Genomic DNA, 144,179 nt, shown 5'->3' on the forward strand with positions numbered 1-144,179 from the left:
ACATCACTTACCTATTGCATTAAAGTTTGATTGTCATTAGCTCATACATACTCCCCCAAGCTTTGATTACCTCACTACCATGGAGTTGTTCCTTCACTCTTACACACTTAATATTTAATTTTTAAATCAAATCTTTCTGCTTACGGTTATTTTCAATATTTTCCACCTTTTCATCAGATTGAGTTGTCATCCATATTGATCATAAAGCATCCATCTCAATTTTTTTTTAATCTATTATGATCTCCACATTGATACATTGCTTCTGATGATCACATTTGTTAGGAGAAATGTTTATTTAAAATGTAAACTAAAATCAAGAGAGCTTCCCCAGATTAATATTTATGTGTAGCACAGATTGATTGTAATTCATTCATAAGTGCAATTTTCCTGATAGCGCATAATGACATGTTAAGTTCATGATTTTCACTTAAATAAAACATTGGTTCTCCAAACTCTAACATGTTAATACATGCAGTAAGTTACAAAAAGTGTATCAAAATACAAGAAAGTTTCTTCCATAATTCTGAAGTCATTACAGTGTGCTTCCCAATGTTCAAATTATTAAAGAACATTTCTCATTCCATTACTTAATAACCATTCATGACAGTAAGTTAAGGTACAATTTAAAAAGTCTGACATCCCTTTCATAAACCCAATTATGCGGCTAATAGCAGCATAAGTTGGTTGTAAAATTGGAGGACAAGAGTAATCCGCATTATTTTGATTTGTTTATGAAAGCATTTCCAAATAATGCGGATAATTGCCATGGTGCGGTCACAAGGTCACCCTTTTCCAACACAACCGCATCAGAGGGGGCGTGTCCAGTTGTCATGATGATTATCCGCCTTTTTCAGGACGAGCGCTCGTAAAAATAATGCGGCTTATTTTTGGAGTTTGTGAACGCAATTTTTATTGAATTATCCGCATTACTCTTAGGCAGCTAATTGGAGGATAGGTTTATGAAAAGGGTATGAGTTACATATTGCCTCAGTTTTTGTGTGGAAATGATGCTTAATTCTTTATTACTTCTAACTTCCAATCCTCTAATCTCCATAAACAAAACCAAGGTGGTTCGAGGAAAACTGAGTTATACATGTTTACAAAGCCCCTGATGCAATTTTTATGAAGTTGCCTAACCCAATAGGTAAAACATCTGCCTGTTAAGGGTTAGAATCCTTCCATTATAAAGATCAAAGTCCACAAAGTGGGTGAAAAGTATTCCTCGCATTATGTAGACAAAATATTTATTACCATGAAAACACTCAATTTCATGGAAAGGAATCAAAGAATGATGTAAATGAATTGGCGAGCCATCATCTATTCTTCTCAATAAGCCATTGGACTTTAAATACAGAGTGCTGTTTCAAAAAGAACTGCATGTGACTTACATGTGACAAGTCATTCTTACAGATCTCCAATGTGCACATGAATAATAAAACATGCTCTCATTGATGAATTGAATACATGGCATTATATGGTCACCCAGCATTGTTTGTTCAATGCAGTAAAGCAGTATATGTCGAATGCAACTGTGAATTACGGGCAATTCTCAGTCACATGCAACTCTAAGAAATGCCTTTTATGAGTAGCAAATTTGAAAAGAATGCACTCTGGACTCCATAATAAGGAAGGCCAATGTTAAATTGTGTCTCAATTTTAAAAATGTTCAAAATTGATTCAGTGTGTGTTCTAATAAAAGCAAGACCTTATTCCCTCAAGTTGCGTTCCCGTTGCTCTGGTTCTGGGCTTGCTTCTCAGCACTCCTCTTCCTTACAATCTCCTGGAGTGGAGAAAGTCTGAATGGTCGTGGATTTTTCTGTCCTACACTGGTGGTAGAAGACAGTGCATTCCACACCCTGCTGCTACTTCTTTTGGTCTTTGAGTGGGAGTTCTGTCCCTCAAGGAGGAAGCGATGTCTTAGTTTCATCTCGGCTTCATGATCCAGGATGTACTTGGGGAAAAGGGAACGCTCATCAAATCTTTGCTTTAGTTCTGGTCAAATCAAGATAATACAAGAATATATGAAAAGCAAATGAAGAGGGAATGTGCCAACAAAGACATTTGGGAAGAAGAAAGTATAGATTGACCTCTTAATTTCAGTCGGGCAATTAAAAACAAATGAATGCTAATATATTTCACGTAGGGGGATATCTTTGATTTGGGAGATCCTGCCCATATCAAAATGCTCAATGTTTGAATGTTTCCTATGCCTCAAAATCAAGTATAAACTTGAGAAGTGGGAACCGGAGTTAATAATGACACTAATTAGCACCACTCCAGAAGAAAAAAAGTAAACCCTTTGCCTCTTTCTTGATAATCATTTTCTATAGTTCCTTGGGTAAAGCTGACCTACCTGGGCTTGAATTTTTCTCCAGTTGATTTCTGGCAAGAGCTTCTGCTTCTTCATGAGTCCTGAAGTACTTGTGAGGATGGGAGATGAAATCTGGTTTCTGCAAAGTCCCAACCTTATCAAGTTCAGATACATCAAGAGCCTGAAATATTGAAGAAAAAAAATACAACACTTTCAATTACTAGTAACACTGTAGGCTATTCTATTATTATGGATAAAGTAATCCCTTCAATACTGTACTGTCATCATGCCAACTGCCATTGCCTTAAAGAAAATTACCTCAGGTTTGATTTAGAATAATAACTGATGGTACACTTTGACTTGAACAGAATGTAGTAAACATAACTATGTTTACTCTCACACTATCTGACTTTGGTCTCCCAAACAAAATGAAAACAATTTTCTCAAATTAATTCAATTTACATTCTTTTTTTCAGAGAGATCATTATTAAGGAAGACTAGAAATTATTGCATATTTCATATGAGACTGGTTGACAATGAGAGTAACAAGGCACCTGAGTGGTTTACCAAAGTTGGGTGCAAATTCAGACATGACCTTGCAATCAATTTCAAGTCAATCTTAGGTCTGCAATCACCTTAAGTCTTGTAATTTATGACAATCACAATTAATGATGGTCTACTTCTTGTTACTGAATTATTAATTATGAATTATTTCACTCCAGCTTAAACTAATTAAAGGTAAATGCTAGTTTTGGTAACGATATCAAAATGAGTTCGTACAGAATCCAATGAAATGACCACCAAAGTGTCTGTTTGTATGAATAAAACGCATGTGCCAAAGGATTCTGGAAGAAATTGCGTAATTGCTGAGAAATCAGCAAATAAGCACAGGATTCGGGTAGAGTGTCAGGCCCGACGCCCTAAGCAATAATTAGACATTGTCCCACGTGCGCTTATCTGTGTTGGGGATCATCGGTGTGAACATTTTTCAGCGTAGATTTCAAGATTTCACAAATTCAGTTAATTTAACTGTACCAGATCTAGATCCTCGATGATATACTGACAATTAAGCCTTGTTTTACAGACTTTCTCATGAAATCAGTGTTTACTGCAACTACTGGAATTTCTCTTTAATAACAAGTATATTTCCAATTGATATTCATAATTGATATTTGCAATCTATATTGCAAGCAAGTTTCTTGCAAAACCCTCCTAGTTATTTTGATACAACCTGCACTAGCCCTAACATGGTAACATAATCATAATTTTGATTGAATATAATCTGAAGATTACGGCAAGAACTGTAATAAGATTTTTAGATTTGGTATCAAACTTTCTACACAAGATTAGGGATGGCATATGACTAAAATTAATAGCAAAAAGAGTGTCGGTGATCAATAAAATTAGCAATATAGTTCTTGATCAACATATGTTATTACATGTTTGTTAGTGAATGTTCTCAATGGCACAAATATCATCACTTGATCACTGTTAAAAGTTAAACAGACACATAGAAGGTTGAACATTGTAATAGTACACACGGTGCAGATATAACAATTAAAACCTGCCAAACCTTAATCAACAATATATAAAAGGTGTCAATTAAGGATAACCTTGTGATGATCAGGGTTATTTAGTTAGTAAGCTGGAAATAATTCACCAGACTTTTTCTTCCTGTTTCCTGCATCCTAGCCATTGTTCTACCTTGGCTACTTTAGGGATTACTAAAACAATCAAAACACTAAAAAATTTGGAGAGAGATATTTTGAGAGAGAAACATTCTGTTATCATTATCCACAGGAAGTTACGATGGTATCACATTCACTATGTAAACATTACGACACACAAAAGAGAGATTAAAAAAAAATCAAAGTGAACCATCAACTGTAGCCAATTAAAAGTCAAACAAAATAAACTGATATAAATTTAAAACAGACACTTGAGTAAAAACAATAATTCAAAAGCAACAAGCACAACCCCAAACTGTTTGTTAATTTGCATGCATTTCATTTGTTTTATAACACCTAACAGAACCAAACAATCACTAAACCAAGACAAACATGTTACTATATCTTAAAAATAATAATCTAAAATATCAGAATTCAAATTTCTAAGTTCGGTTCAGTTAAGTGTAAAATTTAGATTGGCATCATAAATACAATGATAGCAATATTGCAAAAACAAAGAAACAATTTTTGGAAGGAAAGCATGGTTACCAAACTAAATCGACCTTCATCAATGTTAAACTATATACCCATACCAAATACACTTTTAGGATATATTTCAATTCATTCTTCAAAATCTGTAATAAAATCACAGCAATTTGTGAATTGAACTTGAATAAAAGATACACAAAAAGATGCTATCATTCCAAACAGTAGGCCTACTGTGTCTGCAGCTTGCAAATATTAAGGTTAGATGTAAACAATAACAAAGGGACATGGACACAAGAGAAACACTGAACAAATGCAGGACAAAGAAACATTAGAATTTTAGAATTGTTCCTTGTATAGCAAAATGGGTAAATATACATATTGACTGAAGTAATAAAACATTCCATTTGATAGTTTATCTCTTATTTCAATTTTGGGAAAATATATGATATGCGTGCATTTCTAATAATATCTCATTTTTATTGACTTATTTCTTAGATCAAGCATGTGATCTTATATATTGAGTGCAAGCCAGAAATTTGAATCTTCAATACAAAACTTGAATTGCTGTGCTATGTACCTTATAGCGTTTTGATTTGTGAATTTTCCTTTTAGCTCTTGAATCAAATCTTCATACCTCTATTTTGCTATACAATGATTAAGCAAAGGATGTTCTGCATAGCTCTATGGTAGTCTCAAAGAGAAGAGAAGGGAAGGTGTGGGGACATGCATATCTAAAGAGGAAAGCTTGTTACCTGTGTCCACATGGGTGGTCTCAGCTTGTCTGTAGACTAGGTGAAGTGGAGGTATATAATATTGTACTTGTACATATCAAATAAGCAATGAAACATGTATACTAATTAAACTAACTAAATCTATGATTACATTAATCATATGACTATGATTGCAAATATTTTGTGTGATTACAAATATATTGAAATTGGTCATTTAGTGCATGTCTATTCTAGCAGATATAGATTGAGAGGAGACATTGTGATGCTATAACACAGGTATAAGGAGCATATTGTGTTCCTTACTATAATGACAAGTTTAATGGGAAACAAGATACACATCATTTTCTATAGTTTCTAAAGTAAAAAGGGAAAGCAAAGACCAATGCTTTTAAAATGTGGCCTTTGGGAAATTCTTTTTTGAATAATTGAATAGAATGTGTTTTCAACACTGCAGCAAACAAACCAAAAAAAATATTTATGTAATGACTTTCAAAATAGAAGTAAATCTTATGATACAGGTTATAGAAAATTAGAGGATCTAACTAATAGCAAATGTTTATGAAATTTCTATCTAATCATGTGTAATAAGAAAACCAGTCAGCCCTCCATGTTATACTCTGATGATTACACTAATTGATTATATACTCTTTGTATTTGATTCAGACAAATAACAGTAAACCTTGGTGTGTTTTGCATATTGTAATTTCATCAACTTTCAATTTTTACAGTGTGAATATCATGACAATCTTTCATTTTACAGTATACTTAATGAAAGTTCTACAATGACAATTAGAAAAAGCAAACTTACTGCATAAGGTCCAGCAGGAGGCTGATTGGTCTTTTCCCATGTAAGGTAAGGAAGATCAGGAATGGTACCAGGTTGTTTCCTTTCTCTTTTGTTCTTTCTGACTTCTTGATACTGTTTGCCTGTGCAGAGAAATGGAATACACCAGTCTTTACCTGTCTTCTTCATAAGTAAAATGATTAATAGATATTATCTGACTTTATTACCCATTTCTTTGTCTACTTAAGAAAGTGTTACTGAATTTTCTTTGTTACATCTTTCTTTCCAAAAAATTTTTTTTATCAAGAGTAGAGGTTTCAAAGTATACAGCATAGGTCAGCTGACTCTGAGCTCAAGTTATTTGGCAAGCAAATTTGATATACATTTGTCACATGCAATCCAGGTGGGTGTGTAATAAAGCTGTTCAAAAGTTAAGAGCGACTTTAAGAACGACTGGTGATAATTTCTTGTGGTAAATGGTATTCACCATTAAATGTTCATTGGCGATGGTTTAGTGTGTTGAAAGGATCACCAGTCATTCTTAAAGTTGCTCTTAACTTACGAACAGCTTTATGAAACTGCCTCCAGGTAAAGAGATTTGGTATCTGGCAGAATTTATTCACTAAAGAAACCACACCACATTTGTAACTATGCCAAAATTGTCAGATTACTACCAAAGTAAAGCAAAATTTGTGCAATATCACAATTCTAAAAAGTAATCAATTTACTGACACGTTAACACAACCATTAACAATACTTGAATAGAATGGATACTGTAAATACATTATGACAATTTATATCAATATTTTTATACTCGTTAAAAGCGTACTGATGCGATAATTTAGGAATAACTAAAGACATTAGGATGATTTTCAATAGTTATACCTAGTCTGGTAGTTTCCCATGTATTGACCTTCTCTAGAGGGTCGAAATTCACATGGACATCTATCTCCATTTCCTCTTCTGATTTCTTGTCTTCAACATCTGTAACATCCTGACTTGATTCGTCATCACTCATTTCCTTTAAAAAAAAGCATATTAAAGGTCAAGTCCACCCCAGAAAAATGTTGATTTGATTCAATAGAGAAAAATCAAACAAGAATAACGATGAAAATTTTTATCAAAATTGGATGTAAAATAAGAAAGTTTTGACATTTTAAAGTTTTGCTTTATTTCCACAAAACAGTTATATGCACAACTCAGCAACACGTAAATGAGAGAGTCGATGATGTCCCTCATTCACTATTTCTTTTGTTTTTTATTGTTTGAGTTATACAACATTTCCATTTTTACAGATTTGACAATAAGGACCAGTTTTACTGAACCATAAAATGTTAGAACAATTGTAATGCCCCATGTTCATATACGAAGAAAACTTATTTCCCCTTCCAATGAGGAAAAAAATTAACATATTTCATATAATATAATACAAAAAAAATAGTGAGTGAGTGACATAATCAGTACCCTCATTTGCATACAGACCAGAATGTGCATATAACTCTCTTGTGAAATTTAGCAAATCTTTTAAATGTCATAACTTTCCTATTTTACATCCAATTTTTATGAAATCTTCAGTGTTATGCTTCTTGGATTATTCTCTATTTGTTCAATGAACTTTTTGTTGGGGTGGACTTAATTGTCCTTTAATTGTCTTACAAATATGATATGAAAGAAAACTAGGATTATTATATGGATACAAATCAACTATCTCCATATAAAAGCCCCCCCCCCACCTGCATCTTATAGAATTGAACAAAAGCATTATCAAGTCATGATTAGACATACTCATTTGCTTTCATAATCACATAATCAAATACTCAATATTCATATTAAGATTTAAAAATTATTACAGTGTTTTACCTCCAATTTCAAACTAAAGATACCAAAGTAATGTAAAATAATACAAACAATTCTTTTCTTTCAATAGTAAAAGAAAATGGAAAGGTAATAGCTTATCAAGTTACTTACATCCATCTCGCTAGGTGTAGGCTCAGGGGGAGGAATGTAAGGCTCAATCTTCCAATGATCCTCCTTCAAAGAAAACAAAACAAACATTATAATCAGCCATAGTGACAATGATCCTCTCAAATGACTGGAAGTTGGAAGTTAAAACAGAGGTTCCAAATTCATACAGACATTTTCTTCCTTTCTATCTCTTTCTTTCTATATATGAAGTTAAATATGTTTTATACCATTAGAATTCAAATTCTGAATAAAATATAACACTTAATCAATTAGTGATATTCATTGTGCTATCCATGCTATTACCAATTTCTACCAAAGATGAGTTTCAATAAGTTTCTCTTTTGTATCCTAGCTAGAAGGAAAAGCCCAATACATCAGAGTTAACTAAAGCGTAATAAAGATGAAGGAAACACAATGGGAGGTAATTACAAGAACTACTTCCTGTCAATACACTTCTCTCCCTATCTCTCCAATATTCCACCCTCTTTTTCTCTCTCTCTGTTTCTGTCTTTCTGTATGTCTTCCTATCCGCCTCCATTTCTCATTCACACTCTATTGCATTCTTCTTTGATGTTATCAGCCTCTAAATTGTCTACTCGATAGACAATGACCTACAAAAAATATGTTATCAGAAAAATAAAAACCATTATGCACTTTCTTTAATCAAACTTTATCAAAACATCAAGATAAATATTAAAAAAAAGTTTAAACATATTGACAATTTCTGACCTGCCCGAAAGTTCCAATGTGGTTGCCATAGATATCAGCAAGCTGAACGCTTGAATCTGCCGAAGCCGAGATGATGAGCCAACGCTCATTGCGTTCACACATACTCAGATGGTTCACCGCATCAGCATGAAGGTGCCAAGATGATAGCATGGCTTAAAGAAAAATAATAGAATTGGTAATTAATGATAATAGGAAATACAATATTAACAAGTGGAATGCCTCTGGCCGTCTCACCTGCATCACACGGTTCAATATAGCAGCAGTGCTGACTTTGAATACTACTCTAACTCGCACAAGATGTTCAGTGATACATGGTTACTCTTATGTCCACTTTTTATGAACTAGACCAATAAACTTACAGAGATATGATGGTTATTCAACAAAAAACCCCAACATGGCCAAAGTTCATTGACCTTACATGACCTTTGACCTTGATCATGTGACCTGAAACTCGCACAGGATGTTCAGTGATACTTGATTACTCTTATGTACAAGTTTCATGAATCAGATCCATAAACTTTCAAAGTTATGATGGTAATTCAACAGATACACCCAATTCGGCCAAAGTTCATTGACCTTTGACCTTGGTCATGTGACCTGAAACGCGCACAGGATGTTCAGTGATACTTGATTACTCTAATGTCCAAGTTTAATGAACTAGACCAATAAACTTTCAAAGTTATGATGGTAATTCAACAGATACCCCCGATTCGGCCAAAGTTCATTGACCCTAAATGACCTTTGACCTTGATCATGAGACCTGAAACTTGCACAAAATGTTCAGTGATTCTTGATTACTATTATGTCCAAGTTTCATGAATCAGATCCATAAACATTCAAAGTTTTGATGGGAATTCAACAGATATCCCCAATTCGGCCAAAGTTCATTGACCCTAAATGACCTTTGACCTTGGTCATGTGACGTGAAACTCATGGAGGATGTTCAGTGATACTTGATTAACCTTATGTCCAAGTTTCATGAACTAGGTCCATATATTTTCTAAGTTATGATGACATTTCAAAAACTTAACCTCAGGTTAAGATTTTGATGTTGACTCCTCCAACATGGTCTAAGTTCATTGACCCTACATGACCTTTGACCGTGGTCATGTGACATGAAACTCTGATAGGATGTTCAGTAATACTTGATTAACCTTATGGCCAAGTTTTATTAACTAGGTCCATATACTTTCTAAGTTATGACGTCATTTCAAAAACTTAACCTCAGGTTAAGATTTGATGTTGACGCCGCCGCCGCCGTTGTTGGAAAAGTGGCGCCTATAGTCTCACTCTGCTTCGCAGGTGAGACAAAAACTACATAGGAATAAAAGAAAACTTAGTAAAACTACAAAATAGTTCTCTACAGTAATCAAGATACTTTTCCAGACAATGTGAAATTGCTGCCATTGCCATGGTTTTAAAATACACCTGTATTCTTAGCTGTCCTCATTTTTCTTCTAATTTACAAGGTTTTAACAGCCTATCAATGGAAATGGTAGAGGCAAAATGATAGAATTATTTATGAAAATTATTAAAGCAAATGAATGTAGGTATACATGTGTTTATCATTATGGAAAAGGGAATATAATTCAATACCTTTGAAGCAGGCACTTTCTCAGCTTACGAAAGAAATGACAATCTTTTTCAAGGGGGGAGGGAGGGGAGGGCAATCAAATATATTGCTGTACACATGCGTTTAATGGGATGTTTTTTTCAGTTTTGGACGTGGGCCCCGCGTGCACTCGTTAAGGGTATAAAAAACCCCGGGAGGGCCACTTCCATTCACAAGTGGATACCATGCGCGACCATGGGGTCTCGAAAAGCACCCTAAACACGTAATTTCCATATTCTGAAAATGCACCCCTTAACAATTATTGGCGTGTGAAACCCTACCCTTAACAAGTATTGGAAACAAAACGATACTCTTAGCAAATATTCCCCGAAATGAACCCCTGAACAAGTACAGGAATGTTTTATTGTTACGGGTCCTTCGGTCGTCGGCTTTACCTTATTTGGTTTAGTACGATCCCACCTTCTACACCTCGCGCAAAACGGACTCTAAACACGAAGTGTTGGGGCAAAAAGGACATCCTTTATAAAACATTTTAATTTTGTTTTATCATCCCCGTAAATTCGACCCTAAACACGTAAATTTCCTACCGAAATAGATACCCTTTTTTTCATTATTTTTGTGTTTTTGACACCCTTATCACGTTACGTACATAACGTGCCCTATCGTGAAAAGGACATCCTTTTTACGTGTTTTTTTGGTCGCGCATGGTATCCACTCGTCAATGTAAGTGGCCCCCCGGGAAAAAACCACTGATTAATGGTTGATTGCGGGGTCAAACGTATTTAGGGTATTTTTTTTTTTAAACTAGTCAAACTTGTTTAGGGGCCAAAATGTGTAAATGAAGCCCGCAAAAAACTTGTTTAGGGGGTTATTTCCCAAACAGAGAAAAACTCATTTAGGGGGTCTCTGAAAATAATTTGGCAGACACATGTGTATAGCAATACATTTAACTCCTCCCCCCCGGCAATCTTTACATTACAGTGCCTAACACCACTCACCGGGAGGCTCAGTCATTAGTCTATCAGGTTTGTGTAGACAGTAGTCTTGAATCTTCCAGACCTTGATAGCCCCCTCGCTGTCTCCAGTTACAAGGTAATGATTGTTGCTGCTCACTGCCATCACAATAGAACCAACTGACAAGAAAGGGAGAATAACATTGTTACCAAAAGTGATATAATAACCCTATTTTCGTAATAAACCTTGATATGATGGAATTTTCTAAATATATCACGACAAATTGGTAGCATGGTAAGAATCATCCAAGACAATTCACCATATTTTCTTTGCATGGATGGCTACATCGATTCATACCACCATCTACCTTGATTCATATTGGAGCTGGGATTACAAGAAATAAAAAGTTGAGTGCCTCTGGCAGTTTCACCTGCATTACGCGATTTAATAGAGCAGCAGTGCTGACTTTAAAAACTACTATAATATAATTATTCACAAAAAACACCATGCATATAATGATACAATACAACGTTCATTGACCCTAAATGACATTTGACCTTGATCATGTGACAAAAGACTTGTCAGTGATACTTCATTACCCCAATGTCCACAATTCATTAACTTAATCCATAAACTTTGAAACTTATGATAGCAATTTAATAATTACCTCCAACATGGCCAACATTCAATGACCTTAATAACCTTTGACCTTGGTCATGTGACCTGATGAAACTCATGCAGGATGTTCAGTGACACTTGATTACTCTTATGTCTAAGTTTTATGAACTAGACCAATACAATTTCAGAGTTATGATGGTAATCCAACAAATACCCCTAAAATGGCCAAAGTTTATTAACCTTTTGTGACCTTTGACCATGGTCATGTGACCTAAAACTCGCACAGGAGGTTCAGTGATATTTGATTACTCTTATGTCCAAGATTTATGAATCAGATCCATACATTTTCAAGGTTATGATGGTAATTCAACAAATACCCCAACTTGGCCAACGTACATTGACCTTGAATCCCAGGTAGGATGTTCAGTAATATTTGATTAGCCTTATGGCCAAGTTTCATGAACTAGGTCCATATACTTTCTAAGTTATGATGACATTTCAAAACTTAAACTTAGTTTAAGATTTCGATATTTACTCCCCAACATGGTCTAAGTTCACTGACCCTAAATGATCTTTGACCTAGGTTATGTGACCTAAAACTTAGGCAGGATCTTTAGTAATACTTGATTAATCTTATGTCCAAGTTTCATGAACTAGGTCCATATACTTTGTAAGTTATGCTGTCATTTTAAAAACTTGACCTTCGGTAAAGATTCTGGTCTCACTCTGCTAAGCAAGTGAGACAAAAAAGTCTTGCATAGTGACTTCATTTGATGAGATAAAAAGCTGGTAATTAGACAGAAAATATCATTCCACCAAAAGAATCTTCTCCAAAATTAGAGATAGAATGTCTTAACATCCCTGAATCAATGTTATTCTATTCCTAAATGATTCCTGAGGACACACAATATCAATCCATTGCCTACATAACATTACGTGAATCCTGTGTTTAAAAAATACCCCACCAGCTTATAACACAGGAACCCCTTTGCCCTGCGTGTTATGTCAATGGGAAGTCAGGTGGGGAATCTGCCCGGGGGGGCCACTTCCATTCACGAGTGGATACCATGCGCGACCATGGGGTCTCGAAAAGCACCCTAAACACGTAATTTCCATATTCTGAAAATGCACCCCTTAACAAGTATTGGCGTGTGAAACCATACCCTTAACAAGTATTGGAAACAAAACGATGCTCTTGGCAAATATTCCCTGAAATGAACCCCTAAACAAGTACAGGAATGTATTATTGTTACGGGTCCTTCGGTGGTCGGCTTTACCTTATGTGGGTTTAGTACGACCCCACCTTCTATACCTCGCGCAAATCGTACTCTAAACACGAACAGTTGGGGCATAACGACATCCTTTATAAAACATTTTAATTTTGTTTTATCATTCCCGCAAATTCGACCCTAAACACGTAATTTTCCTAGCGAAATAGATAGTCTTTTTTCATTATTTTTGTGTTTTTGACACCCTTATCACATTACGTACGTAACGTGCCCTATCGTGAAAAGGACATCCTTTTTACGTGTTTTTTTGGTCGCGCATGGTATCCACTCGTCAATGTAAGTGGCCCCCCCCCGGGGGAATCTGAAACCCCAATTTCAGATTTTGGGAGAGCTTCAATTCTCTCATTTAAACTGGGGTGGGGTTCATTTGACTGCTGATAAGGCCTTGGTGAAAGTCAATGGGAACTCAAGTGGGGTATCGACACCCCATTTTCAGTTTTGGGGGAAAGTTAAGTTTTTCTCGTTTAAACTGGGGTGGGGTCGACTGCAGCTGCTGATAAGAGCTGAACAAACACCTCGCTGGAAACCACAACATCTCTCTCTCCCTCTCTCTGCCTGGCCGTATGAAGGTCACTTCTCCTTGGGGGGAAGGTGGATTATCTGGGAGAGTGTGTGGTTGTTTACTTAAGGATTACCATTCCTGCTGATATCGGGGATGGGGGGCAGTGAAAGAAGCTTGGAATTTGAAATTGGGGTGTCAGAGGAGATCTGTTTTTAAACACAAATTTTCGTAATGAATTTGTATCCCATTGGATGTTCCAGGAATTCACAGGTTAACATTGACATACCATGTTGATGGGCAATGAATTCTGCCATGAGGGCATTCTTGTTGGCATTCCAGAAGCGTACCCAACCATTACCCCCACAGGATACCAGGTTAGCACCTCCGGAAGCAGAGAGGTGCTTCCTTGCTTCTAAGAACAACAGCTGCTTGATCACAAAATTATTCATCTGTAAATATATAGATATAGATAAAAGTATGTCAAAAGGGGGGAAATTCCAATAAAATACAGAGAGAAAGCCAGAGTTGAAAAGAAAAAGAGGTTACAAGTAAGAGAAAGATGGGGGAGCAAGTGGGGAGGGGGGGGTGAAAATAACAAAGAGAAATAATTTTTTACATATGAATACTTACATAGTTGACATGACAAACCCTGATCAGAGTATTATAATAAATCTAAAAGCTTAATCAACTTCTATTGTTAGTTTGATGGTATGATATGGACATAGTAATTGGCACTTGTTCTTGGAAGTGAAGTCTTTTTAAGATATTCTAATATGGATGAGGATAAGTGACTTACAAGGTGGACGGCAGGTGAAAGTTTAGAATGATAAAGATTGATTTGAAACACTCTGGGTTAAACAAAAACCAATCCTTCATCTTAAACTTTAGGTAACATGGTGAAGCAGACTTGAATAATTGTTAAGTAATACTTTTCAGGCCTTGCTAATTTTCTATTGTTATATCTACTTGCAAACTATAAAGAAACTTTTGCTTCTTCTGTTCATTTAAAATCTGATATGGAACCCAAAAGTAACTTAGAAGAGCTCTTTTCAAACTTATACCCTTTTCAGCTAATTGTTAGTCCACACCTGTTACGAAGGGGATCCATGCTAAAGTAAATTTTAGAATCACACAAAAGGGTCTGACCAAATTAGTTTGCGCTATTTTGGGGCAGCTCCTAGAAACCTTAAGATTAGGCCTAGTCCAAACCAGGCACGTACCTGAGATTTACTGAAGGGGAGCAGATCTCAATCTGCACCAAACTATGTGCACTGTTTAAAGCTATTTCATGAGAGCATGTTAAACTGAACTTCAGCTATGCCACTAAGCAAAAGTTTGTTATTAAATTACCTCATCAGATTCACTGCCCTGACTAGATCCTGAGGTGGGTCTTTTGGTAGCCTCAGTTCCCTTCACGCCAAGCCTGGCTGTGCTCACGGATGCTCTGCAGGGATGGTGGGCACTATGAACTGAATGGATACTGCTACGTTGACGGGATACACCTGGTGGTGCTGTGCTTTCATTATGAAGGGACTGCAAGGATATAGAGAGCAAGACTAGATCAATATACAAATAGATAGACAGATAGGTATTTGAAAAGTTAACCACAATATATGAATACATTTACTTGCGCTTGCTGACCTAGCTTTCCTTGAGCCAGCACGTTCATCGGAATCTGACTAGTGCCTGCAGTCCTTGAACCTTGCACCACCACCACCACTTTCAATGTCAGTGCTATTACCAGATACTACAACTACTTCTTCTAACAATAATGAAATTTATAACAAAAATGATAAATTCATCTTTCTCAGATAAAACATTCAGACCATCAATCAAATTGCAAAGGTGAGGTCTACTGTAAAAATATCCCCAAATTAAGCTTAGTGCATTAAGTCCCTTGAGAATATGGTCTCCATGTCACTCTGGAGGAGTCACGTGGAGGAGCCGTGGTGTAGTGGTTCTGACTCTCGCCTTGTAAACAGAGGGTCGTGTGTTCGAATCCCACCACGGTCTGGCATCCTTTGGCAAGGCGTTAATCCACACTTTGCCACTCTCGACCCAGGTGCTAAATGGGTACCCGGTAGGATGTGAAAGTTATTGTAGCTTGTCCAGTACTGTGTGCGCCTCACCGGCGACTGACTGGAATACTCCCTAGGGAGTGGAGGATGTGCTCACGTGTGCGGGAATGACTGATTGAATCTGATGACCGGGGTAATAATATATCTGTAAAGCGCTTACACACGTCGTTCCGATGTATTAAGCCCTATATAAAAAAGCGGATTATTATTATTATTTCACTCTGGTTTCATCTTACCAGCTTGGTCTTCTCTCTGCTCTTTGCCTTCTTGTGGAATCTTTGTTGTAGATGCCTTGATGACACCTCTGACCCTGTATTCCAGATGACAATCTCTCCATCATAACTGCCTGTGGCAAGGGTGTGTGGTGCAATGAAAGCTGCAGCAAGAATGTCATCTTGATGTTCCTACATTGGGGAAAGCTAAACTTTTGAATGTCTGCACTTTGAAACCAGAAAGACATCATTCCCTCTAGATCACATCTAAGCATGATATCTAATGAATTATGAAAATGTGATATAAATATTTTACCTTTATTGAGCAATTAAAACAAAATACATTTTTTAATTCTTTTTTGTTACAGCACCTAGATATAATAGGAAATATTTTTAAAAGGCTATTATTGACATAAAGAAAATACTAATTGAAAACTATGTCAAATTCATTTCAAGTAGAAATACTTTTAAGTTTTTAAGCCTCTCGTGTGACTGTTTGACAATTTCCCTATGCTAGCCTTCCCCTTTTTCAACACTTGGGTAAATAGCCTGACCAGAATACAAGAAAATACATAGTTTAATGTGGTTTAATATCTGTAAAAATAGTAGACTACCATAAATAATTTCCATACCCCTCTACCACCTCTCTACATATCACTTAGAAGACAGCAGTGGGATAATTTTGTAAAATACTGATATTCTGTTTCAAAACGTCTTGCACATTCAATTTTCCCAGAAGAAAAGTAATAAGTAATCACCTTCCTTCAATGCCAATCCATTTTAAATACTTGGCTTGATAGCCTTACTAAAACAAGTGTCAGTCATTAAATAAACTTGAAAACAAATCTTGGTGTTGTAGTATCAGTCGATAATTTTGACAATCAAAATTTAGTTCAATCACTTTCTCATGTATCATTTTTGTGGCAATGATGGCATATATTGGATACATGTATTATTCTTACAAGAGAAAGCATAAAAAAATAGAAATAAGGAATATAAAGACACACAAGTTTAATTTATTTCTTGTTGTTGAATTCCTTCCTACCTTTCCTCCTTTCCATTCAGATGGTTCAACCATATACTGATTAATCTGTTGATTACGAAACAGTGTGATGTACCTGAAGGAAAAATGTGCATAAAACTACATTTAATCACTCTCATTTCATGACTATATTTCAAACAAAATACAATGAATAAATTCAATAAAGTTGTTAATTTACATATACAAACATAGAATTTGCTAGTTAATAGGCTCCTGGTATCTATGCGCATGTTACTAATGAGGACAATACCCACCAGTTTATAGATTACTAATAAGAACTAACCTTATATATTACAGCCCCCCCCCCCCCGACTAAAAAATTGAATCTATATGTCAAACTGAATCAAAATTTAATTTGACATCAGGCACGTATTCCTTATCTACATAATCTAACTTGTAGATTTCACTCCCTAATCATTTCACTTCACAATTATTTTCATCACCGTGCATCATCATTAAAATTATCACCACCACCATCATTATTATAATCATTCATAGAGCCCTTTTTAAACTTGAAAGAAAAAATATCATCGTCTTCTCTACCCCTAATCATCACCACTTTCAGCATCATCACATTATCAAAGCCTCACCTATCCCAGCCAATGACTACAAGACTTCTTTTGAGCACAGCTATCTGAGAGATATCTACTGAATTTCCCATTCCTGCATTCAGTAGATGATGGCAGTGACCATTGAAATCCCATACCTAAAAATAGAAAAGTCATACCAAATATTATAATATAATCATGGTGAAATAAAATCAATATATAGTGTAATCAAGCCAGTTATTTAAAGTTATTCAAACATTTGAACATGAAAAAGGTGGATGATGATTAAACACAGCATCTCTCAATATTTCAAAATGTATTGTGATCCCACAAAGGCTTCACTGTAACTTCAAAAGAATTTGACTGGTGTATGTGAAATTATATTCAATTTCTCACAATTCCCCAATTCACATCATATTACAGCCATATAACCCTGCCAATTAATTCATAAATAGATCAATAGTCATTTTTCATAATATAAAATATGTACCTTGACAGTGCCATCTGAACTTCCTGTGAAAATCCTTGTCTCATTGTGATCAAATGCCAGGCAGGTGATCTCAGCGTTACCATGGCAATTAAGAAACTGCTTGGCTTTCTGTCCCGTGTCTAACATCCATACAATGACTGTAGAGCCATGGCAAGCACTAACCACCTGATAACACACACAGATTAATCAAATTCATTTTCAATCTGAGATTCATTTTATGTTTAGTTATAATGGAAACCAGTCATGAAAATATGACATTTGAAGAATCCTATAACATCATAAAAGGATATTATCATTTTCTTGTATGTACTCTCATTTTAAACATTCACTTTTCACTTTTGCCTTTGTGATTAAAAAAAAAATCTTGATCACATAAAAGAAATCTCAAATACAAGTTTGATTTTCAATAAATCTTCTACTCTACAGACTTTGTAAAAGTACCAAACAAAAGCAACAACAAAAGCAAAATCAAATGATAATGAATTATTGATTTAAAAATAGTTCATAGACCATTGACTTTCACTGGTTAATTAATCACCAAGTAATTTAATCATTTCACATGATCTGTAACATTTTATTTCTAAAATCAAAGTTGTCAAGACAAATACTAAAAGTAAGTATCATGCAAACTAACTTGATTAAATGTGGAGTTGTAAAGGGCCATGCTGATGGGTTTGTCATGACTCATGACCCGATCTTTGACCTCTGGTTTCATCTCAAGCATAGTCAGCTGATAATTGAAAGATGTGAGGAGACGATTGCTGGCCTCATGAAAGAATAGCGATGTGTACACTGTCAAAAACAAATAATTAAAGGATAAAGTCATTTCAAAAGTATACTAAGATTTTTCTTTTTTTTCTTTCATAGAAAGATTTATTCAAAATCATAATGCTACAGAAAATAAATATTAAATAACCTTGATACATTCATTAAGTACAGTGGTCTAAAAAAAATACACAAAGATTTATTATCAACTCAGCAACATTCCCCAGAAAATAAATTGATTACATAGAATAACAATGTAACAATAACAATTTGAGAAGGGATTAACTGATTAGTCGGCAGATAATTACATATGTTAGTTTCCCATATTTCATTATTCAAAGCCCATTCTGATTCCTCTTAAAAAAGTTTACTCATAAGTATTGTATGATACAGGTTTAAAATCCACTGCAGTGAAAGTAAAAAGGAGGAAGACACATCAAATCAATTGATCATGATGCGTTGAAGATTGAATTTGATAAAGAGATATCATTAGAGTGACCATTAAAATGATTAAGGAGCAAATTGCTGACATAACCCATGCCCATCTCCCATAGTTCTATTTCTATGAGATGGCTATTGCACGAGGTTTCCCTGAAAGTATTTTCAATGCTGGTTGGAATCAAGTAAATCTATTGACACAACTTGGTTTGATCATGAAGATAAAAACACCTGGACAACATGGCCGTAACAGCAACATGATCACAATTTAGTACACTATTTCATATTTAGTACTTGAAATATCGAAATATTTAACTTACTCTCTGTTCCTTTTGGAAACATCCCAGCCATCCTCTGGAGACAGACTTGAAGCTGGACATCCCATATTCTTAGGACCTTGTCCTTTGAGAAACTGATCAGCTGACCACGGGTAAAGTTAAACTGGACATGCACAACTGGAGCCATGTGACCTCGCAAAAGCTATGAGGGGGAAAATATGAAATAAAATTTGGCTAAAGGGACCAGGGTAGTGTTTTATGATGTATGACTCTATGAAGACCTGTGGGCCATTGCATGAAAATTTTGCCCCCAAAAAAACTCTGGCAAATTTTTTGCCATAGTTTTTTAATGTGTAATTTTAATTTTTTTATGGCAAAAGTTTTATGCAATGGGCCACTGGTGAAACTTTCTTAAGTGCTATATTACATTCTTAATCACTTTCATTCCCATGAACTATGAAGTTGATATAAAGCTTTTCATTTCTAGTGGAAACTTTATTAATGGAAATTTCATATTTTTAAAGTTTACTTAGAGTTATAGGAAATTAATGCCTTTTACGTTAAAACGCTGAAAATATCATAAAGCATAAGATTGGCTAACAAGTAGTGCATCAATTCTTGTGTCGCTTATAATCAGCTGAATCAAATTGGCCCAGGAGACTATTTAATCATTAATATACATGTAAGTGATGAGAGTAGCCAATAGACAATTTGTTAAGTAAAGAAAAAGAAATTTTACTTGTCCTTTACTTTGGGAAAATAAGAAAGAGTCACAATCATATTTTCATAAAAAAATATCATTATATGTAATCAATATATTTCTTATAAAAAAGGACTTCTCTTGGTGAAATCTTTTTATTTAATCGAAAATCGAGTTGCTTTCTTTGTGAAAATGCTGCAGGCAGAATATGGATTAACTTTTTTTTTCTTTAATCTTAAATATATTTTTCATTTGATATCTAAAATTAAAAAAAATGGGCAGAAAAGGTCTTTCAAAAAAGTACAAACTCACTCCAACTGCTTTTGACACAACATAAGGATTCCAGAGACACACGTGGTGGTCTACTCCTGCAGTGGCTGTTGAAAGTAGATGAAAACAAAATGACACATAATATACAGAAGATAGAAACTTGAAATTTTTAATTGTAAACAACAGAAAATTCTAAACAGCGAAAAAAAATGGTTGACATAGTATGCTAACAATTTTTGTAAATAAAATACAATTATGAAAAATTTTAATAAAAACATTGTGTAGTTGTAGGAAGTGAAAATTTCAAGACATATATCTAGCATATGCATGATAGACTACAAAATCTTTTTTGTCAGATCATGAAATAAAGAATACCTTCCCTTTTTAACAAACTTTTAAATCAATATTATGATTTAAAGACAATTTACTTTCATAAATTAATGAGAGCAAAGGGCATTTTTATGTGGAGTAAGTCTACATCTAATCTAGATATAAATCTAAAAATTTAATACCGGTAATCAAGAAATAGGTCTAGTCAATCTAAATAACAACTAAAATATTGAATAATCACTTTGGGAAGAATACAGGAAAATATTGGTACTAGCTGCAGATGAATAATTCCCTGTATCTCACACGAAACGAGGCAATCCAATATTGTCTAAATTTTGACTGAAAGAAATGAAAGGGCAATGAATGTAATACATTACAACATGAAAGAGGAAAGGAAATATTGTATTACCAATCAGATTAAGACCATTGTGGTAGGCAAAGGCATTCACTCCCTGGGAGATATTGAAAGAATTCCTACAAACATAAAACAATCAATAAAATATCATGATTAATGATTCTGAAGGCAAAGAAGTAGACATTGGAGAAAACTTTCATCAACATAATGGGAAGTCTATATAAACCAACTAAAGAAGTGTCATGGAAATCTTTAGGGACCTCGGGGAAGAACAGGGTCTATCCCTGTGATATATAATTTTATAGTAAATAGTGGTAGTAAAATACGAGCTGTGATTGGCTGGATTTGTACCACGTGACCTCCCTTCAAAAAGTTATATTGTACATATGTACAATATAACTTTCGATTTTTGGATGGCAAAATCCATGATGGGGGGCTTAGATTGAGGGATCTATTTACTATAAAAAATAGTGAACGTTCTATCATACAATATTACTGGACTATATGAACTCCAAATATAAAATTATCCCTCGTGCAAGCCTATTTCACCTCGGCCTTCGGCCTCGGTGAAATAAACCTGCACTCGGGATAATTTTATATTTGTCGTACATATAATCCGGTATATTGTACAATAGATTGTACACTATTTATATAGTATTTCATGCATTGTGAAGTTTAATTGTTGTTACATTTTATATTGTATATAATTATTTGATCATGGAATGTTTATTTTGTTTATATTTATGCATTTTTAAAGTCATGAATAAAACCAAACGAAATATATTGCGATTATGGAAATATTTTTTGAGCCATGAATCTCTGAAAATTCTTAATCATCACAATATAAGGCTGCTTCCTACTCTCTGTATTGTTTGTACAATGACAACAATACATAAGGAGAATATCTTAACTGAAATACTTTCTTGTTAAATATCTATTTCTTGGATATTGGTTGCTTTCGTTGCATTTTGTTGCATTAATATATTTGCCTCAAGTGACATTTGTTGTTATATAGATATAAAGAAATTATATAAATACTAAAAAAAATACTTTTTTGTCCATATCAGGAACAATTACAAACAAAGCTAATATCTGACCAAATAATAAAAAGATATTGGTGGAATCACTGATCCTTTTTCTTACGTTTTCATCTTTGATTTAGCCTTCTCTATCCATCCTAATACCATGGCATTCTGATACGTAGTGGAGCATGAGATGAAACAATTTAGATGCTGAGCATACTTGACTGGAATATTGAAGGAAAAAAAATATCAGTGCTTTTTCAACATCATGTTATACAGGTTTTGATCTTAACTCACAAGAAAGAAGAAAGACAGATGCAAGTTAGATATCAATGCTTGGATTTTAAGCATCAAAATATTCATATATATATATATATATATATATATATATATATATATACTACAGATATGAAAATAAAATAATTTATTACATCATGTGAAAAGGTACAGTACATGTATATGCAATATGAACATTCGTGGTTTAGGACTTATAAGGGAATTGCAAAAAGATTGATGAATAGTTTTTGATCTCATATAATATGCAAATTTGTTTTCCTCTTTTCCAGTTTTTTGTATCAGTTATATATACAAATCCTGGAGTAGCCGTTTGCGTCTAAACTGAACTGGATAATATTTGATTGAAATGATGTAAACATGGAGATGCCATACCTTGTTTAGCCCACTCTGTATGTCCATTGTGTCTAATGAGCCGACAGTACTTGAATCTATCCTTTAATAGATGTTTGAAGTTCACATTGACAACTTGTTCTGGAAACATGAAAATGAACCATAAAAAATATAATCATTATTTCTTATATAGATATATGTAAAAATCTACAAATAATTTGTTTTTAAAAAACAAGGTGGTTCACAAACAACAAGTCTCACCCGATTTCGCAATCAATAAAATATGCAATATGATCTTTTGACCCCTAGGTGACCTTTGACCTTATCTTCCTGAAGAACACACCTGTTGTATTACCCAATGATTATTTGTACTAATTTTATACATAAATGATGCAGTTAAAGAAATGAGAGCAAGTTGAACAAAACTTGAAAAAGGAAGGACATGACCTCATATTATTTGATCTTTTGACCCCTAGATGACCTCTGACCAAATCATCTTCACGGACACATAGCGATATTACCCAAGGATAATTTTTATTAAGTGTGAATTTAATTGATGCAGAAATAAAGAAATGAGAGCAATTTGAACAAAAAAATTACCTTTTGACCTTATATGAACTTTGACCCCATCATCCTAAACAAAACATACTAAGTATTACCCAATGATCATTTAAACAAAGCATGCTCAAAATTGATGCAGAAATAAAGAAATGAGAACAAAATGAACAAAAACTTCAAATAAGTGGAGTGCCTTTGGCAGTCTCACTTGCATAACACCATTCATTATAGCATCAATGTTGACTTTGAAAAACAAATATTGAAATAATTATTCAAAAAGAAAAAACACAATTCATATGATAGTAAAATACTACATTCATTGACCCTAAATGACCTTGGTCATGTGATCTGAAACTTGCACAGGATGTTCGCTGATACTTGATTGCTCTTATACCCAAGTTTCATAAACTAGAACCATAAACTTTCAAAGTTACGATGACATTTCAGCAAATACCTCCAACATGGCCAAAGTTTGTTGACCCTAAATGACCTTTGACCTTGGTCATATGACCTGAAACTGTTGGCAATAAGCATCATTTGACTTCATGCATAAGTTTGCAATAAACACAATTTAGCAATATGCAGAAGTTGGCAACATGTACCATTATGTGCTGGCAATATGCATATGTTGACAATGAGCATATGTTGGCAATATGAAGATGGCAATATGTACAAGAGGTGACACGACAGATGCTCCTGCGACATTTGCTCTGGTCTGAATATCCCAGATGGTATAGGGTTAGAGTTATGATTGTAAGAGTTTTTGATTCATAGTAATGTCAAGATAAGGATTAGGGTTTATTTAGTTTTGGAGGTTAGGTTTTAGGTTTGGCTTAACATGCAGATATCACATCGGAGCAATTGTCGCCGGAGCAAATGTCATGGAACCGTACAAGATGACAAATATACAAAAGTTGGCAATATGCATAAGTTGGAAATATGCACAAAGTTGGCAATATGCACAAGTTGGCAATATGCATAAGTTGGCAATATGCGTAAGTTGGCAACATGCACAAGTTGGAAATATGCACAAGTTGGCAATATGCATAAGTTGGCAACATACATAAGTTGGCAATATGCATAATTTGGCAACATGCATAGGATGGCAATATGCATAGGATGGCAATATGCATAAGTTGGCAATATGCATAAGTTGGCGATATGCATAAGTTGGCAATATGCATAAGTTGGCAATATGCATCATTTGGCAACATGCATATTAAGTTCACAATATATAGTTAAAATTGGTAAGATGCTATAATTGGCAATATGCATAATGCTACAATATATGCAAAAGCTTATTCTTACCTTGACCTTCTCCTCCGGGTTGCTGTGGTCTGTCAAAGAGGGCAATGTTTGTTGAGGTGAAATGGAAGGCATTGACATTACCCCCAGTATCTCCCATAACCAGAATAGCCTCATTAGAGTTATCTGGATTGCTCCTGAAATGACATAATGATAAGTATAAAAGTTTCAATAATACATTACCATCACTAACACATCACAAAACAGACTAAAAAATTTGAACAAGAGTAAAATGTGCTACCTGACAAGGGAGTAAAGCAACCAAGCCTCCCTGCTGAAGAGAATGGGTGTGGGTGTCGGAAAAGAAAAGAAAACTTTCAAATTTTACACATAAGATACAAACACATACTTTCTTCTATAAACATTGAATAGGTTTGGCCTTCAGAATTCAAGGTGTTTGCAGTGTTTTCATAGCACATTACAGTACCAAACATGGGTGTAAAGGTGTGTTTTTTTAACTTACCAATGGTCCATGCTGAGTGGTGTATGTTCCAATCCATAAACCCTGTACTGTACATTGAACTCAAGTTTAGAGCTGAGATCATAGAAGACTGGTAAAATAATAGAGAGAGAATGCATTTCAATACATTTAAGGAAGCACAATATTGAGAAACCTGGTTTGCAAGTATACATGTACAGGCCATCAGTTTATTGTTAAGTGCTATATCAAAACAAAATATGGGAAATATTGAACAATAAGTACTTATCTAGTCTCAGAAATCCAATAGCAACAAATACATTTGTAAAGTAAATACTCAGCTTTAACACCAAATTACTAATAGCATTTGTCATATTTCAATGTATTAAAAAATTGTTTTGTTTCTGATGTAAACAATTCATATAAAACTTACCGATTTCTTTGCTGGTAAAGGAGAGTGCAATCTTGTTGATATTTTGAAGTACTACAAATGTGGTTACCCAGACATCCCTGGGTTTGACAGAGTCATTTGTGATCTTAAAAAGAAAGAAATCATAATGTTGGAAGTTTTATCAATTTATTTATTAATAATATTTGCATGTTACAGAGATAATGCCATACCGTCATACAGAATACAAATATATATATACAAATATATATGGATTAATATGAAAGAAATAAGAGAAGGAATACATTTTTGGTAGAATCTTTCTTCTTTCTCACCTTAATTGATTTGTGAGTCCTGAGATGACTGTCAAACGTTGAGATGCAACCTTCTTTACTAATGATGATGTAGCGAGATGTATTCTTGATGTAAGAAATCTTTTGAACAATGTCCTTGTGGGCACTGTGAATCAATACATATTCCGTGTTTACAAAAGTTTAGTTTCAGAAAAATAGAGCTATAATTAATGAACAAAAAAACATGAATTAAATGAAAAATAGTGTAAGAATAATGTTCAATAAGATCAATATCAATCACACAATCATGTAAATTGTACAACTAGACAAGGACAATATAAATGTAGAATATAGAAAAAAAACATAAACACAAAAAAAAATCATTGAGTAGTCTTTTCACACTCTTTTCTAGATGAATTGTACGGTGAAGCAAACAACTTCTCAGTGTTAAACAACAAATGAACTTGTAATTACATTTTCTCTATTGTATATGATCTGAGATCAATGTAAACATTAAAGAAGTTTTACCTTGGAAGTTGTTTGATATCCTTCCATTGGGGAACCTATGTGAGAAAAGCAAATACAGGCAAAAACATGAATATAATATGGAATCATTGCTTACAGTGAGCCGTAACAAAGAATGTCTTATTGTAGTCAGCAAGCTGCATATGCCTCCATGTGAGAAGTGTAATAAGTGGAAAAGGAACAAAGAAAATAATGAACATAAATAAGAACCTCCTATTTTGACAAACAGAAACCCAATGTAATTTTCTTTTAAAGAATATAGCAATGTGTCCTGAAAACATTAAAATCAATCTTATGGCAGATAAACAATCATTGTTATATGGCAAAACCATGTGCTCCAGAGTCACAATCTGTGATAAGATTGATGTCACAAATGAACTTTAATCATTATGGTTCCTTATTCTTCCATATAACTGTGTTATATGAGAAGTATGAGATTGATAAGCAGTACATTTTAATTATTTGTCAGTTAATCATTTCTTTGCAATATTGACATAATACCTGAGTTGACTTGACTCTGTCATCCTTTTCCACATACTCCAGTAACAAATGTCCTGTGAATTTATCCTGAGATAGTTTGATAAAAAGAAATCCCAATTTCAGTTATCATCAAGATAATCAAAATATTTGCTAACATAAATCAAACATTCATTAATGCAATTATGCAAATAACACAATCATACAAAATAATGGGTGGAATTTGCATATATGCAAAAAATTATAACTATTTATGTGTTACTTTAAGTGTCACTTTACCACTTACTTACAATGTAGACAGGTAACTTGTTAATAAATATTTGCTCAGCACGAAAATTTAAAATGGAATCTTATACAAGGCAGGTTTCTTACACTCCTACATAAAGATTATTAAAATACAGGAGCTCATTCACCAAATAATCAAATTGTATATTTAATAATGATTTTATTTATATTACGATTTAATTTATTTTGAATGAAAAAAACAATATTCTTAATTAATTGAAAACGTAGAAACCTTTTCAGTGGTGATACATTATAGAATGCAAGGGTCCCAAAGTTATGCATCACCCAGAGCACATCAATTTCAAAAGCTAAATGCTCACTTTCTGTATGGAACTGTGACTAATACCGTAGGCCAAACGATTCCTACTCATAATTTACATACAAGCTGCTAAAAATCACCCAAACCAAGAAAAAAACACAAACCTTTACATTTTTTAGTTCTATTCTTTAAATCTTATATTTTCCTAAAATAATTTGAAAAGATCTAAGAAACTAATGTGCAGGAATAATGTTCCTTTGAATGGGAAATCATGTGCAAAGCATTAGGACCCCTTCCAAATCCGTTGGCAAATTCAAGAGGTTTTAGTTAAAGATGGCAGAATTTTCTTTTAAGTTTTGTATAATATTCGTCTTGAGTGATGATCTTTATAATTACCACGAATTACATGTGCACAATCTTTAAGTTGTAATTTCATTTTAAAACTTGGTGCATAGCTTTATGTTCCCCCATCATACAGCATCATAAAGGATATTAAGTATGATATAAATGTAGGATGTGGTTAGTAAACAATGTTCATGAGTGATTGTATTCACATTTCTATACATTCAAGAAAAGAAAAAAAAGTATTATCTCACCCAATTCACAAAGCCCTCTTTTGTGACATCAATGTTATCAAAAAGTTCAGCATACTGCAAAAGAATAACAATATTTTTCAGAAATGATTCAGGGTTCTTTTGTTAATAAAAAGAATACGACCAATATCTTGTCAAAATCAGAAGATACTAGTTTGAGTACTGTATATTAGCGAGGAAATGTTCATGAACTTGAGAAAAAGTCAATAAAAACAGGTGTTTATTCATAAGCTTAAGGTAAACTCACTCTCAAGTCTCAACCAAATTAAATCAATTCTTGGTAATTCACAAAATGTCAGGAAAGTTTGATGATCTAATTGTTAATTTATACCCATTCAGTAATCCTCCTTGGCCCAAAAAAATAAAATCTGGTTTCAGCACTTTGCAACAAACCATGTTTCTTTTGTGAGGACACTTTCAAAATATCAGTTCACAGCAGGAAGCATATATTTGACCAAGTTCAGTTTTGCATGCATCTATGAAGTGACTATTGACTGTTCTAAGTGTTTGGCCCAGGTTTAGATTAATTATTTGGCACTGTCCCCTTTCAGTTATCCTCTGGTCAGTGTCTGCTTCTAAAAAGAAGCCCTATTTTGCCAGACCCTCATTGTAATTAAAAACTTCACAACTTGGCATGGAACAGATATTTACTGGAAGAGATAATAGAGTTTATTGTCAACTTAATGTGGACCTAGGAATACAATCAAAATAAAATCATTCAAACAGTTCATTGTTTAACAAACAATAGGTAAGAATATGTAAGATGTATTTTTATATTCGATTACATTGATGTAATACCAGCCTGTGTAATACCAAGCATTTTGAAATTAATAACTACAAAAAACAAAATAATGATTTATCACAGACAACATATTTGACCACAGATTTATACAGTAACCTTATTTTTTGCCATAATATGAAGCCCTTTTGGTATATTTTTTTAAAGGTATATTTTCCATGTCGATCATCTTAAGTTCCAGCACTGGGAATTATTATTTCATTTGCACAATATAGCATGAAATATAGATATTCAAAATATAAGAATATCATCCTTAAGAGGTAAAATTAGGTATTCATTCCAAAGGCCTATTTTCAACCTACCTCATTTCTTGTTCCTTTAGTCAAGATGTTATCCATGAGATTACAGAACTCTTCTTTATTTACCCCTTCCTTCTCATCATATCTCTGAAAAAAAAAATGAAAAGTCAATTCATTTATTAATTCATTTTCATCAATCTAATTATGAATATATCTAGAATTCGTTTTGTTGTACAAGATATATCAAAATCATGCTATACGTATGTATTCTTAGATTAATACATGTAGTTAAACATAGTATAGTATACAAATATACCAGGCTTTGAGTAAGTATAGCGGGAATTATTCATCCGAGGTTGGACTGGCATTAATATTTTTACCAAGGGGCGAAGCCCCGAGGGGAAAATAGTAATTTGGCCAGTACAACTGAGGATAAATAATTCCCTCTATACTTTCGAAGTAAAGGCCTGGTATATTTGTTTTATATCCTACATTTAATAACTGAAATAAGGTAGAACAATAGTTTATCTACTCTTCTACACGTAGTTCATCTTTTCCTAATCTGAACTTAAGTATAGATAACGCGCTGCACAGGCTGATCTACTTTTTCCGACACCATGCACTCAGCGGAACGCGGATTTGTGCCTGCGCCGTCCCTTCACAGGACTTGCCCGGTAGAGTCAACTAACTGACCGGTGCGCCCAAGCCTATACAGATATTGCCTACCTAGAGTTTGAATATAACATTTCCTCTCCTCGATGGAGTAATATTTTCCGAAGGGATTATATTTTGCCCGAAGCGCGCAGCGCTGAGGGAAAATATTCTCCCGAGGGAAATAGCTTCGGAGGGGAGTTGAAATTTTATTTATTAAAACGATAGACCAGGCAATATCTGTTATATTATATAGTCGATGTGGATTCGCCATCAGAGATTTTATTCATAATCTGGCTCCAACCGAAATACTTGCTAAAGCTATGATCCATCTACGTCATAATAGAACTTTGAAAATACATCAAGCACGTTCTTCATGCAATCGACGCGTTAAAACTAGCGTGTACATCAAACTACCTGATTACGCAACTTGTAAGCAGCGAGTGACGTCACCTTAGTGGATATAACGCTGCAATTGAAAATACAACACAGTTATATTCCCCGAGGTGATGTCAAAACCTAGAATATAACAAATGCGATCCTCCCAGCTATGGTCACGTGATGGCGTATTGACCTATCACTGATTCGAATCTACATAACCTATGTAATATAATAATATATTGCATGATCTGTGACGTCAATGATGGAATAGTTGACTATTCCATCACTGACGTCACGGAATAGCACATTGCACAGTGGGCGTTTCATTTGCGACATTATCGCAAAATAGTGAGAATATGTTTGGTCACATGATGCTGTTTAAACCAATCAGCATATAAGAATTAATTTATGTAGGATATAATTTATAATAAATAGAGGGATTGACACATTGTGTTTTTGTGCAGTCCCATATTTCATATTTTGTTCAATGATTGGGCTATAAGGATTATCATTTTCAGCAATTCCCAATCTTCATTGGTTTCAGCAGTCAAAATGTGATCAACTGATTCAATAATCAACACCTTCCTATCGTTTTTTTTCCTGCAGCAACACCTTATGTAACCGCATCTCAATCTGAATCATCCCCTCCAGCGTTATTCAACATTTGAGCATTTGTTAACAATTGTTTTTAAAAGTTCATATTTGCTTTGAAAAGAAAATTTCAGACGTTTATAAAAACAGGTGAATTGCAAAAGAATGAGCATTAAAACATGTTTTTGTTATTAAGAACGTTTAAGTTGATATATTTGTGTGAAATTTGTTGCTCACCGCATGGCTGTGGTTAAATTACTTACCATAAATTCATCTTTGATCGCTTGTAGATCCTGTATGTTGAGTGTATTTTCAATCTTCACTCCGAATGTGACTACTCCTGAAGCACTGGCAAGACTGGAAACTACTTTCCTGAAAAGTTGAATGCAGACACAATAACTACAACATAATGAATAAACTTACATAACTAGGTGTTGCAACTTGCAAGAATCTAGCATCAATCAAAAATAAACTTAAGGTTAAAAAGGAATATGATTTCCAAGCATTACTCTCGCAATTGATTATAAAATTACGCTTACTCATTTGCTTTTTGCAACATCTCCAAATGAAAGATATCATCAGTTGTTTATCTCAAGGCACACTGAGTATAATTCATTAATTTTAAGGCAATTTTGACAAACTGTGAAACAAACTGCAAAATTGTGCCTGATTTTCATTTTTTTTTCAAACTTAACTGATGTTCTATTGGATTTTTATTTAAATTTGGTGATATTCTTGACTTTATTAATATGCAAGATTCAAGATATGTTTTATTCATTTTGCAGCCCAAAGGTTGAACTGTCATTGAATTCACAATAAAAATGACATCATTCAAATTTAAAATAATTTAAATTCACAATACAAATTCCAATTTACATAACGATAATAATAACAATTCACAATGGTAAATATGGATAGCAATTATAAGTCACAGAGTTTTGTATGTATCAGGTATGGTAATGAGGAGAGTTGGTAGAAAGAAAATAATAATTTGACGAGGCATTTAGAACTTAAGAGAAGAAAATTCATGGGTCCTGAGATTTAAAAAAAAAAGAGGTAGCGTTTTAAGGTAGGCCCGTTTCGGGTACACGGGTACACGTGTACACGCACGGTCAAGTCAGTGCACGTGTACTAAATTCCATCACCGTGTACACGGTAGCATCTGCATAAAGCTTGCATGGGACTACAAAGTCAGTGAACAAGCTCACAGCCTCACATTAAATCTTAGTTCTCACACACTGCACATGTTTTAATCACTAATATGTCAATATATTTCAATTAATCTAGAGTGGGTTCACTTCCAAAATCGCCGATTTAATCCACATTTATTCTGGAGACTCAAGTTTTTGTATCACGTAATTGGACTGCTCCGGTCTCGAAAGATCGAAAGCGTTGCTCAATAACACTCAGAGCCAATTTGAGAATCATCAATTGCGACAGCGATCATTGCTACAACTTACGTGTTATACGCTCGTACACATGTGCTACAAGCCTACAAACAAACGCTCCTCAAATTGGCAACAAAATAATGAAAATCGATCGATAACTTCAGTTACACTTAATTCTGCTGCGATCTGTGCATGCATGTACAGTACAGTATACAAAATGCGCATCCAACGAGCGTCGGCGCTAGCTAGGGCCCTGCACTGATTTTCTATTGCATTCTTTATTAATTTAATGCGCTGCTAAGCTGAGTAAACTTTTAATTTGCACCAATTTTTGTGGATTGATACTTCAAAACTTCTCAGGTAAGCTTTAAAACCATGACTTAGGCTATATAGACCCCTTATTATGAAATGTTGATGCGGGTCCGTGTCGACATGAAAACTCGCTCTCAGTGTTTACAACGTGTACACATGTACACGACCGAAAAACACGCCGTGTACACGTGCATCAAAAATGGACTTTCAAAACGGGCCTATTTTAAGGTAACAGTAAATACTGATTTGTATGATTTGATGATTAAATGTTGCTAATATCTATGATTATATACATGTAATTTGATATGCAAAAAATAAGACCTTGATTGGAATACCTCTTCCTACATGTACTATGCCAAGGTAGCCACCAAGATTTTATTGCATGGCCATCTAATAGACCAACGCCTGGCTTGAAGGACACATCATTCTCTTAATTACAAAAGAATCTTAATATTATACTTACTCTTCAGGTAATCCTCTATCTATGCTTTTGATACTTTTATTTTCTGGTGTGCTCTCCATTTCCATGTTTTCTATCAAGCAAAGAAATCAGACTAATTAATATCATAAATCCATCAATATATAGTTTTTATTTTCACTTTTAAATGGCTTCATCTAAAAGCATGTCTTTAGCTTTGGTACCTGTAACCCCCCCCCCCCACCCCATGAGTGTGTCTAATTGACATTTTACAGATATATTTATCGATAACAATGTCTAAACATATGATTACATCTGGCCTTGACCTTTAACATCACCATCCAAATGAAAGGATATCACGCTTCCAACCAACTATTATTTATACCTTAAAGAATTACTTTGAATTATTATTCATTAAGGATTTTTGGCAGAGCAGCAACCAAATCCATTAGTTTCATAACTGATGTTGGATGAGAAATACAAGTATTACTTGAAAAGCCGTCAACCGAACAGTACTCAGTAAAAGCACTGTCTCCTAACATTTAGTTTTCCTCAAGATTATAGTCTCGGCTTCTAACTCTCAACAAGTGGAATGCCTCTGGCCGTCTCACCTGCATCACGCGGTTCAATATAGCAGCAGTGCTGACTTTGCGTACTACTCTAACTCGCACAAGATGTTCAGTGATACATGGTTACTCTTATGTCCTCTTTTTATGAACTAGACCAATAAACTTACAGAGATATGATGGTTATTCAACAAAAAACCCCAACATGGCCAAAGTTCATTGACCTTACATGACCTTTGACCTTGATCATGTGACCTGAAACTGGAACAGGATGTTCAGTGATACTTGATTACTCTTATGTACAAGTTTCATGAATCAGATCCATAAACTTTCAAAGTTATGATGGTAATTCAACAGATACACCCAATTTGGCTAAAGTGCATTGACCTTTGACCTTGGACATGTGACCTGAAACACGCACAGGATGTTCAGTGATACTTGGTTACTCTAATGTCCAAGTTTAACGAACTAGACCAATAAACTTTCAAAGTTATGATGGTAATTCAACAGATACCATCGATTCGGCCAAAGTTCATTGACCCTAAATGACCTTTGACCTTGATCATGTGACCTGAAACTTGCACAAAATGTTCAGTGATGCTTGATTACTATTATGTCCAAGTTTCATGAATCAGATCCATAAACTTTCAAAGTTATGATGGGAATTCAACAGATATCCCCAATTCGTCCAAAGTTCATTGACCCTAAATGACCTTTGACCTTGGTCATGTGACGTGAAACTCATGCAGGATGTTCATTGATACTTGATTAACCTTATGTCCAAGTTTCATGAACTAGGTCTATATATTTTCTAAGTTATGATGACATTTCAAAAACTTAACCTCAGGTTAAGATTTCGATGTTGATTCCTCCAACATGGTCTAAGTTCATTGACCCTAAATGACCTTTGACCTTGGTCATGTGACATGAAACTCTAATAGGATGTTCAGTAATACTTGATTAACCTTATGGCCAAGTTTTATTAACTAGGTCCATATACTTTCTAAGTTATGATGTCATTTCAAAAACTTAACCTCAGGTTAAGATTTGATGTTGACGCCGCCGCCGCCGTCGCCGTCGCCGTCGGAAAAGCGGCGCCTATAGTCTCACTTTGCTTCGCAGGTCAGACAAAAACCAAAAACATAATCTTCCTTTTCTCTGTTGTAACAGTACATGTGTACATTGTTGGGTAGCCTACTATTTACAAATAATACTTTCCAATCAAAATTTTCCCCCAAAATAAAAAAATATTGTTAATTGGTGCTGAATGTCACAAATATGGAATAACTTACTATGCAAATTTCTAGATTATCATAAAATTACACTATATTCAGATTCATGAAAAATAGTACCGTTCTTAGTTAGGAGAATAAGAATTAAATATCTAATGAAAATGACATCACAGCAATTGTGCGACAGGCTACGATTTCAAACAAATTGGACCTTTACTTTAGAATAAATAATGGGGTCCGGACAGCCCGACCACTGGACAGCCCGACCCTGGACAGCCCGACCCGCTGCCCTGGACAACTCGTCCCGGTCGAGTTGTCCAGGGTTGGCTCTGAATCGGACAACTCGACCACTTGAATTCTTCTTCAAAATTTCATGAAATAAGATTTCAAACTTTACTTCAAAAGTATTTTCCCGCATAATCCATGTTTCTTCAATACATTCTCGACAGAAAAATTGACATTTCAGTGCATTTTGAGCTATTTTGAAAGAAAATAAAGCGAGTTCCCTTGCAACGAGAAAAATCCGATACCGCCGGCCGGCGAGCTGTGTTCGTGCACCTTGCAAGGTCTGCAAATTGAGTTGATTTTTCCGTCACTTGAGATATTTTAATGGTGAGTGTGTGCTATTTTGTATTTTCCTATTCCATTTTCACATTTCCTCTACTTATTTAAAGTTATTGCATTGCACAAAACTGATACTTAATGCAAACTTTTTTTAGATAGTTCACCTGGAAAGGACACCGATGCGGTGCTTCGCCTCGCCGGCCAGCTGGGGGACCGGCTGTGCTATGATTGTGACTGAGTGAGGCAGTCGGCTCAACTAGCTATGCGAGGTCAACTTACTTATTTTAGTTAATTTTCCGTCTCTTGACGTATTTCCCATTTTCCAGTGGCGAGAGTGTGCTACTTTTGTATTTTCATGCTTCTTTCACTTATTAAAAAGTTTTTTTTATGTCACTAACAAAAGGAAATAAAATAGATTTGAAATTATGTCTCAGTAGCCGGCCTCTGAAAGTGTCTTTATTTTTGTTCTGAAATAGGCCTAACAATTACAATTTGTTTTATTGTTTTCTAAGTTTAAAAGGCAGGGTGGAGTGCACAACTTACAATAGTTTGGGTAAGTATAGTTATCAAGCTTGAATAGTTTATTGAAAAATGAAATGTATTCTGCCGAAAATGAAAAACTTACCTTTTTTTATCAAAATCTAAAAACTTGCTTTTCGTTAGCGAAAAACTTGTCTCTCATGATTTACCTGTCGGTTACTGTCGCAGCTTTTTTTAGTGCAACTTCCATTGGTAAACAACGGGTCTTCTGGAGAATACAAGCACTTGGGTTGGTACCTAACCTACACCAGGGATGAGGAGAAGAGGTTTCAGACTCAACAAACGATGGCCTTTCCATTTCCTTCATGAGCAGAAATAATACCGAGTTCCAATGACTTAGGCATCAGAGCGGCAGTCCCTTGATGGATGAGGTAAATACAGCTTCTTAGATACAATAAATCAATTTTTGTGCACTTCATGCAGGCATGTCAAAGTTAAATTTCTGGGGGTTTTGGGGGGTATTTTCAAATTCTTTTAAAGAAAGAACAATAGAATTAAACAATAATTTTTTTTCTTTTATACATTGTTTGAATTGAACAAAAATTTAACTTATTTTTTCTTACATACATTGTATTCATAAAAAATCAAAATTGCTTCTTAAAAATGTGAGTAACCACTACATTTTTAGGTTATTAGTTGTAACATTCTAAATTAATTTTGGGTATGTAGAGGTTACGCTTAATTCATGTGGAACATTTATGTCATACACATCTTCTAGATGATACCAAGTATCGTTCAAGTGAGCTTGAAAGGGAAGTTCACCCTGACAAAAAGTTTATTGTAAAAACAGCAGAAAAAATAATAAAAAATATTGCCAAAGGTTGAGGAAAATCCATCAAAGAATTGAAAAGTAATAGAATTTAAATTATTTGATTTGTGATGTCTTATGCGAGCAGCATTTCTACATATAAATAAAAGGTAAAAATCAAGAAATTGTCATTTTCTCAGAAAATTGAAAATGGTTTTATTCTACCTATTGCATATCAAAAAACAAAACATTTCACACCAAACATGAAAGTAAGTCATAACTAAGGAACTATTGAAAAAATTAAATTCATACATTTTATATTACATAACATATGGGGCAGCTGCTCGTTTATGGACCCACAAATCCAAAACTTAATATTCGAATAACGATTTTAATCTTTTCCTCATACGTTCACCAATATTTTTTATTATTTTCTGCTATTTTTATGACAAACTTTTTTTCAGAGTGAACTTTCCCTTTAAGATTGATTTAGTTGCAATTAATTTAACTTTAATATTATTAAAAAAATGTATTTGCTTCTAAACTGAAGGTTGAAATTGTTTGATTTGTTTCAGTAGCAAAAGAGGTGCAGAGCTTCAAATAGTTTAAAATACTTTATTTTATTTCTATCTTTCCAGCTCTTTGAGACCAAATAAAAGATGAGGAAGGGTTGAAAATCCCTCCAGCTAAGTTAGTGATCATGTAATTGCCATGGAAACCAAATATAGTAATGTATAACAGGTTGTATACTCATGAAAGTGCAATTGTTGGATAAATGTTAATTTATATTTCCACTAATGTAATTTTAAGATTGTCCTTATTGCAGTTAGCTTTACATAAACACCAAAAGCAGAGGATATTGTTCCCAGTTGGAATTGTGTCATATTTATTATAATAGTATTATCATAATTTTGGTAATGTAATCCTATTTGAAATTTTGAACCAGTATTTATTTTATGTGGGATATAATATGTTTTATATACACTGAAGTTCAATATGTGTTACTATGTTATTTTAGATCTGATCAAGTTTCCCTTAATGTTACTTAATAAAACCCACTTAACTCCAAAGAAGTAGTTTGAATATTTGGTTCTTGCACTATTGTGTATCCCTTTTCTCGCTGAATATTTACCTTTTATTGAGAGCTGTGGTGACGGGTTCCATGACATTTGCTCTGGCAAATTCCACACCATAATCTTATGAACAGCTTCAACCAGTAAGGTCTAAATCTAAACTTAAAACCATATTGCAACCCTGAACCTCTATCTTAAGGGGCTTTCACAATTGCTCGTGCGATTGTTTGCGATCACTTGGTCACAATATATTTTGCACAGAATTCCAACGGTGAAGGGTCGTAAGTAGTTGCGCAACCAATTGTGAAAGGGGCTTTTGACAAAATTAAGCCTGGGGCAATTGTCACAGGAGCAAATGTTGTGTCACATGGTAATCAGATGGAGATGATTGGAGAGATGAAGATGGGGGGGGGGGGGATGGAGATGGTGAAAGGTGGGATGGCCATGAGGAGTGATGGGGTTGAGATGGGTGTGGATGATGAGTGGATGGAGATGATGAGAGGAGGGATGGGGATAATGCAAGGATGGAGAGGATGCAGGGAGGGATTGAGATAAGGTTTAGAGATGAGGATGGAGAAGGTGAGGAGTGGTGGAGATGATGAGAGGAGTAGAGATGATGAGGTGAATGGAGATGATGTGGAAGGGTTGACAGGAGTAGGGGGTGGAGATGAGAGGAGAGATTGAAATGAAATAGGGATGGAGATGCGAAAATGGTTGGAGAAGACGGGAATGGAGATAATGTGGACGGAGATGTCAGGAGGCGTGTTGATAATGGGAGAATAAAGATGAAAGGGCGGCAGGGGGGGTGATCATCATCACAAACATTATTGCCTCCACCAACTTCATCATCAATATCATTACCATCATCGTCATTATGACATCATCATCACCACAAACTTCATCATTATCATTGGCGTAATGAGTGAAAGATTTTGAGGGGTAAGATATGGCCCATCATGCCAAAGTTATTTTTTTTTAATTGTGAACGGGTAAAATTTTTGACATTTTTATTAGACAAACTCATTTTTTGATAGATTATGACATCATACTAAAACTCTTCTCTCTTTTCGTTTCTCTTTCATTCTTTTTTTTGGGTATTTTATCTTCTTTTTTTGAGGGTGGGGGTGCTCTTGCCCCCAAGATCATGATCCCCCACCACCTGTATTCCACTATTCATTACCAACACCATCTACTATCGTCAAAATCATCAACACCACTAGCTTCATTACCATCATCGTCATCACTAACATCATCACCACCACCATCATCGACATCATTACCATCACTATCATCACCACCTCCCATCTCGTCACAATCACCAGTCCATAATTATCTTCATCACATCATTATCCTCATCACCACAACATCTTGATCATCATCATGATTATTTCATCTGTGATTTTATACACAGATACTTGTACTAATGTCACATTCATCTCTTACCCTGCCTAAGATGGACTTTACATATTCTCCCCCAAAAATGACATTTCAATCGTTGTTAGTAATAATCAATGAATAGGATTTATATCTCCGTTATCAAATCAGCGCGTGTTGAAAACGCTTTGAAAATGGAACCAGATAATAATGTATGTCATAACTATTAATGAGAATTAATGAAAAGTAAAAAATCAAGATTCAAACTCGCAGCTAAAGAAGTCATATTTGCGTTTGACAAAAGGAATGTTTCAAGCTAAAGCTGTTTGCTGGAATAGAGAGTTGGTATGATTATCTTTAAAGGGGTGGTCCAGGCTGAAAATATATCTTAATACACAGAGTAGAATTCACTGAGCAAAACGCTGAAAATTTCATCAAAATTGGAAAACAATAAAGTTATTGAAGTTTAACGTTTAGCAATATTTTGTGAAAACAGTCGTCATGAATATTCATTAGGCGAGCCGATGATGTCACATCTCCACTTTCTGTTTTCTTACATTATTACATAAAATCATGTTTTTTTTTCATTATTTCATACTTGTGAGAATAATATGTCTCCCTTATCATGAAATAAGTTGCAGCAATAAATATCTAATGTACTAAATCAGTTGTCAATCCAGTTTTTCTAGTTCTTGGAGGGAAAAATTTGAATAAACCTAATTTCATATAATAAAATACGAAAGAACAAGTGGAGATGTGACATCATCAGCCCACCTATTCATGACGACTATTTTTACAAAATATTACTAAACTTTAAAATTCAATTACTTTGCTATCTGTTGTCCGATTTTGATTAAAATTGACGGTATTTTGCTCAGTGAATTCTACTCTATTTATTAAGCTATAAATACTTTCAGCCTGGACCACCCCTTTAATCAAAAAGTGGCACGAATATTCATCCTTGGATAAAGACATGCAAGATTCATTTTCTAAATGTGTTGGAAACGGCATTACCATGGGAATAACAAAAGACGGGGTATTAATTTCCTTCAGTTCAGTGGTATCCCTTTTCTGCACTTTTATTCCTTTGCATTATTTTTCCTTTTTTTTCATTTCTTTATTTGCGCCACCTGAATGTGCCCCCTAGATACGACCCTGACTGACCTGGGTACAATACTAGTTTTATCTACCATATAGATCCCCCCAAAATATCAACTTTTGACATGGCTGCCGAATAAAAAATATATCACTTTTTTTGGGGGGGGGGGCCTACATATATATGGAAGTCATGCAATAAAGCCAACTTTCAAATGACACCAAAATGTGTTGAGCGAGCAATTCCCATTTAAACAAAGGGTATGAAAATTAGGCTGGCCAGGAAATAGCCTTCCAATTTAAGTCAGTTTTTGAAAGGCAAATCCGTTAGAACCTGCAAAGTTAAGGTTGTTGTGATAAATTAATGATCAATCGTGGCCAGTTTTGATTGTTAACGCAAATTTCATAAATTACTAAATTGAACTTTAATGCACGAGTGAAGTTCAACACACATTGTATTTTTTGGGACAGCATTTTAACTTTATTATGTGGATCACAGCAATGTGTTCATGGGAGTCGGGAGAATAGGGGGTGAGATGGAAATTAAGTGGGAAAAGTAGGTTGATGGAATAAGGTTCAACAGAAAATTTAGCCCCCTCCCCCCCCCTTTCTCACCCGCCCTCCCCTTCTGTTGAGAGACTGATTGCTATTACATGTACGTAAGAATTCCAGAGCAGAATTTTCGGAATTTAATGATAAGTTCCGAAAATTGGGGCATAAACTTTTACCTATCAATCCTTTTGTCAAAAATTTATCAATAAATCAACTCAATCAATGTGCAACATGCTTGATCAAACATTAATTTTTTCAATAAATTATTTAATAAATCATCATCGGCCTAATCAGTCAATTTCATGGTAATCATTTGGCACCCCCTAGTTCAAACATCAATCCCTCCCCCCCCCCCTTATTTCAAACATCAATTTTGCACTCTTACATGGATAGAACATGGCAGGGGATAAGGTTTTAATATCAATGACACCCTTAAAAATGTTATGAGGGAATGTGGTGACCGGGGAGAAAATCTTTGAAGAATTTGAATAGTAAAAACTTAATTGATTTTAGAGCACTTGATGACATGAATGGAATAGTACATTAATACATAATATGGCCCATATATATAGCGATTATTTTTCTTTGTGGTCGAAAAATCTTGGTAGGGCTTGAGCGATTTTTTTTTGGGGGGAGGGCTTTAATCACCCCCCCCCAAAAAAAAACGCGCCTGAAGAAGAGAAAAAAGGAGGGAAAGAAGAAGAGAAAAAGTGGAAAGACAGAGCGAATGAAACAGTGGAATGGGGGAGAAAGGAAAAAGAAGGGAAAAAGGATACAAGACAGAAAAAGCGGGAGAAGAGGGGAAGAGAGTGACGGTCCTACCTTAGGCCTTTTGAGATAAGCTAATCGTGTTTTTGAGAATGAAATTATGATTTTCTTAAACCTTTTTCTGCAGGACTATCCCCACAACATATTTATCTTGGTGCCCCCTACAAAAGTTCAAGGCCCCCAGTGCACCCAAAGCTAAATAACCCAGCTACTTCATGCACTGATGAGATCGAGTCAATGGATTGCATCATTTCCAAGAGGTTCTCAATAATATTCCTGAGATGATGAAAGGATGTTGGTGGCGATGGTCATGATGATAATGATGTTTATGCTGATGATAATGATGAACATTGGTGATGACGGTGACGATGGTGGTGATGATGATATTGGTGATCATGATGCTGATTATGATGGTGATTATACTGGTGATACGATGACAATAATGATGGATGATGTTGTGATGATGATGGTGGTGATGGTGCATGGCGATGATGGTGAGGTGATGATGAAGATTATGGTGATAATAATGATGGCGATGATGATAGTGGTGATGGCGATGATTATGATGGATGAGAATGATGTTGGTGGTGATGATGATGTTGGTTTGATGATGGTGGTGATGGCAATGATTGTGATATTGATGGTGGCGATGTTTGTGGTGATGTTGAATGATAATATGATGATGGTGATTAAGATCATGATGGCGATGATGATAGCGATAGTGATTATGGTGATGATGATAAGTGATAATAATGATGGCGATATAGCGATAACAATTGTGGTGATGATGACGATAATTAAGACAATGGTGATGATAATGATGGCGATGATGATAGCATAGTGATGGCGATGATGGTGGTGGTGATGGCAATGATTGTGACGATCGTGATGGTGGCGATAGAGATGTTGGTGGTGAACTGGTGATGATGTTCCATTCCTCCTCTCCATCGCCTCCTCATCTCTGCTCCTCTCAGCTTCATCTCTCATCGTCACCCCCTCCATCGTTTCCCTCATAATTTCAATCCCTCCTCTCATCTCCATCCTTCCTTTCATCTCCATGCCTCCTCTCATCATCTCTATCCCTCTCATCTCCATCCCTCCTCTCATCATCTCCATCCTTCTTCTCATCTCCAAACCACTTTTCATTACCATCCTTTTCACATCACCATCACCATCTCCATCCCTCCAATTTCAACTTCATCTCTCCCAAAATGTCCACTTGATCACCACAGCACTTAATAGTGAAATGTTCAGCAGAAAAAAATAATGGGAGTAATAGAACCCAATATTCAAAATACTTTTTTAGTAGACTCTTTATTTTCTATGTAACAATGTGATAAACTTGATCACAACTAAAATTACGAAGTAACACATAATTTTCTGTTATATCTTACAAACAGTATAGCAGCCTAGCATAACAAAACATGGTCTTGTTATGCTGTTGAAAAAAACATACATAAAGAAAATCAAATAGTGCACCATTCCTGGTATATTTGTTTGCTATTTACATATTCACAAATTCATGTGTGCCCAGTCATACTTTTGCCTCTTAGTATAAAAAGCAATTGCCAGTCCAACTTCAGACAAATAATTCCTGCTATACTTACTTAAAGCCTGCTATATTTGTATACTATTTGTACATATTCACATATTCATGTGTGCCCATACTATATTTGTTGATTTGTAACTCCGATTGAGAATCCTCTGCTTTGGGTGCGAATGTAACAATATAGACAATCTTAAAACTACAATAGTAACCATACAAATTAACATGTAATAATTAATTGCCCCTTTTGGTTTAAGAATATACATTTCAAAATTTATTGCATATATATTTGATTACCATGACAACTAACTTAACCCTAACTTACGTAGAGGGCTCTTTCAAGGTTAAGTCCACCCCAGGAAAATGCTAACTTGAATACATAGAGAAAAATCAAACTAGCATAGTGCTAAAAATTTCATCAAAATCGGATGTAAAATAAGAAAGTTATGACATTTTAAATTTTCGTTTATTTTTCACAAAACAGTGATATGCACAAATAGGTAAGTCGATGATGCCCATCACTCACTATTTCTTTTTTTTTTTGAATAATAAATATTTCACTTTTTAAATAGATTTGATTTGACAATAAGGACCAACTTGACTGAACCATATTAGCATTAAACAATGATAATTCCACATGTTCAGGGAGGAATTAATCGTTGTATCACTCGACAATGAGGAGAAAATTAGAATATTTCATATAGTAAAATACAAAAAAATAATGAGTGGATAACGTCATAGTCTCCTCATTTGCATACCAGCCAGGATTTGCAGATAACTGTTTTGTGAAATTAAACGAAACTTTAAAATGTCAAAACTTTCTAATTTTACATCTGACTTTGATGACATTTTCCGTGTTATGCTTGTTGGATTTCTCTCTTTTTATTCAAATCAACTTTTTGTTGGAGTGGACTTGTCCTTTCAGCACTCCCTTAAAATTTTGTTTTATAAATAAAAACAAGCTAAGTACGGTTTGCAATCCATGTTGTCTCAACTAAGTCAAACAGCTGGAAAGATGAAATGAAGTATGAAATGAATTATTGACAAAATTATTGTAATTTCAAATATTTGAAGATCTGCAGTCTGCACCTCTTGATAATAAAACAAATTCGACCATTTTCAATCTTCACCTTGTCTTGAACAATTTAGAAGCAAATACAATCAAAGTTAAGTTAATTTGCTAAACACACTAGAACCATACCCGGTATCGATTTACATAACATAAAGGATCCACATACATACCCAAAAATTAATTTGAAATGTTACAACTTATACGAAACCTATAAGTAAAATAAGTAAAATTTTTGTTCCATTCAAACAATGTATAAAGAAAAAAAAGTAAATTCATTATTTAATTCAATTGTCCTTTCTTTTAAAGAATTTCAAAATACCCCCCAAAAATAAATTTCACTTTGATATGCCTGCATGAAGTGCACAAAAATTGATTTATTGTATCTATAAAGCTGTATTTACCTCATCGATCAGGGGACTGCCGCTCTGATGCCCAAGTCATTGGAACTCGGTAATATTACTGCTCGTGAAAGAAATGGAATGGCCATCGCTTGTCGAGTATGAAACCTCTTCTCCTCATCCCTGGTACAGCCCAAGTGCTTGTATCCTCCACAAGACCCACTGTTACCAATGGAAGTTGCATTAAAAAAAGCTGGCACAGTAATCGATAACGAAAAGCAAATTTTTAGATTTTGATAAAAAGTTAAGTATTTCAATTTCAGCAGAATACATTTCATTTTTCAATAAACTATTCAATTTTGATAATTATTAATACCCAATCTATTGTCAGTTGTTAACCCCCCCCCCCACTGCTCTTCAAAACTTAGAAAACAATAAAAAATTGTGATAGTTATTTAAGAACAAAAATAAACAATGACACTTTCCTACAAAAATTGTAAACTTCATAAGTAGTTACATGTACATATGCCGGCTACTGAGACATTTTCAAATCTATTTCCTTTTTAGAGAGACGGAAAATTAACTAAAATAAGTAAGTTGACCTCGCATAGCTAGTTGAGCTGACTGCCTCACTCAGTCACAATCACAGCACAGCCGCTCGCCCAGCTGGCCGGCCGGCGAGGCGAAGCACCGTATCGGTGTCCTTTCCAGGTGAACTATCTCAAAAAGTTTGCATTAAGTATCAGTTTTGTGAAATGCAATAAATTTGAATAAGTATAGGAAATGTGAAAATGAAATATGAAAATACAAAATAGCACACACTCACCATTAAAATATCTCAAGTGACGGAAAAATCAACTCAATTTGCAGACCTTGCAAGGTGCACGAACACAGCTCGCCGGCCGGCGGTATCGGATTTTTCTCGTTGCAAGGGAACTCGCTTTATTTTCTTTCAAAATAGCTCAAAATGCACTGAAATGTCAATTTTTCTGTCGAGAATGTATTGAAGAAACATGGATTATGCGGGAAAATACTTTTGAAGTAAAGTTTGAAATCTTATTTCATGAAATTTTGAAGAAGAATTCAAGTGGTCGAGTTGTCCGATTCAGAGCCAACCCTGGACAACTCGACCGGGACGAGTTGTCCAGGGCAGCGGGTCGGGCTGTCCAGGGTCGGGCTGTCCGGTGGTCGGGCTGTCCCGGAACCTAAATAATGGCTTGCAATCAACATGATTAATACAAATTCTGGTATTAGGAATAGTATGCTAAAACATTATTTTGAACATCAAATAAAAATATTCAACTAACTAGTTACTAAGGGATTTATGCATTCACAATCACATTTTCAGAAAATGAGGAAAATTATATTTGTTCCAAAGTCAGATCGTAGACAAGTGGCAAGGTGTGCTGTAACTTCTGCAGAATATTTTGACAAACAGTCCCATACTTACAACTTAGTCCCGTCTCATTCAACACCCAAACCAACCACGGACACTATCTTTACAAAGCTGTCAGCGGTTCCAGTTAGATCTGTAGCCCGACCACCACGGCTGAATGGTTACTCAAATCACGGCATTCTTCCCCGAGGCCTCTTCAATGAAAATCGATAAAAACCTGCTTTCAATCTGTGTCTGTGAATCTACTACTATATATTTAATATGAAGTAACACAAGTTTCTCATCTCTGCAATACTGCTGTACTTCAGTTATGTATTCAATGGTTTACAATGAAATAGTAAAACTGCGTTGATATCTTTTTCGAAAACGTAGGATTCTCTGCAGTCGTTCTGAAGTATCATGTACCGGTACATGTACGCACAATACACCACCAGTAAATCCGATCAATCCGACACAGCCCACCACCAATGCACCTGTCGCTCAATAAACTTCTTTTCGTTTCTACGGCTACGGCGTCAAGCCGTCAATAAGTTGGTGGCGCTATGACACTTTACCTTTTCCGTCACTTCAGAAATTCGTAAATTATCTGATGCAATTAGAAATACAAACAGGTTCGGATCCGGGGAGGGGGGGGGGGGGTAGGGCTAACGTACCATATTTTTACTGAAATCAGTGACTTTTGGTATGGAAGGTTTTGTTTAGTCCATCCTCTTGTGCCCTTCTCTCTGGGCCTGAGAGGTGATGATTGGTCTCTTCTTGGGCCTTTTCTGTGACAGGCCACCTAATTCTGACTCACTGGATCCGCTCTTGATAATTATGATGATGATAATAATATCAACATAAAAAATAATAATGATAATAATAATAACAATAATAATAATAGTAGTAGTAGTAGTAGTAGTAGTAGTATTCATTATTATTATCATTATTATAATTATTATTATAATGATAATGATGAAAATAATAATAATTATGATAATAATAATAATAATGATAATGCTAATAATGATAATAATATTAGTGATGATGATGATGATGATGATATCAAAATAATGTTGAGAACAATAATATTAATAAAAAAAATTATACTATTGAAAATGGGAAACATCTTTAATGGCATAACTTTGGAAGACACGAGGGCACATATACCAAGTCCTCTTCGGTTAGCAAAAAAAGGGAAAAAATAGAAGAAAGTCTTGTTTGACGAGGCCTTGGCGGCTGGTTTTTATCGATTATGATCCCGATCGAATAGTAATGGATACCCTGTCGATACCCTGGCTAATCTCGCCAGGCCTAATGAGTTAGGATAATATCAGACGACAGGGCCTTGACAAGAGGATAAATAGAAGAGGAAAGAGAAACATCCCTATCCATGATTGAGTGCTCATTATTAACATTTTTTCATTATGCGAAATGAAAGCGAAATTGTGAAGAGAACATATAAACATGCCCAAAAATGTTCTTCTTCCACAAAGTGTTGTGTGTGTGTGTGGGGGGGGGGGATAAACAGAAGAAGAAAGAGAGATATTCCTATCCATGTTTGAGTGCCCATTTTTTATTTATGTTTTTTTTTTCATTATGCGAAAGCGAAATTGTGAAGAGAACAGATAAACATGCCAAATAATGTTCTTCTTCCACAAAGTGTTGTGTGTGTGTGTGTGTGTGTGTTGGGGGGGGGTTATAGCTCCTCCCCCAAATAATCATCATTTGTAAATTCGATATCAGCATGATCAAATTATTGGATAATGTGCATTACAATAATTTAAACTGTCACGAATCAAAATTTTTGAAGTAAAACTAATTCAGTGGTTATAACTCATAGCAAAAATATTTACACTGTTCTTGATATTCAAAATCATTTTTTTATAGCTCGTTGGCTGCTTTCTCTCATAAAAACTATTAGCCTACAAGTTGGTTATTCGTCAGCGATTGTTTCTATCTACATGTCAAAAGTATATTGAAAATAAGTTGACGAATGCATGAAAAAAAAATTGTCAGTCGCTCGCTCACTTCACTCGCTTGAATGTGAAATATATTGGCCTGCTTGTATCACTCGCTCGCAAACATGAAAATATAAGTTTTCATAACAATATTATATATCAGAGGAATAATGATCCTCTCAAAGGGAGGGATGAGAATTTCCCTCGCCCCCGATCCAGCTATATTGATTTCACTTCACGTGTTCAATATGATACTCTTTTTTTATGTGCCCCCAATGCCGTGACCCAGCAGGCCTATTACATCTAAAGCCAACAAAAACGGTTACATTTTACATATAGATACATTCCCTTGTGCCTATTTCATCAAAATAAAAATAAAAGATAGAAAGAAGTGGAGGAATTGATGGTCATTAAGACACTTTTACTTGTATTATTATCATTAAAGAACCTGGTAGACGTTTGTTAGCATCTTTCAATAGAAGGGGGGATTTAAACAACATTTTCTTTTTTTTAATCATGATCAGGATACGGCTTTGTTTGTTTGTTTTATTTTTCATCATGTAAAACAATATTCAGATCGGCAAAAAAGGTTAACATTTGCAGATAAAAATATATGTAAAAGAAAATAAGAATAAAAAGGATGTTTGAAGCGAAAAGTCCAACAGAGTAGAAAAGCAATTAATGAAAGTTAAACATGGCTCTCTATAACAAACTAACGCCAGCGCGAAGCGTATGCTGATTTTTTTTATAATATAAACTGCCCAGAAAAGAGAACATTTTAAGGACTGTCTCATTGGTCACAGAACGGGTTTGAAAGGGGGGGGCTAACCATTAAAAAAATCACAATCAGATGGACATTTTTACGTTTTTGTACACGGTTTTGGAAAAAAATGGGGGAAGGCTGAAGCCCACAAGCTTTAGCGAACCCTGCGTTGATAATGCACTCGAAACAATTTGTGGAGATCAAGGAGAGCTCACATGCATGAGGCCGTTCTAATAGCATGAAGTTAGTTAAGTTTATATGCTTTTAAAATGAAAATGCATGATTTGAACTTAGCAAAGGTGGAATGATAAGAGAAACAGCACCGGTGGCGCAGGCACAGAACCATATCCCATCCAATAATGACTATAGGCCTAATATTTTGGAGTTCGTTTTGTTTTGATCTACAAAAAGAGCCAGTGATATATGCTCCACCCCTATACATTATTGCTTGATTGACAGTGTTTTGGGCAAGATGGGGGGGGGGTGCGATGGGGAATCGCATCATGTCCATGTCCCGTACCAGATATAGGGCACATGAGAGTAATTCAACCGCGCGCAAAGCATGCCGGACAGGCGTAAGTAAAGATCACATGACTTTATTGATTAAAATAATTCATTAAAAATAGATCAAATGTTTTTATATCAAAAGAAAAACGATAGACATAATGCTATGTTCATACTCTTTCATAATCAAGGTGTTTGGGAAGGCTAGACTGCATTTTTGTATTTCATTTTAATCATTATTACCCACAATGCAGTTCTGGTTTTTCTGGCGATGAACTGGCCGAAATTATGGTTAGTCTTATTTCAGGCCATTTAACTTTTGATTGAGCTGGTCAAGTACCTGATTAACATATCAAGTCTTAATGTACTGTTAATTTTGACTAATGTCAGTGAATTAAAGCAAAATCTATCGAGGGATTGATTTTTAATGATTTTTTGATGAGCTATGATATAACACGTGAGTGAATGGGGGTCTGTAATACTCATGTGTGCCCTATATCGCGACTACACTTCTACACTGTCGTTGCTATGGCTGGGCGTCGTCTGCTAGAAATCGGTGGTGAGAATGCTTCAAACAGTTTCATGCAAAGTGATAGGTTATGTTTAACATTTGATAAGTATGTAACTCGGCATTTAGTGCATGCATTTATCGACTACGCTGCTGAAATGACGCTTTCAAATGTATATTCAATGCTTATCATTTATCATGCAGAAATGCGAGTTTCTACTGCCAATAGGAGATCTGGTTGGTTTGAGAGTGTGAAATGAAACAAGTACTAGTAGGAACTTCAAAATGATGAATAACTTCTAATTATCATCAGGATTCCTATTTTCAATATTTAGAGCACGCAGAGAAAGAAAGATGAACAAAACATTAAAATACATAAACTTGTCACAGTCAGATGTAACACATCATAGATTGCGCACTTGAATACTATTCACTTCGTTGAAAGCTACAGGAGGGGGGGGGGGGTGCTGAGTCGGGGTACATACCCCCATCCTCCTGGCTTGTAAGCAGGGCGGGGTTGATGCCTATAACACCCCCCCCCCTTCTTCCTCCAAATTAACTGTTATAATAGGGAAGAGAGGCGAAATGAGCAAAAGAAATGCTTACAATCTTTGTTTGTTATCAATTTTCTTTTATTTACTTTGTTTATTCTTATGCGAATATATAGGTAATAAATCACCTCGAACGAAATTAAACATGTAAACAAGAAGTTGTAAATCCACACAATACATATTTAGCCCATTGAAGGACATCAAGCAAGTAGAACTTGTAGCTGCAATACCATAGGAAGCGCACAAAATATAGGAATGGAACACTGCATTTTTACATTAAATTGAGGGGTGTCTAATGAGACGTTTTCTTTTCTTTTACACGTTTAGTCAGATTAGGTATTGAATGCAAGGTATCAATCTCTTCAGGAGAACTCACTCTTTCTTTTGAGACCAAAATTTACAACTTTTCGTCATTTGACCCACAGTATAGGGCACATGAGAGTAATTCAACCGCGCGCAAAGCATGCCGGACAGGCGTAAGTAAAGATCACATGACTTTATTGATTAAAATAATTCATTAAAAATAGATCAAATGTTTTTATATCAAAAGAAAAACGATAGACATAATGCTATGTTCATACTCTTTCATAATCAAGGTGTTTGGGAAGGCTAGACTGCATTTTTGTATTTCATTTTAATCATTATTACCCACAATGCAGTTCTGGTTTTTCTGGCGATGAACTGGCCGAAATTATGGTTAGTCTTATTTCAGGCCATTTAACTTTTGATTGAGCTGGTCAAGTACCTGATTAACATATCAAGTCTTAATGTACTGTTAATTTTGACTAATGTCAGTGAATTAAAGCAAAATCTATCGAGGGATTGATTTTTAATGATTTTTTGATGAGCTATGATATAACACGTGAGTGAATGGGGGTCTGTAATACTCATGTGTGCCCTATATCGCGACTACACTTCTACACTGTCGTTGCTATGGCTGGGCGTCGTCTGCTAGAAATCGGTGGTGAGAATGCTTCAAACAGTTTCATGCAAAGTGATAGGTTATGTTTAACATTTGATAAGTATGTAACTCGGCATTTAGTGCATGCATTTATCGACTACGCTGCTGAAATGACGCTTTCAAATGTATATTCAATGCTTATCATTTATCATGCAGAAATGCGAGTTTCTACTGCCAATAGGAGATCTGGTTGGTTTGAGAGTGTGAAATGAAACAAGTACTAGTAGGAACTTCAAAATGATGAATAACTTCTAATTATCATCAGGATTCCTATTTTCAATATTTAGAGCACGCAGAGAAAGAAAGATGAACAAAACATTAAAATACATAAACTTGTCACAGTCAGATGTAACACATCATAGATTGCGCACTTGAATACTATTCACTTCGTTGAAAGCTACAGGAGGGGGGGGGGGTGCTGAGTCGGGGTACATACCCCCATCCTCCTGGCTTGTAAGCAGGGCGGGGTTGATGCCTATAACACCCCCCCCCCCTTCTTCCTCCAAATTAACTGTTATAATAGGGAAGAGAGGCGAAATGAGCAAAAGAAATGCTTACAATCTTTGTTTGTTATCAATTTTCTTTTATTTACTTTGTTTATTCTTATGCGAATATATAGGTAATAAATCACCTCGAACGAAATTAAACATGTAAACAAGAAGTTGTAAATCCACACAATACATATTTAGCCCATTGAAGGACATCAAGCAAGTAGAACTTGTAGCTGCAATACCATAGGAAGCGCACAAAATATAGGAATGGAACACTGCATTTTTACATTAAATTGAGGGGTGTCTAATGAGACGTTTTCTTTTCTTTTACACGTTTAGTCAGATTAGGTATTGAATGCAAGGTATCAATCTCTTCAGGAGAACTCACTCTTTCTTTTGAGACCAAAATTTACAACTTTTCGTCATTTGACCCACAGTATAGGGCACATGAGAGTAATTCAACCGCGCGCAAAGCATGCCGGACAGGCGTAAGTAAAGATCACATGACTTTATTGATTAAAATAATTCATTAAAAATAGATCAAATGTTTTTATATCAAAAGAAAAACGATAGACATAATGCTATGTTCATACTCTTTCATAATCAAGGTGTTTGGGAAGGCTAGACTGCATTTTTGTATTTCATTTTAATCATTATTACCCACAATGCAGTTCTGGTTTTTCTGGCGATGAACTGGCCGAAATTATGGTTAGTCTTATTTCAGGCCATTTAACTTTTGATTGAGCTGGTCAAGTACCTGATTAACATATCAAGTCTTAATGTACTGTTAATTGTGACTAATGTCAGTGAATTAAAGCAAAATCTATCGAGGGATTGATTTTTAATGATTTTTTGATGAGCTATGATATAACACGTGAGTGAATGGGGGTCTGTAATACTCATGTGTGCCCTATATCGCGACTACACTTCTACACTGTCGTTGCTATGGCTGGGCGTCGTCTGCTAGAAATCGGTGGTGAGAATGCTTCAAACAGTTTCATGCAAAGTGATAGGTTATGTTTAACATTTGATAAGTATGTAACTCGGCATTTAGTGCATGCATTTATCGACTACGCTGCTGAAATGACGCTTTCAAATGTATATTCAATGCTTATCATTTATCATGCAGAAATGCGAGTTTCTACTGCCAATAGGAGATCTGGTTGGTTTGAGAGTGTGAAATGAAACAAGTACTAGTAGGAACTTCAAAATGATGAATAACTTCTAATTATCATCAGGATTCCTATTTTCAATATTTAGAGCACGCAGAGAAAGAAAGATGAACAAAACATTAAAATACATAAACTTGTCACAGTCAGATGTAACACATCATAGACTGCGCACTTGAATACTATTCACTTCGTTGAAAGCTACAGGAGGGGGGGGGGTGCTGAGTCGGGGTACATACCCCCATCCTCCTGGCTTGTAAGCAGGGCGGGGTTGATGCCTATAACACCCCCCCCCCCTTCTTCCTCCAAATTAACTGTTATAATAGGGAAGAGAGGCGAAATGAGCAAAAGAAATGCTTACAATCTTTGTTTGTTATCAATTTTCTTTTATTTACTTTGTTTATTCTTATGCGAATATATAGGTAATAAATCACCTCGAACGAAATTAAACATGTAAACAAGAAGTTGTAAATCCACACAATACATATTTAGCCCATTGAAGGACATCAAGCAAGTAGAACTTGTAGCTGCAATACCATAGGAAGCGCACAAAATATAGGAATGGAACACTGCATTTTTACATTAAATTGAGGGGTGTCTAATGAGACGTTTTCTTTTCTTTTACACGTTTAGTCAGATTAGGTATTGAATGCAAGGTATCAATCTCTTCAGGAGAACTCACTCTTTCTTTCGAGACCAAAATTTTCAACTTTTCGTCATTTGACCCACAGTATAGGGCACATGAGAGTAATTCAACCGCGCGCAAAGCATGCCGGACAGGCGTAAGTAAAGATCACATGACTTTATTGATTAAAATAATTCATTAAAAATAGATCAAATGTTTTTATATCAAAAGAAAAACGATAGACATAATGCTATGTTCATACTCTTTCATAATCAAGGTGTTTGGGAAGGCTAGACTGCATTTTTGTATTTCATTTTAATCATTATTACCCACAATGCAGTTCTGGTTTTTCTGGCGATGAACTGGCCGAAATTATGGTTAGTCTTATTTCAGGCCATTTAACTTTTGATTGAGCTGGTCAAGTACCTGATTAACATATCAAGTCTTAATGTACTGTTAATTTTGACTAATGTCAGTGAATTAAAGCAAAATCTATCGAGGGATTGATTTTTAATGATTTTTTGATGAGCTATGATATAACACGTGAGTGAATGGGGGTCTGTAATACTCATGTGTGCCCTATATCGCGACTACACTTCTACACTGTCGTTGCTATGGCTGGGCGTCGTCTGCTAGAAATCGGTGGTGAGAATGCTTCAAACAGTTTCATGCAAAGTGATAGGTTATGTTTAACATTTGATAAGTATGTAACTCGGCATTTAGTGCATGCATTTATCGACTACGCTGCTGAAATGACGCTTTCAAATGTATATTCAATGCTTATCATTTATCATGCAGAAATGCGAGTTTCTACTGCCAATAGGAGATCTGGTTGGTTTGAGAGTGTGAAATGAAACAAGTACTAGTAGGAACTTCAAAATGATGAATAACTTCTAATTATCATCAGGATTCCTATTTTCAATATTTAGAGCACGCAGAGAAAGAAAGATGAACAAAACATTAAAATACATAAACTTGTCACAGTCAGATGTAACACATCATAGATTGCGCACTTGAATACTATTCACTTCGTTGAAAGCTACAGGAGGGGGGGGGGGTGCTGAGTCGGGGTACATACCCCCATCCTCCTGGCTTGTAAGCAGGGCGGGGTTGATGCCTATAACACCCCCCCCCCTTCTTCCTCCAAATTAACTGTTATAATAGGGAAGAGAGGCGAAATGAGCAAAAGAAATGCTTACAATCTTTGTTTGTTATCAATTTTCTTTTATTTACTTTGTTTATTCTTATGCGAATATATAGGTAATAAATCACCTCGAACGAAATTAAACATGTAAACAAGAAGTTGTAAATCCACACAATACATATTTAGCCCATTGAAGGACATCAAGCAAGTAGAACTTGTAGCTGCAATACCATAGGAAGCGCACAAAATATAGGAATGGAACACTGCATTTTTACATTAAATTGAGGGGTGTCTAATGAGACGTTTTCTTTTCTTTTACACGTTTAGTCAGATTAGGTATTGAATGCAAGGTATCAATCTCTTCAGGAGAACTCACTCTTTCTTTCGAGACCAAAATTTTCAACTTTTCGTCATTTGACCCACAGTATAGGGCACATGAGAGTAATTCAACCGCGCGCAAAGCATGCCGGACAGGCGTAAGTAAAGATCACATGACTTTATTGATTAAAATAATTCATTAAAAATAGATCAAATGTTTTTATATCAAAAGAAAAACGATAGACATAATGCTATGTTCATACTCTTTCATAATCAAGGTGTTTGGGAAGGCTAGACTGCATTTTTGTATTTCATTTTAATCATTATTACCCACAATGCAGTTCTGGTTTTTCTGGCGATGAACTGGCCGAAATTATGGTTAGTCTTATTTCAGGCCATTTAACTTTTGATTGAGCTGGTCAAGTACCTGATTAACATATCAAGTCTTAATGTACTGTTAATTGTGACTAATGTCAGTGAATTAAAGCAAAATCTATCGAGGGATTGATTTTTAATGATTTTTTGATGAGCTATGATATAACACGTGAGTGAATGGGGGTCTGTAATACTCATGTGTGCCCTATATCGCGACTACACTTCTACACTGTCGTTGCTATGGCTGGGCGTCGTCTGCTAGAAATCGGTGGTGAGAATGCTTCAAACAGTTTCATGCAAAGTGATAGGTTATGTTTAACATTTGATAAGTATGTAACTCGGCATTTAGTGCATGCATTTATCGACTACGCTGCTGAAATGACGCTTTCAAATGTATATTCAATGCTTATCATTTATCATGCAGAAATGCGAGTTTCTACTGCCAATAGGAGATCTGGTTGGTTTGAGAGTGTGAAATGAAACAAGTACTAGTAGGAACTTCAAAATGATGAATAACTTCTAATTATCATCAGGATTCCTATTTTCAATATTTAGAGCACGCAGAGAAAGAAAGATGAACAAAACATTAAAATACATAAACTTGTCACAGTCAGATGTAACACATCATAGATTGCGCACTTGAATACTATTCACTTCGTTGAAAGCTACAGGAGGGGGGGGGGTGCTGAGTCGGGGTACATACCCCCATCCTCCTGGCTTGTAAGCAGGGCGGGGTTGATGCCTATAACACCCCCCCCCCCTTCTTCCTCCAAATTAACTGTTATAATAGGGAAGAGAGGCGAAATGAGCAAAAGAAATGCTTACAATCTTTGTTTGTTATCAATTTTCTTTTATTTACTTTGTTTATTCTTATGCGAATATATAGGTAATAAATCACCTCGAACGAAATTAAACATGTAAACAAGAAGTTGTAAATCCACACAATACATATTTAGCCCATTGAAGGACATCAAGCAAGTAGAACTTGTAGCTGCAATACCATAGGAAGCGCACAAAATATAGGAATGGAACACTGCATTTTTACATTAAATTGAGGGGTGTCTAATGAGACGTTTTCTTTTCTTTTACACGTTTAGTCAGATTAGGTATTGAATGCAAGGTATCAATCTCTTCAGGAGAACTCACTCTTTCTTTTGAGACCAAAATTTACAACTTTTCGTCATTTGACCCACAGTATAGGGCACATGAGAGTAATTCAACCGCGCGCAAAGCATGCCGGACAGGCGTAAGTAAAGATCACATGACTTTATTGATTAAAATAATTCATTAAAAATAGATCAAATGTTTTTATATCAAAAGAAAAACGATAGACATAATGCTATGTTCATACTCTTTCATAATCAAGGTGTTTGGGAAGGCTAGACTGCATTTTTGTATTTCATTTTAATCATTATTACCCACAATGCAGTTCTGGTTTTTCTGGCGATGAACTGGCCGAAATTATGGTTAGTCTTATTTCAGGCCATTTAACTTTTGATTGAGCTGGTCAAGTACCTGATTAACATATCAAGTCTTAATGTACTGTTAATTTTGACTAATGTCAGTGAATTAAAGCAAAATCTATCGAGGGATTGATTTTTAATGATTTTTTGATGAGCTATGATATAACACGTGAGTGAATGGGGGTCTGTAATACTCATGTGTGCCCTATATCGCGACTACACTTCTACACTGTCGTTGCTATGGCTGGGCGTCGTCTGCTAGAAATCGGTGGTGAGAATGCTTCAAACAGTTTCATGCAAAGTGATAGGTTATGTTTAACATTTGATAAGTATGTAACTCGGCATTTAGTGCATGCATTTATCGACTACGCTGCTGAAATGACGCTTTCAAATGTATATTCAATGCTTATCATTTATCATGCAGAAATGCGAGTTTCTACTGCCAATAGGAGATCTGGTTGGTTTGAGAGTGTGAAATGAAACAAGTACTAGTAGGAACTTCAAAATGATGAATAACTTCTAATTATCATCAGGATTCCTATTTTCAATATTTAGAGCACGCAGAGAAAGAAAGATGAACAAAACATTAAAATACATAAACTTGTCACAGTCAGATGTAACACATCATAGATTGCGCACTTGAATACTATTCACTTCGTTGAAAGCTACAGGAGGGGTGGGGTGCTGAGTCGGGGTACATACCCCCATCCTCCTGGCTTGTAAGCAGGGCGGGGTTGATGCCTATAACACCCCCCCCCCTTCTTCCTCCAAATTAACTGTTATAATAGGGAAGAGAGGCGAAATGAGCAAAAGAAATGCTTACAATCTTTGTTTGTTATCAATTTTCTTTTATTTACTTTGTTTATTCTTATGCGAATATATAGGTAATAAATCACCTCGAACGAAATTAAACATGTAAACAAGAAGTTGTAAATCCACACAATACATATTTAGCCCATTGAAGGACATCAAGCAAGTAGAACTTGTAGCTGCAATACCATAGGAAGCGCACAAAATATAGGAATGGAACACTGCATTTTTACATTAAATTGAGGGGTGTCTAATGAGACGTTTTCTTTTCTTTTACACGTTTAGTCAGATTAGGTATTGAATGCAAGGTATCAATCTCTTCAGGAGAACTCACTCTTTCTTTTGAGACCAAAATTTACAACTTTTCGTCATTTGACCCACAGTATAGGGCACATGAGAGTAATTCAACCGCGCGCAAAGCATGCCGGACAGGCGTAAGTAAAGATCACATGACTTTATTGATTAAAATAATTCATTAAAAATAGATCAAATGTTTTTATATCAAAAGAAAAACGATAGACATAATGCTATGTTCATACTCTTTCATAATCAAGGTGTTTGGGAAGGCTAGACTGCATTTTTGTATTTCATTTTAATCATTATTACCCACAATGCAGTTCTGGTTTTTCTGGCGATGAACTGGCCGAAATTATGGTTAGTCTTATTTCAGGCCATTTAACTTTTGATTGAGCTGGTCAAGTACCTGATTAACATATCAAGTCTTAATGTACTGTTAATTTTGACTAATGTCAGTGAATTAAAGCAAAATCTATCGAGGGATTGATTTTTAATGATTTTTTGATGAGCTATGATATAACACGTGAGTGAATGGGGGTCTGTAATACTCATGTGTGCCCTATATCGCGACTACACTTCTACACTGTCGTTGCTATGGCTGGGCGTCGTCTGCTAGAAATCGGTGGTGAGAATGCTTCAAACAGTTTCATGCAAAGTGATAGGTTATGTTTAACATTTGATAAGTATGTAACTCGGCATTTAGTGCATGCATTTATCGACTACGCTGCTGAAATGACGCTTTCAAATGTATATTCAATGCTTATCATTTATCATGCAGAAATGCGAGTTTCTACTGCCAATAGGAGATCTGGTTGGTTTGAGAGTGTGAAATGAAACAAGTACTAGTAGGAACTTCAAAATGATGAATAACTTCTAATTATCATCAGGATTCCTATTTTCAATATTTAGAGCACGCAGAGAAAGAAAGATGAACAAAACATTAAAATACATAAACTTGTCACAGTCAGATGTAACACATCATAGATTGCGCACTTGAATACTATTCACTTCGTTGAAAGCTACAGGAGGGGGGGGGGGGTGCTGAGTCGGGGTACATACCCCCATCCTCCTGGCTTGTAAGCAGGGCGGGGTTGATGCCTATAACACCCCCCCCCCTTCTTCCTCCAAATTAACTGTTATAATAGGGAAGAGAGGCGAAATGAGCAAAAGAAATGCTTACAATCTTTGTTTGTTATCAATTTTCTTTTATTTACTTTGTTTATTCTTATGCGAATATATAGGTAATAAATCACCTCGAACGAAATTAAACATGTAAACAAGAAGTTGTAAATCCACACAATACATATTTAGCCCATTGAAGGACATCAAGCAAGTAGAACTTGTAGCTGCAATACCATAGGAAGCGCACAAAATATAGGAATGGAACACTGCATTTTTACATTAAATTGAGGGGTGTCTAATGAGACGTTTTCTTTTCTTTTACACGTTTAGTCAGATTAGGTATTGAATGCAAGGTATCAATCTCTTCAGGAGAACTCACTCTTTCTTTTGAGACCAAAATTTACAACTTTTGACCCACAGTATAGGGCACATGAGAGTAATTCAACCGCGCGCAAAGCATGCCGGACAGGCGTAAGTAAAGATCACATGACTTTATTGATTAAAATAATTCATTAAAAATAGATCAAATGTTTTTATATCAAAAGAAAAACGATAGACATAATGCTATGTTCATACTCTTTCATAATCAAGGTGTTTGGGAAGGCTAGACTGCATTTTTGTATTTCATTTTAATCATTATTACTCACAATGCAGTTCTGGTTTTTCTGGCGATGAACTGGCCGAAATTATGGTTAGTCTTATTTCAGGCCATTTAACTTTTGATTGAGCTGGTCAAGTACCTGATTAACATATCAAGTCTTAATGTACTGTTAATTTTGACTAATGTCAGTGAATTAAAGCAAAATCTATCGAGGGATTGATTTTTAATGATTTTTTGATGAGCTATGATATAACACGTGAGTGAATGGGGGTCTGTAATACTCATGTGTGCCCTATAGCAGACAGACAATTCGGATTGTCGATTCTAATGTGCAATAGCGCCACCTTATTATGTTATATCGCTTGACGGTAATTCACTTTGCCTGCATGGGTGATGTGATGTTGCTCCTCCAAAATTGCTGGATTAATGGGAAACAGGTGAGATACCAACATGCATAATTCTACCTGACGTGTCAAGAATGGTTAAAATTATGTTTATAGTCTACAATGTAGACACAGGCAATATTGATTGTAAATCGAATATGACAGAAATTGAGGGGGTGCATTGCGCAGAAATTTGATTTCCTTTGTTATTCACCGTATTTAAATTGACATGCATTATGACATCAAAGGCCATGAGGACTTTGATAATCCAAATGTGTAAATGATGTAATAATTAATGGTTACAAACTAGATTTTCTTCAGGGTAGGAAAACGATGCTAAAATAAATGAGTGCTTTCATGGATACTTGCTCCTCGACTGAAGTTTCGATGAGGCTTCGAATTTTCAATAGAAAGTTTGGGTTGGTAGACTAACCTACCCACACTCAACAACAAGGTTGATGGGATTTAGGCATGGTCATTTTCAGACATTACTGGAAATACAGAAGGTCACATCGTGTGCATTTGATAATACATTTCATTTTTCATCTAAAGTATGTATTTTTAATAGGCCCTATATAATTCAAAGTTTCATACAGCTGATGTAGAATTATGAGCAAACAAGAATCAAGGCCTTAAATATCCAATTAAAGTAATATTTATGAGAATATTTTGTCACTTGCAACCACAGCACTTTTCCTTTGATCTTTCTTTTTTTTCAATAAAAGACTCGCAGGATTATGCATACACCACTCTCACTGCTTTATTACACCAATTGGATAATCAGAGTGTAGGCCTATATCTTTTTTACATGAAAAAATAATGACACCTTTAATTTATTTGTAACATTTTCATTTTTGATAAATTGGTTTTCTCAATGGAATCAAAGCGAATTTATATCTTGAAATAATGTATCTTTACAAAATTATATCAAAATTAAAAAAAAAATTGGCATCCGTGTCGTTCGACGTGCGTACTTCAAAATACGATAAAAACACCTGTTCCTTCAAAGTCATTTTTCCAGTTGGTATATGATATTATGCATTTCACTGCCATGATAACAATATGCACATTTTCGAGACTTGCCACAAATATTTTGTCGGATTTCTTGTCGAAAATAAACGGGCTTAGCGTAGGTAGGGGGTGCACCCATACACAGCGGGGAGCTAATTGCTGACAATGCTGGAATTCTGTCCTTTGGTTGATCCGCCCCTCACGTCCGTCCGCCCCTCCCCTATTTTCCTACATCCCCCTGCACTTATTCCTCGAAATATGTTTTTATCGATAAGCATGAATCACTGTTCTTGTAATACTACAATATAATATATAATACAATATTCACATCTAAATAGGCCTACAATATGTAGACCTAATATCATACTTATAAATATGAATCAATGAAATCAAATTCTAAATGTATGAAGAAAAGCCTCCCCTAAACAATGAAGAAAGCTTATTTTGCTGTTTATTATAAGTTCTATAGAAAAGTAAAGAGTCCATCTACTAAATTCCTAAAATTAAAGAATATCCTTGTATCCTTCTCTCTATCATGACTGCAAATCATTATTTGTTTTTTCCTTTATAACGGCTTATCTCTCTTTATTTCTCTTTATTTCTCTCTATTTCACTCTCTCAGTCCCATCCTTCTCGGACTGTCTCCATCCCTCCCTCCCTCTCTCTTACCTCCTCTCTCGTCTACCCCTCACCTCCCCCTCTCTCTTTCTTTTACACACAGGCATGCAATTTTCCATTCCCTCATCATCTCTTCCCTCCCATACCGAGACCTGTATTTCTTTTTCGAGTCGATGTGCGTGTGTTAGGGGGGGGGGGTGGCAATAGGCTTATTCTCACCAGATCAGCATGTGATCATAATCTGTTCATTTACTTTATTATGTACGTCAATAAAGTGCACAGTTGTTTCAAACATGCACGTACGTGATTCGTAGTGTGTGCAATTTATTATTTTTTTGTGCAAGGGCTGGGACGGGGGGGGGGGTTGTAAATAAAGATGTTCGTGCGTAAATAATCTTAAAATTATATTTCGAGAGGAAAAACACAAACACAGACATGAAAATGAACACGGACGACCTTCCTGACATGATGCAGGCATTTTTTTTCTACACCAGGTCATGGGAAGTGGCATCGCTGTTATTCGACGTTCTCTTTTGTTTTTCCTTTTCTTTTCATTTTTTTGGGGCAGACAATCTATTCCAAAAGGGAGTGGTTTTCTATGACCTTGAAAGTGCAGATACAAGGTAATGGAAAGTACCAGGATGGACATAAGTTAGGAGTGAAAAAAAGGTTTGCAGAAATTTCAGTATGTTCCCCTAGGGATTTTTTTTAAATCATTGACTATCCTTATTTCAATGCGTTGCAGCATGATGTGAACTAGATAACATTTATTGAAAGCAAATAGAAAACCTCTTTAGCTGTCGATATTGCAAAAATCAAATAAGGCCTATAATACAGGTATAGTAATGTTAGAGGTTGATGATACAATGACTGATATGTTAATAAATAAAATTTAAACAATTAAACACGAATTACATTTAAGAGCGAACGACTTTGTGAATTGTTGGCATACTGATATTCAAAGAGAAATGGTTAGATTCGAGGCAATGCAATACCCTCTTCCTACTTTTCTTCTTCTTTTTTTTTTGGGGGGGGGGGGGTGTTAGCATTCTATTCTAGATATCAACAGTGTCATATGGCACTGAAATAATTGCTACTAAACTTCAACAACACCCTCCCTAGAGAAAATATTTTGCTGAGCGTGTTACATGAGGACGATGTAACCTTCGTGATGTCACATGGTACTGATTAGCACTGCGTACATTGCCATTAATGAGAAAAGGACTTCATCTTAACAAACATCTGATTTGAATACAAATGAACATCCCTTTCAGTCGTTTTGTTTTTATACTACATAGTTCTCACATACTTATTTTGAGACCGGGTTTTGGGAAGATTCTGGATAATAAGATCTAGATGCCTTATTGTATCCCCCTTTCCATTTGGAAGACAAATTGAAACAAGGATGCATTCCAACACTTCACTGAAAAAAAAATCATGCGGAAAAAAAAGGAAATAACGTAAGCAGTTTTATGTAGAATAGCCAGCTGGTATGTGTTTTCTAAAGCTTTTTTTTCAATCCCGATTCCTAATGGTCATGGTTATACTATTACGAACGAAGAAGGTATAGATGGGGGACAAAGAAAGAAATAAATAAGAGATAGAGTGAGAGAGATAAATAAAAAAAAATAGAGAGAGAGAGTGTGTGTGTGTGTGAAGGGAAAGACTGGAGGGGGGGGGGGCGGGCAGAACCCGGGAGAGAGAAATACATATATATATATATATATATATATATATATATATATATATATATATATATATATATATATATATATATATATATATATATATATATATATATATATATACTGCAGAGGGAGAGATATTGGGGTTGGTTGGTTTGCTTCGTTTAGTTCGTTATCAAGATTGATATCATCATTATCACCGTTTCTATTCATCGTCGTCGTCGTCAATACTGACACCAATGATGATTCCAAGGAGATGGAGAAGCCTCTCTAAACTTGGATCTCCGTGGTAAATCAATATAGTTAGGCAAAATGCACATTTTTGCTTTCTGGGCGATAAACTTTGAGAGATTCAAGTAATAACGCTAAAAAGAGAGTAACAAAAGCAAACTCACACCTTTTGCGATAGAGTTTTAATTTATGTCTAATAAAAACAAAAATACAAATTCACATTCAATAAACAAACAAATAAATAAATGAATGAATAGAGTATAGTTTCAAAGTGTTTTGTACTCGTCCTTTGCATTCAATTATTGATTTGGGTTGTACTCGGATGAGGGGCGAACATTTTGAGGGTCCCACACAAACAAGCCCCCGGAAATTGAGGGACTGGAACTAGTGTCACCTCCCCCTCCCCTTCGTGTATCACACCCCGTATATCAGGGAGGGGGGGGCTTTCTTTTCTTTCCCAATTCCTTACTCATTATATATATATATATATATAAAAACTTGCTCCACAATGTAGTTTATTGCTGATTGGACAAAAGTGGATTGGAAATGTGAAAGATCCGGGAAAGAATCTCCATGATTCGGCATTTCAATCAGCATGACCATGCCTACGGTTCATTATAGTTCGGCAGAATTATAGCGAAGATGTTAAATCTCTTATTTCATTCCTAAAAACACTTGTGAATCATTTTTTACAGTTATTCTGTTTTCCCAAGAAAGGAATTTTGTGTCAACGGACACTGTGTAGTAAGTGATATAGTTAAAACAATTACAAACATTCAATATATATAAAGCTACTAACATAATGCATCCAAGTAGGCGTATGAGAATAGCCTGGCCCCTGAATACGTCCCTGTAATATCAAACTATGGAGCTATAGCTCCATTCATGACCAAACCATAAAAAATAGCATTTGTTGAACTCTAAAATTGGAAGGAATATGAACAACCACCGGCAAGAAGTTTCAGTGAAATTCGTCTGGAATACATCATTCCGTTTCGGTATTTATTCAAATGGAACCCCAATTTCCTTTTATGATGAGTATGAATTATGAACATGATGAAATGGTTGAGTATTATTTCGCCAAGTTGGTCTCAAAATTCACAATAAAAATGCTACAATCTAAAAATCCGGGTGCTATATTTAAAAAAAATAAATAAAACAGGATCAATAAAAGGAATATGGGAGTTCTGGGACTACTAGAAAAGAAGAACACGAAAAAAGAGGAGGAGGGGAGAAGGAAGAAGAAGAGGAGTAAGGAGAAGAAGAGGAGGAGGGGAAAGGGAAGAAGAAGAATAAGAGGAGGAGGGGAAAGAGGAGAAAGAAGAACCGGGAGGAAGAAGAACAACAAAAAAAGAAGAAGAAGGTGGAGAAGAAGAAGGAGAAGGAGGAGGAGAAGAAGAAGAAGAAGAAGAAGAAGAAAGAAGAAGCTAGAAGAAATAAAATAATGATGAGGAAGGTTTTTTTTGTGAATGCAGTTAATACATTAGCATTATTTCAAGCAAAATTATGATCCAGATACCTTTTGACCACTTACTGCCTGAATCACAAGGGGACCACGCCCCTCTATTCTCTTGAAAAGTAATCATAACGGAGAAAAGAAAGGTCGACTTGAGAGAAGGGGGTCTGGATCGGACATAAAACAACAATTGCATTCAGGCAAAAACAAGATAATAAGTTTCAATTATATACCAAAAAAATCCACTTCTTGTCATGGATATATTTCATTTATTTCAGTTTTGATAAGAACGATATCACCCCGTGCAGAGTTAATCACGCATTTTGTAAAATTTCGATTGTTTTATGTTTCAGCACCCCATACAACTTGTATTAATTAGGATCGTTGATCTGAATTCGAACTTGAATTTCGGGTCATGGCCCTAAGAAAACAAGGAAAGAATAATACACCCAATGCCAGTCAAACAACTAACGATTCCCTTTTGAACCCACAGCTTCATGATCATTTTAAGAACCAAAATCGTTGTATTCTTTCTTTTTATCAGAACGGATGGGTTTCGCAGATGCTAAGCTCTTTCCCTTGAATACCGGAAGTTTAACCTTTGATAGGTCAGTGATCAAGAGTATAAGAAGTTCAAATAAAGGCCAAGTTATCAAACTAAAAAAAGATACCCTATCAGCAATTAAAGATTAGAAACTAAGAACGAATTAGATGTGATTATATACAATATATATTGGATTTGATACTGAAAAAAGTGCGCTTGTGCCTGTGTAAAAAAAATTTTTGACCGGTGAGCAAGACAACCATTTTATAGTGTTAAATTGTCCTGATCTCTTTTTTATACACTTCTTCTTTTTCCACCCTTCTTTCTTCTTTATTTTGTTTCACTATACTTGAAAATTATATGGGGGCTGTCCCTCCTGCCCTCCCTGTGGTCCCGCCCCTATATAGATTGCTCAAAACAAATAAAATGAACAAAAATTCCCGGATTTATCTGTAAACTTACTAGTAAACGATATTTGAATTTCAGATTTTAAAAGTGTTTAACTAAAAATCCACAACATTAAGAATTCGAAAAATGAGTTGATGAATCGTTGTATCATGTGACCATTTGTATTTTAGTTGAACATTATTATATAGGTAAAAACTGTAAATGATTGATTTTGGTTTTCAATTATATATATACTACATAGATCTCATGCATGCTTTATTCAGGTTAAGTAAATAAAAAAGATAAAAAGATGGCAAAGTAATCAGAGTTTTCCATGATTGAAGACGCTGACCTATACAATTAAACAGCTTCGTTAGTTTCGAGTTGTGTCTTTATTTCCTGATGAGGAATCTGTAAGGGCAGACGCCATCTGGTCATGTTATGAAAATTTATTATGTAACATTACGTGTATTATTGTGAATCTGTCGTTGATTATATTTGTTGCTGCATAAAAACAAAATAACTATACGCAGGTCGGGGCAGGTCGTAGGCCAGTATTGTTTTTTTATGCAATGTCTTTTTGATACATCCGATTATTTTACGAGTGGTGAAACTTCCTTCTCCATCTTTAAAGAAAAAGCTGGAAGGGCACAGTTGCAAGAGATCCATTCCCAAGAGTTTTCGATAGTCGATAAATCTCTGATAAATTGACAAATCTTAATTGAAAACCCAAAGCCAGTCCCGGCCCCTCTTACATTGCCTCTTTCGTATCCAATTCAACTGTAACCTCCAAATAAGCCACGCCCAAGAAAAAAGAGTAAAATGTTTTCAACCAAAGCTTGTGATGTTCTTTGTAACTTTGTTCAGAAAGGGGTAATCGTTAGGGCTCGGGGAGAGGGTTACGGCCATCCCTTCCCTTCCATGACCCCCATTTTTCATAACTTCTCACCACCATCCCGAATTAACATACAGTTTAACATGGTACATAACTTAATTTGATTGTCATGTACTATTACGATGAAATTGACTTTCTTTGTGGGGTTAATCGCCCCTCTGCCCATCATCAAACATGACGCCCCTGTAAATACAGATACGAAACCAAACGAAAGGGAAGTTGACAGAGATTACTCGCATTCTTGACAGAAAACAAAGAGGTCAACACCTGAAGCCGGAATATCCTTCTGCCAATTCACACAATCTGGTTATTGGTGATATTGATATCTTAACTTTTTTATGGGTTTGTGGGACAACGGCATGCAGAGTGGGTATAGGGAGCAACTACCCATCTCCAATTTTTGTTTAAACCAAATACTATTTCTTTCATTGCAAAACTTCACCAAATTCCACAATACGTGCACGAGATCCTTCGATTTCGGTAGCTTACTGTTAGATGTTATCTCTGTGATTTTAAAGTAAAAAAAGGCGCCCTTCCAATAAAATTTACTCGCTTCTTTCCCTCACTCTTCTCGTTGATTTTTTTCATTGTGGGCATTTTAAATATTTGCACGTACGGTCATCATTGGGGAAACGGTAAACTAATTACAATCATTATTAAAATAAATGACACTGATTTGTCAAATCGAATATTTCTATAGGTTGACTAACTTTTTTCCTAAAGGAGATGGATAGATTAAAGATGTTTCAATTCTAATCTTAACTCAGTGTTTCCATTCTTTTGAATATATGAAAAAAAACTATCAAAATATTTGCAGACACTTTTATCAAATGCCATCAATTATTACTATCACTTTTCTACTCATCGTTAATTTTATGTTTATATGTATTTTTTTTTTACTAAAATCAATGAACCCTTCTGCATTATTTCTTCTCCTGTATTCATACTCTTCTATTTTACTTGTCAACTCACATTGTTAGTCTCCGGATTTGTGTTGAGATCTATTTTAATAAACCCCAACTAAATTGAATTGAATTAAAATTCAGATGAGTGTACCCCCCCCCCGCCATGTCTCAATCTTGAGAGGCCATATTTGGATATGCGAAATGCAGGTGATAAGAACACCTTGGCTTCTGTACGTTTTGGTCAAGAAATGGAATAAAGGAAACCGGGATTTAAAGGACTGTCCTTGAACTAGGGCCTCGAAGAATGATTGCCATGGTAACCAGATGGACTTCAAAAGAGGTAATAAGAGGAAGAGGACACCAGTTTCGAAACGGAGGAAACTGTTGACGAGACACCATCCTGTCTGTCGGTCGAGAAGAAGAACGTGCTTAATAAGGGTTACCATGACAACGGGTCTGTATCCCGGATCACGAGACGTGGTTTCAATTCATCTTATATTCTTGGAAAGGAAATGGATGATATCAATTTTCTTTCAAAAGAAAAGTCCAATTATATAACCCCACAAAATGTCATTCCATTAGTAACATTTCCTTGATAGTCATAATGATAATGATATTCATTGCGAGATTATTAATTGGATACAAAACCGACAATGCCTGTAATCTTATGTTTGATATTGACGCCAAAATCTTGGGGAAAACTTTCAAACCTGTGTTACTTCATAAAAGAAAGAAGAAATGTAAAATGCCAATTACTTGCTTTAATAATTTTAATGTGCTGATGTTACCAACTGCTTATCTTGAAACAAGATTTGATAATCCACATTCTGGGATGTATTAAATAACAATTATGACAAAAGTTTTTTTTTGCCGGAAGTACATGGAATACAGTGAATTTTCTGTAGACGTGATATATCATTTTGGAAGGGTCAAGTAACATGACGTCAAGGGGTAAATGACGTCAACATACGTGCTGGACTAATTGCGATACCTAGGCCCGTATTCTAAAGTCAGGTTTAACGTAGACCACGGCCTAACTCTGTGCTAAATTATGATGAGCCAAAAAAAATCAGTTTATATTGTATATTTCTTATGTTTACTATTTTAGTTTGCTTTTATAATGAAGAAAAATACTTCAAAATACTTCAGTTATCATTCCCAGAATATTATGAACAATTTGCATGTCACATAAGTTAATAAATTGGATGTGTCCTGTAAGGAATTTGTGCCCCAGTTGGCTATCCATAGTTAGACCACAACTTTAAACCAGGGTTATATTTAAACCTGAATTCAGAATAGGCACCCTACTGTATACGATTGATCAATGAAATGCACGAACTCTCTTCAGTATTCCACATTCCATAAATCATTCGCTTGTGATAACGGTTAACAATAAAGATGAAGCATCATTACATATTGATTAGCAATTCCCAGAATCTATGTCCAGATGGTCAATCACCTCCAGCCTTGTCTCCTGCTGTCTTCCCCCATGAATGAAACCTTGACCTTAGTCATTCCTCTGTCACGGCTAATCATCAATTCTCTCATCGTGACTGACTTATGACCCGTCGTCTTGAGAAGGCGACATACCATTCTACTATTCTTAACTATAATCTTTAGATCGTATTGATGTATTTGTATGAGTTTGGAGTTAGTGAAAAAAAATCGAATTAATATTTACCGGAAGTACATAGTATACCGTTTGTCGAGTGGCCAGAGCGGTAGACAAAGGGCGCGGTTCTCCTTGTTCTAACTTACAGAGACATGATTGTAACATGGATCTATGAGCTCCATGATTGTAACATGGAGCTCCATGATTATAAAGTGGAAGACCTAACTCGATGACATGCCTGTGATGAACTGCCCTAGCCTAGCCTGGGCTAGCAGCAGCAGTAGTAATAGCAGCAGTAGCAGCAGTAGCAGCAGCAGCAGCAGCAGCAGCAGCAGTAGTAGTAGTAGTAGTAGAAGAAGAAGAAGATGAAGTAGTAGTAGTAGTAGTAGTAGCAGCAGCAGCAGCAGCAGCAGCAGTAGTAGTAGCAGTAGTAGTAGTAGCAGTAGTAGTAGTAGTAGAAGAAGAAGAAGAAGAAGTATAGTAGTAGTAGCAGTAGCAGCAGCAGCAGCAGTATAGTAGTAGTAGAAGTAGTAGTAATATAGAAGTAGTTGTAGTAATAGTAGTATATTTTGTTCATCGTATTTGGGGGGTGGGGAGGCACATTTTCCCGAAGAAAAATTTGACTAGCAAAAAAAAATGCTTCACTTTCGAAAGGGGGGGGGGTCACACTTCTGTTTTAACTGCATTTTTACATTGCAAATTAAAATTGTGCCTCTCAAAAGGGGAGCATGGGCCGGCTGTGCACTGGTAGTAGTAGTAGTAGTATAGTAGTAGTAGTAGTAGTAGTAGTAGTAGTAGTAGTAGTAGTAGTAGTAGTAGTAGCAGCAGCAGTAGTAGTAGTAGTAGTAGTAGTAGTAGTAGTAGTAGTAGTAGTAGTAGTAGTAGTAGTAGTAGTAGTAGTAGTAGAAGTAGAAGTAGTAGTAGTAGTAGTAGTAGTAGTAGTAGTAGTAGTAGTAGTAGTAGTAGTAGTAGTAGAAGAAGTATAGTAGTAGTAGTAGTAGTAGTAGTATAGTAGTAGTAGTAGTAGTAGTAGTAGTAGTAGTAGTAGTAGTAGTAGTAGTAGTAGTAGTATTTAGTAATATAGAAGTAGTTGTAGTAATAGTAGTATATTTTGTTCATCGTATCTGGGAAAGTAAATATGAAAATCAGAAGAAAAAAAATCTACTTTCTATAGATTAGTTGTGCTATTTCTGTTCGCATGAGTCCATATCTCCATCTATCGAGAATAATGTACTAGATACAGATTTTTTTGCTTACCTGAAAGTGCACATCTTGCGTGTAACAACTTTGTGGGACAGGATGGGTTGTTTTGAAATAATCAATACACTTTCATTACATCAGCAACATAAGGAATTTAGCCTTTTTTACATGTATTTTAAGCTGATAACATAGTTATGGAAATATAAACAAAATGTTATATCCGACATAAAACATACAAAATACGGTTATTGCACTCTTCTGACAAGTTGATATTATGAAGCGTTGGTACTTGTTACTGTTAGGTTACAAATGCTCATATTTTATTGATTGTACTGGTAACAAGTTATATAACGATACATCATAATCGTCGTCATCATCTTCATCATCACCACCATCATCATCATCATCAGAAGAAGAAGAAGAAGGAGGAGGAGGAGGAGGAGAAGAACAAGAACATTTCCCCAATTACATCACGTAGGCCTATGTATTCTCCAGTATAGTTACACCCTCCTCGTCTTGGCTTCTATAAGAACAAAACTTGAAGGGGAATGAAACCTGTGGAACAAGTAGACTTGTGTCGAAACAGAAAAATCAAAGAATAAGAACAAAGGAAGTTTGATAAAAATCGGACAAATAATGAGAAAGTTATGAGCATTTGAATATTGCTATCACTAATGCTCCTCACATTGGCAATACAAGGGTGTGTGATGTCACATGTGAACAACTTTCCCTCTGATGGACTATAAAATGCCCCCCAAATGTCTTTTTTTGCTTTTTCTTATGGTGATACAAACACTTTATCCATGATGGATTTTTTTCATATGTATTACATGTCCTCCTATAGAAAGAACACATGACCTACTGATAGATGTGATAAAAGAGGCAGTTTAAAAGAAATATATACTAAAGTAATGGGGAGTGTTGTTCACAAGTGACATCACACATCTTTGTCGCATTGCCAATGTGAGGATCACCATAGCATTAGTGATTGCAATATTCAAATGCTCATAACTTTCGTTGAGCTTTTTCTTTGATTTTCTGTTTTCACATATAAGTTATCTTGTTCCAAAGGTTTCATTCTCCTTTGAGTACAACTGCCCCTCCTGTAATATCCCCGACCTAGCGCCCTCCTCTCCACCATTATCTCTCAGGACATTTGCTTTGGAGCGAACCGCTATGCTATAGGTAATAAGTTTTGATGACAGAGATTCTTTGAGAAAGTTGCCTTGTATAGGTCGGAAGGCGGAAGTATTAAAAAAGTGCTTTTCAGAAACTTTCGTCAGCACATTACCAATACCATCAGACCAAGAAGAACTATTTCTGGATACTTGACTTCACCAGGGGAAAATGCTGGTGCTTCGATGTGATATTGGCTAAATAAGTAAACCTCGGTATAACTATAAATAGAGCGTAAGATTATACTCTGTAATTATACTCCGTTAAATGAATTTTAATGATTATGCTGATGTAGCCACAGCATATAAACTAGATAATCGCTATTTATCCAAACACAAGAACAGTGTATCAAAATGTAAGTTGTAACCTATTTATAAACCTACGAAAGGTAATCTCATAAAGTATACTATGATTCATATTTTCTTTCATTTTAATCGATTCCATTATTTTGACTCAAATAATCTCAAACTATTATTTTAGGGATTTAAAAAAGAAGTTGTCTATTCTGATAAATAAATCAAATAGGGATGGATTTTCGTGGTATAAAGCCAATAAAGGGATTATCGACATTAGTAACTTTCATCATGCAGACAGAGAAGTAGACACAATTCTAAGAAAATCAAATTCTTATTTTGCTTTCACACGTATAATTTTTTTTTAAAAATATATTTAAAACGGTTTATTTCAACAAGGATTTCTATAGCGGCTGAAAAGCCGAATTGCATTACCCTTTACAATCATTTACATAAAAATATAATCAATATAAAAATAAAACAAAATAAAAAAAGACTCAATTTGCACAAATTCTACATCATACGGAATATCAAAACACATTGAAAGGTTGTTTATCATGTTGGGGTGCATGTAAAATTACGACATCCATCCCCATCATGATAAACCAAAATTGAAAATACATGAGGCCAAATAACATGAGAACAAGGAATTCTGTACAACCAGAAATTAGCACGGAAGACAGATGGAAATAAAGAAAAAAAGAGGAAGAGAGAGTGAGAGAGAGGGAGGAGAAAAAGTGTGTATGTGTGTGTGAGAGAGTTAGAGAATTAGAATTTCTACTATCATAGATTATGGTAGATTTGAATGATTCAATAAAAGGTGTACATTATTTTAGCTAAATGACCGCAATAGGTGAAGCATACAACAATCCATAAATACACTATATCACGACATAAATTAACTGATAAGTTAATACCAATTACATTTTAAAATAGAGGTCAGTAGATCGAATTTTACAGTGAGACTAGAAATATTGCTGCTTAAATACATAGAACTTGAAGAGACGAGATTAGGGTACTTAAATCAATGTAGAAAATCGACATTACTTCTAAGTGGAAAGTATGCATGGAAGTTTTACATATTTATTTATCTACAAAATAAACTAAAAACTTATAAAATATATCAAATAGAATTTTTAAAAATCTACAAAAACAAAGTTTACTTTACACATTATTTTGATGACTTCGACACCTCATGACAGGTTTTTAAGAAACCAGCGGAATAAGTCAAGGAATGCGCCCAGATCAGAGTATAATTATCGTTGCCGGATACGGTTATTGGCAAGAGACTCATAGGATCAATGCAGATACGACAGATGATTTATGCTTATTAAACGATTAGTAAAATACTAGTAGTTATGAACAGAGGGGATGCGTGCCATTTGCATTTGAAAACAAAAGGGAAGAAAAAGAGGAAAACGGAAAAAATAAGTGAAACAATGAAAGAAAAGGAAAGAAAGGAAGAATTAATGAAAGAAAGAAAGAAAGAAGAAGAAAGAAAGAAAGAAAGAAAGAGAAAGAAGAAAAACGAGAAAATTAATTCAAACAGCTTGCAATGGCTTTGGAAATAAACTACAGGAAAACAGTCTGAAATATAAGCTTACAATGTGCTGAAAACTCCAAATCTTTGAACCGGCACGTTTCATTGTAATTCCGTGTTTTCATCTTCCTTGCATTAGTGGAATTGAAAACAGCATCTCTTTTGCTATTTTGACATTATTGTCGGTTCATTGCAAGGGGCAAGCAGATGTAGGAAAACATCGGATTTAGACAATTTAACCTTTATCGTAGCAGATGGAGAAGTGCATTTCCTATGAAAATATGAAGGGGAGGGTTGCCATATAAGATGAGCAGCCAGTAAGATAATGCCCAGTGGACAAGAATCGGTTTGTGAAGAAGTTGAAATGAAATCTTGACAGATCTAAACTTATTGATGATAAATGTCATTCGAGGGAGGGAAGCTATATTATGAGTTGTGGGGTTGTGTTCAGAGCATGAATAGCGTTGGGTCTATATGTATCAGTATTGTACAACATTATCTAAATAAAAAAAAAAGCCGAGAAAAACACAGTTGATATGATTAATATTACATACATCGGAAATTGATCATTCTCAGTAATACACCTCCATATAATGGCATTGGCCGGGGTGGGGTCCCGGGCATCGATCTTGAAAATAAACTGGAAAGGAAGAACAAACATATTTTGGCCAGGGACGATTCGGTGACGATTATATTTTGCTGAATCGTGTTGTTGTTATGATTTTCTTTTTTGTTCACTCTCAATGCTGCAGACTCGTGGATCTTCATGCTGGTGGCTTATTCATTCATTTACGAGAAAATGACTTTGGCCTGTCTGACCCGGCATGTCACACAGCCCAATGATGATGGAACCTCAGCGTAGACTAAAAATGACAGATTTATTCCAAATATTTAAAGCTCACCAAAATCGGAACCAGGTGGAAATAGGGAGAGAAGGCCCTATAAAAGTATATGAAAATGCAATAAAGTTAATACAATTATTTTTTAAAGCTAGAACTGCAATATCGCGTCTCTTGTTATTTTCATTCGATTAATTTGAACCGGAATTTGAAAAAATTTAACTGTCGTCGACCATGCTGACGAACGCCTTTTTTTTATATAAATGAAACAAGGGCTTATACAGCGCGGGGGGTGCCAAATATTTCCAAGTGGAGTGGTGTGTACAACCATCCCAAAAGGTTGTAAAATAAATAAAACAAAATAGAACAGACCTGAATAAAAAAAACACATAATAAACATTTTAAGGTATTTTATACATAATAAACAGTTTAAGGTATTTTTAATGGTATTCTGCATATCATAGGCCTAATTATCTAGGCCTGTATAAAGGCAAATGGTTATAATATTCATCACCTTGATCATCGTTATTACTATCATTTTACATTATTTACGATGAAATCAATTTATAAAATATTAGATAGGATGGTTTAGTGTGGCATGGAGCAAGACTTTGTCCATTGACCTTGAAGAATTATGAAGTTTTATCTCTTTTTACAATGAATTGCGCTCGGAATTAACATAAAAACCATCGATTTCAAGTGGTAATGATAAAATTGTAACATTTCGGGTAATATTTGAAATACGCTTTTCTAACAGTTCACAAAAAAATATGATTTAATGGATATTTATAGCCAGAGAGCGAGTTTATTTTCAATACAAATTCAACTAAATGAGTCTATATATTTGGAACATTTCAAGCCTTTTCGCAACAAAATAAATAACAGTTTTACTCATTGATACCTAAAGTATATGAATGAATGAAACGGTCTTTTAAGGAGGGGGAGTTTGTTTATTTATTCTTCTTGATATTTTTTACTTCAAGAAGGCCCCCCTCTCCCCCAAAAAAGTGAATCTAAAAAAAAAGAAGAAGAAAACTTTTACATCTACATGTAGGTAATCTATTAAATTCTAATTTTTTTTTGTGTGTGTGGGTTTACTCTCTCGATCATCTCTCCCTCAAAAGAGAATTTCTTCTTTGACACTACGCTTCATGATCATAAGAACCACAGGACTGTTGTTTTACCCTCAAATGGAATAACATTTACAGCACGATGCGAGCATATAGCTCTATGATGCGAGTACCACAAGGGGGGAAACAATAAACATGTGGCGAAAATGTTACGTGGCAGTGTTATTTGCTCTGTCTGATTCCAGTGATGTTATGTGATGTCAAATTTCACCGCTGTTTGTGAGAAAAGAAAGATGAAAATATTGGCTTTTTTGGTTTGTTTTTAAGGGGGGGGGGGCTCTCCAGCTAGGGAATAACCGTAGTTGTGTTTTAAAATTCAAATTATTATCACTAAAACAATGGAAATCCCTTTACACACCCTTTTGACAAAATTTCGGAATATCTCCTTTTTTTAAATTTACGAGCGTTTTTTTTCAACATTCTTTTTAAAAGTCAATATCGTTAGGCGTCTAGACTAAACATAGACCTTCTCGTTTGTGTTGTGAGCAGCAGTCGGGTGAAATGACCGTTATTAAAAGTATGTTGTCTCCCTCTTTAGTCATATCGAGAAAATGTCGTCTGCCGCATTCTGTGAGCAATGGCGAGACCGTGTAAGAAAAGAGATTTGAACTTTCCAAAATAGGTAACAGAGACCAAGTCTTTCAGGTAAGCTAGCGTTGATGATGAAGAACTGTAATAATGTAAATACAGAGATTATACAAAAATACGTAAATTATATGCACTATTTACAAATATTTGGGGAATATTAACGGGTCAACTTTATAATAAATACGTCGCGTGGTTCTCTGCCTTTTGAGGTCAAGTCGCCCGTCCAGTCGCTCTGCACTGATCACGCAGCCCGGTACGCTGGGGGCAATACGCAAAAGCGTTCGTGCTAGGCCTTGGTCTGGTCGGGCTAGTCACGGGCCGGGGGGGGGGGGACTTACATTGACGAGTGGATACCATGCGAGACCCAAAAAACATGTAAAAAGGATGTCTTTTTCAAAATAGGGCACGTTACGTACGTAACGTAAAAAGGGTGTCAAAAACGCTAAAATAATTTAAAGGACAAGTCAACCCCAACAAAAACTTGATTTGAATAAAAAGAGAAAAATTCAACAAGCATAACACTGAAAATTTCATCAAAATCAGATGTAAAATAAGAAAGTTATGGCATTTTAAATTTTCACTTATTTTCAACAAAATAGATAGGCCTACGGTATATGAAAGAGCCAGTTACATCCAAATGAGAGAGTTGATGACATCACTCACTATTTCTTTTGTATTTTTTTATATAAAATATGAAATATTTTTATTTTCTCGCCATTATCATGTGAAACGAAGTTTCATTCCTCCCTGAACATGTGGAATTCCATTATTTTAACATTTTGTGCTTAATGAGGTCCTAATCATCAAATTCGTAAAAATTGAAATATTGTATAATTCAAACAATAAAAAACAAAAGCAATAGTGAGTGACGTCATTGACTCTGCTCTAGACAAGAATAGGAGTTCCTGACTCTTTGCCATGTCCTTGACTGATAACTCCGTCACCTTTGCTTTACGGCGAGTAATAAACAGCCGTTTAAACATACGGTAAGCTGTTTTTGACTTGCCGTACAGCCACTGGCGCTGTAAGTGTAACAGCATGGACATGGTAACTAACATTAAATAGTCCACTCACACATATTGCGGGGTTAGTATTAGTATGCTAACCTTGCACCATGAACTGCGTTTGGCAGTGGATTTCTAACTCAGAGCTACCAAGTCTCATGCATTATGCGTGAGATTCAAGCATTTTGGACTCTTGTTCACCCCCTCAAATCTCTGTCTCACGCAACTATCACAGCCTATCCCCATATACATTGTACACAATGTCTTTGATCTCACTCAGGTTCACAGAAAATCTCATGCATAGCTGGTCTTTGAACTTGGCATCTCTGCTAACTAGTGGGTTACTCTGGGCTGAATGCAATAATATCTTAAAAGGATAAAAATTACTGATCAAAATGCTAAAAATGTCACCAAAATCCAAAGTAATGCAGTTATCGAATTATTTAAACAATATTTTGTGAAAATTAGTAGGATTGATAATGCCATGCCCCCTTTTTTTTTAAATATTAATGGATTAGGTCTAATGTTACATGAAGTCATAAATATTTATGTATGTATGTTGTATGTCTCCCTTCTGATAAAATTAGTTTCAGCAATTAATATCTAATGCATCAGTTGTTAATCCAACTTCGTTATTTGAGGGAAAATTTTGAATAAACATAATTTCATAGAATAAAATAAAAGAACATGTGGGGATATGACATCATGAGTTTGCTCATTGAATATTTATGAAGATATGCATAGCACTGTTTCACTGAAATAATGTTATTCTTTAAAATGTCTTAACTTTGTTATCATTGATTTTGATTAAATTTTCAATGTTGTGTTGTCTGGTTTTTCTCTATTTGTTCAAATCATTCTATTTTCAACCTAGACTGCATCGTTAAAGCTAAACTCCAAATCCAAGAAGCTTTAAGTTAAATAGTGACGCAAACAGTGATTCTCCATGCCGCCTCCCTTAGGCCCGAGGAAATTTTAGTTGCCCACTGTGGTTATTAATCGATAAGTGCCCAGGCCCCAGCCGCCATTAATATCTGTACTGTAGAAGCATCAGTGATAATGTTTGGTCCATTTTTCAAAAAATAAACCCTAACTTGGATTGTTCTAAATTCAATAGTATCAGCCAAAATTGACTTAATGCTATCTTAAGAAGATATCAACATGTTACAAACAGTCACCTGTTGTTTTCATGTATTTCTATTCTATTTCATCTTTTTATGTGCGTTTTTTTTTATAATCACAAATTTTCCCCCGACCTCTGCCCAATAATTTGCTCCCCGCTATCTTTCTCAATAAAGCTCTTTTATCAATATACTCTTTCCATCCCATAGGAGTCACATGAAAGAAGCTGAACAATTAAACCTAAAGATAGATGGAATTTGTTTTCTTCTGTTTACAACTTTGACATGAATTATTATGTACTGCTTATCCTATTAGGTTTCTCTGTTCTAACTTGTTTTGAGTATGCGTATTCTGACTCCAATACACATTTGAACTCATACTCGGTCTCAATCTTACTCAATAACTAGGCATGTCTGCTTAGCTGGGAGTCACATTCACAACTGACTTTTCTCTGTACTAAACTACAATATATCATAGTCTCTACATATACCCCTTTCATAAACCCAATTATGTGGCTAATAGCAGCATAGTTCAGTCGTAAAATCGGAGGAGGACCAGAGTTATCCACATTATTTTGATGCTGCAATCATCCGCATAATAGCAGCATCGGGACCAGATTTTGACTTTATGATTGCATTTCGAAAGTAATGCAGATAATTGCCATGGTGCGGTCACAAGGTTACCCTTTTCCAATGCAACCGCATCGGAGGGTGTGTGTGTGGTTGCCATGACGATTATCCGCCTTTTTCAGGGCGAGCGCTCGTAAAAATAGTGCGGATTATTTTCGGAGTTTGTAAACGCAATTTTTATCGAATTATCCGCATTACTCTCAGGCGGCTAATTGGAGGATGGGTTTATGAAAGGGGTATAAGTTACATAATATTCTGAGGAGGGCATAGTGATAATGGAAGTATAAACAGATGGAGTTCAACAAGGGGTTGTTCTTGGTGGGGGTACAACAGCATGGTCAATATTTACACAACTGGTCTGAGGTGGAAACACATGAAGGTGAGCTGGGAAACAAAAGGTGGTTTCAGACCGCCTCGAAGTTCGTCAGTTCCAGGTATTTTCTGATCAGGAAATTTACCCCGATCAGAAAATACCAGGTAATATTGGCAATGTAAAAGCAAATTATGTGTAATCTCCCCAAGAGAAAAAGTATTGATGGTGACCATGGTGCTCTCATCCAGCGAAAAGTACACTCATCAATGATGTTTACTGATGATCCCGAATCAACAAGGGTATTGATCTTCCATTGTTCACCATCAGCGGCCTTTTAGGAAGGGCATTCCCCTCCTCACGCTGAACATCATACTGTCATCATCCGAGTTGAAGGTTACTTCCACACTGCCGTGCTTTGCTGCCAAGTTTGCACAGTCCTCAATAGGCCTACCAAATTCGTCGTTGTTGGTCACATGGTTGATGGGGGCTTGTATCGAACTCGAACCACCTGACCTCGGTTCTGAACTGCAAACCTGTGCAAAATGACCAACCCGTTTACAAATAAGACATTTGCGATTTTGGGCGGGGCATTCTCAATCTCCTGGTTGAGGCCCAAATATAACACAGTTTTCACAGATATCGTTCAATTTTCTCTCGGATATTCGGGTACATCAAGGATGGCGTCGGAGGAGTATCTCCGGTATGATCATGGTAATCCCAGACTATCAGGTGGATGACCCTGGATTGAAAATCTTGGATGATCTGTAGGGGCCATGGAAGCAGGGGGCTGGGGGGGCATGAGCCCTTTGCACTTGTTTCCAAAACCGTGTACAAAAACGTAAAAATAACCATCTGATTATGATTTTTGCATGACCAGCCCCCCCCCCCATTTTCAATACTGTTCCACGGCCTCTGATCCATGTTGCATCCTTAACTTTAAAAGGGGCTTTAGATTTAAGGGACTGTGGATCAAGAAAGGAGGGGATGCAAGTGTTTTGTTTGAAAATGGAAATCCATATTTCATTGTTCAAAATAGAAATCATCCAAAAATAAAGTTTGCTAATTTGATCGTGGGCCCAGCAGCCACTGAGCAGCGCTATATCAACATTGCTCTATCCCTTTAATTATTGATTGCCAAACAGGGTAGCAGCAACTTCCATCTTTTACCTTCTTTTGGTCTGTCAGGCGGGGGCTCTAATTTGAACTCCCCATATTCTGAAAACTTTGACCTATATGGTGCCTATCCCCCTCCTTTTCTGAAATCATGGACCTGGATGCTTCCCTAGATGTAGGAGTCACTTTGGAGGGGAGTGGCAAATGGAGGCCTAAAAAAGGACAAATATAGGGTAAAAGGGGGCAGCTAAAGAAAAATATATTGAAAAGGTCTTTGTGGCCATTTTGGTTTTTCATCTCCATATATATTGCTATTGTAAGATCTATTTAGCACAGGTCACAATTTTTTGTGTCAATGCTACGAAAACAGTCTATTTTTTACAGACTATTTCTGACATCATACCATTTTTATTCAATGAATCTTTAAACCATTCTCCTTTTTATTTTCTATCCTTGTCTTTCATTAGATGTTCTATACCTGCCCATATATAAAATACCAACAATTTTTTATTTCAAGAACTTGTTTAGACTGACTTTTAATTACCCGATTTTTCATTAATGTGTGTTTTACACTACAGTTTCCTGAACTAGATAACTTAAAGTCATCAAGAGTTCCTGGCTAGCAAGAAGATCCTCACATTCCAATACAGATGATACACATTTTACTTACCTCCGATCAAAAGTTCTTATCACTAAATGCAAAAATGCCTGGCATGCCTGCTATATTTTACAAATTCCTTTGAAATTTCCTATAATTTGCAAAAGTAACTACCACTTCGGTACTGTTTTATCGTGGGACAATACAGGAACTTTAATTTGCTCTCTCACAAGCAAAATATCATGTATTTTTCATGATGAGGAAAGTGTGAAATCACCTCTTGTCCGTTGTTTCTTTTTTTTCTTCTTACATCCCTCCAGAGGATGAAGTGACCCTGTCCGTTATTTAAGAAGTCAGAAGATCAGGGCTGTTAATATGATTTCCAGCTTGCCCTTCCATTTTATTTCAACTTTCTGCTCATTTCCAAACAGTTATCTGCAAGGGCCAAAAGTTTACTTCCTCATTCCACCATCTGTCTGTCACTCCATTACTCTCCCTTTCCCTGTTTCTCTCTCCCTTACTCACTCTTTCTTTCTTTCTCTCCCCTTAGTCTGTCTGTCTGTCTTTCTTTCTTTTGTTCTTTCCTTGATTTCCTTTCTTTCCTTTCTTTCTTTCGTTTTTTTTTCTTTCTTTCATCTTTCCTTCCTTTCTCCCGCCCTCACTGTATTTCCCCCTGTCTTCCTACCTCTCCGTCTCTTTCTCTCCTCTTCTGTATCATAATGTGCCACAGGGATTCTGCACCATTACCATTTGACCCTTGACAGACTCCTTGCCCAAGATGACATTGAAGTAATACCATTCATTCAACAACTTATATGAACTGCAAGAAAAAATAAATAAAGTGAAAATAATAATAAAATAAGTTGAATGAAAATAAATCAGACACTGAACTGAATAAAAGATTATTTTCAATTAAGAACAAAATATAAATCATGGAAGGATTATTGATTCTTTAACTGATTCTTTAAATGGCGAGTCTACCCTAACAAAAAGTTGGCTTCAGAAGCATAATACTACTCAAATTAAAATTATTTCATTGAAATCGGAAGTAAAATAAGAAAGTTGTAACATTTCGAAGTTTAAATTAATTTCACAAAACAGTTATATTCACATAATTATCGGTATGCAAATTAGAAGACTGATGACATCACCCACTCATTATTTTTTTTTGTATTTCATTAGGCCTATATGAAATATTCTAATTTTCTCCTAATTGTCATGTGGAACAAAGTTTTATTTCTCCCAGAACCTAAATGTATGTAATTACCATTGTTTTGAAATTTTGTGGTTCAAATAAGAGGGTCCCTGTATTAAAATCTGTAAAATTGAAATATTATGTTATTGAAACAATAAAATAATAAAGATAGTGACATCATGGACTCTCTAATTTGCATATCATTCATTAAGTTGTGCATGTAGGGAGCTGACTATTTTATGAAAAATAAGTGAAAGTTTGAAATGTCATAACTTTCTTATTTTACCTCTGATTTTGATGAAATATTTAGCGTAATGCTTTTTATTTTTTTTCTCAATAATTTCAAATGACCTTTTTTTCTGGGGTATAGATGACCTTTAAGTGGAGAAAATGTTGTTCATGCATTTTTTGTATCAGTGCCAGGCAAAATGTTATGTATAGTATTAATCTAGTGTGTTGTCATCAAAATGCCTGAAGCTTATGTCCATGGCGGTTGTTTGTTTCTTTTCCAGTAAACTAGTTGCAAGACCTTGCAAATGATTTCAATTATAAACATAATAAATTGGGGATTCAAGCTGAAGATGACATTCACTTTTTCACTTCCCAACACTGACATGATCAGAATCATAGCTAAATTTGAACTGGTGTAAATTCCCCTTTATGAAAGTATTGTGTTTCTTTGTTGGAAAGTAATAAATAGAGATGTTGTTTGCCGCCTGATTTGATGAGGAAATGGACTCTTGCATTGCCTAATTATACTGTTGCCACTTTAGATTGATGTTATGGCCAGATGTTAATGATGATTAGCAGTGACCTATCCCTGACCTTGATAATAACCTAGACAGTGTTGTTGACTTCCATACCACTGTTTCCTGCTATTCAGCACTAATCAGCTATAATTAGCAGGTATTGTTAGAGGGATGAATAATTAACATCAAAAGGAGACAAAGCTTTTAATAATACCTGAAAGTTTTAGTCCTTAATGAATTACCAGCAGAGACACCATTCTCACTACCTTGTTAAAACTATTTTACTGGTATCTAGTTTAGTGGAAACTAGTTTAACGTGTAGTGAGAATTGTCGAAGCAATCTTGGAAGCGATCTTCCCAACCCGTTCAGAAGTATATACCACCTCGCGATGTAGTTTTCAAGATCGCTTTGCTGGTTTTAGCATGAGGACACAACTGTTCTTCGGGAAGTGATCTTCGCACATTTTGAGCATGTTACTCTACACACCAGGTGTAGAATGCCCATGCTGCGATTTTGAATTTTGCGCGAAACATGTCACCCCACTGTGCATGTTTCCATAGCAACAAGATCGCTTTATGTGAAGTGAGTTTGAAAACCACTTTTGTGTGATCAAGTGAGAATGCTAGCAAAGCGATCTTCCAAACTGGTTTCCTGAATCGGTTTCCAGGAAACTAGTTTTAGAAAGAGTAATGAGAACAGCCTCATAGGCTTGCTGTTCTGCACCAGGCCAGCGCCTTTGATCAATTTAAGACTTTCAAATTTCAACACTGCTCTTAACAGTTGTGGGCTTGTCTAAATTGGGTGCAAATCTTTGTTTTATTTCATTAAATTTCTGAGAATTATTGATTAATATTACTTATATAGTCTATTTTCAGATTCCAGTAATTAATTTACAGTAGAAAAAATGAGTGCTTAGAAACATTAATGAATGAATCTGAATCTGAAATTAGTATGATGTGCCTAACAAATGTTATAATCAGGATTAGCCTACAATTCAACTTTTAAACATAATAATAAGGTTTACTGTATGTTTGCTCGATAAAGCTCACAAATATAATGCTTTGCTTTCATATGAATCATACCAGGAAAATAATGGAAAAACATTATTTACTTGTTTTTTCTGGTCTATGGGGATGGGAGGTACTGTAAATTTCAAATTGATTGAGTTCTTACAGAGCAACACCTGTTACTCAGTAAGCACCTGCATGAGGAAACTGCTCTGAATTAGCATCCTTTTATCCAGGGGTCCTGATGCCCAGTGCTGATTTAAACAAGCCTTCACCATAACACACTCTTTGCAAAAGGAAACAATTTGCAGATGTAAACAATTACGTAATAGATAACAGAGATATCAGTCAGTTGTTGTATCAATTGGGTGTTTGTAAATTGATGTGAATGGCTATCACTGATAACAATAGGGCTATGAACCTGCATACATGGAGAAAGTTAAAATTGATTAAACCCTATGTGAGTGTATTGAATTTTATAATAATTTTAACTTTACGGTCGTTCTTGTATAAAAAAAATGATTGAAACATACACCTGTAACACTATGTTACACTTTGGTGAATAACATGTTACATTTTATAAGGATATGTATCATCTCAATCTACATATTAAATCTCCTATATGATAGGCATTATGGTCACACAAATTGTTTTCAGAGTGACACAAATGTTTGAGAAATATGGTCAAGTCGTGTCTAATTTTATAATTTGTTTTGTTACACAGCTTATATATTCTGTTTTGATTCACTGATAGAACAGTTAACAAAAACACTTGATTGAAATGAATTGATTGAGTAGCGAGAGGTTCTTTCATTAATCATAAACTATAGACCCTATACATATATGCCCCTGGTCTATAGTGTCATTTGCAATCCCATGAAGCAAATATTGTGTCATTATGGTAATGATTCTTTGTTACTGGTGGGGGTTGACCTGCTTTTTTTTGTAGGTAAATAATGATGAGAAAATCAAGTCCTTGTTTTTTAAGTATTTTTTTTCTGACAAAGAGTACAAGGCTATCTAGTCCAAACCAGAAACCAGACAGGAACAGAGCTTTAACTTTCAGAGATATAGGCCTACAGCATTTGTCAAGGCAGGAAGAGACAAACTATGATTTGTGGGGAGGAAATTCATTTTCGAACAAGGGATTTTGAGTCAAAGCTAAAACATACTTTACACATCCGTCAAATAAAACCCAATTACAGGTGTTTGATTGACTTACAACACAGGTTTAGCAATGTGATAGTTGCAAAATCATACTCAGATTTACAGGGGTGACACTAAAAGGAGGGATGTGTCAACAAGGTGATGATTGCCTCCTATTATTTTCAAGAGATAAAACAAACAAAAAAATTGTGTTTAAAAGTGAATATATTATAAGATGAAGAAAAAAAAAATGAAGAGAGTGCAGAAAATCTATGGCTAACCATTCCTATCAAAATTGTCCTATTACAAAAATAGTCTGGCAACTGCCCCAGGAAAATAATGCAATTCATTTTGATGTATGAACAATTGCTGTAGATTGATTTGCTTTTGATTCTGAACCCTCGGCCTTGTGGAAAGACCTCCGACAAACCTTGATAAAAAATATGATGGAAGAAAATTCCACTTACAATAGAATAGATATAATTAAAAAAGGAAGAAAAATTATGCCTTGAAAATGAAACAATTTCATGTACGTTGTACACTGATGATGTTCAATTACATACAAATTTTAGTGCTAGGGAACGCTCTTGTGCTGTCCAAAAAAAGGAAGATTATTTGAAGGATATTAGGACTTGGTAATTCCAGAATAAGCTCTCTTTAAATGATTCTAAGACTGAACTTGAACACTTTTATTCTAATCAATCTGATTCTAAGTATTGCTCTGATGTTCCGCAAATTAGTGTAAGGACGGGGCAGTCTGTAATCGAGCCCTCGAGTGCAGAATCTTGGTGTTGTCATGGATTCATCCCTTTCCATGTCTCAAAATGTTGATATTAAATGTAAGTCTGCCTTTGTAGCTTTAAGAAAAATAAGAAAAATCCGTAGGTGTCTTGACCAGAATATAGCCCATCATCTTATTCATGCATTTGTAACATCTTGTTCAGCCCTTCTTTTTGGTCTTTCCACAAAAATGACCTGAAAGCTTCAGCGCATCCAAAAACACTGATTTGTAAAATTACCTTTTGATACATTATGTACTGCAAAGTATTTCCATTTCTTTTTTCTTTTTCACTTCATATTTTCTTTCTCTCAACTGCGTTGCTCTAGGCAATTTGCGGTATATAAAATGATTATTATTTATTGTTAAGAAGGAAAAGATTGATTCATACTCCAAAGATAAAAAAAATCATTTGTCTGCATGATTTCCTTGTAAGAGGAAACCAATGGATAACTGAACTGAGTTTGATTTTCTGCAAAGTCTGGAAAATTAGAGCATTGTTAAATCAGTGTGGTTTTAAAAGTTTCCCAGAAGGACTGACAGGTCATTAAACTTAATCTATTATTTGTTGATTTTTTTAATTTAAAATAATCATTTTTTATTCCAAGTAGATATTTTAAGGAGAAAACTTTCACATGAATTATGTTTGTTTAAAACATAAGAAAGATATGCAACAAAGAATACATTTTTCATAAATTATGAATTTAATCCAAGAATTCAAAAAACTTTTGAGAAAATTTATATGAAGGGCTTTTGAAAAAACGTGTATCAAACTAAAACAAAATGTAACTTTGAAACGGTTAAAAAAGCTATATTATTTGATCTAGTTCTATAAGAAAAAAAAACTATGATATAGACGAAATATTGACATGGGCTGTTGTTTTGTGTATGACATGTATGAGAGACCAAAAAGGAAATGTTTCCTTTTGATATTTGAAAAATAATAGTACTGGTAGATAAAGATATTTAAATGGCAAATAAAAGTTCAATATTCTAGGCTTTAATAGGCCTACATGTAGCTTTGTTATCAAATTTACTTAGATTCAATGATTTTCTTGATGTTTTCAGTACAGTTTTCATGGATATATGAATAAGTCCCCATATTTTTAGTCACAATGTCCTGGCTTCAAATCCCACCTCAGCACTATCATGCATCCAGACAAAATGTTAAGCTGCCTCTGATTTGATACAAAGGTAGCCTGCAGTATATGAAAACCAATGTTTGTTAATCGTGAGCATTTTACATAGCATTTGGTAAGATTACTACCCAGAATGTGGAAAATGTGCATATGTATGTATTTGTGCCAGCCAGATTAGATGAATAGAATGACGTGTGTACTAATAACTCACTTCAATCCGATACTACTTACTTTAGTAACAGTTTTATGAGTCTATACCTGTACAGTTTATCACTGATTTGGTGCGATTAGTATGTGAAAAAAGGCAGTATTTGCTATTGACTAAACCTTTAAAAATGTATGCATTCAACCCGTCCCCCAAAAGAATATAAATAGAAAAATAGATAAATTATGTAATTATTTGTGTGATATTGAAGACATCAAATTTTGCACAAGAGTTTAAATGAAATTCATGTATTATGATAGATATCAAATTTTTGCAAACTTTCTGGCCAGTCAGTGGTTTGGTAGTAAGCAACAATAGTTTTAGAAAACGATGGGTGTTGATAGAAGTTTTTCCACAACTCATACATTTTCCCCCTGACTCTGAATCCTAAATTTCCTGAAATTCATTGGTGTTTCAAGGATGTTTTTTCAGCCAGCCTTATTGAAAAAGACTTTTTTTTTATAAATAACTGTCAACTTATAAAGTTATCAGATCTGACAACCTTTCTTGGCTCAGAATGGCTGACAAGTGTATTTCCTATAGTAATTGTCAGATAAAACAGACTTTTTCAAATGAAACATCTGACAAGTCTTCTTATGAAATGCCTAAGACCCTTCCTTTCCACCAACCTCCTGAAATAAGGACAAAGTCAAGAATATGTTTGGATATTTTTTTAGCTAGAAATATCTTGTGAAACTTAATACATTCAAAGTTTTTTTTTCACAGATTTTCCTTGAATTTTTCCTTTCCCTGTATATTTCCCGAAAATGATCTAGATTTCTTGGAATTCTTGAATTTCCTTCAAAGTGGAAACAGTTGTTGATACAATAAAGTAAGTTTTGTTTATGTATTATAAAATATTCATAATATGCTGATGAAAACTTGGAATATTTTTTGAAATGATAATGCTAAATAATTATTTTCATTGACATTGCTTTTCTCTATATCTTGCAGTCTATTCATGAATAGTAAATAGCCCCATCTTTTGACAAAACGAGGACTGGTTCCCACCAGACAGCAGGATGTGGAAGTGGTCGTATCCTTGGTGAGTCAATGTCTACAAAATCAAAACTAGTCACTAATAATAAACCCCCTTCTGTTTATTTCCTCTCCTATGTCATCAACATCAAAGTCTGATTGATGATCAATGTGAAATATTATGGCTTCATCAGAAATTTTCAGATAATTGATATATCACTTTCTAATACCTTTTGCATTGTAATTATTGTAGATGTTATTCTTTTATCTTTTTTTTTAAATCTGGAGGGGGGGGGGGTAGCTTTGAAGTTCTACTATAACTCGATCATTGTCAAATTATGACAACACCATTCTGGAAATGGTCATCCTATCAAACATTTGGGACATAAAATTTTGTGCTTTAGTTAAAGCTTGAATGCTCAGCAAAGTCTATTCCTTTGAATTTTATTTAAGATTTGAAAATTATTATCATTGTCAAATATTATGCTAAAATTCGAAAGGTAAAAAAGGATATAAATAAAAAGAAAAGGGAGAGAGACTAAAGAGCTCTTTCAAGTTCAAGTTACAAGGTGTTTGTTTTGGGTGGAAGTGGTCATCAAATTTCAATAGGGCAGACTGGAAAAACATAATCTGTTGATATAGAAATATCATCTGGATTTCCTCGTCTTGGTTGGGAGTACAGATGAGAAACTGATTATGAATGATGAGGCGAGTCATATCATCAATTAATTTACTGTAATGTTGGCTCATACGATCTTCCTTCGACGCGTAAAGTATTTAGAGGCCTAAGTGGGGGTGACGATGGGTGATATCTCTTTGAACTGCATGAAGTGCTGTTGGGAAGTGGATCAATTCTGGAAAAGGGCCCAGAAATTATTAGTCTAGTAGATAGATCATATTTTTAGCAGGTATCATACCCGTCTACACTTGTATAAAATTCCATTTGATATTTAATCTCTACATTGAAAGGAGGAGAAGATGTAAGATCTACAAATTGTACTTTTTACTTTTTCCTTTAAAAATACAAAGATCAATGGAACCTTTTGTTGTGTCATTTGACAATAAAATTTTATGTAATGATAATAGTAATACAAAACATTTAGAGGGCGCTTACCCGGCTACGGGTGTTTCTTACCGTGCCTTTTTCTGTTTAAGATTAATAGTTGGGAAATAAAATGAGATCGGCATAAAGAAAATGTATATTTCAGAAAAATGTTAAAACAAGTGTTTCATTTTAGTCAGAAGACTTCCCTTCATACAAATTCACTTACACTAGTTATAGGTTTGTTGGAACTTTATAGAGATGAAAGTACTAACCTCTGAAATTTAAGGTCACTGGTTCCATTCCCACTTTGGCACTTAGAAGTAATTGAAAATGTATTTCGGAGGATATATCACTTTCAAAATGACTTTTAATTCATAGCAGGATAGGCTTGATTCGGTTCCATATGTGGAGTGAATAAACTTGATCTTGAACTAAATACCCAAACTTGAACCTTTTCACCTCCAAATACAATCAGTAGACATTCCATTAAGACCCCGTTCTCATTACCGTCCTACAACTAGTTTAGTGGAAACCAGATTCACTTGTAATGAGAATGGTAGAAGCAGTCTCTTATGATAACATATATAGTGAGAACGGTGTCATAGTTGCCTTGTTTGCAATTTCACATACTTTTTAAATACAGCAAGACTAAATGTAACAAATTTGTTTTTCAAATTTTCTGTTTTCTGCAATTATGTATATTTAATTCCAATCCCCCAGGGGGCCACTTCCATGTGTGACCATGGGGTTTCGAAAAGCACCCTAAATAAATATTTTCCATTTTCTAAAAATGCACCCCTTAACATGTATTGGAAACAAAAGGGTCATAGTACCCTTGACAAGTATTCCCTGAATTGACCCTCAAACAAGTGCAACAATATCTTAATTGTTATATTACGGACCTGATCACAGACTTTACCTTTACTTTCAAAGTTTAAACACAATGTTTAGGCAAAAAGTCCTACATCCCATATAAAGTATTTTAGTCTTTTTATACCCTCGCAAATTGGACCATAAACACATTTTTGTAGTAAAATATATACCCTTTTTTCATTATTTTAGTGGTTTTGACACCCTTATTACGTTACATACATGTACCGTCATACGTAACATGCCCTCTCATGAAAAAGAGATCCTTTTTACGTGATCTTTTGGTCACGTACACATGGTATCCACTCTTTAGTGGAAGTGGCCCTCCCCCCCCCTGTCCAGTCCACATTTAACATAATTTAATTGAAGAAAAGCAAATAGTGTAGAAGAAGCAGCAAGGTGATGGTAACACTGGGAGAATGGTAGCAGTGGTGGTGGTGACGATGGTGATGATTATTATGTGGATAATGATAACATAATTTCTGGTTGCATTTACAGTTACATAATTCATGATCTTTATGCCACACAAGAATAATTTCACAAAACATTAATTCATGCAAATATCAAAGTTGACTGTAAGTGGTAAATGTTTGCAAATGATATTGATTGGAGTCAATCGAAATATGCATATCTTTAGGCCTGGATGTCTTTTGATAACATAACTTGTCCTGCATCAATTGGCTGGAGTGGATGACCCAAGAGCCCCTGTGACACAAAGATTGGTTCTTAACTGTATGCCTTATTTTTATGCTCGATTACATTAATCATTATGTGCAATCAAGCATACAAATTGATTGTATGATCAGTCGCTAAGCTCTGTGTTAACAGGTCATAGGCCTTGCATATAGATTATCCATCGCAAGTCCATCATGGAAATCAAATTAGTTATTTACTTCCAATAAGGACCTTGATATTTACAGTTGTGTTTTAGATTACATTATGTCATAGCTATTCCAATTGCTCTGTAGGTCTAGAGTGAATGAGGGAACACAGATGAGCATAATTTATGTTTGTGATGGTCTGTGAAATATTGTGCAGGTCTTCATTAAACAAATTAAACAAACTTCCCATAACATACATTCAGTATATTCAGTATAACAGTATATTCTACAAAAACTTTAATAACAACATTGTTATTTTTTAGGACCTTGATACAAAGGTTTTACAAAGGCTAAACTCTTTGCAATGTAGGCATTGATGCTTATTTCACTTTTCCAAGGGAGAGTCGATCATTTTAAAAAGATAGTGGAAATAATGTAAAGAAATAAGTTTGAAAAGTTGATCTACGTGTACCTTAAAACATTATTGTCCTCATAAATAGTGGCACAAATTGATAGGTCGACTTCCCCATATTTTTTCCTTATGCTGACACACCCGATTCTCGTTGGTCAATCTCATCATACATTGTCTAATCCTACTTCATCTAGAACCAGTTTGTCTCTTAACCATTTTGTATAATTGCCATTTGGCCTATAAGGCTATGGGTGTGTTTATGCTTCCATTGTGGGGACTGAATCAGGGTTTTCAAACGTTGTTTCAGAAAGTCGATCGCAAATGTGGTTCTGGGAGTGCTGTTTATGATAAGTTTTTCAGAGGCGAAATTGTGATCTGTAGCTGGCTTAGCATCGTAATTTTTGTTGAGCAGGAAAGCGAGGTCGAAAGTTTTTTTTTCTGAGCTTTGAAATGGTTGACTTTTATTTAAACTTCAACCAATTTCTGATCTTTTAGTAACATGCATGGAGCTACTTGACATAGAATTTCCACTATGGGGAGGATAATAGAGAATAGATAATAATAAGACATCTATTTGTTTATGCCATTGGGGCTTCTTGGCTCAGCAAATCCTCATCATAACTCATGTTCTTTTTTGTGTGTAAATCCCTCAATATTCATCGTTATGACTAATTAGAAGAGTAGTAATAGTTATAGTACTTAACTTAGTCACATATGCAAATGTACATTGGTCATTAGTAGAACCAGGGAGATGGAGAGCAATTCCGTGGAGGTAACGCTCTGGTAGAACAATGCTGACCCCCAATAATGTTCATTTGCATCAATAAAGAAAAGTCAAACAAACATAATGCTGAAAATTTCATCAAATTCATGTAATTAAAATATGAAAGTTATGCCATTTTTAAAGTTTTGCTTAACAGTTGTATGCACAACTCATGCAAATATGAGCAAGTTGATGATGTCCATCACTATTTCTTTTGATTTTTATTGTTTGAATCATACAATATTTCAATTTTTACCAGTTTAAAGAAAACTTAACTGAACCATAAAATGTTATAACAATGGTAATACCACAACTTTGTTTCACAGGACAATGAGGAGAAAATTAGAATATTTCATATACAGTAATAAAATACAAAAGAAATAGTGAGTGACTGATGTCATCAGTCCCCTCATTTGCATACCAACCAGGATGTGCATTATACCTTTTTTGTGAAATTAAGTGAACTTGAAGATGTCATAATAATTAACTCTCTTATTTACATCCAATCGATTGTGATGAAATTTTCAGTGTTTTTTTGTTTGGGTAGACTAGACTCTATGATTCAGTAAATTACTGATATGAACACACAATATCAACATTACTAATGATTTTTAACATGACCTTTAGAAGTTCAAGGTTATTTAAACAATTGACAATTGGTTAAATTTATGAAATATTGATTGTATTTCATGCTAAATTTTATTGTTTGAATTCCTTGCTACTACTGTACAACTCTTTGATAACATTTACAAACCACACATTTCAAAATCTGAAGAATTTATTTTAATTTTGCATTTGTTTTGCCATGTGCCATTTCAAAATAAGAAAATGTGCACTGGAATGGGCACATTGTTTGTTGCTATTTACATTTGATTTTTGGAAACTGTACAGTCACAGTCATTCAATATTCTGTTAATAGTTGAATTTTTCGTGAAAGATGACCCTAAAATCAAACTTGAGGGGTTGTAATTAAGGATCAAATATCTTTTTTTCACTGGCAGGATTCCATGCCTAATTTGCAATTTATTGATCACTGTTTTGCTTTATACCAGAATTATAGTAGATCTGTGATATTCTGTTATACATACCAAACATTTGCTGATATATGCGAATGATTTGTTAGATCTGGTTCTGTTAGAATCAATTTTGCAAGTGCTGTAAGCAACAGGAACTCATCTTTTGTGCTAATGGTGCCAATGCCTACTCACTTTCAATGATAAGAGCTAATTAAGTTACATAATATCAGTTACTTGATATAACTTTGACCTTGTTAAACTTTGATGAGAGTCTTGTTTCGATTGCACAAGGTTCAATAATGGGTCATCTCTGAAAGGCATGTCATTAGTCAAGGTGGTAATTGCTTGTCACATTAATACATGACAGTTACATGGAATGTTGTCAACAGGGCTTTGAAGGGATGGGGTCTGGTGTTATTGGGGGTTCTGACTATTATTTGAAACAGCATCTTTGAGAACTGTTGTACTTTTCTTAGGGGTTTAGGTTCGAGTTAAAAAAATGTTCTTGGTATTGGGGGGGGGGGAGGGCACTGAAATAATTTGAAATTAACCATGATACCTTCATGTGTCATATGCTACTATGCATTTAGGACTCTTATAAACCTAACCTTGATCTGAAAAATGAGATCTCCTTAATTGCCTGATTATGTAATACATATTCCCTTGTTGACATAAAGTTGAAAGTATTTCTATTGTGATTGGTGCTAGGTGTAAAGGAAGGGAAATACAGCAAATTTGTATATGGAACAGAAATTTCTTTTACTGAAATCACAATGCTCAACTGAAAATGAGAAGCTGAAAATGAGTCTCAATCTTGAAACATACCTATTGCCCAACTGACCTCCAATCTTGGTCCAAGACTTGCAAATATAAGTTGAAAAGATTTGAAAGATCAACTCAGGACCTATCTTTCAGACCCATGAAAGAGATGAAAATGCCTTTGTGTCATAAATGGAAGTATTTTTGAACCTGTAGTGTAGGAAGACCCTGACAGTATAAATGTAGGCTATATGAGCTGAAATGATTCAATTTCACTTTCAGAGAGATGGCTGAGCAAAACATGATTGATTACATTTGGTTTAGTTGTATAGTCATAATGAATTAATAGCATACAATTCTATACAGTGCTCATGTCTTTCTAGCATGAATGGGTAGCAGACAGATGAGTTTATGATGGAGATTGATTACATAGACAATAATGAATGTTGATCTGGCACTGACCTTGAATATTTTCTTTCATTCATGACGCATATGTGTTTACATATAGCTCTGTCCACACGGTGATTCAAATGTTGTTAATATGACATTATAAATACTGACTCAACAATAACTGCTAGTGTATAAATGAATAAAACAAACAAAAAGGTATGGAGTCCAATATGTGGCATTGTTTTGAACCACTGGGGGGGGGGGCATTTCCATTGACGACTGGATACCATGCATGACCATGGAGCTTTGAAAAGCACCCTAAGCAAAAAAAAAATGCACCCCTCAACAAAACGGCATTCCTTAATTGCTACAGTGATAATTTGATTAAAGGTCAAGTCCACCCCAGAAAAATGTTGACTTTAATCAAAAGAGAAAAATCGAACAAGAATAACACTGAAAATTTCATCAATATCGGATGAAAACTAAGAAAGTTATGACATTTTACAGTTTTGCTTATTTTTCACAAACCAGTTCTATGCACAATTCAGTGACATGCAAATGAAAAAGTTGATGATGTCCCTCACTATTTCTTTTGTTTTTGTTTGAATCATACATTTCCATTTTTACAGATTTGACAATAATGACCAACTTGACTGAACCATAAAATGTTAAGACAATAGTAATTCCACACGTTCAGTGAGGAATAAAACTTTGTTGTACAGGAGGATAAGGAGAAAATTTGAATATTTCATATTTCATATAACAAAATACAAAAGAAATAGTGAGTGACGTCATCAGTACCCTCATTTACGTACCGTCCAGGATGTGCATACAACTGTTTTGTGGAATAGAGCGAAAATTTTAAAATGTCATAACTTTCCTATTTTGCATCTTATTTTGATGACATTTTCAGTGTTTTGCTTGTTGGATTTTCCTCTTTTTATTAAAAATCATCTTTTTGTTGGGGTGGACTTGTCCTTTAACAGCCCCAGCATTAGTAGCAACCCCCTTTTCTAGTACATTTACATCAGAGAAGCAAATTGATGGGTAAGTTTCCAGGCCAATGGGGACCGCCTTATCTCCCACAGGGTACAAAAAGGACATCCTGTATAAAGTATTTTAGTCTTTTTATACCCTCACATATTGGACCTAGCAAAAACTGTTTTATCTTATTAGGTCCTTATTACATGTTTCTTTTGTCATGCGTGGTATCCACTCGCAGGTGGAAGTGCCTCCCCCCAGCTCTATAGTTTAATTCTATGATTACTGTAAATTACCAACTTTTAGATATGTGAGCTATAGCTTGTCCACACTAGCAAAATGCCTTGGTGTTTCATGCCAGGGTACAATTGTCAATTTTTGGCAAAGTGATTTATGCTAGGCCTGCATAAATAATGTAAAATATAGGTGAGATTTGATATTCCATGAAATAGGTCTGACCTTTTTCTTTGTCATTAAAACATGATAGGGGTTACCACATTATTCTGATGGATCAGCACTGGTAAATAAACAAGACATGATGAAAGAAAGAGAGTGATGTCTAGACAATCTTTGACCCCGTTCTCATAACGCTTTCTAAAACTAGTTTACTGAAAACCGGTTCAGGAAACCTATTTGGAAGATCGCTTTGTGAAGATCAGTTCCCGAAGAACGGTTGTGTTCTCGTTTATGCTAAAACCAGTTTAACGAGGCAAAGCGATCTTGAAAACTACATTGCGAGGTGGTTTTATGAATCGGTTTAGAAGATCGCTTATTCGACCGTTCTCATAACACGTTAAACTAGTTTACACTAAACTAATTTCCAGTAAACTAGTTTTAGGAAGGAATACTAAAACTAGTTTACTAGAATCGGTTCGGATAACCAGTTTGGAAGATTGCTTTGCTAGCAATCCCATCACCCGAAAGTGGTTTTCAAAACCATTTCACGTAAAGCGGTCTTGTTGCTATGGGAACATTCAGTGGGGTGACATGTTTTGCAAGAAATTAGAGACTGCAGCATAGGCATTCCACGTACAGTGTAGTGAAGTAGCGCGATTTAAATGTGCAAAGATCGCTTCCCAAAGAACGGTTGTGTCCTCACGCTAAAACCAGTTTAACTAGGCAAAGCGATCTTGAAAAGTACATCACGAGGTGGTTTTCTGAACCTGTTTGGAACTGCTTCATTATATGTCAAACTAGTTTTCAGTAAACTTGTTTTAGGATCAAAGTGAGAATGGTGTCTATATCAGACAAACCACCAGTACGTGTTCCCTGATCTGTCCATATCCCGACCTCCTGTCCCACCCTTGTGCCTTAACCCTACATGCAAATGCAAACCTTCACCCTATGTATATGTAGGCCTAAATGGTAGAGTGGTTTAATTTTTCTGCCTACTGGAGTTGATGAGATCGAAACTTTGTTCTGTAGTTAAGGTTAAAAACTTGTGCTTCACTTTTCTAAAGACCATGCAACTTGTTGATTGAAGTGCCCATAGCATCTCCTACCCCCCCACCACCATCTATAAACCAAGGTTTACAATGAGAAAAACCATGCCTGTGATATATGCACAATTTTTTAAAAGTATTCTATACCTCCTTTTTTAAAATTTCAAATATTGACATACTAAATTTGAATTGTGAACACAGTTTTGCATATTATAAAATATTGGAAATTTTATGCTTTATATTGGTATAAATTATTCCTCTGCTGTCCCTGAGGTTTAATATCAGATTAGCATCCAAACTTTGAACGCGATTGAATTGTTTTCATAAAGTCACTCATGAAATGGATGATTCTTTTTTTCTTCTTTTTATTGCTTGCACAGAAAAACTTATCCAATTTTCAAAATTCATTTCCAGTTCCAGTGAATTCTGATGCCCTGTAGACTGAATTGAGATATCTTCCATTGAGTTTTATCTTGTCTTATAACCAGTTCTGATGGTCGATTATGCTTTTAAAATTTTGTTCCTGCCCAGATGGGATTGTACTTTGGGAGTGCTGGAGTAAATTGATTGATATAGGCGGATTTTCTGACCCCTGATCTTCGTCTGTAGGGGATGGACCAAGCGGTGTGAAGTTGGGAATATCGTGTCAGGAGTGGGAGGGAAGAGGGAGAGAGGAAGAGAGACAGAGAGGGAGGGACAAAACAATCTGATGGGGAAGGGTGGGGTGTAAACAAGGAAAATAGAGAACACAGTGATGGGATGGGGGTGGAGTGAGGTGGGAACTGTGTGGGTGTGGCACCCAGTTATTACATAGGCCCTATACATTATCCAAGTTTCAATCTGATGCTGTGGGGCATGCTATAGAACATCCATGGTCAAAGTGAAATCCAAATTCACTGAGTGAACCACCACCCAAAGGAAGGGCAAACTCTAGAAACCATGGTGTGCAATTGCAGTGTCTTGATCACTAACCATATCACTATTATAAACAAAATGTTGACCCATTCACATTCTTCAAATTCATAGGTCTATGGTTAAATCTTCAGGTATGCAAAGGGGTAATATGCAAAGGGGTAAAACTTAAAAAGCCTATTCAGCTTGTGTGTGGGGGGGGGATCAAAATGCAAAATGTTGTTTTTATCCCCATAAATGAAAAGCTTAGAAATTCAGTGTCAGAATGAGATTGGCAGTAGGAAAGACTTTGTTTTTTTTTATTAGATGAAAAGGATGGATGAATAGAGGGACATGATGGAATGCGAGATAAACCTTGGGCAAACTAATGATATGCTCCATGTCATCTGCCAGGTGTGCAACATATTCTGAATAAAATACTCATCATGAAGGATATTTGAGTGAAGTATATTTTTATTTTCCTTAGCATGGGGTAACCAAACAGGTCATTGAAAAGTCAAGCTTAATCTGGGTGTGTGTGTGTGAGGAGGTGTGTACGGGTGTGTGTATGAGGGGGTGTGTGCAGGTGTGTGCGTCAAACTTTGGGAATAATATTAGATGTGCCATAAATGTGTTTAAAACTTAAATTATTGAAATTTATTTTAAGGGAAAGTTCATATAAAAATGAATTACAGTTCTGGTAACAATCTCAAAATGACTTTGTACAGAATCTAATATAATGACCACCACAGTGTCTGTTTGTATGAATAAAAAATATGTGCCAAAGGATTCTAGAAGAAATTGTGTAATTGCTGAGAAATAAGCAAAATAAGCGCGGATTCGGTCACTTCCGTCAGGTCTTTATTCCAGCAATAATAATACACTGTCCCACGTGTGCCTATCTGTGTTGGTGATCTTCAGTGTGAACATTTTTCAGCGTAGATTTCAAGATTTCAGAAAGTTCAGTTCATGTAAACTGTACCAGATCTAGATCCTCGATAATATACTGACAATTAAGCCTGGTTTTACAAACTTTCTCATGAAATCAGTGTTTACTGCAACTACTGGCATTTCTCTTTAATCCTAATGAAAGGAATTTAATGAAAGTTCAAGAAGTAAAGACAAATAAAAGCATTATCAATTTTAGAGATCCAAAATTTGTGATGGCTCACAGCTGGCCCAACATGTCAAGTAATATGAATTTTATGATTTTCCATTTTAAGGACTTTCCACAGTTAGAATGAAATCCATATTATTTTCACAAAATTTTGCACAGAGTCACTTTAGCATCTAAATATTCAATTGGCTTAAACTGAACCCATCCATAGGATGAAATCTCTGCCTTCATTATTATGACATCATCCATCACCTGACCTCCAAAAATTGAACCATCTCATTACCAACATTTCCCATAGTTTGACATATAACAAACATTCTTGCGAGGGTGTGAATACTTTCATTATAGAAGCCTGTCGTGCTGACATTCATTCAGGAATGTTTATGAAACTGGGGTCTCACCCAGTACACATACTCCCACTCATTAAAATATGTTTTGAAGTTGCTTGTTAGTGCTGACAGTAATTGATTGTCAGAAGATGTCTTCCAACTACAAATATCTTCTCTTGAAATGTAATTCAAAGCTTATACTCAACTGTGTAGATTATGAAAATACAGGGGCATTGATTTTCTGATTATAATTTTTAAAATAAAACTTTTTTTCTATTGGTAAGAATTACGCAGGGATTGTGCCTTAGATTTTCAGACCAATAGATTAAAAAAAACATGGATTCCTTTTTGAGTAAATACAGTTTTCTGGCAAAAGAAAAAACAATTATTTTATGTCAACTTGCACTCTAATGTGCATAGTACTTTTTCTTTGTTTGTATTTTTAGAAAAAAGGAATTATGTCATGATGCACTTCACTTTTTTTTAAAACAAACTATTATAAAGCATGCTATGCAATTTTACTTCTGACTTGAAATAATTATATTTCAAAATGATTTTATGACCAAGTTTTTAACATGTTCACTTTAGATACTATTTCGTTAATGATAAATACTTGAAATAGTTTGTTGATCAAACATGCATTTATCAGTAGGGTCTACATACCCTTAAATTCAGTTTTGGATTATTTTTTTTCCTTTGTCCAAATTCAGATAAATCATTATTAAGTAAATCTATTGTTGATGAGAGCACCTGTGGAGCCATCTATCATAAATTCTGCCAATGAAAGAAGTAAAATTCCAAAATGCCATTTTGAAGGTTATCAAAAATTATCAAATTAAGCCAGTTTGATTTGATGCTCTATATGACCCTTACTTTCACTAATTTTTTAATGGTTTCAATTTGGAGTTAATAGTGGAATGACAAATGTGGGTAGTAATTATTTCAAAGGGGAAGTCTACCATGATAATATTTTTGTTTAGTGAAATATAGATATAAATTGGAATCTATTAATGCTTTGGTTGAGCTTCAATAATATAAATTACATCAGAATTTCATTTTGAAATTCAATTTCAAAAGTGAAACTACCAATCAAAAAGACCAGACATTTGTAATGATGGATGAAAGAATTAAAACATTTAAATTCTCATTGATTATGTACATTGATCACCTAGTTTTAAAATGAACTTGATTGGGTGATAAAAGAGTAGTTCAGAGGAAAAAGAAAGATAATGAACTAAACATGGATCCTTGATTATACTAGGCCTAATTCGTTTCCTCTCATTTTGATGTCACAATTTAAATGCTTTATTACTTTCCTTCCAATTTTGAAGCCCACTAGTGTGACAATGTCACATTTTATTACATTATCTCCGTAGAAACAAAACTATTGTTTAGACATGTTTGTGGAATATTTCCGATGCTGGGTGAGGTTAAGTGGCGAATCAGTAATCTAGACAATGTATTAAATTTGGTTAAGAAACAACAGATAGTATACAGAGCCAAATCCGGAGGATGAGAAGTGCTGAGGATGCAGACAAAAACATAATGTACAGTATATACACGCAACTAACTTTTTGACTTATTCTTTTTCTTTGCAAAGGTTGCTAGGTATTCCCTGGGGTTAGTAATAGATTCCCTGCCTACAAGTTCATTAAAGTCAAACTACTCTCCAGATGAGCATGTGGAGAAAATCTTGCCATCTGTCGGAAAAGAAAAAGTTGGACAACAGGGAAGTGCAGGACCAGCTAAAAACTGTTATTTTCAATTGGTACATTCACTGGCATGACGATGCCATGATCTGGCTCTGGAAACACAAGGTCCATAGTGAAAGTGGAACTCTGCATAGGATTTTAAAAAATAATGAAGAAAATTAATTGATCCAAACAGAGTGACATGTATTCCTGAATTAGTATGATACACTTTACAAATATCATACATAGTAAGTACATGTAAGTATATATGTATCAGACATACTTTACTAAGGATGATATAGACCTACTTTGTAGGATAGTAACAATTTACAAGTGGATAACACCTAAACTCGAGAGGAAAGGCCTTATCAATAAAGCAATAAGGGGTGGTATTTATAAATGCAAGTAACTTTGGAACTTTTATTCCAGTAAAGATTTGTCACAGTTAGTAATATCCTAAAAACTGTAAAATACATCTTAGTTACAACATAGATTTTGCTCTGCCTGAGGTTACATTATAACAATCATTTTTTTTTCATGAACAGTTGAGGCAAGAAGTTTACATACACCCAGGAAATTCAAAGAAAAGTTGACACTTGCCAAACATCTTAAAATTTACTGTTTCTTATAAATATTTGTGCTATCATGATGGACTTGATCAAACAAACGAGTATGTCATGTCCCTTCATCACATTGCTTTGTCATTAGGAGCTGAAAATATTAAGATGTCATTTTTCCCCTAAAAATCTTCATATTTTAGATAAATCAAAAAGAAAAACTTGACAAAAAACATTTCATATTTGTGCTAGTTACTTCTCAACACAATATTTCATATTACACTTTTTTATTCAGTGGTGGCATATCATGATAGAAAATGTAATATAAATCATAGATTTGATATTTATATATTTCTATAAAACAATGTTTGAAAATATATTGACAAACAATATCACAAATATTTCTTTTTTTCTTCAAAGAAAATTCCACCTGAAATATTTAATCCCAACATCATCCCAATCATGTGAAAGAACTTAAATACGCTCTTTCGTTTGATACCAAATTTGTCATGGTAGTATTTATATTTCTGAAGATATTAAAGTGTATAGTACAATGTTTGGCAAGCAAACAAATTTCACTGAATTCCATGGGTGTATGTAAGCTTTGGCCTCAACTACACATGTCTATTCCAAAATGTGATGTTTGAGAGAAAAAAATATATATATAAGCAGCCATACATATCACTCTCACTGACAAATCTTGGAAGACTACACATGTATTCTATTTTCATGATGTACATAAGGTAGGAACTACAGGAATGCCATAGTTAGTAGTTTTCAAGCCAAAGTTGACACTATAGATTAGATGACTTTTTTCTTCAAAGTTCATTCAAAATATGTGTGAAAATATGATAATTTGATTGAATTCGTGATGGTATGTCAGAGGCCATTTGGAATTCCTGTGGGTGACTTCATTTAAGAGAGAATTCTAAGTTTTAGTCATGTCAAGGAACTTTAAACAGAGCTCTTTGGTTTCATACTAGACCACTTATAGGCCTAGTATTTGATAGAACAAGTCTTAAGTTTTGATAAAGATTCTAATTGTGAATTTTATTGTACTGTTATAAAACTCTAGTATTAAAAAGATAATGTGACCAATGGGACATGTTTCAAAATTTAATTATTCAAGAAATTAAGATTACACTGTTGAATCAGATATAATTGCCTTTATTTGTACTGTTATAACATTTCCTCACATCATTGATCTAGATCCATGCTCACATTTACTTTTTTGTTTTATCTACTGATAATGATATACAAGGAAAGCGTATGATTGAACTATGATTTGAAGAGAGGGAGTAATGGAGAGAGGGAATGAAAGACAGAGAGGGAGAGAGAGGGTGGATAGGCGCTAGGTAGGGTGCTGTGATCAATTAACCCTTGACCTTGTGAAGTATTAAGGAGAATGCAAGAATAACCTGATAGAAACATACAAATACACAAATAATATACAGCTCATAATAATACAACCTCACTAGCATGACTAGTGTAGTTTTACAATTTTCATACAAACCTTGTAATATTGTATGGAGTACAAACTTTGTACCAATATTTGCACCTGAAAGTTACATAGAAAATACTAATATGTCCTATTCTTTTTATTGATTGATACAATATATTTGATGGAGTTGCATGGGCTTGGTGTTTAATGCATATTATCATGTTACATTTTTAAAGTATTGAAATCTCATAACTTATAAGAGGCTAAATTTAATATGGTCCAGGCGTGCATTGCCATGGGCTACCTTAATTGGGGAAATAATCGTTTGAGTTGTTGTTAAAAATTCTCTGGATATAGGAATACTTAACATTGCAGAAAGTATGTAAAAACCTCCCTGATCAGGTACAATGTGGACAATGTGTAAAGCCTATGAACTCACAAGAGTTCGTAGTAAAATAAGTTAATAAATGGGTATACAATCCCCCCCCGACATCAAGTCAATTAAAAGTAAATGAAGGAAAATATGGGAAGCATACTTTAACAAATAATTGATGGATATCATTCAAAGAATTACAAAGTTATTGAATCTATAAACTTTGTGGCATCCCATTTATCACGTAATATGAATTTCTTTAAGTACTATTTTCTTAAAAAATTTAAAATCATAATCCTCTTTGTGCATCCAATGTATTGTTTCTAATTCTATTAAAAAATAATCATAAACCATTAATTAATAACATGGAAAACCTAACTACTTGTGATGTAACAGACCCACAACTTTACAAACATTCTTTAATGTATCTTTGTCTCGTTTGTCCATGTCTTAAATACTGAAATACATTTCACATTGTTGTTGAGATACACCCTTTAACTTGCAGATTAAAACATCCCTTGAGATTGCGCAAGGGCTCTCTTTGCTTTTCTCTGTCTAACCTTGTTTCATCCCTGACCCCATCTTTTCTGACATCACTCTCAGTCAGTCAAAAATGTATTTCAAAGCTAAATTCTGTAAACAGCTGAGAGATTCAATTTTTGCTGACAGTGTGAAAATTGCAAGAAAGTGGTCCCACCAATCCCCAAGTGTCATAGACAGCCGGGTTTCGCAGGGACCTTCTTGAAAATTTAAAACTGGTATTAGTAGTAAGAGCCGTTCAAACCAACCTATTTATATTAACTGTTAGGAAAGAAATAAGTTTCTATTAAATTTTTTCCAAGTAACATTTATTTGCCACAGTTAGTAATATCCTAAAAACTGTAAGATACATTTCTAATATAAGAATCATTACAAAAAAAGAAAATCGTCCTAGGGATCAGCTTGTATTTTCTTTTGAATTGTGTTCGGAAATCACTATAGTTAGGAGAGGAAGTGAGCCACCTTGTGACACAATTACAGACATTCTTTTTCCAATACATGCACAGGAGTTGATATCAGAACTGATCACAATATGTGCTACATGAATTATGTAGTAGCATATTATTATCATAGACATAGGTCCATGATATTATACAGGTTCTTATTATCTAACTAAGATGTGAAACTTATGTTGTACTTCTCAGATTATACTTTAAGAAAATTCAAGTAATCATAATTCCAAGCAAACATAATTTCAAGATAAGACAAAATGAGAGAGTTAAATGCATATTTGATCTGAAAGTTTGGTGCAGCTGACCCAATTTCTAGCAGCATTGGGTTATTGTCATTTTTTGCTATCTCTTGAATATGAAAACAAAGTAAGTCTACACATAGTAAGGAATGCAGTGTGATTAGAACTATGTTGGGCCTATTGGTGTGTAATATCTCTTTGGGAATAATCATGCATGAACAAGTTTGATTGGCCATTTAATAAATACTGACCAAGATAAAATAGTAAAATGTTTGAATGTATACTAGAAGGGCATCAATAAGTTTATTTGAATAATGAATATGGTTCTAGTAAATAAAAAAGCTATGTAATATGAAGTCTTACTCGGGAAGTTCACCCTGATAATAATTTTGTTGTAATAAAAGCAGAAAGAATAAACAAGATATTGGTAAAGGTTTGGTGAAAATCATTTTTAAAGCTTTTATTTGTGACATCACTGATGAGCAGCTCCTGTATGTCATCATTCTAAAAAATGTCCTTTTCTCATCATAGGTTAACAGTGATTTTATTCATGCAGTGGATATTATCATCAGATACATCAGCTTACCCCCTTGTGTAAGAAAAATATTTGTATTCATTGTGTTCCATTTAAAAATTATTATTTATGAAAGTTATTTCACATGAGATATGGGGAGTTGTTCATATTATGATGTCACAAAGTGAAAATGTTAAAAAAAAATTCTAATTTTTTTATTTATTGATGGATTTTCATCAAATCTTCACAAATATTTTTCTCTAATTTTGTATGCTTATATTAAAACCAAGTTATTATCAGGGTGATCTTCCCCTTTTAGGAATTTTTATGTAACCATATACCCTATTAGATACTGTATAGCCACTTGTAGAAACAAATCCACAATAAGATCCTAGAAATTTAATTGAATATGGTAGGTACTTCCTCATTTTCACAAACTGTAAGTGACAGTTTTTTCAGGGTGTCTAAAAAGTGACCACACCCCTCCAAACAGTTTCTTCAATGCACTCCTCAGACAGGTCAAAAGTTCAACCGCAGACTAGAAAAATATCCACATGAAAAGAAAGCAGATGCTGTCTTCTGGTATACCACTGCCCCTCTGCCCTATTGCTGATCGTTTTGCGCCTTGGTAGTCGGTCTTCCAGCTGTGCAGTGTATCCATGGGTAAATACACAAGGGAGAAAAACCTGGAGTTACTTGTGATCAATCCAGTAGAGCCATTTATATCAGTTAAAGGGGTACATCAAAATTTCAGTTAGTAAACTTGATCCATTAGCTATCAAATCTCCTGATCCTCAGAGCTTATGGTGGCTCAGTGGTAGAGTGCACGCCTCATGAATTGCAGGTCATGGGTTCCATCACTTACCTAGTCATTAAAAAGACTTATGAAATAGGACCTAGCTTATTCCCTTTTTTTCTGGTACTCGGCATGTAAAAAGGAAACAGGTTGGCCATAAAAGTAGAATGAAACCCTCGGAACAGGTTTGTTTTATGAAAACAGAAGAATGATAAATAAATCAATGAAAGTTTAATAAAAAACAAACAAATTATAAGAGAGTTATGAGAATTTCAGTGTTGAGATTACTAATGATATGGACATCCTCCAATTGGCAATACACCCAAAATGTGTGATGTCACGTACTCATGAACAACTCCCCATAACTTAATTACATATTTTACCTAAAATATTACTCTTATCAAATCTATAGATTGGGTGTCTTTTTCATTGGTGGACATAGAGGTTTCATGTAATATATCAAGGGCAATGAGTTTTACTATCATTAGAATAAGAAACAAAATAAATGTTAGAGAAACTTTGAGGGGCACCACCCCTGCTTGGGAGGGGTAAAGTCCTGGGGAGTTGCAACCATCTGGGCCTTGGATAGAACTGGTAGAAAAATGGATTGGGACATAGTTGATTCAAGAAATACTTTGAATTAAAAAAACCAAAAAAAACAGCACTTTGCATAACTATTTGGAATGTGATTGTTTTCTTTTTTTCATTTTATGTAAAGGCCATATATGATCCATCTAATCTACAAAATCTACCTAATAATTTCTTTTGCATTCCACCACCAGTTGCCTAAAACTTGGATTATGATTTGCTGATCAACGGAAGCCTGCCATTAATGTATTACATGGAAGTAATGTCTGACCCAAATGTTATGATAGGCAGTACTCTGTACTTTTCTTTCGTTAGTGTATTAATATATTGTCAGCCCACATGTAGTTGAATGAATTATCTTGGAAAGAGAGCACCCAGTGCAGGCCATTAGTTTGTGCTCCTTCCAATGTTTGATGCTAGTGGCTTCTTTAAATTGTTCATCCCATTATTCTAGTTACACAGAGATTCCAACCCTCATTTCTCTATCTATCTATCTATCTATCTGTCTGTCTGTCTGTCTGTCTGTCCGTCCGTCCGTCCGTCCGTCCGTCCGTCCATCTATCTATCTATCAATCCTTCTGCCTGTCAATCCAATGATCTACATTCACCTTCTACGTTTATTGATCTTAATCAATCAATCAATCAATCACCATGCTATCTTCACATGTTATCTTGTTTTCCTTTCCTTACCACCTACTAACCTATTTATACTCAATTTATCTATTTCATCATATATTAACACATTGTTTAGATGTAAACCTTGCATATTGAGACAAAAACCTATTTGATAACCTGCAAAACATGTGAACAGTTCAAAGTGAGTGTTATTGAACGATGTTTCCTGTAGACCTCTCGTTTCCAGTTCAACCATGATGATTGGAAGCATATTGCTGGTTTGTAGGGGGTTCAGTGCTAATTCCTCTGTTCTTCACAAATATTTATTTCTGATGGAACATGTTATATAGATTATAGCAACTGTATGATTCTGTGAAAGAGAAATATAAATAGACAAATGGGATTCTAAAAAAAGTGTTCCAGTTAGGAGATATTTGCTTGTGAAAGTATGAAAAACTAAAAAAAAGATGCTATATCATTTATATTTTATTAAAATTTGGTTTACAGGGGTGATATTCTGGAACACTGTCATAACTATTGTCATAAATTTTGTCATTTCTCTCCGAGATGTGACACCGCTAAAATTGTCACAAATCGGTATTCTGAACATTGTCTTTTCCCTGTCATATCTCTTAAAGTTCCTGCCCATCTTTTCGGAAGCAATCCAATAAAAAATCATTGTTCCCAGTGGGAGCCCTTCTAGCCAATAGGAATGCCCCGTAACAGGTAGGGCGTATCCCCAATACAGTTGCTGGCACCGCGCAACTACACGTATATTGATGCGCTTAATTACAAAGAGAGACAGGGAGCAGTGAAGGATTTTAGAGGAGAAGTAGAAAAAGAAGGTAAACAGAGAAAAAAAGGAGGAATTAATATGTAGGGCCTAACTAATTGTAGCATGAAAAAAATAATTTTGAAAATTGTCATGGATGATGAGTGAAACTAATACCACAATCTAATCTAAATAATATCATTATATGCTTGACTTTCAGTGGGCAGGGTATCAGGATATTTGGTACTAAAAGGTATGACAAAATTTATGACTCCTACCCACCTGTCATAACTTTTGTCATATCTTTTGCTTGTATAAAAGGATTACGCGCATCTAAAGCCGCATATTTTTGGTGCGCGCTATAGAGATGAGACGAAATTTATGACAAATTTTGTGACAAAGTTATGACATCCACCAGAATACCGATTTTGTCATATCTCTGAGAAAAGATAAAATATGGAGAAAAGACAATGTTCAGAATACCGCCCCAGGTTTCATGTTTATGAGATTTAAACCTACTTCGTTGTAAGTTTTTTGTTTTATCAGAGTTTTCCCTTCGAAATTTCAGTAAAATTCTATCCCCTCGGTTAACTTTTTGTGAGTTTATGGCATTTACATATTCACTTCCTAGCTTCAATCTCTGTTGAACATGTCATTGAATCCGAACTTTTACACCAACACCTCCAACATTTTCACAGTACTTCAATCCCTTGTCGACGCTGCCTGTCTTGCATTGCTCTTCTAACCATTGCGGGATGTGACGAAGAACATTTATCTTATGCTAAACATGTGCCTGCAAGTCACCAAGGATGAGCTGAGCCATAATGGCAGCTAGACACCAATTATGTAACATTACTCTAAATAGTAATAAGAAGGGTCACATTTTACTGAAATTTGCAGGGAAAATCTCTGATGAAACCAAAACCTTACAACAATGGTGGTTTTGTGCTTGTACATTAAAACTCTGAAAAGTGGAAAAAGTGGGTTTTGTACCTTTTGCCTTCGATGGACCATAACTTTGTATCTCATGACAATCGTGACACAAGGAAGGTGTCACATGAATGAATCATGTATTCTTGATATAGCTGACCTTTGAACTTTGGTTACCTTTTTTTAGAAACGGCCTGTATATGCACTCTGCTGTTCGAAGATAAATTCATAATTCATCTTATTAACAAGATCTTATTTCATTAAATGTGTATATAAATATTGTCTCTCAAAATATGTTCCATTACCAGGTAGATTGATAAAGATATATTTTCTTATAGAGTAGCAATTCGTGACATTCATGGTATGTGAAGCAACAAATCTGTTCTTTAAGATAGATCTACCTAGTGAAATCACAAAAGTCTCAAGATGTGTTCCCTCATTATGTTTGCTTTTAATGAATATAATGTTAATGCTAAAAATTAACATTAAAGAATTTATAGGCAATATTATGAAATATTAACCAGTTAAAACAATTCGCGGAAATCCAAAATTCTGTATGTTCTGCTACATATTGTTCACAAAACATTGTACTTACTGACAATACTGACTACTGTATAATGTAATTTCTAAGAGTGATGATTTTGCATGAACCAAGGTGCCCTTCTCAGAGTTGATGCATACAGAGTATCGCCTAAGCCTATGTACTACAAGAAGATTTTAAACACTTAATGATGTAAAGAAAACTAATCCTATCTTTAGAAACAATAACAAAACAAGTATAACTTTCTGATAGGCTTGTATATTGAATTTCATCTGCAGGGGAACCTTATATATATATCACCTCCAAATAATGTGCAGAGGAGAAATTTACAGGTGCTATGAAAGGCTACATTTTCCATTCATAAGTTGCTGACGGTACATATGGTTTAGATTACTCAGCATAAACCTCCATCTAAATTGAATCAGACAAGTGGTAGAAAGTCCAAAGAGTTTCCACCAGTGGCACATGTTTAGTAAACAGGATGATGAATGCCATGAATGCTGGCTTTGAAGGATATGGTGGGGTGGAAGATGTGCCCAGAGAAACACCATTATGATCTAAAATTGTTTTTAAAAATTGTTTTAACGAGGCAAAGCGATCTTGAAAACTACATTTGCATGGTGGTTTTCTGAACGGGTTTTCAAGAGCGCTATCGTTCTCATTAGCCTACACCTTAAACTCCTTTTCACTATTCTGGTTTCCAATAAACTAGTTTTAGGACGGTAATGAGAATGGGGTCTTAGTAGACCTGAAATCAAGGACCAGATAGAATCCTTACACTGAAAGATGTTTCATGATTATGAGTGATGCGAATGGTTACAACATAGGCCCATTATTTACAACTTTCCACAAAATATATAATTATTTTACTACACTTGTATTATTGCAGACTTATATTCTCCAGTAAAATTATATTCTGTCCTTGAGATGAAGCAGTAAGGCCTACTCTCTATACAAGGCCAGCATTCCTGATAATATTCCTTTTCATTAAAAGCAAATATTCCAGACATTCCAGACACGGGGAGGCACAATTAAAATTTGTATTGTAAAGATGCCATTAAAACAGAAGTGTGCCCCCCCCTTTTAAAGTGAAGACCTTAGAGTACAATTCACAGAGCAAAAATGCTGAAAATTTAATCAAAGTCTGATAAAAACTGACCATCAAAGTTTAGTAATATTGTGAAAACAGTTATAGGGCCTATGCATCCTGTCATGAGTAGTCAATAAGTGGGCTCATGATTCATGTCCTAAATTTTATTTTTCTATGTTATCACATGAAATCATAATCATTTCAAATGTTCATACATGGGTGTATGATGTGTTTCCCTTGTAATGAAATAAGTTGCAGCAATGAACATTTTACACATTAAATCAATTATGGATCCATCTTTTTTATTCAAGGAGGACAAATTGCATAAATATTGTTTCATACAATAAGATACAAAAGAAAATGTGTGAATAATAGCTAGCTTGTTGCATATTAATAAAGACGTACACAAATTGTTTTTTCCTTCTGATTTTACCTTTCATCTTTCCAATCATATTACATTCCACCCGGAGTAATATATTGATATTTTCCACATTATTTTTAAAATAAGTAGCATATGCTCTATCTTACACATAGACACCCACACACTTTTGAAAATGTGTAAACCAAAAATGATTAAAGAAATGCACCAGAAATTTGGAAAGAAAATCACAAATATTTTTATAATAAAAATTTTCACTATTTTCTTTATAAATGATATAAAGAATAATTGTGATATCTAATCCCGGGGGGGGGGGGGGCCACTTACATTGACAAATGGATACCATGCGCAACCAAAAAACACGTTAAAAAGGACGTCTTTTTCAAGATAGGGCACGTTACATACATAACGTGATAAGGGTGTCAAAAACACAAAAATAATGAAAAAAGGGTATCTATTTCGCTAGGAAAGTTACTTGTGTAGGGTCAACTTTGAGGGGATGATAAAACAAAATAAAAATGTTTTATAAAGGATGTCCTTTTTGCCCCAACACTACGTGTTTAGTACTTATACTTGTTAAGGGTAGGGTTTCACATGCCAATACTTGTTAAGGGGTGCATTTTCAGAATATGGAAAATACGTGTTTAGGGTGCTTTTCGAGACCCCATGGTCGCGCATGGTATCCACTCGTCAATGCAAGTGGCCCCCCCGGGTATCTAATTGAGCGCACACATCGTCCAGAGATGCTCATGGCGCTAGCCCAGCAACAGTTCGTTTGGATAAATATATATACATAAAATAATCACAAATGGTTCAGAAAATGATTTTAAAGGGAGCATAGCTCTCAAAAATAAAAGGTAAAGTCACATTCTTCGTCAGTGCTCATGATGTGACAAAAAAGAGAATTCAAAATCCGTTTCTGCATGAAAAACGTGTCTATTCATGGGCATACGGACTGTGAAACTCACCTTTATATAACTCACCTATATATATATATATATATAGACAAACAACATCAACAAATACTACCAGGTACATAATTTCAAAAGTTAAAAAGTTTTGCATCACTAGAAATTCCTAGCTACATTCTGGTGGGGGCTAGTGCCCTCTTGCTGCTCCATTCGCCAACAATTTAAGGGGCAAGCCCGGTCAGCTCAGCAGCTCTAGCATAAAAGGGCACCAGCCCCCATAGGAAACCCCACTCAGACCAGTAAGTAATGACAAAACAAAGTTTAGAGTGTACAGGTATTCAAAATAAATTTCTAATAAATGTGTATTAAGTTGTTGAGGCATTAAAAGTTGAACAAATAGTTCTTAAAGCTTGTGTATAGTTTTGGTAAATCCACCAAAATGTACCTATCACTATTCCAATTCATTGCTAGCTAATATTAATGGATATGCCCTATAACAGTTATGATGTGGAGGATATGAAATGAAAATGTGTTTTACAGGATAAATTTGCGATTTTACATGGAAATTTAACTTGATCGGGTCACCCGATCAAATTAAAATATCTGTGTGTTTTTGTCTTTCAATTAAATCATATTCCAAATCATGGAATGGGCTGAAACTTTCAAGATATGTTCTTTGTCTGTAACTTTTGGATATCTAATCACTAAATTTATAAGATAGGTGCTTGAATGCCCATTTTTAATTTAAAACAAGCATCGCCGAGAGAGGGCGCTATATATCCAAAATTTGAATATTTGAAATTTTCTCAGAGAAGTGCAGTTGGAAAAATATCTAACGGTCTCTACGCTTCAGTAAGACTGTCATATTAGATGATATTCGATTATCAATCACATTACTGACCCTTTACCAAAGCTATACACAGGCTTTAAGATGCACTTTAATGCAGTGGAGTTACTGAGAAAGTTGATTCCATGACTTAGCTGCAGCTTGTAAAAGGACCTATCCCCCAATAGAGTATTTCTTAAAGACGTTTGTATCCAAAATAATGGTTCCTACATCTTTATGTTTAATTTTTTAGAGAAAAGTTGTCAAAGCTGTGATTTCTTATCTGAATTAGCAAAAAAAATGTTATGAAGAAATATCTGAATAAATCAGCCAGAGACATGTTACTTACATCATTCTATAGATGATAGACTAATGTGATTAAGAGGATCCATGCTGAGATTTTTAGAGGGACCTAAAAGCGGCTATGTTTTCATTTTTATGTAAAAAATAAATCGTCAAATCTTTATGAAATCTCTGTACAGGGCTAAATGAGGGAGACTTTTAACATACAGTACTTCATAGAGCTGTAAAATAGTTTATTTTTTATTGCAGCAACCTAACAAATTCCAGAATTCTGATCACTATTCCTTCACACTTTTTACCCCTTTTGAATACAATTTTAACATCCAGGTCAATTTCTACTTTAAATGTGTGCTTTGGAATTGTATTCAAAGTGTATATAATGCATAAGTAATTTTATGTGCACTAATTTGTATTTAGCCACAGGCCCAGAAGGAGCCACACTAATGCCTGACCCCATTTTTGTCCATTGGATACAAATATTCTATGGGTAATACGTTGCTAGGCAACTGCATCATACCACGCTGAGAAGCAGGAAATATGAAGTATTTTGAGGGTTTGTCATGCACTTAGGATGTGTGTGTGAGGGAGAGAAAGGTATATATATACATGTATATATATATATATATATATATATAATTAGGGAAATTTATAGTGATCAAAATTTATCTTATACTATGTTTACATGAATCCTATATGAATTAGGATTTGTGAGAAATGTGAAAATGTTTCTACTGGAAAAAAAAGAAATCAGAAAAATAATGTAAATTATACATTGTATTTTCATAATTTTTTTTTACAATTTTTTTTCACTCGTAATTCGTTTCTCTATTGGATCTTATCTCAAATTTTTGCTCCGGCCTTCTGTTTGTTTAAAAATGGCCTATAGGTTTGCTTGAACTAATTTACCTTTGTGTAAATAATGCCAGATAGGTTTAATTAATCTTCCATTTTATTTCTTCTATCTGGCACTTGGTCTAATTACCTTTTACCATAATTTTATTCAAAGTAAAAAAATAATCTCAGTATGTTACACTATGCTGTAGTATTAACCACACTGGATGGAAATAAACATGGACATTTCATTGATTTGTGAATGCACCCTTAGAAAGAGACTTTCCAACACATCCAATATTATGATTTACGTGGCCTAAAAAGATTTAGAACTAGTACATTGTGAAAAATTTGTCAAAGAGAATTGTTTCTATTTTTGGAGAGAGTTTGTCGTAATAATGTAACATAAGTGCAATATTCTCCAAATAAGAAAAATGTCTTGCTCCTAATTCATTCCAAATCAAAAGTTATCTTTATCATTAAACCTCTTTGTTTTTCAGCTTGAAAGATAACTTTGCCATCAAGGTTTGATATTCCTTTAGTTGTTTGCTAAAAATAAAAAATAGATATCTTATAAAATACCTGATGTTTTATTTAACATGTATGCTGAGATGGAATAAAGCCCAAGTCCATTTTTTTTTCGAAGTTATGTTTTAGTTAAGTCACATGTACAAATTCAATTTGATACTCTTACCTCTCTTGGCAATATAACTGTTCAAAAATGGGAAGGGGTAGACTTGATCTTGCATGTTTTATCAGACTCGGGATGTTTTTTTTTTTTAAATTCCAATTAGCTGAATTATATTTGATAATTCTTAATGATAGCAGGCATCTGAATGAAGTTTGCTATTTATCAAACTTTAATCATGGATATGTACATGTAAATTCAGTTCTACTCTGTTGAAACGCTTTACAAGTTTTCATAACCACAAGATCAAATCACCGCTCATACATTACTTCTGAAAAGCTTCATGCAACACCCCCACTCTGTCAACATTGGGAGAACACATTATAATATACCAACAACATGTTAAATGTACATGTAGCTGTGTATTGGCACTTTGACAGCAACATTATTTGATCCTTGGCAAGATTCATCTAATCATCACTTGCTGTCTTCAGTAGATAACCAAAACTCAAAGAGATAAAGATCTACCAGTTGTTCCACTAAGTCCAGATATTTGCGTTTTCTTTCAGCAATGTAACTAAAGATAGACAGCCTGTCACTAGACAATGTCAATCAGTAAGAGGTAATGAGATTAGGAGAGTGTCTAGACCACAAGGGTATACAATCAAGGTAAGTATTGTTTACATTTTCTGCTTCACTGATCATAGGAGTACAACCTTAAAATAACAGAATAGTCTTTCTGAAGACTCATCTCATTTTTCTTTTGGCATATGACAACATTTTTATTCCAATTTGAAGCCCTGGTTTTACTTTTTTTCAAATCCTAAAACCATTAGTTTTCTTCTATGTCCTTCCTCTCTGTATATCTTTGGAAATATAAAGCATTTCATTGCTGTTGTTAAAGAATACAATTGAAAACAAATTTTGAAATGGAGAAAGATCATATTATGTTATGCATTTTTGGCTGTTTTCTTCACATGGTTTTTACACTATAAACATTTAGTATTTTTAGCCTTTGGTATCTTACAGAGAAATCATATGTTTGTACCTTTTTAAGGAATAATTACTTTATAATTTTGAAAAATGCTGACCCATCACTGCTTTTTAATAATAATTGGCATTAATAATCTACGACTGTTCAAAGCACTTCACAATTATTATTACCCGGTCACTGGATTCATAGCATTCCAAGCAGCCTGTTAGGCCCAAACTTGCTAAACCAGTACCCAATTAGCACCTGGGTGAGAGTGGCAAAGTGTGGATTGACGCCTTGCCAAAGGGCGCTAGGCCATGGTGGGATTCGAACACACGACCCTCTGATTAGAACCGCCACACCATGGCACTTTTTACATGTTTTCGTGTAATATCAATATTTAACTTAAATTGCCCTGTCCTGAATACAAATGTCAATAATGTACAAGATCATCTGGTATTTTATTTCCCCCCCCCCACTTTCCGATGGGATAGTTTTCCAAATTATATGAAAATGATACAGATTTGAAACAACTTTAAAACTTGACATTTATATATTTTGTTATATGTTCCAATTATTCTGTCTGATTGTCAGATCATTTGGACAGTGTTATCATGTCTTGGCCTCCATGGTTGATGTAAAGGTTTGATTTAGGTCTCCCACTAGAGGATGTACTGGCTTTGCTAAGGAGGGCACATTTCCCACAGTCAATGCCAGAAAACATGAAATGGGAAAGGAGAGAGAGGGAAATCCACAATGAAATGAAATAATTATACGAATTATGTTTTATGATAAATCAAAAAACATATAGCTAGAGAGTGATTAGAATGTGCTTTTAAGCACCCTTCATAGTTTTATACCCTGAGCATGAGATTGTTGCTTACGACATTGATGAAGAAACACCCATACCGGGGGGGGGGGCACTCGACCAAAAATGTGGTGGGGGTGTGCCGCGGGCGAGACAAAAAACGGGCCTTGGAGCGGGCTTATTGTAAAAAGGAGGGTCCTCGGAACGGGCTTCGGAACGACAAATGTTTGTGAAAACGGGGGTCCTTGGAACGGATCGCCAGCGTGTGAGTGCGTATGCATCCCTATGGAAGGGTCATGCGTGCATGATGCAGCTAGCGCGGCCTCCGCCGGGGGAGCTCTGCGGCTGCTTTTCACCAAAATTCGACTCATTCCATGCGATCGGAGCGGCGTAACAAAAATATGCGAAGCTTTGGAGTGGATTTCCCTCTTCTTTTTTCTCGATAAGAAGAAAATGCTATGCCTTGGAGCGGCTTTCTTTGTTCTTTTTCTCAACAAGGCAAAAATGCTATGCCTTGGAACGGAAATTTGAGTGTGAAAATGGGGGTCCCCTCCACTATAGGCGCCGCTTTTCCGACAGCGGCAGCGGCGTCAACATCAAATCTTAACCTAAGGTTAAGTTTTTGAAATGACATCATAACTTAGAAAGTATATGGACCTAGTTCATAAAACTTGGCCATAAGGTTAATCAAGTATTACTGAACATCCTAATAGAGTTTCATATCACATGACCATGGTCAAAGGTCATTTAGGGTCAATGAACTTAGACCATGTTGGAGGAATCAACATCGATATCTTAACCTGAGGTTAAGTTTTTGAAATGTCATCATAACTTAGAAAATATATAGACCTAGTTCATGAAACTTGGACATCAGGTTAATCAAGTATCACTAAACATCCTGCATGAGTTTTATGTCACATGACCAAGGTCAAAGGTCATTTAGGGTCAATGAACTTTGGCCGAATTGGAGGTATCTGTTGAATTCCCATCATAACTTTGAAAGTTTATGGATCTGATTAATGAAACTTGGACATAATAGTAATCAAGCATCACTGAACATTTTGTGCAAGTTTCAGGTCTCATGATTAAGGTCAAAGGTCATTTAGGGTCAATGAACTTTGGCCGAATTGGGGGTATCTGTTGAATTACCATCATAACTTTGAAAGTTTATTGGTCTAGTTCGTTAAACTTGGACATTAGAGTAATCAAGTATCACTGAACATCCTGTGCGCATTTCAGGTCACATGATTAAGGTCAAAGGTCAATGAACTTTTGCCGCATTGGGTGTATCTGTTGAATTACCATCATAACTTTGAAAGTTTATGGATCTGATTCATGAAACTTGGACATAAGAGTAATCAAGTATCACTGAACATCCTGCGCGAGTTTCATGTCACATGATTAAGGTCAAAGGTCATGTAAGGTCAATGAACTTTGGCCATGTTGGGTTTTTTTGTTGAATAACCATCATATCTCTCTAAGTTTATTGGTCTAGTTCATAAAAAGTGGACATAAGAGTAACTATGCATCACTGAACATCTTGTGCGAGTTAGAGTAGTTTTCAAAGTCAGCATTGCTGCTATATTGAACCGCGTGATGCAGGTGAGATGGCCAGAGGCATTCCACTTTGTTTTTTTCTAAAATGCCCCTGCAGAAAACTTCTGGAGGGGCATGGCGTGTTGGAGATATCAGTCTATCCACCCCATAATTGTGACTTTTGTGTGATTAAATGATTGACAGATTTAATATTTTCTATGTTTCTTCTTTACAATGATAACAAAATCATGAAATTCTATAGATACTAAGAGCAGCAATGACTGTATTAAAAGAGGTGCTTTGGTCCGCACCAAGCTCATTAAATATGCGAACCCTCTCTAGTCATGAATATCACATGGATGAATTAGGCTACTTTTTGAGGACCAGACTACTGACTGATAATCAGGAGGAATAGTTTTAAGTATTTCTCATTTCTTATTGACATGTGTCATAGTTCAATCCATGGTTACATTGTTTCTCAATTCTCTATATGTCATTTTTAAACTCACAAAAATTTACTTTACCAAAGGAAACATCTGATACAATGACTGATAAATCATGACTCATTTGAATGAATATTACATAATGCACTAAATGATTAAAGAGGCAATGAAGACAAACAATATTGTGGCTTTTCTTAATTTGTTAAATTAATCTAGTGGACTGAGAAAATCTCAGCCACATGCAAATCCTTCAATTTCACTATTAGATACATCTCTAGATATCTGGCTTAAAGTGTGAAGATAGATTCCTTTCCTGAAAAAAAATTGAATTTCTAAAAAGTTAAAGGTCATTGAATGCTAACAAATAGTTTTTAATGATATGCATGTTTTTTTTATACATTATAAAGTACACTGCAAACAAATGTTAAGATGAAAATATTGTTTAATTCAATTTGAATTTATTTGCCCACAAAATCCGTAAAAAAAATATGTACTAAGAGATATATTCACAAAGAAGAAAAAAAGTTAGCCACATTGGATTGTATATGAGTAGGACAGCAACAACAATCCTTGTGATTAGCTGACCCTATATCAGAATAATTAGACAGACTTCATAACAATAATAAAAACAAAATAACTAAATTACAATATATAGGGGAGGGGTGGTGTCTATAATTAATGCCTGAATAAAATTTAAACAAACTTGATGAATAAATAAATGTTTTAAATGAATTTCCAATATTATGACTTAAAACTGATCGCTTGATATCTACAGAAAAAAAATTCAGTAGGTGAGGTCCTTGAAATCAAAATGAGTTTTAAAAAGATGGGAGTCTTGGCTTGGTAGATGAAAATCTTTTTTTAAGGACACATAATTCTTATTGCACAAAATATTTGATCTATTGATGTGAATGTGAATGCTACTTGCACATCCTTTATACCTGATAATAAAACATTTATTTCAATTTATACACTTCGGCAAAATGGCAAATTGCATAGAGATGTTAGGAATTAATTGAAGATTATAAAGTTGTCTATAAAAACAGCAATATGAAAGTTTCCCAGGTCAATTACATTTACTATTTTCATTTCATCAATAAAGGCAAGGAATGGGCATAATAATGTGAATGATTAATATATTGCCTTCTTTTGAAGTTTAAATAATCTGTCTCTATCTCTTTGTCTCAAATTTACTATGCAATAATACAATGATTAAAATGCCATGTTATTAGAGTATGATATAATTCATATTTTGACATATTGTCAGCCTTCATATAAACCTTCTAATTAGTCTGCCTTGGGTTGAATTATAAAATTTAAAGTTTTTTGCAGAGAATTAAAGTGAAGGTCATATGGGGTTATCATTTTTAAATATGATATAATTTGTTATTATGTTTGTTGTTATAGTATGCAGGACCCCCTTGGAGAACAGTTTATGTGACCTAAAGTGGCTGCATTCGGTAAATAAATCAATATTATATATTCTAATGATTGCAGACGATATATCACCATTTACCATTTTTATTTTTAATGTCTGAGTGCTTTGGTAAAATTTTATGGGTTTCTTGGTTTAGGTTCACTATGCATTTGGGTCAATCTACAAATCTCATATTCAGCAAAATGATCTTTAAAGTGTAATCATATAGCCTAGATTTTGTATCATGCACCATTTTCTAAATAATGTGTCAACATTCATTCCCATTTTCAGTTTTAAATTTTCCCTAGGTAGGTAAATGTGCATTGCTGCCATCTGTTGATAAGAAGGAGATATGGCAAAAAGATCTTTATTGCTGAGTACAAGAAAGAACCTAAAACTGAAACATAAAATAGATAATCAGGTTGATAATCATGATAACTTAATACTCATACAATCATTGAATTGTAGGTCTGTGAATGCTTTGATTATTCATTAGGTTAAGTTGTTCTTTTTTTTCTTTTTTTTCCACTTCTAGTAAAGGTGGCATTTGGTGCACATGCCCCTTGCCCACTTGATATGCTACTGTAATACAAAAGGCTGGTAAAAGGTTTGTTGCTTTAATAAAGTTATTTACATAATGCTGTGCAGGTCTTCTTGAACTCCTCCCCTCCCCCAGGTAGTTAGTAATTACTTTCTGTTCATGATAAAATAATTGTACCACACTACAAAGACTTTATTAAAGTGTTAAATCATTATGCATTTTACAAATAAATATGTCATTTTTGGTGGGTGTGATTGAACGAAATCAGACCCTCAGTGTATTTGTCTCATAAATTAGGTCATTTATCAATTGTAGGCCAAATATGGTCTGTTTTTAAAGTTTTGGTAATATTGTGGTAAAACTTTGGTTTAAATGTATATTCACAAACAGTGATGTATAAACACTGGTCATTATGTAAATGAGGGAGCTGATGATGTCACAATCATTTCCTTTGTATTTTGTTATATGAAATACATAAACTCATTATTCATTTTTCCTCATTTTAATGTAAACAATGTTTTAATTTTCAAAACAAAAAATGAAAATGAGATATTGTATATAAGAACATGGGGAGTGCAACATCTCTTATACCCCTTTCATATTGCGCTTTTCACCGGCGAACTTCACCGGCGAAGTTCGCCAGCGAAGGGGAAAGTGTCCAGTATGAAAGGTACACAGGAGAACTTCACCGGTGAAGTTCGCCGGCGAACTTCTCCACCTCTAGAGGTGGAGAACTTCGCCGGTGAAACAGCCAGTATGAAAGCAAACCGGAGAACTTCTCCTCTTTAATGACGTCAGAGGTCAATTTTTTTTTCTCTCCCAAAGACCCCTGTACGCTGTACCGAGATTCCGCGCGCGATAAGTTGCAAGCTCAGCTGAATGCTATGGCCAAGAATACCCTCAAAAATATTTTTTTTACTAACAATATTTATTTAAAAGCACTTTTTACATGTATAAAATGCGCTAAAATATAAAAACAAGGTGATATTGTTTGTTTTTCTCGTAATACTTCCAAAATATGTTGTAATTAACTTTTTGATACCTTTTTGTCAAAGGTAAGAAGTAATGTTTACAATTTTCTTTCGTTTTGTTCTGCAATCGCCCGTTGACTTTCGCCGGGGAAGAAATGTCAGTGCGAAAGGGTACATTTTTTTCTTCGCCGGTGAAGTGAGGAATGCGAGGCGGAGAAGTTCGCCGGCGAACTTCGCCGGTGAAAAATGAAAAGGGCAATATGAAAGGGGTATCAATTTGCTTAACCTCTGTTGTGCATAACCCAGTGCTTTGTGAAAATAGGTGAAACTTTGAAAAGTCATAATTTTCTATTTTACATCCTGTTTTACATCCAGCTTTTTTCTCAAAAAATACAGTAATTTTCTTATTTTTCTCTAGTTTCATAGAAATCAACTTGTTTTGGGTGACTTGACCAGTACTTACCTTTTCAAATTCGAATGAGACCAGCATGTTTTTTTTTGTAAATAGTTAAACGTGGTGTAAAGATACTTAAAGGGTTGGTTTAGCCCACCCCAACTTTGATATTGAATGATGCCACTTACTAACGATTTTCCAAGTTTTGAAGATTTTACAAAAGGTGAGCTCTTCATAAAATCTCATTAGATTTTAAAAGAAAATGCAATTACACATGATCAGGGGAGAAGTTATATCGTTTTCACTTTATTTTGAGTTAAAAATTTCATATTTCATATTAAAATATGCAAAAAAGGAACAGTGAGTGTGTGACATTGTTTTTCTGTTGGCATAATGACCAGAATGTTGATATAGGCCTTAATTGTTTTCTAAAACTAAGTGAAACTTTTTTATTTCATTTTTTTAGTAAGTTTTTCTATGCTTATTCAACTAAAAATTGTGTTATGGTGGACTCAGCCTTTTGGATGTGCTGTTGAATTTGCTACAATCATGACAGGAGTTGATCCTATTTTGAAGCCTCTGTACAGGTAAAGTCTGGATTGACCGATTGACCTGTTTGTGTCGTTCCTCAAATTTTGCCTCCAAATTTATAAATCAAAAGGTAATAGGGCCTATATGGATTTTTCATATTATTGGTTGATAGGTAGAACCCTCCTATATAAACACACCAAGGTAGAATTTTGAGACCATATTTATATGATTATGAATATGAAATTTTTATTGTGAAATTTCACTATTGATAAGTAATAATTATAAAACCTTGATATCGTCAAGTAAAATTGATGAAAATTTAAAATGAGCTTGAATGTTTCAAGTTGTTTATAGCAATCCTTGATATATTCAAGGTTGAATTAAGTCTCAATAGTTTTTATGTTGACTATAATGAGAATACAGCAATATGGCTATCTTTGAAAAGTCTTGAAAATATTTTCTAGTATTATTTAATGTTTCAGTGGAATTGAGCTCAGATCATCTGTTTTACACTTTGGCAGACTTCATACTGTTATTTTATCTTTTATTCTACCACAATTTTTTTTAAATTTCTTTAAAAAAACAGTAATGATAATCTGATTGAAAAAAATATATATAAAGAAATGTGTGATTTTTCCCTATTCTGTGTATATGGGCCTTAGACTTCACAACACACAACCTAACAGATTTTTCAAGAAAGAATTTTGTTTAGGTTATACTGCTGAATATAAGATGCTCCTGATTGTAATAGGTCTACTTTTAAAAAACAATTTTTGATTAGGCTGTAGGCCTACTACCTAAAGTTTCAATATTAAGAACTAGCAGTTATTAATTAAGTAATTGTTAAAGTTAATTTTAATAAATTATGTTTTCTTGTAATCAATCAATTTATTATCATAATTAGGCAATACGTATATGTTTGTAAATGTCATCAAGTTGTTTAGTTATAAAGTATTTTGACCATTCTTTCTTGAGGTAGGGTGAAAGAATTGGAACAATTCTTGTTTTCTTACAACTTGCTGAGTAAGAAAAGTTGAAAAGGTTAATTCATGTGCACAGATTTTGTTTGTCCAATATATCATTGGAGCTTACAAATTTCTGCAACAATAAGCATAGAAACTCAACAACTTTATGTGCACAAGCAGTTTTTTTTCTCTGACTGATAAATCAGCTGAGAAAAGAATAAAAAAGTTTGATAAAAACTCCTTGATATAGCAGAAATGTTATCTCAACATATACTGTGTATGCATTGAGGTGTCTGATTTTCTTGGTTGGAGTCTGTAGTAGTAGGAGAGAAACACATGGGCTAGCTGCCTCAACCAGCTGGACTGCTCAACTTCCACTGTGATTGGCTGAATGAGTGACCCTGTGTCATATATCCCATAATAAGGGGATATAAGGCTCTCCTGCCATTCAGTGCAAAGTGAGAACCCTGAGCCAGGAAAAGTTAGTTTGGCAGTAGTCTCCACTTTACTAGTACTGAATTTGGGGTCCCACAAAGATTGTACCACAATGTATAGCTTTGTGGACCTCGCTATCTGCCACAGGCGGAGAATCCTTCTGACGTTATTTGTATTATTTGCTGTACAGTCATTTTCAAATGGACAAGGTAAGTAGGGAATACATTTCCTACTGCTAGTTTTTGAATGTTTTCTTTTTTTAATTTGCTCACCTTGTTTTTTACTTCTCATTCTTTAAAAAAGTGATATGTTTTTGTGTTTACATGTCTTGTACAGTGAAGTGGGACCACTCATGCATGATGGTCTTGCAGGCTTGCTTGTGTTTTAAAACATTGACCGTCTTCTTCTCTCATCTCATAATACCTGAGAAAGAAGCTTCTCCATAAGTTTTTCTATCAAAATTTGTAGGAAGGATGTTTCTTTTACTGAATTATTTGAGCTCTATTACTGGCTCTGTTCTCAGTCATTATTTATCTTTAGACTTTTTAAAATAGTTACGGTGCTGTCCAGCACTGCACCGCTACCCTCAATGATAATAAATATTATTTTATTACTATATTTTTTGTCTTTCCAGTTGAGAAGTTGTTTGTTAGTTTAGTCAGCCTTGGCAAAGCTATCTTTGAATTTGATCAGTTGAATTGAGCCCCCTAAATTGAAAATACTTTGTTTATCAATGGGTATGAGTTTACACAACAAGAACAACTATTTTATTTATATATTGTTTCTTTTAATTGCTTTGGTTCCTTTTAAGTTTTATATGTTTATATTCCAACAATCAACAACATTAGGTTTGGGATAAATCCATTAGTCTCAAATAGTTCCAGACAACAATTTTCAAATGTTTTACCTTGGAATTTGACAGGGGTGAACATATTACGAGTGGATACTGATACCCCAGGATAGCTCTGATATGTTTGTATTCAATGCCAGTGTGTCCCATTTGGCATCCTACTCCTTGCTGCGTCTAGGCTGGGCTGTGACCCTTTCCTAGCGTTGTATATCACGTATTCCATGATAATGGATGAATCAATCTACAATCCAGACGTTGCTGACAGTCATGACATTTTTGGAAAAAAAAATATTACACCCCCTAAACCTGATTGTGCTGGTTGTAATTAAATGTGTCTCTCCATTGTTTAAGGTTTTTCTTGGTGTTTTTAAAGAAACTAACTTAATTTTCGAAAGGAAGTTGCATTATGTTCTCCGACTTCTCTTGTTCCATGCATCTAAAAATTTTAGATGATAAATTCTTCATTTGATGGTCTGCATCATGTGAATCTAGAAGAATTTTATTCTCCATATTTGCAGGGATTATTGTCAAATTACTGTGGATGATGCATCACTTCATCTGTACATAATTATTAAGGCCTATATCCAAATAAAAGGATATTATAAACACAATATCATTATGCTGAGCTTACCAACCAGGCATATTTTGTATGGGGAAATTTTTCTTCTGACAAAGAACAATGAAATTGGTCCAGACAATAATTTGATAAGTTCTGATCCATATCAGCTAGCTTCCTGAAATCGGTATGAAATTGTACATTCACAATTATTCATATTCTTTGAAGTATGACAAGAAAAAAGTGAACACCTGTATAAAAGAGATATTGATTACTAGTACTAATTACCTGCAGGATACAGTAAACTTATCTACTTCCTTTTGGTATAAATTTATCAGTTCAGTGAGTAATATACTTCCTGAGTAGGACCTGTGCTAGAAAAAAATTGATTGGAAAATTTTGTAAAGCTTGATTTCAAACATCACAATGAAAATAAAAATGACATTAGAGTGATAGGGAAGTATAAAATTGTCAAAACATCTTTAACTTAAAGGATAGGCTTATGAGATGATTCTTTTGAAAGGTTGGATTCTTCCCAAAATTAAGTATGTCCATCAAGTCTGTCCTTTAATCACAAATTTACATTCAGCAACATTAGTAGTCTACAGGATAAGATTCAGGAAATGGTCACCTGATAAAATTTGTGCCTGCGTGTGTCTTTTGTCTTTTATCTCGTTATGCCTAGACCAGCAATATTTCCACCTCCACAAAAAAGTAATCCCTTCAGCTTTTCAGCCCTTGGGAGCCACTGGGTCATACATATTGCTGCAGTTGCAGTTTCGTGGAGGAGGGGCGGTCCTATTCTCTCTCATTTCCTGCCTGTATCACTGGCCATGTCTATGCCCTTGGCGCAGCCAGACAATCGGCCTCATAGGGAAATGATATCTGCACATGTGCAGTTTGTGTATTCTCACCATCAACAGTTTTCTATCCTCCCCTTTTTTATGCTAAGGTAGGCTAGTTCATATTGTTGCATCTTTCAACCCAGCACAAACTCAGCATCATCGTGGTGCACCCCAACCGATTTGCTGACTGAGTTATTTCTCAGTGGTGGGATGCAGGGCTGTGGTTGGTCGATTGCTAACCCACTTTTATTGTCAGCCGACTGTATCTGACCTTGCCTTGAATTCTCAACTTAATTTCCGCGAGGAGGCATAATTTTTACTTTCTCACTGAAATATTATTTTAGTGTCCTTTATATTATTGAGTGTTTCAGATATATGGGATGCTATCGTGATTTCATTGACAACTAGATACATTTTTTTTTAAGTTTTTGATTTAGACAAAGAAAAATAATTTGGGCTATTTTTTTTTGCTTATAGTTGCTATTATCATAGACCTACATTGATTTTTTGAAACTTGAATGGAAGCAAATATTTCCTCAATAATCATTCGCACCTGTTATTTTTTGGAATCATAAAAGCTCCCTTGATACAAGAATTTTATTCTTTACTTGGCTAATCCTGACATAAATGGCTAATCCTGACATAAATCAAAATATTTTAGCATCAAAGCAGAATGCATGTAGGGCCTATATGAACTTACTCTCAAAATAGTAAAAAGTGGAGACAAGTACAGGTGGGTCAAATACTATTCAATCCCTGTACCTGAGATAAGTTATCCCATTTGATTATTTGAATTGGCACTCTAAATTTATTGATGATAAAAGCATTAACACTTTTTCAGCATGGAGTTAGTAGCCCCATGATTTCAGGTAGGCCTACACACTTAGCAAATACATAATCTATCTTGTCTATAGTTTTACACTTTGGAAGAATGCCTCGTTCCACCACCCCCCTCACTATTCTGCATGTAGGCCTGGGTCAAATTTAACTTCCTCTTGAGTTGTAGATTCAGATGGTTGTAATTAGTTCATGTGTCATATAGCGGTTCTTACCTGTTTTCCGTGCCACTAGTTGTAGGTGCAATATATCACTGTAACTTTGCAATTTAGAAACATCAGTTTCTCTTCAAAGAAGTTAGTCTGAATTATTATTACATTTCCCCATTTGCGATACTTCGAGTCAATTTTTTTTATCAGTATATTTCAGTTTGAATGAAGATTTTATAGATAAGCTCTCAAGGAAATTATGTTATGTCCATCAGTTTCTTTTAAGATATAATTTCTGTAGTGGAAAACCCAGGGTCATTAGGCATGTACAACACGAAAGTGCTACGGATACCTATTCAGGGGGTTCTCACTGTCTGGCGATTGCTTGTGTTAATGTAGGAAATTTGATTTCACCAAGAGGCCACAGAAGTATAGACAAAGTTGCACAAAATTGTTTTGAAGAAATATTGGGTATGTGAAAAATCTTTCTTCAACAGAGAATTCTACATAATCATTAAATTACAATACATGCCATTATTTTCATACTGATTGGCCAATTCAGTGGTTGTTTTGTAGAGATAGCTAGCCCCCTCCCCAAGAAAATTATACGCCCTATATGATTTAATTCTGAGCAGATAACATTTTTGATATCCCTCTGTCCATATTAGACATCAATTTGGAATACTATTTTCTCTAACATACTTCTGTCATTATACAACAGGCATTTACTTACTGTAGAAAGACCTTTTATGTCTAGAAAAGCTGTTTTATCCCTAAATTTGCCTTAATTTTTTTTATTAGATTTTATGCAGAAATGATAAGTATATTAGGCAATACATGTGATAAATATTGTTCCAAAGCATCTTATTGTGATATTATGAAAATATAGAGAGTAAAATCCTTAATTTTGATAGATATTTTTTTTTGTTTAATACTCTGAGTGACATTTACATAGACCGTGTGTAAGAAATCCATGCAAGTCTGCAGAAAAAGGATTTTGAATTAATCATTGCTGTAGAGTGAAAAGAATAATTATATTCCCCAAAACATACTTTCCATAATGGCTGATTTTGCCAAATATATATAATAGATAACACTGTTTAAATGACAGAAACATTGAAATCAAAACATATCTTCCCTATGGTGATGTTAAAAAATGTAAGAAATAAAAATGTAGGTCTACCTGTTCGTTATTGTGTTTTTGGTGGCTAAGTTATTACACTGACATGCCATGAGGAATATATGTCTTAATAACAGGATGAATGTTTTTATAAGATCATTTTGCCCAGCAAAAGGGTGTAGTCTTAATTTGTAAATTCAATAACACAATTGGTTTTGACTTTCTTAATTGCCATCATTTTCACTAATACAGATAACTTTACTTTGTTTACTTGTTTGGCATTGAGAATTTCATCTTTTGGAAGATCCAAATCAAATCAAAAGTTTTATCAAATTAAAGCCATTGTGTACTCCATGAATTTGAGGAACTTCTTACTTAAAACAACATCATTATCCTAAACATTACTGATCAGATATTGCTGGTTGAGGCAGCTAGTCCATGTGCTTCCTCCTCAATATTTTACTAGCTCTCGATATTTTATTTCAACCATATCTTTTTAAATTTCTTAATTCCTTCCCTGCTTGCCAAGGCTGAATTAGTTGAGTTATAAAATATTTTTTTATTCATTATATTGCCTGATGAGTATGATAAAAAAATATGAATTATTACTCCCATGCAAGCTTGCATTCTTTTTCCATCAAAATTTTGTTTGATGTATTTTTTCATATGCCTTAAGAGATATAGATATGTAGTCCATGCATGATATCGCATGATTGAATTATGTCTCTGGAATCCAGTCATTCAGTATTAGTATTTATTCAATTCATCTGCAATTGCTTTATCCATCATGCATGAGTGGTCCCAATATTTTTGGAGTGGAGATTTCCCTCAAATAAATGTGTTGAATTATTTTTTGGGCATGACTGTATTCATGACGAATGTTATTTTATTTTGCACGAGGTAAATTTCACTGAGAAATAATTTTGCATGTATTATTTATGGATGAGCATGTTATTATGTTACATTTTTTAATGTGATATGTTTTCTTCCTTTGCACGAATGATTTTATTATAGCATGATTATCATCATGTAGGAACTAAGGTTCAAAATATTTATGAATGAAACTAATGACTATGAAATGAATTCAGCAAGAAAAGGCCCTCAAAATCAGTGATTATTTTGTCTTTCAAAATAATTCAACAAATCTATTTAATTTGGTCATTATTACTTGAATTCTAGGCCCTATTATTTATGTGCTGAATTCAATTTTATTCAGTCTGATAAAGTAATAGTTTGCTTGTTAAATTTGTGTGCATGTTATGGAATGTGCTCTTGCTACTAATGCATTGTATTAATCTTTTTCACTCCTTGATTATTTTTTTTTCATTTCCCTGTTTTGTTATTCCCCAATATTATTTCCCCTTGCCATACAAAAATATAGTCCGAATTCCAAATTCGATCAATGAAACTATTTTTTTTTCTTGTGAAGTAATTCTCAAGGATTTATTATTTAAGGAGTATTTTCATAGTGCGTCCAAAGTATTTAGGGGATGGTTTTTACAAAAAGATATTGGTATCTTCCAATTTCCTTTAAACAGGCTTCTATGAGCCAATTGAGCCAGCTGTGTTAATCTTACTTTTCCTCACACACTAATAAAATTGAAAACACAGGACATTTGATTTTTTCCATTAGATTTTGCACCTTAATTCTTTGACAAAGACACACACTCATGAAACAGTAAGAATGTCTAATATTTAGTGCATGAAAATTAGACTTGATAATATATAGTGAAAATAGTGATCTAGATCTTGAATTAACTTGTAGATGCATGGAGTAGGATCTTCAATACACTGATTGAAATGCTGATCTTTCAAGGTGTCAGCATTTCTCAATAGCAAACCTAAATTATGGGTGAAATATATTTTTTGAAACCTAACTGATTAGATCAGCATATATTAATGAATGTTGATCCTATTGGGGGTGGGGAAGTGTTTCATTTTCTGCAATTTCCAAAATGAACTTGTAAAAAAAACGAGAGGAGATATTTGATCATTATAATTCCCAATTTTTAACTTGATTTTTCAATGAGTTTTTTTTTTGGTAAATCAATATCTTTTAAGAATCAACTTTCTGAATTGAGTTTTGTTTATACACCAATCTCTGAAATCTATTCTTTGATATATCTAAAGAAGGGATTTGAAATGACTGAAACAAGTATGCCCTCCAGTTTATTACAAAATCATGAAATGGTTTTTTGCTTTGATTTGTATTAAACATACTGTGATACATCATTTTTTTAAATCTTGGAAAACATTTTCAAAGTGGAAACCCTGAGTAAGAGGCTCATATATACTCTTGTATATGCCTTTGAATTCCATTTTTTGTGTGGGAGTAGAAAGGTGGAGGGCTTAGTTTTTAAAAGTAAAAACTAACCATTTAGATGTTGCTTGTTTGCATAAAGGTGTTTCTTGTCTTTGTGTGTTGTTTTGTGATGTTGTACCGTAATGTAGTTTAGAGTTGTAGCATGTATATGTCAGTATAACTCCTACACTGTAGGAATATAGGATTCAAAGAGCTAATAAACTAATTAAGGCCTTGTAGGCCCAGGAATGAGAATGCTCTGTGGCTCACAGAGATGGAGGGAGTTCTTCTCAGTAGAGTCTGCATGAAGTTTATCAATAGTGAATGTTGAACTGCATGTCAACCACAAAAGAAAGATGCCAGGAATGCTAACTTGCATGGAGAGAGTGCATGCAGATGAAGTAGATGGACTTCACAAAAAGTTGTATATGTGTATGACATTTGTTTTTGAAAAGTAGTTAAAAGTGATATATTGGCTTAATTTGTTCTCGATATTACCTGTTTGCCTCAAATATTTCTTTCTCCATCGAAGTTATGCATTGAACAGTGTTCTTTACATGAAAAAATGTTTTAAAAGCAATGATTTGAATCAAGATATTTGATACTTTTGAACCTGATAAAATATGGCACTTTTTCCCTTCTCATTCGCACCCATCATGATGACATTTTCTCTCATGACCCTTAGATGTGCTTCACATTCAGAAACAAGTATGAGTGTTATTGCGTGCGTACATTTCTTTTCACTCGTCAACATTTTTACCACTTTTTACTTGATGTTTTTGTTTGGATTTTCATTCATTTCTAATTATCTTTCTGATTTCATTTTGTTTAATATTTTTTAGTTACAGTTTGTAATATGATTTCTTTTGTTTTCATTATCTGTGTAAATCAATGTTGTGTAAACTTCACTCATAAGCACCTTCAGTAATTCTACATGAATTTCATAGCACCTTCTTTTTCAAATTCAATTTCTTATCTGACTCGATTTTGAGGAGTTGGTTATGTGAGATACTTGCCATTCTGCAACCATTTCACTGACCACCACTCCATCATGATATCGCCATTCCAATTTGAATCCAACACACCTAACACATGCAGGCTTGCTTGGCCTTTTCTCCACCCCACAGTTCACTGTCATTCATGTGTGCTGTCATAGTTTGAATGAGAGAAATTTAATAACTTGAAAAATTAAACCGTTTGTTATCTTGTGTCTTCACTTTTTGAAACCATGGAAATTGTTGACAATGTTTCTTAGAGTTGGAATCTTTTTATCAGCTGGGTTATGAACGCCCTTTGAGAATCATGCATTTTGTAACATTGAGGTGAGTACCTGATTGAATTACCATGTGTTATTTTGTATGTTCTGCATCTAGGTATTTTTCTGCATGATGCACTTATGTCATGTTATATGAGCATCCAATTCTTTCCCTTGGAATATCAATTATTTAAACTGTCAAAAAAAGTAACCAATACCATAATAATGAAAATTAATGTTATATTTTACCATCTCATGTTTATTTGAAAAAGGGTTGTGGTTCTAGTATGTGATTACAGATTTTGGGGAAAAACTAAGATCATCTAGTCACTGAAGATTAATGTACTTCAAATTTTCAATATTGAAAGAATTGGATGCTCAATCATTATTTCTCTAAATTATAAGTCTGTTGTTTGTCAGTGAAGTGACTAAGAAAATTACTTTGCCCCAAAAGTGATATCTGAAAATCACATTTAGTAAAAAGAAACGCAATTATTTAAGCTTGAACAAATCTGTTTTTCATGCCATCTGGAGAATTTTGAAGGTCTTGAACCTTTAACATGAGTTCCATTTAAAATTTCAGTTCATTAATAAATATGAAGAACTAAGGAAATTGATATTTATTGATTTCTCATATGAAAAGAATTCCTTGCAACCAAAAAGTTAATTCACAGAAGCCAATAGCTCAAATAAAACTCTTTGGTTAGTCAGTTCTGCTGTACTATTTATTGATTTGAACTTAAGTATTTCCAGAGTCAAAGTGCATTTCTGAACCATCTTGACAAATACAGACTGATCTTTAATGCTTTATTATCTCTGCATAATTTTCTCTTTATTCCTCAGGCAACCCTTCTGATGTTGAAATATATGCAACTTGTTAATCTAAGCTTTTAACCGAAGTTGATAGTAAACTTAATCTAATGAGTTGATTTATACAGACTTAATGAAAGTAATAGCAGAGTAGAAATTGTCTAAACATTTATGCGAATTTGAATAAATGTTTTGTTAACTTAAATTAAGAAGAAAAAATTAATTTTTCATCTGATATGATGTTGGGTTAATCAACATTTAGTCAACAATCATCATTAATTGCTGATAAGAAGAGTCAATAGAATGTTAAGTATTCAAATAACATTAATTTGATTTAATAGGGATAAAATATTTACTGAATGTTAACCTGCTTTACTAAAGATATACCTGCATCTCTGTCCTTTTCCTGAGCAACTTCTTGTTGCGACCCCTCCTTTATCCTCTTAATCTCCCTTTTAAGGAATCAATAAAAGTGAATGGTTTGTGATTAATATTCATATTATAAGATAGTACTGTGTTTTGATATGACATACTGCATGACTCTATTCTCTCAATGATATTCAATGCTCTTGACCTCTGCTTGATGTTCCCCTCCCACTACCCTCTGGATGCATGAATTTGTGCATGGGCACCAACCCTGACAGGCATGCTCAATGTTGATGATTTCAACAACGCCCAGGCCGACAACCTACCCTGTGTGTACCGTGGTTTGTTGCAACCCCATGGCAAAAAGTGGAAGGCTAATGAATGCACCACTTGCACTTGCAACAATGCAACCACCACATGCCAGATTGACACATGTAAAGTGCCCAAATGCCCCAACCCTAAAGTTGTTCCTGGAGAGTGTTGCCCCCGCTGCCCGATTGGTGAGTCTGGATCGGATTGAGATCCTTGCCTGATAGAAGTAGCCAGAACCCTTCATCACCTGTGACCAGCCTTGGACCTCTCATTGTCCCTCCATCTTAATTCCATCCCATTTTCTAGCTCACTGGACCTTCCTGTCCATTCATATTCTCTGATCTCCCTGTAGAATGGAGTTGTAGTAACCAGATGATCCTTCAATCAGCCCAACATCACCCCTCACACCTTTCATTTTCTTCCCCTGGCTTTCACTCCTGATGTACAGTAGGTCTATTGGTTTCTTATTAGAACCTGACATATTGCTTTGTCTCAGAACTTACTCATGAATCTTTTCTTTTTCTTTCACCATACTACAATTTTTCGATCATTTGTATGCTTTAAGCACTATTCTCTCTATTTTTGTGAACTTTCTTCATATCTTTTCCCTTTACCAATTCCTCTCATATTTGTATCCACCCTTATTATTTCAGCTTTCATTTTATATTACCTGCCCTACAACTTCAACATTCCTTTCTTCTTTTCTTCTAAATAGTTGATAGGCATCCACATTTCTTCTATCAACCTTTTCTCTCCTGCTTATAGATGTAGCTAGGTGTAGCCTTGTTTCAGGAGCTCCACCTTTGAAGACAGCCATTCCTTTGTCTATCATTTTGGTTGCTTCTTTGATTTTGCTCTTTATATCCTTCATTTATACAAAGAATCTGGATATTTCTCGGCCTTTTACCGTATGGTATTTATTGTATCTTTTCTCCAGACTCTTGTTAAATCATATATGCCACTAGATAGTTGAGGCTTCAGAAGTTTCTCATCTATTTTCCATCTTCAATGCCTATCCCGACATATTCACCTCCTATTCCCTTCTCCCTTTCCACTTCCCGATCCCCCACTTCCTTCCCTTAATTAAACTAATTTGGTTTTGCATGCTAATTGCATTTGTAAGTTAGTGTGACGATAAGTTGGCAGGTTACAGAGTAAGTTATTGTTGAGCTTGGGCTCCAAATGCAATTTTCTCAGTTCTTGTTAGGGTAGTTGAATTTTATATTTTGATTCCTGTAATTGGGTGGGTTCATCATACTGCTGCGGGTTGTCAGTTTTCAGTAGGCAAAGAAATGCAAATGAAACTTATATGCTTATTATTATTCTTCTTATAAATCTAATGTATCCATATGTGGATCATATGCTCATTTTTGTAGGATACTTAATGGTAGAGTGAAAGGGGAGTATAATGGAAAGGGTGTAGCATAGGAGAGTTAGGTGGTGTAGAGTAGTGACGTGTAGGTAGTTTGGTAGGTAGGGAAAAGCACTTGGGTTTGGATGTTGACTGAATGGACATACCTATTTATCTCACAGCTGTGACCATAACAAATGTGGATGTGATGCTGAGCAATCCAGCTCCAATATCGGAGGGCATGGTCAACAGAGTGCCCATCGATGTGAACATAGACTTGAATAACAGAAAGACTCAAGATGTGTCTGGCACGGGGCTGTGGAAGCTCAATGTATGGGGATCACTACGTGCCGATGGTGCCGGGAACCAGATCTCCTTCTCAGAGCAGGCCCTCTCATTGAACCAACAAAATTCACCCGTTGAGCGGGGGGCACCATTCTTCTTTCGCAATGTCCCGTATAACCTGGACATGAGGGGGGTCAGTTGCTCTGAGATCAATTACGTTTGTGCACGCATTAGAAAGGGGAATGATCCGGATCCACAGTTCACCTTCAAAGGGAAGCCCAACCAAGCTGCTACATTTGCAGACTGTGCACCTATCACTGAATGTTCAGGTGAGAAACTAAGTAGATTAAGCTTTTTTTCAAGGAATATGTATAAATGTTTTTTTTAACATTGTGTGGATGAGAGTTGTGGTGTTTTCATTCATTGATATCATTCCAGGCTCATTTCACAATGTAAGCAATGCTGTAAATCAGGTCATGTCTGATTTTTAACTCAAATTCATTTCCAGAGAGTTCACCAAGTATATTTCATAAGGACATCTCCATGCACACGAAAAAGGGGCACATTAACATGTATCACTGAACATGCTCATGTCATGAGGGAAATTGTAACCCATTGATTCAGCGTTCATTTGCTTCAGAGAGGATCCCTAAATACCCCAATAAAGAATGGATGTTAAGTTCTTTAAATAGGATAATACTGTTATATTTGCTGTCTTGTGATTCAAATAAAAAAAAAGGTTTTGACAAAATTTTGTATGCCAAGAACAAGTATATGTACCTATTCTTCATGGAATAGTGTCTGGTGATGTGTTGTACAGATTTCATTTTCCTACTGTCAAATATCAAGGAAAACTTGTCTGATCAAGACAGCCTCCATCAACCTCGGCCCTGTCCTTTGAAAGAGGAAGTAGTTCATAACCTGCTTCAGAGTGCTCATTCATATAGCAGTTGAATTATTCATCCATGTATTATGATTCTGGTTTCCTAGCAGTCTGCGCAATTTTGTTTGTGGTCAATCTTAAGTAGCTTAAAAATACATTTCTTCACCTCTGGTTCAGGCATCATCCTGAATAATACTCTAGTGCTCTTGCCAAAGTTAACCTGATTGATTGCTGATATTGGTGTTACAGGTGTTCAATTGCGAGGACTTACCTGGTGGGTCCAAGCCAGCAATGTGATCGCTGGCATTCCCAATCCTCTCAACATCACCGCAGAGGTGAATTTTGTGGAAGGCGCTGGTGATGTTTCTGGAGAGAATCTCTGGCGGCTTGGAATGTTTGGAAGCCGCAACTCAGATGGATCGGGACCCAGGTTCAATTATGTGAGACAGACTCTGAATGAGTTTGAAGCCTCCTATCCATTGACGAACTCAAGGGATATTAATTTCCAGTTTGCTAGGGCCAACTTTGACATTGCTGCCATAGGATGTACTGAGTATGAATACATTTGTGGAGAGTTCACCAAATCAGATAATCCCAATCCAGACTTCAGCTTCTCTGTCTACCCACGAGGAGATACCAAGATAACCTGTGAAAGGTGGCCTTGTAGAGCTGGTGAGAAACAACTTTTTCTGTATTTTGATTGTAGTTTAAGCCAATAAAGTGTCAATATATGTGTAATATACTCTCTCTATATATTCTTAAGTATTCTTAAGGAAGTGAAATGGCTGTTGGATCTTTGTTCATTAATTTACTTTGTATGAAAACAAAATTTAAACTTTTTTTGCAATAACCTTGTTCAGCACTAGTTTTGTTTTCAAAGGACCTTTTAAACACTTCTTACAAATTTAGTGATCGGGTATACGAAATCATGACTAAGATAATATCCTGAATTTCATTCCCTAGTTGATGTGTTTTTATAAAAAATTCACATGTATGTGTATTTGGTCTAGCTCGATCTTTATCAACTAAACCTTCTTTTAAAATTGTAAAATATACCCATTAAATTTAGTAGATTCGATGTCTTTGCTGATGGATATGTTGTTTCGTAACCTTCTAAATACTGCCTATATATATTCAACTGTGTTTTTCTGTTTTCAGTTACAAACATTGAGGCAGTTAGTGCCATCCCAGTACGAGGCAGCCTGGTAGCTGGTCGAGCAGACAATCCTATTGAGATGTATGTCAAAGTGAATGCATCCGAAGCTGGTAGTGTAGGTGTAGCAGGAGAGGGCCTGTGGACACTCTCATCTTTTGGAAGTCAGAATAGCAGAGGAACGGGCCAGAAATACTCTCAGACCAGACAGATCCTTACCCAAGATCAACAGAATACCATGCTTGTTTTGGGTTCCCCAATGGAGCTTGGTAGGGTGTCCATGAACATTGATATGACTAACTATGACTGCAGTCAGATTACCCATGTCTGTTTAACCCTCAGTAAAGGGCAATCTCCAACCACTGTCTTCACACTTGTTCCTGTTCCGAACTCAAATGTTCTCACCAAGTGCATCCCATACCAATGTGCAGGTAGGTGTTCAAAGAACTTTATTCCATATGTTGGCAACTAGAAAAGCTTAAACCTACAGTGAAGTATATGACTAATTCCACATTTAGAGAGATGAAGCTTTCATTAAAATAATGGCTTGATTGGAGGAGCATGTTTAAACAATATTTTAGCTGTGCTTTGTAAAAAACAAAATCTTTACATGATTACCTTTTAAATAATCAAATCCAGTGTTCATCTACTCACAATTAGAGAATTAAAATGTTATATTTCAAGTATAAAATATTTGATATGTTTAAAATACTTCATGGAATTCTAAATGTCTTGTACCTCTCATTTGTTTGCAGTGGCAACTGCCAGGTCACTATCTTGGGAATACAATGCCCCCTCAGTAGTGATAGGTCAGCAGAGTGAGCTGACCATTGACACCGAGGTATCATTTGTGGACAACGAGGCTTCTGTGGTTGGATCAAATCTCTGGCAGTTGGGAATATTTGGTAGTCGAAACCCGAACGGCAGAGGACAAAGAATTGGAGAAAGGAGACAGATTCTCAGATCAACAGAAGCATCTACATCCCTTGATCCTAGTACAGCAGATGGCTTACATCGACTCAACATCAACAACATAAGAACAATGTTTGACATGAGTTCTATTGGATGTGGTAATTTCCCATACCTTTGTTTGGAATTTGGACAAGCTGATAGGCCAAGACCTCCATTTGAGTTTGCTACTGAAGATGGAACAGACACAGTCGTCAACTGTAAACTGCTGCAATGCGAAAATGGTAAGTAGAGTACTGGAACACCTAATTTATCTGATTGGCCCGAGGGGGGGGGTTGTTTCACAATGAGTTGAATGCACAATCTTATTGATTAATACGCAGTAGCATGTATCCTATAAGCATGAATTGACCAATGCGCTGATGCCTTTTTTTCAGCAAGCAACTGGACTTCTCAGGGCAACTCGATATAAAGTCATACTACACTCTTTGTGAAACGCCCCCTGGTATTGCATTTATTTTCACAAAAGCATTTATTTATTGTATAAAAGTGTTTATTTAGATGGCTTTCCTTACAGTATGTAGTAGAAAACAGTATAGATTGTAGATGCTACCCTGTTTATTCATTATACCTTTGCTCTGTGTTTTCTTATTTACAGATGTTATGCTGAATGAATTACATTTGACACTGGAGGATGGTAGAATTCTTGATGCAAGACCAGAGAATCCGCTCATATTTTCTCTGGAGGGAGTACTAACAGGTCCAGGTGTGCAAGGAAGGGACTTGTGGACAGTCTCATTGTTTGGAAGTGGTGAACCTGATGGACTTGGACCTCGTTTTGGCCAAATGGACCAAATCCTTGATACCCGTCAGAGGAACAAGCCCTACGTGCCAAATGAAAATTTAGACTTTGGAAATATTGACCTTAATTTTGACATGAGTTCTTATGAATGTGCCAGGATCAAATACATGTGTGTTGAATTTTCGAAAAATGATCAAACGTCGGTGTCATTCACACTGACAGCAATCAGTGGAGATACATGGATATCTTGTGTTCCCATGCCATGTGAAGGAGTCATAGCCTCAGAACTGAGATGGAATTACCAAGCGCCCGAAGGTATCACCCTTGGTGCTCCCATTCCTATCCTACTGGATGCTGAAGTTGACTTTAGTTCAGTATCAGCTGATGTTACTGGAAGGAACTTATGGGCTTTGACACTCTACGGTAATACCCTGGAGAGTGGACGAGGAGATATTATTGGTATCTTGGAAGGCAACATCCTAAGCAATAAGGCAGCTAGCCGTAACCTTCTTGTTGGAGATGACAGTTTGACATTTAGTAATGTAAGAAGCGAGAAAGATCTTAGCAGAATTGGATGTCTGCATGAAGGATACCTGTGCCTCACCTTTGGACGAGGAGCAAATCCCAAGCCACCCTTCAAGCTACTTACAACAAGTGGAGATGATGATATAGTTAGCTGCAAGAAGGTACCTTGCCCAAGAAGTAAGTAGTCTTAAATCACTTAAAAAGTGTGCCTGCCAGAAAAAAAAAATCATAACAAGTCTGTATTAGCTTCTAAGACATTTCATATTTAAAAAACTTAAAAAACTATTTCATTATGATTTTATATCAAGCATTTCATTTAACCTCCAAACAGACTAATTGAGAGGAATTAGATTCAATTCTTTTTACCATGTTATCGAACTAAATACAGTTCAAAAGCATTTCGGACTAAGTATAGCAAGACATGAATTCCTTTTTTCATCTCTTTTTATGTTTACAGATGTTGAACTGACAAATATTGATACTGCCTTTGTGAGTGGTTCTTTGATAGAGGGCACTCCTAGCAATGAAATTGTTCTTTCAATGACTGCAAGCAGCGCACCAAACTCCAATGGCATCAATGGGATCAGTCTTTGGTCAGTGAATGCCTGGGGCAGCCAAAATGCTGATGGAAGTGGGAAGCGCATCAACCCAGTGGAAGGGGAGGTCCTGAGTGGTGCACAAACCAGCATCAACCTGACTCCTGGAGGCATGATTGACTTCAGAGATGTTGCCATTGACTATAGCATGGAAGATGTTACATGCAGGGATATAAGTTATATATGTGTAGAGTTGGATAAAAACTCTGGTGCCAACGTGGAGTTTACTCTTGTTGCAGAGAGAGAAAACATGAGGAGATGTGAACCAGTCTCCTGCTCTGGTGTTCTTGCAAGATCTTTGAGTTGGGATTTCCGGGCTGACGAAGTGCTGCCCAATCAGCGCAGCCCGATCACCGTCCAAGCAAGTGTTCGCTTTGATGAAAACAGCTCTCCTCTTACTGGAAGCCGTCTCTGGAGGATGTCCCTCTTTGGGAGTGACAGTCCTGAAGGTGATGGCAGAATCTTTGATCCAATTCATCAGGTCCTTGATGCTCAAAATCAACGCAAGCCTCTCAACCCACAGTTTCCCCTTACATTCAACACCGTACCCACCGAGTACAACATTGGTGCAATTGGTTGCGGTGAATACCAATTTTTCTGTATGGAGTTTACAAGGGCAGATAATTCTGATCCAGCTTTTGTGTTTGACGTTGTTGGTGGAGGAAACAGACTTGTGAACTGCAAGCAGCTGCTTTGCAATGCAGGTGAATTGATTAGTTACATACTTAAGTACTTTTCCAACAGTACTGATTCATGAGAGGAATAGTACTGGAGGTTCAGAGTAGACAATACTGTCTTAAACTGATTTTGGTGTGTGTTTAGAACAGTGCTGAATTAATTCATATCTCATGACATATGTATACTATGATTGACTACTGTATTTCAAATAAATAATTGCCAGCTCCCATGTGCAAACATATCTGAATTGAATCTGACATTTGTCTTCAGTATTGTTCTATCATTGTTTATGTCTTAAGCTATGCAGTGCTTTGTTAATGTTTACATTTTTCATTTTCTATAAATTTTCACAGATGTTATACTTCAGGGTATGACCACCAATATTGTTGGGAGCCCTGTAGTCACTGAAGGAGTAAGAAATACTGTTGACATCGACACCTCTGTCTTCTCTAGCCCTGAATCTCGTCCCCTAGACAATAGTCCCGGCTTGTGGCGGTTGTCTGCCTACCTGACACCCACTCCTGACTCTCCTCTGCAGTATAACATCCAGAGCCAGGTACTGTCAAGGCAACAGGCCAGTAGTGCACTCAACCCTGGAAGCCCCATTGACTTTGGTCCTGTCTCTGTGGATGTGGACCTTAGCCAGACCACTTGTGAGCAGGCTGGTTACATTTGCACAAGACTCAGCAAAGGTCCATCTCCTAGAGTGGATTTCAATCTGCAGGTGGTACCAGACCAAAGTGCTGTGAAGTCATGTGAAAGAATTGAATGCAATGGTTAGTATTGTTTTCTTATGAAGAAAAACTTGGATGAAACTTCAGTATAAGAGCTCAATGATTTTTTTTTTCAAAATCAGAATTTTTAAAGTTGAGATATCTATTTTTACCTAATATGCTTTGATTCTCTTTTCTGAATTTAATTTGTCATTACATTTGTTTTTTTTTTTGCTTCATTTGCAGGGGTTCATCTTCAAAACAACATTGACTGGACATTCAATGCTGAAGACTCTATACCAGGAAGGCAGACACCCTTGTCCATTACAACCAACCTCATGCCATTCCCAAACAGTCGTGATATTACTGGTGACAACCTGTGGGAAATGGGTCTGTATGGCAGCAAGAACCCAGATGGTTCAGGAGAAAAGTTCAACTATGATAACCAGATTCTCAGTCCAGAACAGGCAGGCACATCTCTTGATGGTGACAGCCCATTCTTCCTTGACAATATTGACACTACCTTTGATGTTGGTTCTGTGGGATGCACAGACTTCAGATACCTGTGTATTGATTTCAGAAGGGGCAGGAACCCATCCACTGACTTCACGTTCCAGATAGGAGACACAGGAGATGACACTATCACATCCTGTAAACGAATGGCTTGTGACTCAAGTAAGTAAATAATTTCAACTAGTTTCAGTTTCTGTTTGTAAAGATTTGTAGGGAGTTGGAAGAAAATATTCTCTTGGTTTGGTTTTGCCTTGATGATTTGTTAAGGCTACTAGTTCTTGTTTAACGGTGTTTTTTAGTCCTTCACTTCATGCATGCTCTTAATGATTTGTATTACATGCCAAATTGGATAAATTTGTCAACCCTCTGTGTGAATTATGCTGATTAAATCACATGTGTGTGAATTATTCTGATTAAATCACATTTTGTACATCATGGAGGTGAAAGTTAATTTATCTTTGTTGTGATTTTCATTTTTTTACAGATGCAATTGTGTCTGACCTAGTACCAACTCTTGGTAGTGATGTTGTTTTGATTGAGGGTAACCCACGCAATGGTCTTGCTGTTGATTTGCGTGCTGTCACTAGTCCAGAATCCACACCAATCCTGGGAGACCGTCTCTGGCAGGTTGATTCTTTCCTGAGCCGAAATCCAGATGGTTCTGGTCCAGAAGAGGCACTGAACACAAATATCCTCAATCCATTGCAGAGTGCTTGGCCTTTGAGACCAGGTATAGACATTGATTATGGCCAAGTGTTTGTGGACGTGAACATGCAGGATGTGTCCTGTGCTGAGGCACGCTACTTGTGCTTCAGAATGCACAGGAATGCAGATGCAACAGTCAGCTTTAACCTCCAGGGCAGTCCAGATGATTCAGTGCTTACCAGCTGTCAGGACATGACACAGCAATGCCAAGGTATGTCACTTTCCTTTCAGTGTTGTTCTGATGTTAATCATTTTGTAGAAATCTAAAACTGAAATAGGAGACAGAATTAAATGCATCCAAATGAAAAGCATCACATTCTTTCTGTAAATATAAATATTGTGAAAACTCATTTTCCTTTTCTTGTAAATTGAATGACCACTGTACATCATCCTTAATTTTGCCATAACAAACAGATTGTTATTTTCATTTCAGGTGTGATTCTCACTGGTATTGATTGGAGCTATGATGAGTCTGTGCCAAGGAGACTCTCTATTGCAGCTTCTGCAGATGTGACATTGAACAGCAGAAACCTTGATGGGTCAGGCTTGTGGAAAATGGGCATATTTGGTAGTACCAATGCACGAGGACTTGGAAACCGCTTGGGCCACCAGGAGCAGATCTTGAATTTATACAATCAGGGGCGAACTGTGAGGCCACCCAGTGCTATCACTTTTAGGAATATTGAAAGCAGGTTCAATATTGACCAGTTGGGTTGTAACAGCGAATATCAGTTCCTCTGTCTTGAGCTCTCTAGAGGTGATGACCCAAATCCAGATTTCTCTTTCCGAACCATAGATGGTGACGATTCTCTGATCTCCTGTAAACAGAGAGAATGTAGAGGTAAGTTTCAAATCTAGCCATCTATATATTCCTTGTAGAGAAAGATTCAGTTTGGACACTGTTCTCAATGTTATTGGATTTGATGACCATAATAAGGGTTGCTTTAATGTCTGACATAAAAGAGAAACAGTTAGTGATTTAATAGTTGTGATATCTGACCATTCAATTCACCTTTTATTTCAACAGCTGTCATAATTACAAACCAAGAAACTACACCATCTTCCTTTAGGCTACGAGAGGGAGAACCAGTCAATGAAATCAACTTGAACACTGTAGTTTCTACATCAAGAGAAGGTGGTACTGTCACCGGGGATCAGCTGTGGCGTCTCGGCTTCTACGGCAGCACAAACTCTGATGGCACAGGGCAAAGAGTTGGTTACCAGGAGCAGATCCTTCCCTTTTATGATGCTGATCAAGATTTGAGGACTCCAGGAGACACCTTGGATTTCTCCAACCTGAATGCAAACTTTGACATGACTGGAATTGCTTGCTCGGAGGTCAGGCACCTCTGTACTGTTCTCTCCAAGAATCCTGCAGCATCTGATGATTTCACCCTTAGCACACGACCGAATGATGATGTTTTGACGAGTTGTTTCCCAGTCTCGGATAATGCTTGTAGAGGTGAGCTATGATGATAATCTAGTATTTTGTGAATATTCATTAGACAAGTGTTTGGCTCATGTGATATAAGAGGTCTACTTAACAATGTAGGTAATGATACCTTCCTTCCTGAATTACATAGGATAATGTCATTACAAAAAAAAATTGTGCCAAACAATTGTGGGTTCAGATTTATGATTTCATACCATTTACTACACAATAAAAATTGTTGCAAGATTTGTTCTGAATAACATTTTTTTTTTAATTTTCATTTATCTTTAATCAGGTGTAATTATTACAGACATGGAGTGGTCTTACACAGCAACTAAGCCCAACCCTACTCAACCCGATAATTTGGACATCACAATGTCTGTGGACTCTCTTGAAACTGCTTCAAGTATAGAAGGGAGAAGGCTGTGGCGTGTGGGCATCTTTGCCAGCAAGCGCAGTGATGGAACTGGTCCAAGGCAGAACGCAAAATATCAGATCCTGAACACCAACCAAGCACGGAAGCCACTGGTTGCAGGCCAGAGATTTGAGCTTGACAGCATCTCCACCAGGTTCGAGCTAGATGAAATCAACTGCGACAGTGGTTACAGATACCTGTGCTTGGAGTTTGCTAAGAGCATGAGACCACTACCAAATTTTGAGTATACGACAACGACAGGAGGGAATACCATCATTCGATGTAAAGAACATGAATGTGATAGAGGTGAGTCACAAATTATTTAATTTTTTTTAAATGGCTCATGCAGTATAATGATGTAACCATAAGCACTGAAACGATTTGAACATTCATATTAAACATAACTAAATCATGGCTACCTTTTAACAGAGCTCTACATTTTTCTTTTTCCTATTCTTTCCAAGGTGTGAAGCTTATGGATCTGGAGACAATACCAGACAGCAACTACCAAACAGTGATAAGCCAGAAGAGGGAGAATATCCTTCAATTTGATATGATGGCAGCTCCTGCCCCTGACACTTCACCCCTTCGTGGTGTAAACCTATGGGAACTTGCCCTTTGGGGCAGTGACAATCCTATTGGCGAAGGACCACGCCACAATGAACGCACCGCCTACAACCTCAACAACTATCAGAGGAATGTTGCTGTTAATCCTGGGGATGTTCTTCGCTTTGGAACTGTTGAGACAACTTTCGATATGACAGGATTGGGCTGTGATGAGGTCAGGTATATCTGTGCACGTCTGCAAAAGTCTAGTGAAGCTGTGCCAAATTTCCAGCTGTCTGGGGTGCCCAACAATAGAGTTCTCACTCATTGCTTCAATGTCAGGTGTGCAGGTTAGTGAAAATTATTATTCCCATCTAGTGAAGATAAAAAAGGAAGTCAATATTTTTCACGAGATAAATATTCATTTTCAGATTAAGGGAAATCTGAAGTACTTGCCATATTTGAAAGTGAATATCTAGCATGTTCTGGTTAAGTGTCGTCTCATTTCAGGAATTAGAAAGGGTCAAATTTGAATAAATATAGCTGCACCAGAAACTAAAAGAAAAGAGTTCATTGAATGATGTTGATATTACATTTGATATTGCCTATTTAAGAAGATTTAATACACTTTTGGTAATTTGTTTTTGTTTCTTTTTTTTCTTCAAATGCAACTGCAGGAGTGGTAGTAGACAATACAGACCTTTCAGTGTCTAGTAACAGCCTTGCAGATGGTAGTGAGGAAGTCTATTTCTCTGTCACCATGGGTTCCCAAGACCAGAGT

At 35.1% G+C, this 144,179-nt stretch overlaps 2 protein-coding genes and 1 long non-coding RNA gene across 7 annotated transcripts in view; 2 read left to right on the forward strand and 1 right to left on the reverse strand.

Moving 5' to 3' along the window:
* Positions 1-1,007: 1,007 nt before the first annotated feature.
* Positions 1,008-46,007, reverse strand: LOC121410674 (WD repeat-containing protein 49-like). Of its 2 annotated transcripts, XM_041602910.1 has the most exons (31): positions 45,566-46,007; positions 32,693-32,762; positions 30,793-30,901; positions 28,970-29,053; positions 27,872-27,925; positions 26,756-26,821; positions 26,258-26,292; positions 25,772-25,895; positions 25,482-25,584; positions 25,094-25,181; positions 24,634-24,767; positions 22,810-22,908; positions 22,262-22,364; positions 21,173-21,237; positions 20,476-20,540; positions 19,506-19,665; positions 18,617-18,774; positions 17,983-18,147; positions 17,535-17,650; positions 16,948-17,020; positions 15,927-16,094; positions 14,963-15,145; positions 13,899-14,061; positions 11,248-11,382; positions 8,677-8,828; positions 7,951-8,013; positions 6,868-7,003; positions 6,007-6,125; positions 5,220-5,255; positions 2,354-2,492; positions 1,008-1,992 (listed from the first exon to the last, which is right to left on the reverse strand). In XM_041602910.1, exons 2-31 carry the CDS (start codon positions 32,755-32,757, stop codon positions 1,715-1,717), a joined length of 3,438 nt encoding a protein of 1,145 aa, XP_041458844.1. In that variant the 5' UTR covers positions 32,758-32,762; positions 45,566-46,007; the 3' UTR covers positions 1,008-1,714. The 2 variants fall into 2 exon arrangements, with proteins under 2 accessions (XP_041458844.1, XP_041458845.1); XM_041602911.1 differs by lacking the exon at positions 5,220-5,255.
* A 29,603-nt stretch (positions 46,008-75,610) lies between these two features.
* LOC121410677 lies at positions 75,611-121,366 on the forward strand. Its single transcript, XR_005969364.1, has 6 exons — positions 75,611-75,703; positions 87,600-87,690; positions 114,046-114,145; positions 118,644-118,696; positions 119,189-119,260; positions 121,026-121,366. It is a non-coding gene; the product is annotated as an uncharacterized LOC121410677 (long non-coding RNA).
* A 1,117-nt stretch (positions 121,367-122,483) lies between these two features.
* LOC121410678 overlaps positions 122,484-144,179 on the forward strand; it is a 41,647-nt gene continuing 19,951 nt past the window's right edge. For 2 of the 4 annotated variants that reach the window (XM_041602916.1, XM_041602918.1), the window contains exons 1-15: positions 131,846-132,080; positions 133,426-133,857; positions 134,661-135,083; positions 135,570-135,995; positions 136,320-136,757; positions 137,132-137,977; positions 138,258-139,100; positions 139,428-139,850; positions 140,034-140,462; positions 140,785-141,216; positions 141,439-141,846; positions 142,033-142,467; positions 142,733-143,158; positions 143,317-143,748; positions 144,076-144,179. The exon at positions 144,076-144,179 is cut by the window's right edge and continues 316 nt beyond it. In XM_041602916.1, coding sequence (XP_041458850.1) covers positions 131,861-132,080; positions 133,426-133,857; positions 134,661-135,083; positions 135,570-135,995; positions 136,320-136,757; positions 137,132-137,977; positions 138,258-139,100; positions 139,428-139,850; positions 140,034-140,462; positions 140,785-141,216; positions 141,439-141,846; positions 142,033-142,467; positions 142,733-143,158; positions 143,317-143,748; positions 144,076-144,179 — 6,717 coding nt within the window. In that variant the 5' untranslated portion in view covers positions 131,846-131,860. Of the gene's footprint in view, positions 122,700-131,845; positions 132,081-133,425; positions 133,858-134,660; positions 135,084-135,569; positions 135,996-136,319; positions 136,758-137,131; positions 137,978-138,257; positions 139,101-139,427; positions 139,851-140,033; positions 140,463-140,784; positions 141,217-141,438; positions 141,847-142,032; positions 142,468-142,732; positions 143,159-143,316; positions 143,749-144,075 lie in introns of those variants that run through there. The other 2 variants (XM_041602917.1, XM_041602919.1) reach the window with 2 other exon arrangements.

The sequence above is a fragment of the Lytechinus variegatus genome, chromosome 3 (genome assembly GCF_018143015.1).
Source record: "Lytechinus variegatus isolate NC3 chromosome 3, Lvar_3.0, whole genome shotgun sequence".
Lineage (NCBI taxonomy): Eukaryota > Metazoa > Echinodermata > Echinoidea > Temnopleuroida > Toxopneustidae > Lytechinus > Lytechinus variegatus.

Bases quoted from the DNA above. Each gene is read 5' to 3' on its own strand.
- LOC121410674 (XM_041602910.1), bottom strand. From the start codon at position 32,757: ATGGAAATGGAGAGCACACCAGAAAATAAAAGTATCAAAAGCATAGAT. The intron at 29,054-30,792 runs GTAAGTAATTTA...TTTTTTTTTCAG, and splicing joins CGATCAAAGATGAATTTATG to AGATATGATGAGAAGGAAGG. The intron at 17,651-17,982 runs GTACATATTTTA...TTCTATTTTTAG, and splicing joins GTTCAGATGGCACTGTCAAG to GTATGGGATTTCAATGGTCA.